This window comes from Onychostoma macrolepis, chromosome 07 (genome assembly GCF_012432095.1).
Source record: "Onychostoma macrolepis isolate SWU-2019 chromosome 07, ASM1243209v1, whole genome shotgun sequence".
Classification (NCBI taxonomy): domain Eukaryota; kingdom Metazoa; phylum Chordata; class Actinopteri; order Cypriniformes; family Cyprinidae; genus Onychostoma; species Onychostoma macrolepis.
In genome coordinates this window covers 7,727,005-7,871,183 of record NC_081161.1, presented here as the reverse complement: position 1 = coordinate 7,871,183, position 144,179 = coordinate 7,727,005, and the positions used below count along the sequence as shown (strand labels likewise).

Sequence of the window (144,179 nt, the reverse complement as noted above, 5' to 3'; positions counted from 1 at the left end):
AGAAACTTTACACTTTTATCCACTAAATGAGCTCATTTCAAAATCGATGCCTGCTACAGGTCTCAAAAAGGTTGGCATGGGGGCAACAAAGGGCTGAAAAATAAAGAAATTTTGAAAAGATTCAACTGGGAGAACATCTAGCAACTAATTAAGTTAATTGACATCAGGTCTGTAACATAAAAGAGATGTCTTAGAGAGGCAGAGTCTCTCAGAAGTAAAAATGGGCAGAGGCTCTCCAATCTGTGAAAGAATGTGTAAAATGATTGTGGAATACTTTAAAAACAACGTTCCTCAATGTCAAATTGCAAAAAACTTTGCAAATCTCATAATCTACAGTGCATAACATCATCAGGTTTCAGAGAAACTGGAGAAATCTCTGTGCGTAAGGGATAAGGCCGAAGACCTTTGTTGGATGCCTGTGGTCTTCGGGCCCTCAGACGACACTGCATCACTCATCAGCATAATTCTGTCATTGACATTACTAAATGGGCCCAGGAATACTTCCAGAAACATGGTCGGTAAACACAATCCGCTGTGCCATCTGCAGATACCAACTAAAGCTCTATCATGCAAAAAGGAAGCCATATGTGAACATGGTCCAGAAGTGCCGTCGTGTCCTGTGGGCCAAGGCTCATTTAAAATGGACGGTTTCAAAGTGGAAAAGTGTCCTATGGTCAGATGAGTCCAAATTTGACATTCTTGTTGGAAACGTCTGGGCTAAAGAGGAGGGAGACCTTCCAGCGTGTTATCAGCATTCAGTTCAAAAGCCAGCAACTCTGATGGTATGGGGGTACATAAGTGCATACGGTATGGGCAGCTTGCATGTTTTGGAAGGCACTATGAATGCTGAAAGGTATATAAATGTTTTAGGGCAACATATGCCCCCCTCCAGATGACATCTATTTCAGCAGGGCAATAGTGCAAACCACATACTGCAGCTATTACAACAGCATGGCTTTGTAGTAGAAGAGTCCGGGTGCTGAATTGGCCTGCCTGCAGTCCAGATCTTTCACCTATAGAGAACATTTGGCCCATCATTAAACTAAAAATACGTCAAAGACGACCACGAACTCTTGGAAGAGTTTATTCCAGCTGGAAACCTTTATCAGGCAAGAATGGGACCAAATTCCAACACCAACACTCCAGAAATTCATAACCTTGATGCCCAGACGTCTTCAAACTGTTTTGAAAAGAAGAGGAGATGCTACACCATGGTAAACATGCCCCCGTCCCAACTATTTTGAGACCTGTAGCAGGCATCAAATTTGAAATGAGCTCATTTAATGCATAAAATTTTACATTTTCTCAATTTAAACATTTGTTATGTTATATATGTTCTATTGTGAATAAAATATTGGCTCATGTGATTTAAAAGTCTTTTAGTTTTAATTTTATTCAAATTTAAAAAATCGTCCCAGCATTTCCAGAATTCGGGTTGTATAACTGTAACTTGAATGTTCTGGTCAGCAGCTAAAATAACACAAATTTTACCTGTGTCCAAATATACTGTATATTGACCTGACTGTATATAAATGGAAAGGTTGAAAGAAGTAGAGTTTCTTTTTCTTTTCTTTTCTCTCTCTCTCTCTCTCTCTCTAGGGTTTAGGTGCTGTCAGGTCAAGAAACCAGACCTCAAGTTTTCTTCTGAATTTCTTCTGAAACGTTTATAAAAGGACTGAAAAAAATGGTGAAAAAAGGAAATATGTTATTAAAAACCTGATTTCATCAACCAGTATCCTAAATGTCTGAGGGAAAGTTATGGCCCTAACGTTCCGTGGTGGTTGCATAAAAAAGTAATTCTTTTGCATAAACATTCAGACCCTACACAGTAATCTGAAACTGACAGTAGATTTACCATGAAGTTTGTACAGTAATTTACAAGGACACACACACACACAGAGAGAGAGAGAGAGTTATGGATGTTTGATGTGTGTGAAATTACTCTGTGACAGTTGTGCCACAGGGGTTGAGTTCTGTGTCATGCAGAGAGACAGTGTTTGGGAAACTACAGCACTTTGAAACTGTATCTTCCTGAGCTACATGCCAGTAATTTAAGTCAAGCTACTCATTCGAAATTGGCAGTAACGGGGCAGATATAAACACTACCGTTCATACTTTTGGAATTGGTAAGATTGTTTTGAAGGTTTTTGAAAGAAAAGTCTATTATTTCTAACCAAAGCAATGTATTCCTGTGATAGCAAAGCAAAATTTTCAGCATCATTACTCCTTCAGTGTCACATGATCCTTCAGAAATCATTCTAATATGCTGATTTTGTGCTCAAGAAACTTTTCCTATTATTATTAATACTGAAAACATTTACACTGCTTAATATTTTTGAGGACTTTTTTTTCCCCAGGATTCTTCGATGTGTCGAAGGTTCGCAAGAACAGGAATTCTTTTTAATTTATTTTTTTATTTTTTAGAAATGTCGCTACTTTCACTTTTAATCAATGTGCTGAATAAAGGTATTATTATTATTATTTTTTTAAATAATAATAATCTTGACCCAAAACTTTTGAACAGTGTACTATTCGATGTAATTTAAGTATATACATTTTAACCAATGATGTATAAGAGAATTTATTTTCACAGTCAGAGCATATGTATATGGCACAAAGCATTAACATTGCAGATATGCTGCCTCAAGGTGGGTAGTGGGTGGACAGCTGCTTAACTCGGACTTGTGCCTCCCTCCCCTCAGAGCCTATATGGATGACATTACTACTCTGACCACCACGGTGCCATGTACTAGAAGACTACTCAGAAAACCAGAGGAGAATATCAGCTGGGCCCTAATGAAGATAAAACCGTTCAAATCACGCAGTATCTCTATTGTCAAAGGAGTGCTCAGTGACACCAAGTTCATCCTTGGAAATGACCCTATCACAACAGTATCTGAGCAGCCTGTGAAAAGCCTTGGTAGCTGGTATGATGCAAAGAACAGGTGCGACCAACTGCGGAAGGAGTTTCTGATGCACATGGAGGAATTTATTCATGTTTCCAATTTCCATTATTCACATATACCCTTTTTTTGTCAAAAACCGCCTCAAGCAAGCGTACATTTATTTTTTTTTTTGCGAATTAAGGCATTTTTATTCGAAATTTGGCATTTCCATCACTCGCTTCTGATGCAATACTTTAAAATGCGCATTAAAACAGAGTGATGGAAACATAGCTATTGTGGGGCATGTTCAGCAGTGAAGAGAAAGCCTTGGATTAACAACGAGACGTCCAGAGTGGAACGAAGCCACAGCACCAGAACGGAGGAAGATGGTCATAGAGGAAATACGCAAACAGGAGGAAGCAGCAAGGTGGGTCAGGGCCCTTGGTAAACAGGGACAGTGGACACTGTGGTATAGAGTAGAGTGGAGAAGAGAAGGATTAGCTGGAAGGACCTGTGGAGCATAGATGCGAAGCAGCTCAGCTTTATCATCAGAGCAACATATGACATCCTTCCAACACCAACTAAAGTCCTTAAGATCCTTGCCTCCACCCTTAAAGAAAAACATATCGCCACCAATTCTTTACCACCAGCGAGTGACTCCCTGCAAGCCATATCTGTCTATGAAGGGGCAAAAGTAACCAGGAACATACCTACATCACTGGAGCATGCATGCCACTGGAAGATGCGGGTGGTTGTTTTCAAACTGGTTCATTTAAACAAACTGTCCAAATGCAGCAACTGATTAAAATAAATCAGATTTATCAAAACCATACATATATAAAAGAAAGAGGGCATTCAAGATAGTGCGTTTGATCATTGCTTCATTGTGCTCAGCAGTGAAGCTGTTTGTGCAACTCAATGTGACATGAAAGAAAACGCTGCAAAGTATCTTGTAATAAATGAGATAGTGTCACACTGCTGAAAAATGTAGTCAAGTTAGTAGCATTGACACTTTTACTCCCCAACACTGGAACTGACCTTGCCCTCTGTAATAAACACAAAAAGGATCACAAATAAAGATAAGACTGGGCCTTGACTTTCAATTGTTAAGGTCTGCAAACACAATAAAGGATTTAGCAGTGAACAGTAGTGTATTTATAAATTACATTAACCTAAATTAAAAAGTGCTGTTAAAAAATTGTTCATGATATGAAAAATAAAGTGTAAAAATTTCTGTATCCTTTGTTAACACTTTGTTAACAATGTCAATATCCAGACCCTACTGCTGTCAGAGATATTTTGGAATGATGAGAGACATTTTCTCTAAGAGCACTCAAGTGCAGGTAAAGACTTTTGAATGTTTGAAAGGCTGTGGCAGACTGCCAGCACCCGTAGGGCTGTACATTCATGAAACACTCATGAACTGCACTCACTTGCCTAGTTAACAGGTTAGTTTGCTCAGTGAACACACGCTGCAAGGTTAGGTAATGATCATAGCAACCTAAACTGAATAAAGAAATTCTCCCAGCAAACCTGCACTGATCATGGATGTGATCTGGAGCCACTGCAGAGTGTTGAAAGACCCCATGAAATAATGTGTGTGTGTGTGTGCGCAGAACATTCATGTTGTTGTGAACAGCCATTAACCATTAATATATTTGGTCTGTCTGGAAGAGAAAGACTTTAAAATTATTTTAAATGTGTAAATAAATCAGTATTCTAGCATATAAATGTAAATAAAACTATACATACTAAGTAGGTTTTTGTCACTTTTGATCAATTTAAGTAAGTGTTACTTTAAATAAAAAAATCTTACTGACTTTCATGTAACAAGTCCAACAAAACAACCATGTAATGATAAGACCAAACAATGAACACTGGAAACACATGGGCTTAAATACACACAATCCAAACATATCGCCACCAATTCTTTACCACCAGCAAGTGACTCCCTGCAAGCCATATTTGTCTACGAAGGAGCAAAAGTAACCAGGAACATACCTACATCCCTGGAGCATGCATGCCACTGGAAGATGCGGGTGGATATTGGTCAAATTGTTTTCAAATTGGTTCATTTAAACAAACTGTCCAAATGCAGCAACTGATTAAAATAAATCAGGGTCATTAAAATTATGACTTGGTGGCGTTCACGAACAACAGAGTACCAAATCCGGAACTGTCTTTCTTGTGTTTTTACTCTTGTGTTTGATGTTATTTGATAAAAACCATAGAAAATAAAAAAAAAGTTCAACTGACTGAAACAAGACACAGGAACAAGACACAGGTGAGAACAATCAAAGAGCTAATCAACAAGGAAACTACAATGGACTACAAGACTAGAACAGGAAACTAAAAGAGTTTCAACATAAAAGTTCAACACAAGACACCAAACAAGGAACATGTGACACTTACTCCAAATTTTAAAGGGTAGTGTACTATCCAATATAATTTAAACATACATTTTAATCAATTCAATATTAGAGGACATAATTTATTTTCACAGTCAGAGCAGTAAATAAGCTATGTGGCACAAAAACAACATTTTTATGCAGTGATTAAAATTAATCAGTGAATTATTTTTTAACTGGTTCGTTTAATGTTCAAACAAACTGAATGACCAAAATTAATCCAAACTTCTCAAAATTAATAGAAAAAGACATTGATATTGACAAAGACAAAAGATATTGCATTTGATTATTTTCTCATCTGTAAACCTTTTTTTTACAAAGAAAATGTAACAGTCGTTGTGTTACGTACACTGTGTACGTTATGTAACAGTGATTTGTCACACTGTATGTAACAGCTGATTTTGGGGTCCTTTAAAATAAGATACAGTAAAAAAAAGAAAAAAAATCAGCAGGTTTCATTTTTGTTTTGTTTTTTAGGAGTCAAGTCATGCCTTAGAGCACTGGACCAAAACCATATTGCTCTCTAGAATTTCAAAGAGAGCGCAAGACATGCCCTACAGCCAATCTATTGCTGTCTCTCTGAAAGATCCCTCTCACTGTATCCAGCCCTCAGCTGAAGCATGACTGCTGTGTGATAAGAGCACAGGCCTTTGATCAGGGGAACACTATCACATGATCCTGCCAGAATTAGAGACTACAGCAGCATGAACAGTCTGCTAAACTAAGAGATGTTTGACATATGCGCAAAATGTATGTCCATCTCATCTCTCCAACCACCTGTTGTATAATACAGTTATAATCTCCTTTCATACAATGCATTAGATTTCTCATACAGTAATTTATTGAAACAGGTGATATATGTGTGTGTGTGTTTTCATGTAAGTCAGCTCTTAAACTCAAACAAAATGTCTCCAGGTTACGCATGTAACCATGGTTCCTTGAGGGAACGAGACGCTGCGTCACAACGCTTTGGGAACGCCCCTGCGTGACCGGCTCTGAATCTGCTGTGTAATCTGTCCAATGGAAGGGCGCGACGTCATAGGCGGGTGACGTCAGAGACCAGGAAGCATAAAAGCACGTGCGGCAAAGCCGGCGTCAGCCTCAAGTCATGAAGAACTGCGCTGGCAGGGATGCCGGAAGTATGGCAAGTACGCAGCGTCTCGTTCCCTCAAGGAACCATGGTTACATGCGTAACCTGGAGACGTTCCTCTTCGGGAACTCGAGCTGCGTCACAACGCTTTGGGAACGAGATGCCTACGCCGCCAGACTTACAAGTCCCTGCCCTGTGTGTATGTCTCAACATAAACGACTAGGACGAGAGGACTGAAGAACCTGGGGTCGTACCGATGTCTAGGCCGTAAAACCGGACAAAGGTAGAAGGGGTGGACCAACCCGCAGCGTTGCAGATGTCTGATATAGGGACACCTGCAGAGAAGGCCTTGGAGGCCGCCATACCTCTAGTGGAGTGTGCCTTAACCCCCAAAGGCAAGGGGAGGCCAGAAGACTCGTAACAGGCCGTGATTGTCTCGACAATCCACCGGCTGATAGTCTGCTTGGTAGCTGGGAGACCTCTCCTGGGCAGACCAATGCATACAAGCAGTTGGTCCGACCTTCTCCACAGGGCAGCTCTGTGGACGTATGTATCAAGTGCTCGCACAGGACACATACAATTAAGCTTCGTCTGGTCTGGGTCCCGAAAGGGAGGAGGATGGAAGGCCTGCAGTACTATTGGCCGTGGTGCAGTAGTGGGGACCTTAGGGGTGTAGCCCGCTCGAGGGTACAGAAATGCTTTCGCCAGTCCGGGCGCAAAGTCGAGATAAGAAGGGGCCACTGATAGGGCCTGAAGGTCACCCACTCTCTTTAGAGAAGTGATCGCTAACAAGAACGTAGTCTTGAGGGTAAGATGACGATCTGAAATTTCCTCAATGGGCTCGAAAGGTGGTCTACACAGAGCCTCTAGCACCACCGGCAGGTCCCACGTGGAGACACGAGAACGCACTGGCGGCCTCATCCTCAGTGCACCGCGGAGGAAGCGTGTCACCAGGGGGTGTTTGCCCACTGTGTTTCCATCGAATGGTGAGTGGTAAGCCGATAATGCCGCCACATGCACCTTCAATGTGGAGTGGGATACCCTGCAGAGAGTCTAGCCTGCAGATACCGAGAACTGTACCAACTGGGCAGTTAACAGGGTCTTGCTGGCGAACTCTGCACCATGAAGTGAAGAATTTCCACTTCAGGGTGTACACTTTCCTCGTAGAGGGAGCTCTGGATTGGAGAATGGTCTCTACTACCTCAGCTGGGAGACCAGAAGCTATGAGCTGTGCCCCCTCAGGGGCCACACCCACAGTTTCCACAACTCCGGGCGAGGGTGCAGAATGGCGCCCCCTGCTTGTGAGAGGAGATCCCTCCTGATGGGAATCTCCCATGGAGAGCCGTCTAGGAGGGAAATCAGGTCCGAGAACCATACTCGGCCCGGCCAGAACGGGGCTACTAACAGCAGGCGAACACCGTCTCTGCGCACTCGTCCAGAACTCCCGGGAGCAGAGCGATCGGGGAAAGGCGACAGACGAAGCCTCGGCCATGCCTGTACCATAGCATCCAGTCCCAGGGGAGCTGGAGGAGCTAGAGAGAACCAGAGGGGACATTGCGCATTCACTCGAGTCGCGAAGAGGTCCACTTCTGCCTGATAAAACATTCTCCATATCTGCTTCACTACCTCGGGGTGAAGCATCCATTCCCCGGGCCTCGGCCCCTGTCTCGACAGTACGTCTGCTCCCACATTCAGATACCCAGGAATATACAGTGCTCTCAGTGAGAGGAACTTGTCCTGGGACCACAAGAGGATCTGGTGTGCCAGTTTGTACAATGGGCGCGAACGCAGACCCCCCTGGTGGTTGATGTAAGAGACCACTGCTGTGTTGTCGGTGCGCACCAACACATGGTGACCTCTCAGGTCTGAGAGGAAATATTTCAGTGCTCGATAGACTGCTAGCATCTCCAGACAATTGATGTGCCATAGGAGATGGCGGCCACTCCACAGACCGCGGGCTGAGCGGCCACTCATGACTGCTCCCCAACCGGTGAGAGACGCATCCGTCGCTAACGGCAACTGGCGACACGGAGCTCCCAGCACCGGGCCCTGATTTAAGAACCAAGGTTTCCTCCACATGTCTAGGGTTCGCACACATCGTTGAGACACCCTGATCGTGCGAAGTGGGTTTCCCCTCGGGGGAAATGGTAACACATTGGACGCAGCTGCCATCAGACCCAGCAATCTCTGAAACTGCTTGACAGTGAGTGACTGGCCTTCTCTCACTCTCTTGACTGACGCGAGGATCGACTCGATCCGAGCAGGAGACATTCGTGCCTGCATCGTGGTCGAATCCCACACCACGCCTAAATAAGTGGTCCTCTGTACCGGAGAAAGCACACTTTTCTTGGCGTTTAGTCTCAACCCCAACTGTTTCATGTGAGCGAGGAAGACATCTCGATGTCTCGCCGCTTCTGTCTCCGACTGAGCTAGAATCAGCCAGTCGTCGATATAATTTAGTATGCGGATGCCCTGAAGCCGCAATGGAGCTAGTGCTGCATCCACTACCTTTGTAAACGTGCGGGGTGAGAGTGCTAGACCGAAGGGAAGAACCCGATATTGGTATGCTTTGCCCCCAAAAGCGAACCTTAGGAACTTCCTGTGACATGGAAGGATGGATACGTGGAAGTATGCGTCTTTTAGATCTATTGTGACAAACCAGTCCTCGGACCTGATTTGTGACACGACTTGCCTCAGCGTGAGCATCTTGAACTTCAGCTGACTGGCTGAGCGGTTCAGTTGACGCAGATCTATTATCGGACGCAACCCTCCATCCTTCTTGGGAACTATGAAATACCGGCTGTAAAACCCGGATTCCCTCTCGTGAGGAGGAACCACCTCGATGGCCTCCTTCTTTAATAGGGTTTTCACTTCTTGTTCCATAACAAGCCTGCTCGGGGGAGTCACGCCGCTGAAGCGCGGCGGTGAAAAAGCGAACTGAATTCAATACCCCTTTTCTATAGTCTGCAGGACCCATTGAGATACATTTGGCAGTCGTTTCCATGCTGCTAAATAATCTACTAAGGGAACCAGCCTCTCGAGGCTGGCCTCTGGTGTTAGAGGCGGCAGCTCGGACTCCTGTGACGGCGCACCGCCAAGCGGGGCCCGAACTATCCGTTTTATAGACCCCCTCAGGGGTGACGCGCGTCTCAGTCCCCTTGTGTCGGACTGAGCGCAGCGTCGAGGGCACTGGGGAGAGATGGGCACCATGTAATGTCTCTCTTCCCCAGAGGGGTCTGCCCTCCGAAGTCCTGCACCCCCATGTGTCAGGACTTTTTCTTCTGGGACCTCCTGGCCGTAAGTACGGACCTCAGATCCGGCTTCGACTTCGAGGCCCCAGATGAGTAGCGCTGTTTCTGGCCCCGCCGCGGGGGGGCATGAGAGGCAACGCTCTCTTTTTGAGCCTCTCTATGAGGAGCCGGTACTCGTTGAGGGCTGCTCCCGCCCAGCAGTCCCCTGAGCCCGAGAGCGACGATGGAGGAACCGCTGGAACGCCGCCGCTTGCTTCCTCGCCTCCTGAAACCTGTCGACGACCGAGTTGACAGCGTCGCCGAACAGGCCAGAAGGCGAGAGCGGGGCGTCCAGTAGGCAGACCCTGTCCTTGTCCTTCATATCCGACAGGGTCAGCCACAGATGTCTCTCCGCTGCCACCATCGCAGCCATTGAGCGCCCAATGGCACGGGCGGTCTCCTTAGTGGCGCGGAGAGACAAATCAGCGGTCCTCCTGAGCTCCGCGATATCATCGGAGCTCACCTGCTCGCGCTCATCGAGCTCTTTCAGCAGATCAGCTTGGTACGCCTGTAACACAGACATTGTGTGCAGACACGCACCAGCTTGACCCGCTGCCGAGTACCCCCTGCCCACGAGCGTAGATGTTGTACGCAAAGGCTTTGTGGGCAGGGCCGGAGCCTTCAGGGCGATGCCACATCTGGAGACAGATAGCTCGCGGCGTCTGTTCTACCTTGGCATCGCCCTATAGCCGCTCATTCAAACCCGCGACATTCCCATAATAGTCAGACGCGGGAATGAAGAGGCGGGCCGAGTACGGTCTTCCCCACGATCTACACACCTCAGTATGCAGATCGGGAAAAAAAAGGCAGGCTCCGATGCGGAGGTGGCGGCCGAGCGAGCAAGAAACATTCATCAAGTCTGCTCTTGCGCGGCTCGGTCTGCTGCTCGGCTGGCCAGTCGATCTTAAGCTTATCAACAGCGCGAGTCAACACCTCCAGCAGCTCCTCATACTGTAGGGATTGGGGCGGCTCATCGACGCTCTCCATCTCTCCCTCCTCGGAGGAAGACCAGTCGAGCGTCGAGCCCGCTCCGCGGGAGGAAGCCGCCTTCTTTTCTCTGCGACCTTTCCCGGAGCAGGCGCTCGATCTGGAGGCGGTGGACGGAGATAGGGACTCGCCCGTCTCCATTTCCACGTCCAGATCGAGCTGTGAGCCCCACGAGTGCAGACACCGCACTGCCTCGGCAGCAGCGGGACCCGAACCGCGGGGCTCACTCGTGAAAATCCCGTCCACAAACAAGGATTTTCGGGAGCGGAGTGTACGCAGCGGCAAGCGCTCACAGTGAGGGCAATCAGCCCCCCCACTTAGCGCAGCCGCTGCATGCTCCGCTCCCAGGCAAGCCACGCAAAGCTCGTGTGTGTCTCCCGCTGTGATGAAGCGATTGCAGGGAGACACACACGGCTTGAACAAGCGTGACTTGCCCTCGCCCTTAATGCCACTCATAGACATTATGTGTGTGCAGATCAGTGTAGTGTCTTATCGAGTGCAGTTTTGTGTATTTCTGTGAAAGTGCTTGTTTTGCATACAACAGAGAAACAGACACACAGAGAGCGCGGTTCTGAATGACAGAAGGCTGACGCCGGCTTTGCCGCACGTGATTTAATGCTTCCTGGTCTCTGACGTCACCCGCCTATGACGTCGCGCCCTTCCATTGGACAGATTACACAGCAGATTCAGAGCCGGTCACGCAGGGGCGTTCCCAAAGCGTTGTGACGCAGCTCGAGTTCCCGAAGAGGAACTTGAAGTACAGACAGGAATACAGAAATGCAATTTCTTTTTTTTTTAGCCCTTTGCCTGAAGTTATTTTACTTCTAAAGTGAATATATATTTTTCTTTAAATATTTGTACTAGAAAACAGGACAAAAACACTCAGAATATGTATAAAAAAAAAAAAGAAAACATTTTTTTTTTTTTTAATGACTCTTAGCTCTGATTTGTGCACGTCTACAGGTGCATTGTAAGATCAATAAGCTTTCCAACTGTCAGATTCAACAACCTCAGTGCACTTTTCTCGTTTATTTACTCTTGTGTGATTTATAGCTGCAGTTTGATATCAGAAACTAGAAAAATCAGTTTGGGGCTGTTGGTTGACATTCTTAATGCTCCAGCCTTTGTTTGCACTGAATGGGTGTTACCTTGTAAAACTCAAGGTGGAGAACAGATTTATTTTTCACAGCATTAACGCAACAGATATAAAATAAAGGCTTCTCTGAAAATATATTACATTAATTATCATCCAAGTTATAATCTTGTAATGACTAATGACAGATGTATTTTGTTTTGGTATGTAACAATGGCTTACCATCCACATATAGTTAGCGTCCACATATTTGTATGCACATTTTACGATAATGCATAAAAACGATGGATGGAAATGCCAAGATGCACATACAGTAAAATGTGCATAAAAATGTAGCACTCATTCGAGGCAGATATTTATTATTTTTTATTTTATAAGAAAATGTCCATAAACTCTTATGAAAACACATACTAAATAAATCCCTGGATGCACAACGAAAAACTCATTTGACCTTAGTAAGCAAACTTTTCTACCGTCCACTTGTTTTATGAAAATTTTGTGATATAACAATTACGTGCATAAAACGCTGAAAAGAAATGTCAAGATGCGTATGAAATCTTAACATCCATGTATAAACAATTGAGGCACATATTTTTTTAATTGAAAAAACAACAGATTTCTAGGTCACATTTTATGGTGGCCTTAACTACTATGTACTTACATCAAAAAATAAGTACAATGTACTTATTGTGCTCATATTGTATTACAAAACACTTTTGCTGCTATTGAGGAGGGACACGGGTAAGGTTAGGGACAGGTTAAGGATGGGTTAAGGTGTAAGGGATGGGTCAACAGTGTAATTATAAATTTAATTGCAGAAAATAATTACAGATGTAATTACATATATGTATTTTAAAAAATATATAAGTACAACGTAAAAACATGTATGTACACAATAAGTGCATTGTATGAAATTATTAATTTAAATGTAAGTACATAGTAGTTAAGGCCACCTAATATAAAGTGGGACCGATTTCTATTTAATTTATAGAATGTCAGAGCTTCTGTCATCCAAATGATTTGGTATAATTACTTCCCAGAACTGTCTCATACGATTACATTTCCAAATATCAGGCATCTGTATCTGAACGCAAGATAAGATGACAGCATTTGTTATTACATTTCATCTGTGTGTTTTTAAGGGCAAATAATTTAGTTAATAACTAGATTCACAGGCTTTCCCAGATGCAGTAACTTTTTATTATTTATTGCTGATACTTAGTGCCAGTTTCCCAAAAACTTAAGATATTGTTCTCCTAAAAGCATAGCATGAAAAGCCCAGTTGACACAATGCTGATGTAGATTCTCGATGCACAGATTTATGAGCAATAGGCTCTGTAGTGCTATAACTGTATCATCTAAAGTTGCAGAGCCTATTGAGGTGATATTTTGCTTTGGATGCTCTCTAGATTTACATCTCTTATGATTCAATCAACACTGATTTCATTCGTAAACTAATAACGTTTTAAACTGTTGTTAGCTACGTGCATGACAAACAACTGAGCTGAGTTCTCTATCTGAGGAAAGGTATAAACCTGTTTTACAGGGTAGTAATAGGAGATTTATTGGGGAAAATGTAAAATCTAAAATTTAGATGTCTAAATGTCTTTAGACAGTGCACATAGTATGAGAGTGTGTGGATACGTTTTGCGACCAATTTTTGCACACAGTTTGTGTGTGTTTACATTATTATGAGATGCATGTCATATATAACTTGTGGAGTTACTGTTCTTAACTTAAAAACTAAAACTGATTCAGTTTTTTTTTTTTTAAATTATGATTATAATATGATTTTAAATATACAGTATATATATATATATATATATATATATATATATATATATATATAAATTTATAAAATGCATTGGAAGAAAATGCATATACACTACAATAATAATATAATTATATACAAATAATATAACTCAATAAATGCATATACCGTATAATATTTAATTAGACAGATGCATCTTTTCCAGATTAAAAATAGTCAAGTAGGTTAAGACGAACCAAGTTTTGCCGTTTTGCAACCCATTTCACATCTATTAAGGTACACACCTTTAAACTTTTTTTGCTTGGCCTATATAAGTGCCTATATGAGTAATTCAACTTTCTACTTTGTTCAGCCATTGATACTAAATGAATGCATTTGTATTCTTTCACTACTATATTCTTTTTCACCTCTCCATGTATGTTTGCTTGACATTCTTACAGTTGCATTATATAGGTGATGGGGCTGTTCTTATGGTGACGAATTGCCCGTTGACAGCCAGCTAGTTTTAGTTGTGAATTATGTTGACAAGAAGTGTTTTACATTACAGTAAAGTTATTATTCTCAGATTCTTAACATCTGGAATCTCACATATATCATCCAAAACCATGTCATGAAGCTCAATGCACCATGTAAAAGGGTTCTTTGTACAGAGATAAATCTCCCTCATTATCAACCTGTGACTGTTTCATATACCCTCGATATAGTTAAAATCATCTGTGATTTCTTACGACTGACTGTTTTTAGCGCCATGGTTGAAGCCCTCACAGCATCTGTTCTTTCTTCTCCACTTCCTCTGTTCCCAGTGGATGTTTTGGAGCTCTTCCTGTGTGGTGTCACTGTCTGCGGGGTCCTACTGTGCTTCAGTAATAGCTGACACAGAGGAGCCAGATGAGTGACATTTTCCAAGCTGGATATTCCGCTGTCCATATCACAATCTCAGCATGGATCTTTACCCTTTTTTTAAGAAATCAAAAAAGAAACAAAACAAGCTATGAAGAGTCATGGATACATATTTTGGATAGCAACTGCCCTTTGGCCATAAGCATCTGGGATATTTTATGCATCATTTTTGTTTATGTTCACATTAATGAAAAATCAGTCATTAATGAATTGTTCCAAACCACAAGGCAGATATTTTTTTTTTTTTTATAGGATTTTTAAAGACTTTTCATGTGCCTCTTATTTATACATTGGAAGTTCATGGCCCATGATGTCAAAAGACACACACTGGTATATATGGTTTACGGGGACTCTCCATAGGCGTAATGGTTTTTAAACTGTACAAACTTAATTTTATATCCTCTTACCCTAAACTTACCCCTCACACAAAACTTGCATTTTTACATTTTCAAAAAAAAAAAGGTCACAAACATAAAAATTCAAAAATGACTGGTATTTCTATCCTTATGGGGACATTTGGTCCCCATAATGTAGGGAATACCACATACACACGCACCATAAGTACCTTAAAAGTCTTATTAAAGCCTGTTTATGTGTTTTGGAACCGACCAAAACATCTTCAATTATTAACTGAAGACTGCAGCTTCACATGGCATTATTACAACACATTTTAAACTATAAATGCTAAACTATAATTCGACTGATGCCCATCCAGTAACCTAAACTTGACCCTCCTGAAGGGAATAGCTTCATAACATCAGACCACAGATGGAGAACAACTGAGAAGTTGTGCAATGATGTGGAATTGTATTTTTTTTTTATCTGAAAATTGTGCCAAAGTCTTTCTGTGTAGGGTCCCTGTGTTGACTCCAATGTTGAGTGTTTTTTTTACTAAACTAAAGAAAAAAAAAAAAACACTCTCAAAACTATAGAAAAATCACTTATAATCATCAATTAATTATAAAGCTGAACAAAAACAGATTTAACTTACATTTTTCTCCAAGCTTTCATCTGGTTTTGACTAATTGACTAATTAATATGCACTATTAAGGTACTAACGTGTAGCCTACACTTTAGGTTATCACATGAATCTGTAAGGTACTAATAATCACCCTATGGGGTAAATAAGGTACAAAAGTGTACTGTTTTTGTATGTTTTTCTGAGAGTGCAGAACACTATTAAAGGTGTTTACATGGAAAGCAAAACTGGAATACATTTTATTTTATGATGTCTTTATTACAGTGTAATTATATATTTAAGTACTGTGTGATATTTTAACAACGTAGGTTTAGGATTAGGGTTAGTTGCATGTAATTATGCATAATATACTGTAGTAATAACAGTATATTATTAAAGTAAGTGCACATACTGTATGTAACAGTGAGGCGCCACGTAGGATTTAAATCAAACTTCGCTTATCAATACATACATAAAACAAGTGCATATACACCTATAAATTACTCACATATTCATGTATACTATTGGATGTGCAATATATATGAAATACACGTGCACACTAATATGAAATCCATACCAATACATCTTATGTCAGTAATGAATGCATATACACTTGTAAATAACTTGCATATACACATAAACTTGATGTATGCATACACCTATAGACACTTGCTTATACGTATAAAACTCGATCCATGCATATACACCTACAACACCACACGCACGTTCATATAAACTCGATACGCACATACACACCCATAAAACACTCGCGCAAACATACAAAATAAAATTCACAAACATAAAGACGCATGCTTTAGTTGTGTATATGCAAGTGATTTCATATGTGGATGTGCGTGAACTTTTCAGTGCAAACGGAAGGCTTTTCAGTGTAAAAGGAAGCAGCGGCACTTCCGGCGGCATCTCCAGATGCCGGGACATTTTAAAACGTTTAGCGTGGCTTAATGCATTAAAACAGTGTTTTTAAAAGACCAAACTCAATAAACACAATATTAATAAAGCATACGATTTACAGACAAGCAGATGAGTCCAGAATAAGAACGCAACGTGTTTTAATTACAGCGTTTGCTCCCATAATAGCTTATTGTGGCTTAATGCGTTAAGACAGAGTTTTTAAAATGCCAAACTCAGTAAACACATTATTCATAAATCAAGCTACGTACAGTAGCCTATAGTATTATTTATTAAGAATTATGTTTATTGACTTTGTTCTTTTAATTAAAATTTTACAATTTTAAAACATGAGTGATGAGTGTTTATTGGTGTATATGCATTGATTTAAGTTTATATGTATATGTGAGTATGTATAGGTGTGTCTGCATGCAGTTTATATGTATATGTAAATTATTCACAAGTGTATATGCATTCATTACTAACATAAGATGTATTGGTATGGATTTCATATTAGTGTGCATGTGTATTTCATATATACTGTATATATATATATATTTTGAACATCCAATAGTATACGTGTATATGTGAGTAATTTATAGGTGTATATGCACGTGTTTTATGTATGCATTGATAAGCGAAGTTTGATTTAAATCTTACGTGGTGCCTCATACAAAGACAATGAATAAAATGTTACCTGAAACTGAAGACCTTTAACCAATAAAAGAACACAGTTTAAAGCTTTTACATGACCTTATCGACATATTGAGCACAGTCTGTGTAAGATTGCAAACATTCTCAGATCAAGCTTCAGTTTGGGAGACTAAACAAATGCATGCAAAAGGGCAAAGGTCAATCCCAGAAGATCAGATGCGCAGCGGACCCTAGTCTCAGAGATGTGAGAGTTTAGTGCATATTTACCACAGGGCCTCCAGAAGTCTGACAGTGCAAACAAATGCCACATACACTCATCGGACTGTCCTTTCAGAGAATATGAGAGGCAGGGGACTGAACATGACATGCATGTCACATCCTCTATATGACCTCACAGCAGTGGCGTCTCTGCGAGCATCTGCTTCCTAAATCCACAGACTGCTGTGAAAGACTCCAGCAATGTGGTCCGGGAGGGAGGGAGGGATGTGGATCGCGGTACAAACGTCACACACTTCTGCTCAGATGTTTTCTCATGGCCCTGAAATGGCTCTCAAAAGGGAAGCCTTTATGCTGGTGAGCCAGATCCCGCTCTGCCATCTGTAAATACTATTTTGCATGCCTTTGTCAACAGAGAAGGCAGCCCATCTGTGGGAAGCAGTACGACATGATTTAGCTCTTTTGTTACTCTGAGGACGTGGTGGGTTAAGTCAAGCGTGGGAATTCCTCATTGAGTGGGCTTTCCTTCTGATTTTATATGGTTTGAATTATATGAGAACCTCAGTGCTCAGATTTATTGTAGCCCTGCAGGGGTTTTAGCAATTATGATCACATACACAGTTATATTGTTGGCACATGCATTGTTAACAAATATTTTAAAATAAATAATAAAAAAAAACCAACGCCATCTCACAACCAATTCGTACGTATTTTACGAGGTGGCTAATTCGTACGACCTCACTCGTACGATTTTGTACGATTTGAACCCCAGTGACAGGTAGGTTTAGGGGCGGGGTTAGGTGTAGGTCATTCGTACAAATTCATATGAATTACGATTTAGCAAAAATCGTATGAATTTGTACGAGTGAGTTAACCACCTCGTAAAATATGTACGAATTGCTGTGAGATCGGCCTGAAAAAAACAAAAAAAACACATAAAACTTGTAAGTACAGGTATTTTTATATTCACCTTTTACTCGTTCATTGTATTGTATGATTGCATACATTGGTGATTACATGAACAAAAACCAACCCTATGAGTTTCGGAGATTTTTTTTTTTCCTTTTATCTTGTAGTCTATATTGAGAAAATCGCCTTTAAAGTTGTCCAAATGAAGTCCTTAGCATTGCATATTGCTAATCAAAAAAATTAAGTTTTGATATATATACGGTAGGAAATTTACAAAATATCTTCAGGCAGCATGATCTTTACTTAATATCCTAATGATTTGACCCATACAACTGGCTATTGCTACAAATATACCTGTTCAACTTAAGACTGGTTTTGTGGTCCAGGGTCACAAATGAGTGATACAAATTGATCCCTTTTTTGCGTTCATTTTATTTGAATGCTTAACTGGTCTTTTATGAAACATATAGTGACCAGGTGTGCTTTTTAGCAGATGATTTAGTCACCATTAGTGCCCCATGGGATGGTCAGATGTCAAAGGTTGGAGATGGTCTCGAGGTCAGGCATGTCGTCAGGAAGGTAAAACTAAGTTCACTCTTTACATTTTGGCTTCACCCCTAAATGACGACCACAAAGAACCATTTATACTCCACTTCAGAGCGAACTAAGAACAAAGCTGAAGACCATGCAGACAATGTGAAGTATTTTGGGACTAATTGTTAATTGGCTACTCTGTGTTACATGACGTAGCCAGTGTGAAATGCCTTTTGTCTAGAGCAAATGTGCATGATGTCAGTGCAGTGTACGTACATTTGTGTATTGGACACAGAAACGGTAGTTTGTATAGGTATTTGTTCAAATACAGAAACAGGAATTGATTTATATATATAAAAAAAAAAATTCTATTTTTATTTCTGCTACTATGCATATGCCTTCAATGTCTATATTTTTTATTGTGTATCACTTGCAGGCTAAATTAAAATTAAATCTGAAATTAAAATTAAAACTTGAAATCAAATAAATGTTAACTGAAACAATTTTTTATCAGCTAGTTGCCCATATTTATAATTTTAGTTAAACTTGATGTACTAAAATAGAATATATATGTGTGTGTGTGTGTGTTCTAAAATTATATATAGAAACACAAACTAAAAGTGATAAAACACACAACAAAATTACTAAATTTGTTACAAAATTACAAATACTAGACGAAACCTCTCTATTTATGTCTGTCTGCCTGTGAATCACTATTTGGGCTTGCTTTTGATCAGCGTGCTACACATCAGGTACAGGTATTTTTCCATTACTTTAACAAAATAATTTAACTAACATTTCCATAATTTTCACATTATTTTTATAATATTCAACAAGCCAAATTTAAAAAAAAAAAATTATAATAAGTTGAAAGGATTTGTACAGCAAATTTATACTTAAGAATTAAAGGCAGGAACTGAACTAAAGCTTTTAAGTTGAAGGTGATTTATTTTTACATTGCTATGCTAAAATAAAATAAAATAAAATACAAAGAAATTAATTAAAATAGCAAATATTATATATTATTAATATTATATAAAATAGTTTATATAAAATAGTAAATATTATATATTATTAATATTATATAAAATAGTTTATATAAAATAGTAAATATTATATATTACTAATAATATATAATTTTAATATAAAGTATTAATTGCATTTTACATTTTTATGTGGACAAATATTTCCAAGCATCAATATAAATAAATGTAAAACAAACAAATAAGTAATTAAAATATCTAATTTTGAGTAAAATATTAAATTAAACAAAAACAGCAATCAATAATGGTTCTTAATAAAGCATTCGCCAAATTATTAAAAAACAGGATGGATATTTTACTGATCTATTGATACAATATTTCTATATCTATAGATATAATACTACACTTCTACTGTATAGCTAACCAGAATAGTGAATGGTGATTTCTGATTTATTGCTAGGAATGGTGATTTCTGATTTATTGCTAGGAATGGTGATTGGTGATTTATTGCTAGATATCTCCACAGTGAAAAGGAGAGGATGTGTTTACACAACCACACAACAAAGCAGTGATATTTACAATTCAACACAAAATGTATTTTTAGTGAAATGTATTTGTAGTGTATTAATGTAAACATCTGTGCATCTGTCTTATCTTTGATTAGATAATGCCAAGTACAAGATAATGCTAAAAACAATCTGAAGATGAGATAGTGTTAGACATGCTCACAAGGACAGATTAGATTCACTACCACACCCACCGTCTGAAAGAACATGAGCGTTTACACATGAGCGTATAGGAGCAATTATCTCCGCCTATAGCCTACTTCTTATCATGTGCTCCACACATGATTTCGGTGTCAGTTGTAAAAGAACAACATGAGAATGTCTGGGTGTTGCTGGAACTCCTTGAATTATCTGTGCCTCCATAAAAGTGAATGGATAGTCCCTGAGGCATGTCCCATAGTATCTCACATCCAAACAATTGCTGCAATCCCGTGCTTTATCAGTTCAGGATGGTAAGTTTGTTTCCTGTCACAATAGGTTTGTATTAAATTTCACCATTTTTGTAGGACAAATTCTTTTGGCAAACAAAGTGACTGCACACCGGGCTGGAAAAGATTAAACAGAACTCTTGTGGATTTGTTATCCTTCAAAATGACCAAAAATGACAGAAAAACTCTTGAGGTGGTGGAATTATGCAGTTGTTGATAAACCGTTGGAAATGTATACTTGTTTCCTTTTCGATCTTTTTTCCGTCGTGAATGGTTTCCCCATTTAACCTTTCTCCTACTGGCATCATGTGTCATAGCAAACAAGGAGTAGCGAGGCACAAAAACACTCAAAGTGCTTTAAAGGCAGATGACAGCCGACGGCAAGTTCCCACACATGGGATGTACTATGAAGTAAGCTAATAAATTCACAGCTGTCCTTGTAAAATCAACTATAAATAATGAATTTTGACATTTATTTAAGTACCTGCACTTTTTGAAGGAGACTGACAGCAGTTTGTATCATGATGTTCAGAATGGCACAGTAGTGCTACTTGTGATTTAATGACAATTTTAAACTGTTTTTGAGGTGATTCTTCTGATGCAATTTCCTCCCCATTTCATTCCACAGACTTTATCTGTCTGATTATACACTCTTACACATATACAGTATCTCACAGAAGTGAGTACACCCCCCACATTTTTGTAAATATTTTATTATATCTTTTCATAATGTGACAACACTGAAGAAATCACACTTTGCTACAATGCAAAGTAGTGAGTGTACAGCTTGTATAACAGTGTAAATTTGCTGTCCCCTCAAAATAACTCAACACACAGCCATTAATGTCTAAACTGCTGGCCACAAGAGTGAGTACACCCCTAAGTGAAAATGTCCAAATTGGGCCCAATTAGCCATTTTCTCTCCCCGGTGTCATGTGACTCGTTAGTGTTACAAAGTCTCAGGTGTAAATGTGGATCAGGTGTGTTAAATTTGGTGTTATCGCTCTCACTCTCTCATACTGGTCACTGGAAGTACAACATGGCAACTCATGGCAAAGAACTGTCTGAGGCTCTGAAAAAAGAATTGTTGCTCTACATAAAGATGGCGTAGGCTATAAGAAGATTGCCAAGACCCTGAAACTGAGCTGCAGCACGGTGGCCAAGATCATACAGCGGTTTAACAGGATAAGGTTCCACACAGAACAGGCCTCGCCATGGTCAACCAAAGAAGTTGAGTGCATGTGCTCAGCGTCATATCCAGAGGCTGTGTTTGGGAAATAGACGTATGAGTGCTGCCAGAATTGCTGCAGAGGTTGAAGGGGTGGGGGGTCAGCCTGTCAGTGCTCAGACCATACGCCGCACACTGCATCAAATTGGTCTGCATGGCTGTCGTCCCAGAAGGAAGCCTCTTCTAAAGATGACGCACAAGAAAGCCCGCAAACAGTTTGCTGAAGACAAGCAGACTAAGGACATGGATTACTGGAACCATGTCCTGTGGTCTGATGAGACCAAGATAAACTTATTTGGTTCAGATGGTGTCAAGCGTGTGTGGTGGCAACCAGGTGAGGAGTACAAAGACAAGTGTGTCTTGCCTACAGTCAAGCACGGTGGTAGGAGTGTCATGGTCAGGGGCTGCATGAGTGTTGCCGGCACTGGGGAACTACAGTTCATTGAGGGAACCATGAATGCCAACATGTACTGTGACATACTGAAGCAGAGCATGATCCCCTCCCTTCGGAGACTGGGCCACAGGGCAGTATTCCAACATGATAACGACCCCAAACACACCTTCAAGACGACCACTGCCTTGCTAAAGAAGCTGTGGGTAAAGGTGATGGACTGACCAAGCATGTCTCCAGACCTAAACCATATTGAGCATCTGTGGGGCATCCTCAAACGGAAGGTGGAGTAGCGCAAGGTCTCTAACATCCACCAGCTCCGTGATGTCGTCATGGAGGAGTGGAAGAGGACTCCAGTGGCAACCTGTGAAGCTCTGGTGAACTCCATGCCCAAGAGGGTTAAGGCAGTGCTGGAAAATAATGGTGGCCACACAAAATATTGACACTTTGGGCCCAATTTGGACATTTTCACTTAGAGGTGTACTCACTTTTGTGGCCAGCGGCTTAGACATTAATGGCTGTGTTGAGTTATTTTGAGGGGACAGCAAATTTACACTGTTATACAAGCTGTACACTCACTACTTTACATTGTAGCAAAGTGTCATTTATTCAGTGTTGTCACATGAAAAGATATAATAAAATATTTACAAAAATGTGAGGGGTGTACTCACTTCTGTGAGATACTGTATAATTAATATAGTTATATAATTATACTCAATAGCTTACTCAGCCCCTGCAACCCCATGTAAAAAAAAAAAAAAAAAAAAATTCCAACAGGAGATACCATGAAATGTGATAACAATGTACAATAAGATCCATTTATTAAAAAAAAAATAATAATAATAATAAAAAAGATTTGCCAAAAGGCAAGATGTAATATTTATGTTATTCATGGCAAAACAACCACAAGGAAAGGGTTTCTCACAATGTCATTATCAGTTTTTCCAACCATAACTGTTGAGAGAAACATATTTTACAATGTTTTATTAATCATAATGAAGGATCTGAGGATCCTCAAATGCAAACTGTGTGTGTTTTGCTTCAAAGAGCAATCATGCATTTGTGTTCTGTTTTATTTTCTTTGTTTTATATTCATTTATTCATTCATTTATTCTTAATTCAATTTATTCATTTATAATCATTCATCATTTAATCATTTTATTATTTAATCAAATAATCATTTATAATAATCTTTAGTCATTTATATATTAATTTCATTGATTCATTAATTCATTAGTCATTTCTACTCTACTCTACTCTATTCTATATTATTTATTTTAATTGTTATTTTTCCATCGTTGTTTAGTCTCATGACTGTATGGTTCAAGGGCTGTTTGTCTTCATGAATAAGAGATATGAGGGAATGTTTTTGGAAACTCAAGGTTTATGGGATGTTGTTTTGAAGCAGTTTGGTATAACAATGCATGATGAATTTGTGTTCATCAGACAAAGTCTGAGCATTGAAACATATGCAACAAAGACTGTTCAATGAACTCTGCTCCTTTTTTATCATCACTTCGTCAACTTCTTGGCTGACAGAAGACTTCTAATATAGTTTTGGGTACCAGACAAGACTTCCTGTTAACAAGTTTCGGGTATTAGACTATTTTGCTGACTAGTTGTTCTGTTACCAGACAAAACTGATATTTTCTGACTAGATCTGTCGTCCGGGGCTGGATCTTAATTATCTGGCATGGAGGCATGATCTAACAATGCTATTTTTACAGTGGATATATATATTTATATTTATTATTATTTTAATTTCCATTAAACTATTTAAATAAAGTACCTTTTTTTTCTTTTTCTTTTTTTGCTAGGACAGTATCCAGTAATTTTACAGACACTTCAGTTAACCATAAAAAAAACAAAAAAAAAAAACACTGCAATGAAGTGCAAAATTCTAAATACAGGTAAAACAAAAAAAGATCATTCCTTCATACTAACACAGTACATTGTGCACTGTTTTTACAATTAGTTTTTCAGTGTAGTATTTATTAAGTTATTTAGTTAGTTAGTTAAATGCTTTGGAAATATTACATGTAAAACAATCATGAAAACTGAAAGTAGCAGTCAAAATGCACTTTTATCCTTTTAAATAAATGAACTTACTCTTACATCCTCCCCACATCCATTCCTTTGTTTTATAGCTATTATTGAGTAAGGTTAGGCTAAATTTGTTTCTTTTGAGGTCAACGTCTCCAGCACTCCTTCAGCCACACATCTGTGGACACAGACAAAACACCCACACCGAGCAACTTCCGAAACGTGTTCATACCTGGCATTCCTGTCTGTTCCCATGTCAGCACATGATTTGCTGACATTGAGAACTAGGTCACCGAGGGTCATCGAGAGGATTATTCCAATTCAGCCCAAGTTTGGCAAAATAAAGGTTGAGCTCTTTATTCAACGGCAGGGTTTATGTTTGCCTTTCAGACCAGAGGAAATCAACCCGTTGCCATTGGCCTGACAGATTTGATCAGTAAGTGCTATATCCACAGTGACCTAGAACACGTGTTAAGGTCTATATAAAGCCCTTTCTGCTCAGTCTCATCATATTTGACACAGTGGAACTGAATCAGATTGCTGAGAAATATGCATAGGTTTTGCACCGTGTCAAGTCTCATTAAAAAAAAAAAATAGTCTAAATATATTATCATCTTACTTATAAAAAAAAATTAAAAAATTGTTCAGCAAAAATCACCTGCCTTTCTGTGTCCTATATGTGTCTCTGTTATAAAATAGTCTACATTAGCTTTGTAAGGAGAAGTATTACTTTTAGATTATTATTAGGCCTGCTATTACTTTTCTACTACCTAGGTATCAAACCAGAGCACTTTCTGTATCAAAACACTAAACTTTTTAAATAATAATCAAAAATACTTATTTTCCCAAAGACAAAAACATTATATGTAATCAATATATTTTCTGTAATCACAAGCTAATGTTACGTAATTTATATCAAAATATATACGGGTTAATCAGGGGTTAATTGGGAATTTTTTTGCCCAGTCATCTCAATGGCAAAAAGTGTCCAAATTGACCTGAATTCTCTATATATAGACTTATACATAGAATTACTATAAATAAAGACAACTTCGAAATATATCTTTTTTATCATATTATACATCAAAGAAAAAGTTAATTAATTAATTAAAAATATATTTGTCTGTGGTCAGTATGTGTTCTGCACATCAACACTTAGGTGTCAAGCAAAATTACTATTTAAACGAAATAGTTTTTTTTTTTTTTTCTTTGTGGGAAGAGATATTTGCTTTGACAAACTGAAGAAAAAGGAATCCATGATTTTCTATAAGATCAATATGAAACATATTTTCTTCAGCAGATTTTTAAATCTATCAGGGGCTATGATGATAAATGACCTGGTTATTGTTAAAACACAAACTGTGGCTCACCTTGAATACTGCTCCTTAATACAGGTAAACCAATGATTTCTCACAATGAGGACTGGTTGTTTTGACTGGGGCTTGTCCATGTTGTGACTTGCAAGACTACTGGCTTTCTTGAGATGGAGGCGAGCTGAGGATGACAGAATGAAATGTTGGAACTGAAGTAATACAAGGTAAACTCAAAGTTGGGCACTGACACAAATGAGGGGACAGTATGTTCAGGCAGAATTTTTCCCTTTGACAACCTGAAAAGTTCACGAATAATGCATTTTAATACTGAGTTCCCTCATTAGCCTCAGGTAAGAGTCTGTTAAGTCAATAAACACTGAATACATAATCCCCGAGATAGGAAAATGTTAGTAACAATAGCACAAGAACTTTTGACTGCATTACAGTAATTATTACTGCTTGTTCGGGCAAGAATTATTATTCATACATTGGGTTAAAGATCTGAACAAATCCTTAACCCTAAGTATTAAACTTTGGTGTGAAATGGGTATTAAGGATACATCTCGCGGCTTGTTGAGAAGAGGTTTTCTGCTACTTTTCTAAATGACTGAACGAAGATGGGGGTGGACTCTTTAATGGGTCAGTAAGCAACACCCTAGCAACCATCAAGCAATGTCCTAACATCTGCAAAGGAATGCCCTCAAAACCTCGAAACTCAAAAATGCCCTCATCAGGTTTAGCAGATGCAAGTTGTATTATTAGATATGTCCATGTTGTGTATATAAGATTTTTTTTTTTTAAAGAAATTAAACATTTATTAATTAATTAAAAATAAATGTATACTTTTATTCATCAATTTAGCAGAAACTTTTATCCAAAGTGACATATTTTACAGTAAAGACAATTTCAAATGAATGTTATTCTTTTCAACTTTTTATTTTCTAACTTTCTATATTTTTACAAAACAAAAGAAAACAAAAAATATATAATGAAATATCATATCAGCACAATCAGTTTCAACATTGTTAATAATGAAATGTTTTTGCGCACCAAATCAGCATATTAGAATGATTTCTTAAGGATCATGTGACACTGAAGACTGGAGAAATGATTTTTTCATCACAGGAAAAACAAAAATACATTTTAACAGTCATTTCAATTTTCATAATATTTCATAATATTACTGTTTGTACTTTATTTTTGATACCTAAAAACAAATAAATGCAGCCTTGGCAAGTAATTCAGAAACATGCAATGTATACTGCATTAAAAAGGTATTCTTAATGTCGTAACACATTATATCTTTTTATAAATAATTGCAACCAAAGTTAAAATGCACTATAATATTTGAAGGTTTGTTTGTCATGTGTTTTAATGCATGTATGTATTATAACTGTGGTTACAATCATTCATGAGATCATACAATGCATTATAAGATTCATTACAAGGCATAGTTAATGCATTAAAACTATTTTATATATAAAGGCTTTAAGTAAAGCGACCACAAACTTTTGAGTGTTTTTCTTATAGTGTAAAAATGTTACCAGCCCCTGTCTGATGCACTTTAATCAAGTGTAAACTTCTATGTTAACATAGAAGCTGCTTAATGTCAAATTTGTCATTCAGTCTTTTTTTCCAGTGAATTTTAGTGCCTTGTAACTTTTCTCTCCATGGCCCTGCCCCATCCACAAACTGCCATTTTACAAAGGTGGAAATCTACCGTGGTTGAGACTCTGCTGTCCCACACTGTGAATGGGGTCAAAGTCCACAGCAGGGCCCCACAGGCCCGGTACACCTGTCATTACTCTCATACAGCGACGTCTAATGAGGTGGAGCCCAGCGTAATTCCTGAGGACACTTTGCTGTGTCTCCACAGTGGGCCTCTGATCTTTCTGCTCTCAGAAACAAAGCGTTCGGAAAGCCTCCTGCCTTCAGCTCTAAGGGCCCCGTAACAGTCACTGATTCGGGTGAAGTGTGCTTGAGCAGGTCAGACCATTGCCATTGCTGATTGGCCCCCTGTAGGACTCTGGTGGTTTGGTAGGGTGTTAATGAAAAGCAGCCCTCTTCAGTGCCTGGCCGTATTAGTGACACAGCAGCTGGTTAGCAAGACGACACAGAAAAGTGACACATTCCACAAATTAGCAAAGGCTATTATATTGTCAGGAATGGACTGATGTTACTTGACAGGCAAAGAGAACAAAATTGCATTAAATATGAGTGACTAACTAGAAGCGAAAATGCATTTTTCATACTCAGAGACCTGTTCATGCTGCGGAAGCTACGGCAAGCTTCACTGTTGTATTACCCTTAAAAAAAGGGACTGCTGTAATGTGATTGCAGTATTACAACAGTGAAAAGTGCAGTTGTATGTTCTGCAGTATGTAGTAAATGCAGTACTACAGTTAAAAAGCTTTAAAAATGCAGTACTTGATTGTCATACTGCAGTGCATTTGCAGTTTAGTGATGGAAAGAAAAATTACATTTCAATGCATATCTATCTAACTATCTATAATCCATTCATTTACTTAGTTTAACATTACCACATTCCTTTTAGGTTAGGGGTGTCCAGTTCTGTTCCTGGAAGGCCACTGTCCCGCAGAGTTTAGCTCCAACCCCAAATAATCTTTCAAACAGGTATATTGGGACAAGATGGAGCTAAACTCTGCAGGGCGTTGGCCCTTCAGGACCAAAGAGTCTGTAGTTCATTGAATTACAAATGAATTTCAGTGTCTTGAGTCAAAAGCGTTGATTTTAAGATGTTGCGTCAAGTTGAAAGTAGTTCAACTTTAAAAAATGTGTCTCAAGACTTGGATATTCCATTCCCTTCTAGATGTTTTTAAATGCAAAACATCTCGGTTACGCATATAACCCTCGTTCCCTGAAGGAGGGAATGGAGACGTCACGTCGGATGACCGACGAAATTGAGATCTCACCAAAGAGACCAATCCACTTCAAGTGTAACTAAACGAGCCAATGGACATTGGCGTGCGATTGTTGCATCTAGCTGCCGCTGATCACAGCGTGAGTATAAGAGGCAGCAGGTGCACCGCATTAATTCATGCTTTCGCTGAGGAGCCGAGCCGGTGTCCTGACAGCTCAGCGGTGGTACAGCGACTGTGGCGACGGGACGTGACGTCAATAGGGCCCTATTGCACATGGAAGTCTCTGAGATGGCTTAGGCTGCATCACTAGAGATGGCAGAATGTGGTCTGCCAGGGGAAACACGGCTCTAATAAGCATATCGTGGAATACACATATGGAATCCTGGCAGGGTCTCTCATATGGGCACTAGCCTCACACCAGATTTCAAGAATTCATTGGCTGAAAGGTCTGGCACTGGACGCTCCGCCACGTCTGGACACCGTAGTGCTGGAGGACTCGACAGGGTTTGCCTGGTTAAGGAACTCTCTGGAGAATTAGGCGTAAGAACGCCGCAAGCCGACTCTGAGCCAGGCCTCTCAGTGCCACTACCCATTTGAGGTGAGAACACAGGAGGAAACCGGTTCGACACGTAGGCTATAAAACCTAGCAAACGTGTTAGGAGTCGCCCAACCCTGCAGCTCTACAGATGTCTGCTAGCGAGGCACCACGAGCCAGCACCCAAGACGATGCAACACCCCTAGTGGAGTGAGCACGCAACCTGAGCGGGCAGGGCACACCTTGTGCTTCGTAGGCCAAGGTGATGGCATCCACTACCCAATGGGCTATCCTCTGCTTGGAGACAGCCTTCCCCTTCTGCTGTCCTCTGTAACAGACAAAGAGCTGTTCTGAGGTCCTGAAGCTATGAGTTCTATCCACGTACTGTCGCAGTGCGCGAACAGGACAGAGCAAAGCTAGGGCTGGGTCTGCCTTCTCCAGGGGCAGCGCTTGCAGGTTCACTACCTGGTCCCTGAAGGTAGTGGTAGGAACCTTGGGCACATAGCCGGGCCGGGGACTCAGTGTTGCACTGGAGTCAGCCGGCCCAAACTCAAGGCATGACTCGTCGACCGAAAATGACTGCAGATCCCCCACCCTCTTGATTGATGCCAACGCAGTCAGGAGTAGGGTTTTTATAGACAGAAACTTCAACTCGGCTGACTGCAACGGCTCAAAGGGGGCGGTTTGTAGGGCTCTTAGCACCAATGCCAAATCCCAAGAGGGTAGGGAGGGAGGCCTAGGAGGATTTAACCTCCTGGCCCCCCTAAGAAACCTGACGACCAGATCGTGCTTCCCCACCGACCTCCCCTCTATGGGGTCATGGTGGGCAGAAATAGCAGCAACGTACACCTTAAGGGTGGAGGGGGACAGCCTACGCTCCAACCCTTGTTGCAAAAAGGAAAGCACAGCTCTGATCGAACATCTCCGGGGGTCCTCATGGTGAGAGGAACACCATTCGACGAACAGGCTCCACTTCAGCGCATAGGCCCGTCTTGTGGACAGTGCTCGTGCTGAAGCGATAGTGAGAGCTACCTCCTGGGGCAGGTCACCTAGAACCTCCGCGTCCCGTCCAGGGACCACACATGGAGTTTCCACAAGTCTGGACGCGGGTGCCAGAGGGTGCCCCGTCTCTGAGAAAGCAGATCCTTCCTCAGAGGAATTGGCCAGGGAGGGGCTGTCCCGAGGAGCATGAGTTCCGAGAACCAGGTCCTGTTGGGCCAATATGGAGCCACTAACAAGACCTGCTCCTCGTCCTCCCTGATCTTGCACAGTGTCTGTGCTAGCAGGCTCACTGGGGGGAACGCATATTTGCACAGGCCCTGGGGCCAGCTGTGTGCCAGTGCATCCGTGCCGAGCGTTGCCTCGGACAGGGAGAAGAACCACTGGCAGTGGGTGGTTTCCGGAGATGGAAATAGGTCTACCTGAGCAACTCCGAACCGACTCTAAATCAGCTGGACCGCCTGGGGATGGAGTCTCCACTCCCCAGGAAGTTGCCGCTTGAGACAGCTCGTCGGCCGCCTGATTGAACACTCCTGCCCGAAGGAACGAGGGATCTGTCCACGGGCTGAAGGTTTTGCGTCAGGCCGGTGTAATCTGAACCCGGTGAGTACCGCATCTCCATGCCCACCTCGGGACTCGGCCATGAAGTGCTGAAGCCGTCTCATATGGAGCAGACCGAGCAGAACTATTGCCGCAGCTGCAGCCATATGCCCCAGGAGCCTCTGAAAGAGTTTCAGTGGGACCGCCGTCCTGCCTGATAAAGTCTTGAGGCGGTTCAGCACCGACTGAGTATGTTCCTGGGTGAGGCATGCTGTCTGGTTTACCGAATCCAACTCTATGCCGAGAAAAGAGATCCTCTGTGTTGGCACGAGTTTGCCCTTTCCCAGTTGACCCAAAGACCCAATTGGCTGAGGTGCCTGAGCACCAGGTCCCTGTGTGCACACAACTGCTCTCGAGACTGTGCAAGTATGAGCCAGTCATCGAGGTAGTTGAGGATGTGCACACCCCGTTCTCTTTGGTGAAGACGCGAGGCGAAAGGGACAGCCCGAAGGGCAGGACCTTGTACTGATATTACCGACCCTCGAACGTGAATTGCAGGAATGGCCTGTGTCGCGGGAGAATTGAGACATGAAAGTACGCGTCCTTCAGGTCGATCGCTGCAAACCAATCTAAGGGACGGACGCACCCAAAAATAGGTAAAGTAAGGGCTGTAAACCCCCGACCTCATATCAGCTGGAGGGACCGGCTCTATCGTGTCCTTCGCCAGCAGGACTGCAATTTCCGCACGCAAGACAGGCCTTGACTGAAGTGAACCGGATGCCCCTGAACTTGGGGGGATGCCGGGTGAACTGAATCGCGTAGCCGAGTCTGATGGTCCGCAGGAGCCACCGAGACGGACTGGGGAGTGTTAGCCAGGCACAGAGAGACCGTACCAGCGGGACCAACGGGGCCACCGACGTACCCGCGGTGGGGCAGCGAGGTGTTAACACAGGGACCTGGCCCGGGGCCTGTGATGGCCTGGCCTGTGACGGCGGGGGGCGAGGTCTGGGTGTGCAGTGTAACACTCACCTGATTCCTCCTCGTGAGGGAGGAAACACAGGAAGTGGGGACTGGAGTGCTACCACCCTTACCTGGTCCCACAAATGGGCAGGAAGGGTGCTCTTGGGCAACAACCTGCTGCCTTCTGCGAGAGAGGAGGAGGGAAGTGATCCCGTGATGGACGGTTCACCGCTCTCTTCCTCTTGAGACCCAGAGATTGAGGAAACCACTTTTTTAATGATGTTTTGGGTACACAAAATGAAACAAAAGATTCTCCACCCGGCCCTCCTCCGGGGGAGGGAGTGGTGCGGTCACCATCTCCCAACGAGCAGTCTCCTCCATCTCTGGGTCGCCCGTCTCAGGGCCTCTTGCACTTGCGCTTGCCGCCAGATTTGGCGGGGGCCTGGACGGGCTAGGCATTCAGCCTGAGACCGGCTCCACGATGCTGCCTAGTGGAAGGCTGCTGCGGCTACGCGGTTGCGGGGGTGGCTGCAGGGGGGCACCCTCGGCGACAAGCAGGCTGAGGGGCTACAGCCGGAGTGTAAGCAGCAGGTTTCCTCCGGCGCATGATGTGTTTGATCGCCTCAGTATGCTTCTGGGCAAAGCTCTCGACAGCGTCGCTGAAAAGGCCGGTCTGTGACACGGGAGCATTCAGGAACTGTACCTTCTCCTGCTCCTTCATGTCAGCAAGACTCAGCCAGAGATGGCGCTCCTGGACCACTAGCGTGAACATTGCACGACCCAGAGACTGTGTGGTCACCTTCGTCGCTCGAAGCGCGAGGTCCGTCGCAGCACGCATCTCTATGTAGAACCTTCAGGTCGTGACCACCCTCGTGTAGGTCTTTCAGGGTTTTGGCCTGGTGGACCTGCAGTAACGCCATGGCGTGGAGGGCAGAAGCCGCCTCCCCACAGGCTCTATAAGCACTGCCAGTTAGACCTGACGAATACTTACAGGCCCGTGACGGGAGACACTGGTCACCCCGCAGACCAGATGTCGATGCAGTGATCGACATCTGATCGTCAGAGGGGGCACCGAAGGAAACACGTGGTGCACCCCATCCAGCAGAGGGCCCAGCGCGCTCCTTCGGCAGCTCCACCGGCAGCTCCACCGGCTGCGGAGTGCTTGAGGGGTGAGGAGCTCCACTTGGGGAAGCGCTCACCGTAATCCTCAAATCACCTCTGACTCCACCGGATCCAGCAGCGCCCCGGGAACGAACGCCGGATCGCGGCAGAGGCAGAGGGACTCTGCCATGTTTGATAAAGCGGAGTCTATTACACAACTCTGAAATGGTCATGTCCCCACAAGAAGAACATGAACCATCCACGAAAGCCTCCTCAGCGTGCTGAATGCCCAGACACGTGAGGCAGCGATCGTGACCATCCTAAGGCGCCAGGAAACGACCACACCCAGAAACTCACATGTGATAAGACATCTTTAAAAAGACGCGATCACCCGTGTTACTCTTTTAGAGAAATGCTCTTTTAGTGCTGAAGCACGTAGGGGAGCTGGCCACCGCACACTCCAAGTGTGGCTGTCAGCAGGAAGACGATCTTTCTCTCCCGTACAACGTGACCACTGCTGCTGCGCCGTAACGCCCGCACTCGCTCGCAGAACACTCTCTTGGAAAGGGAGAGCAGTAGCTTCAACCATTACCGCTCGGCTCCGAAGCCAAAGGATGAATTAATGTGGTGCACCTGTTGCCTCTTATACTCACGCTGTGATCAGCGGCAGCTGGATGCAATAATCGCATGCCAATGTCCATTGGCTCATTTAGTTACACTCGAAGTGGATTGGTCTCTCTGTCGAGATTCCAATTTCGTCGGTCATCCGATGTGACTCGGAGTGACCGACTGAAAGGGGAGCTGTGCCCTATGTGAATGGCCCCTAACTGTCAAGTCAAGTCAAGTCACTATTATTTGTATAGCGCTTTTAACAATGCAAATAGTGTCAAAGCAGCTTTACATCAGCTTGATATAAAGCTGGGTGGATTTATATCAGCTTTACAGTATTTAGACGGGGAAATAGTGTTTCGAAATAGTGTCATTCTCCTCTGGCCAGACAAAATCAGCAGTTTAAATCTAGGCTAAAGCAGAGTCAGATTGTGCAAAGGACTCATCTGGTTCCTGTGGTCTTGTCCCGATGGCCGTCTAGGAGACAGGGTCTTCACTGGGGATCAGTCTCTGGGGCTCATCTAGTTGTCCTGGTCTCCGCTGACGTTCAGGGCTGTAGAGGTCATCTCTAGGTGCTGATCCACCATCTGATCTGGATACGGACTGGATCCGGGTGGCTGCAGTGACCATCTGATCTGGATACAGTCTGGATCTGGGTGGCTACAGTGACCTCGGAATAAGAAAGAAACAGACTAATATTAGCGTAGATGCCATTCTTTTAACGATGTAACAAGTACATCGGGTGTTTTGGGAAGTGTTCCCAGTTCCGGCTGACCTAATTAATGCAGCCTAACAATCCTTTAACGGATTTGAATTATAGAAATGCGGTAGTGTATTATGTGTAAGCCAGGTTAAAGAGATGGGTCTTTAATCTAGATTTAAACTGACAGAGTGTGTCTGCTTCCTGAACAGTGTTAGGTAGATTGCTCAAGAAATCTAAATAGGAAAACGATCTCCCACCCGCAGTTGATTTTGATATTCTAGGTATTTTCAAATGGCCAGAGTTTTGAGATCGCAGCGGACGTGAAGGACTATAATGCGATAAGAGCTCGCTCAAATACTGAGGTGCCAAACCATTCAGGACCTTATAGGTAATTAGTAAGATCTTAAAATGTATACAATGTTTAATAGGGAGCCAGTGCAGTGTTGACCGAACCGGGCTAATGTGGTCATACTTCCTGGTTTTAGTAAGAACTCTAGCTGCTGCATTTTGAACCAGCTGGAGTTTGTTTATTAAACGCGCAGAGCAATCACCCAATAAAGCATTACAATAATCTAGCCTCAAGGTCATGAACGCATGAATTATTTTTTCTGCATTTGACATTGAGAGCATAGGACATAATTTAGATATATTTTTAAGATTAAAAAAATGCAGTTTTAGAAAAGCTAGAAACATGTTTTTCGAAGGAAAGATTGCTATCAAAAAGTACGCATAGGTTCCTAGCTGATGACGAAGAATTTACAGAGCAGCCATCAAGTATTAGACAGTGATCTAGGTTATTACATGCAAAAGTTTTTGGTCCAATAATTAACACCTCTGTTTTTTCAGAATTTAGCAGTAAGAAATTGCTAGTCATCCAGTTTTTGATATCAACTATACATTCCGTTAGTTTTGCAAATTGGTAAGTTTCATCAGGTTGCCAAGAAATATAGAGCTGGGTATTATCAGCATAACAGTGAAAGCTAACACCATGTTTCCTAATGATATCTCCCAAGGGTAACATGTAAAGCGTGAAAAGTAAGGGGCCAAGTTACAGTGTGTTGATTATTATTATTATTATTATTATTATTGTGTGTGTATGAATTTTCCATTTTTCAATTTCCATTTCCATTCCATCTAAGCAATCTCTATAATATTTCAAGTTACTGATTTACACCAGACATATTGTGAGTTGCTGATATTTTGTTTGTGCACAGGTACATTAATATATATATATATATACATACATACAACAATTCTTCAGCCAAATATGGTTGACTGAGAGCCTTTTCTCGAAGTGCGATATTCTAGTGATAACAGAACTCCAACCGTTTCACTATTTGTATCACGCAGCTTGCAGTATTTCTCATTAATCTATTGTTTGTTCCAGAGCAATTAGTTTTGGCTGGGAGCAAAGTCTCATCACATTATATTTTATGTAACTTTAATGCTGTATATCAGAGCACTGCCTTTGTACTTTGACTGAATTGCCTAGCAACGTTTATAATGGCTGTTGTTGTTTATCAAATAGTATTATTCAATAAACAATATTTTATATAAATAACAGTAGTATTTAATAACAGTATTTATATAGTATTGATAAACAGTGTGTGTTATCGTGATTACATTGTTACATAGTTACATTAGATGGTGACAAGAGACTGTTTTTGCAGTAAAGTCAGCAGTAAAGATTTTAAATTGAAAGAGACTAAAACAAGGTTGTAAACAAGGAAGTTATTTTTACTTTAAACAACACCTTGTAAGATAAAAAAAAAAAAAAAAAACTTGTTAGATGCAGCCAAATTAAAGGATAGTATGACAAAGATATGGCTTTCCTCAGCTAACATTCAAACTGATGTTTTATTGTGAATATGAGTGTGACGAGTGGGGCGGGGCCGAGAGCTGTGGGAACGGAGCGAGGCCGGTGGAGTTAATGATAATGAGCGACACCTGCGCCACTCACCGGTCTCGAGTACCACGGAGGAGCTCCGGAAGGATAAAAGGAGGAGCAACGACAGTGCAAGACGAGAGAGGACTAGGCCTGGACTTTTATTTGTGTTTTGTGTGCGGCAAATGTCCGTGAGGGGCTGCCGCTTTACTTTTGTGTTTGTTTATTTTAAAGTCTTTAATCTAAAAGTCTTTAAATGTTTGCCGGCTCCCACCTCCTTCTTCCCGTTCTACGAACTGTGTTACAATGAGATTGAGCTGAAGAATGAATGCTGTATCAGATGCAGGTAATCACACTCACTCAGTCCATCTCTCTCTCATAATACTTGACTCAACACTTCGTTGTTGTCTCTTTTTTATTTACACACTCGTGCTATTGAACTGTTGTTTAAAAGCAATATCACACTCGCAGCTGTGCGATATGGCTCTATATCAGCACGCTGTGATTACTTGTGGGTGAATCACAGATGTGCTGATATACAGCTATATCGCACTGCTACTCATGTGATATTGCTCATATTTCATGTATTTATTAAGCACCGATAAACACAACAGCTGTTGACCATAATGTTGTACAAATAAAATGTGAATAACATAAATACATTCAACAAATAATTTAACACACAAGGTTTAAAAAGCCAAGGTAAGAAAATAAGATTTCAATTTAGTTTTAAACTCATAGACACTCAGACTCATTTATCATCTTATAAGCTGACTGTGCCCAATGGGACATTACCATGCTGGTATTAAAGGGTAAAACTGATGACACTGCATTGCACATAAAAAAATGGGGTAGGATTTACTTTAAAACAATTTTCACTCAGAAATTGTTAGTACATTTAAAAAATAATTACAAATAAATGGCAAGTCACACACTGAATTAAATGTGATTACATTTTTCTTGTATTTTCTTGTAAAACATACTCCAGTAATCTTTGTTTTATTAACTTTGACTTTTATATTTATTATTTTTAAACAGTGCAATACCATGTTCAAAAACCCACTGTAGTACTCAGCAGGCTTGGCAGTGTTAATTCAGCTGTAATAGATATGTATCAGAGTTAACACAGCCACTCAATTAAACTTACAGCACTGAACTCACATTACATATACTGTTTTATTTATTTTTTTCCACAAGGTTGGTGGTAGGGAAATAATTACTTGGTAACCTTCTAAGATGATACGTATGTGCCTCTCTCATCACTGCCTAGAGACGCACTCATTAAAGAAACCAATGGGGAATTTCTCCGAGAGGGCCCTCGAGATTCCAGCTGATCTCAGTGATTCACAGACGAGAACGGCTAAAGAACTTGCACAACAGCTTCATCTGGAGTACAAACTGCCTTATGTGCATGGGAAAGTTGGTATAGAAGAGGCATAAAATAGCTAAAGGACAAACCACAGCTCCAAATGTATGTGTGTGTGTGCTACACCCAGTTTTGCTTTATTGTTTCTTTTTCTCAGCTAGTTTCTTTATTCTATCTGTTTTGTTTAGAATGCGCCGGTAGAAACACTTTATGCATGTATCTCCTAACAAGGTCACAGAATGTGATACTCTTCTTCCTCCTCAACAGAAATGATATTAGTCTCAGTAATTCCTATTATATCCCAATTTGTAAGGATTATGTTTCTTCTGAAGTGTGTTTGAAAATAAGATGTCACAAGCTCTATATCCATTATATGCCAGTTACATACGGCAGTAACAAACTTTCATCTTTACATACTTTTGCAATACAGGATGTGCAACTTGCTTTTGTTAAACAAATGCCTGTGGGGACTGGGGAGATGACAAAGTAGTGTCAAAAACAACCTCCAAGGAAAATATTATAATACAGATATTTTTGAAATACAACATACTTGAATGTGTTGCATCTTCAGGAATTTAGTTCACTTATGTCAGATCTCACAGAATATGTTATATACCGGAAATAACCGCAGTATTAAAATGTCTTCGTTTTTAAGTATATTGAGCCTTGTTGATATCATATTAATATTTCTTTCTTTCTTTCTTTCTTTCTTTCTTTCTTTCTTTCTTTCTTTCAATGACATTTATTTCAGTTATTAAAAATTATTCATATGCTATGGTAGGAACAAAAAACAAAACAAAACAAATAGATGTTTATACACTAATCTCACATGTAAAATGCCTGAACACCATTGCATTAAATACATAAATAAATGCACACTGTAAATACATGCATGCATGCCTACATACATAAACGCTAGAGATTTTCTCTGAACTGTTTTTTTCAAAGCCATTTTTGCAATAAAAATTAAACTTCTGGTGTCAGTTGTTTATGGTGTATATGCTGTATTGCACAGACGTCCTAGCAGAATAGAATAGAATAGAATCAAATAGAATAGAATAGAATAGAACAGAGTAAAATTTTATTAAATTAAATAATACAAATAATTAAGTTAAATTAAATTAAATTAAACCTTCTATATTTAAAATATAGCTATATTAATCTTGATGAAAAATCTCATGCAAACTGTATCATTCATATTGTTTGCAAACATTCATGCTGGATTCTTACATTTATAGCTTTTTGGACTTATTAGCTCAGCCATACATGCAGTTTCACCCACAGAAGAGGTGAAACACTCTATGAGTCATATCAGGAGGGCTTTCTCTGTGAAAAGCTTAAATTCAACAAGGCTGGGATGTTTGCCATCCAGAGTACATTCCTCTGGCTCATTCCTCATTCACTTGCCTGCATGTTTGTTTGTCTGCATCAAAGTACTGTCAGCAGTGGCCTTTGACTTTACTGAAGAAAATACAAGAGAACCATTTATACAAGAAACCTTGACTTATTAGCCAACAATTGCTTTGTTTTACTGCAGTTTAGTAACTCTGCATTTTACTGTTCGCATGTGACGTGTGAACCATTTCAACCTCATGTGTTTGTCATGTCACATTTTTCAGGAAAAAGTGTTCATTCAGACACAACTATGTGAGTGGATTTCCTCCCTCTCTTTATACCGACTTCATGCCTGGCAAGAAAGGCCATGTTTGCTCACCAATCACTTTTCTTTTCTGTCTCTTGAAAAGGAGCTGTCACCAACCCATCACACGCTGTGCCAAGCAAACAACACCACACAGAATGGCCAGAAAGAGCAATTTCACTAATTTTCCTTCAGCTCTGACTTTGTCAATTAAAGCAGTGCAACATTTTCTCTTGTGTAATCTTGACGGGTTTTGCAAAATGCTTTGTACAGATTGCAGCTGATACAATATATCAGTTTTGTTTTTCTCTGTGCTGAACCTGAATTTAAACTGTAAGTAATTTGTTTGCTTTGTGCAGATTTCCTAAAATGTGTGTAACGCTTTATTCAAATATTTATTTGAAGTCAGTATAGCAGTGTGCATAGACGTTTCTTTATTAAAAGCAGATGAATGATCTCAAAGCAGCAGAATGTGATGCCCAGGGTCTTGTAATTCATTACGTGAAACTCTCATGCCAGGGGCCAGTTGCAACACACCATATTAACCCTACAAAAGCCTACTGAATCATATTTGATGCACACATTTGTAAGGACTCTGAATTATGAACATGAACAAAACATTTCTGAAAACCTGTTGTTCGCAACCTTCTGTCTCCTGATTGATAGCTTATTAATTTTATTAATGTAAGAATATATTTTATATTGTTATTAATATTTCAAAATACAACTTAGGTTTATGTTTTTTATACATAATTTTTTAGAAAAATCATGGTAAAATGTGAGTATTAAATATTATAAATCAGGCTTTTGAGAAATGTTTATTAGTTCATCGTCATCGTATTGCATTGTAATGTATTGATCCCACAATAAAAAGTACAGAGCTTGATCATAAAACTAAGCATTAAAATACCATCTTTCTAAGACATCTAAGATGACATATGATATTTACATGCATTGTAATACTTTAGATTGGGGACCAATTCTCACAATTAACTAGTTGCTTATTAGCATGCATATTACTATCATATTGGCTGCTTGTAGTATATTAATATTAATTAAATTCTGCATGACCCTATTTAGATCCCTTAATTCCACCCCATACCTAAACCTAACAACTACCTTGCTAACTATTAATAAGCAGTAATTAGGAGTTCACCAAGGCAAAATAAGTAGTTAATACTTGGTTAATAGTGAGAAATCGTCCCCAAATTAAAGTGTGAGAAATAAAGTATATGCATTTTATGTATAGTCTATTATACTGTTTTCATTGATTCACCTGAATACCAGCGACTGCAATTGCACATTTTGCTGTTCCATTAAAAGAAAGAAAGAAAGAAAAACTGATTTTGCAGTCTATTAGGCTATTTCATATGTCAGGTTTTACAATGTTAAGACTATGTCTTAAAAACTAGTCTGACCAACTAGCCAAGTATTTTGAAATAATATACCAATTTACATTTTTATGTAACTGACTTAAAAATTTAGCTGCAAATTGAAAGACTAGTTTAAGCATTTTATGCAACTAACCCCTGTGGGCAACAGCCTTATTTACATACTGAATGTCCACTGGGAATACAGAAAGAAATCCTAAGAGGAGTCAGCCATCTTAATGGGCCAGTCTGCCCCTAAACACATTTGAAATGTCCTGCAAGCTTTTTCCATCCTTTAGGGTCATGAAGGTGAACAAAGCCCATCTGCAGTTTAGCATCTCACCATTTATCCTACTATATATATATATATATATATAACCTAAAGTACAGAATGGAGGAATCGGGTCATTTTCTTATGCTTTAATTCCACTACGTTCATTTAGCTTTAAAATTGTAAATTAATTAAATGCGTTTACACTGTCTTTGCAGCCAACGCTGAGTTTCCTCAGTAATCATGAACACATGTTTGTGTGTCATAGTGTGTGACATACTGTACAGTAGCACTGTGTAAATAAGATGACACTAATCCGACTGAAAGTCAGTTTAATGAACGCTTGTTGAGAAGCTTTGTTCCTGCTGACATTTCTCTGGCTTTCACTATTTGCTCAGTCATAGCTTTTATAACATCCACCATCTCAGCCCAACCAGGACAAAATCAAAACCAGTAATTACTTACTTACAAAATGGCTGTATTTTAAAAGATAGTTTCCCTTGCCTTTCCCTCCCGAATGACTACAAACTGAATGTGAATCCCCAGTGTCCTCACAGTGGTGATGGCCTTTTTATGGTGGTGGCTCCATAAAAGTGGCACCAAAATGCCATTGTTATGTTATACCGCCCTCCAGTGGTTAACACGTGTATGTGATAGTTTGTGCTGCTGTAAAACGAGCTTTATGTGCAACTGTATAAAATGATAATAAAATGATAATTACTCATATAGCCTATCCAACATAAAAAAGTCATTAGATATAATAACCATTACTTCTCACCTGCCAATAATAAGTTAGGAAATTGTATATTTTTAGTGACATAGGCTACTTGTAACCTACTTGACCTGTTTAGATTATTGTAGAATTATAGATTTATTATTATTATTATTATTATTATAAGTATTAGTAGTAGTAATTGAGCATTATTTTAATAATGGTAATTATGATGCCGCAGAAGAGCACAAACGCCAAATACGTAGCCTATGTGCACACAAAATCTAATACATGGAATTAATACAAAATATATTTTTATTTAATGTAGCTATTATATCATTTATTTACAAATATTATTCATTTATTTCTAGCCAAAATATGCACATTTCATCAGTAATTTTTTTTTCTTCAAATAAATAAATACTTAAATAAACAAGATTTTGTTGATATATATAAGAAGAAGAACAAGAAAAACCTACATAATAATATATATAAAAAGTTAGTGCTATAGTTCATTATTCAAATCAATGTTCACATGTATTAAATGAGGGGCAGTAGTCTTTTTTTTTTTTTTTTTAGAGGAACGACCCACATAATCTCCTAAATCTAAATTTCACTTGTGAACTGTAAAACGATAACCGCACGCCTAGAGCACCTTAGTGTTTGTTTAACATAATTACTAATAATTAGCTTGACACACAAACACAAACAAACGACGTAGTGTTGTTTCGGAATCCACTACTAGCCCTTTGTTTACTGTTGTTATAAAGCTTCGATATTTTGGCAATTTCTATTGGCTACGCTTATTCCCCGTGTTTTCCTATTGGCTCTTAGATATGTCAAGCGCTTTCTGATTGGACAAAGGAGTCATCGCTTAGTCTACACTGTAATGCCATTGGCTCAATAAGTAGGCTAGTGGTCCTCTAGTTATTAGAGGGAGCGTAAAGTAGGTCATAGAGAATGTATACTGATACTGCCTAGCGCCGTCCATATTCGCCTGATCATACACGCGCTTTTCTGCCTTCTTCATGTAAGTAAGACATGTTTGATTTATAAACACGCTAAACTGTGCTGTCTGTTGTTTATACGGCTATAGTCTTGTTAATTAATTCGCCAGTCACCGCGAGATACATTTACGTTTTTAAAGATCTAATATAATTTATGATTTGGCTAAGTTATAATTTATGATATAATTTTCCACATTTTTAAAATACAACATTGCTGTCACAGTGCTTACAATATTAGCAATACAAAAAGTTTAAATTTGCTTGACAATCGCACTTTTAAATCATATCGGGTTATGAGGTCATATATGTCTCGGATAAGTTAATGTGTTTGTTCTGAATCATAACGCTGATTGCAGTGACAGTGTCATATTTAAAATACTAAATAAAAACTTAAGCGCATCTTTACAAGTAACGTAAACACATTACGACGTGCTTCTGTTGTGCTGTGTGAAGCACAAATATGTCCCTGTGCGGTGTGGCAGGACACTGTAAGCTCTCGTGACCTTTTCCTAAGGTTTTCAACAATGTGGCTAACTTACCTAGGAAAAAAATGATAGCATTATTCGCGCTTTCAGCATCATTTTTCATCATTCAGAATCACACTGAGCATCATTTCGCATCACGTGCTGTTTTGGGCATCATTTGCATTTTTAACCTGGGCATCACAGAAAGGAACAATGATTTTCAGGTAGTTTCTACCAGGTAAGTAGCATTTTTAGGTATTACACTCAGCATTTTTGAGCTTCATAGCCATGTGCAGTTTTTGGGGATTGTGGAATTTTGGAACCGAGTTAGGTCGCTTCTTAATATCCGATATAAAATATATAAAGCAAAATCAGTAGAGAATCATTGAATTAAGAATTCAGCGTGCTGCAGGTGCATTTAACATTTTTGAGCTTGCAATGATTTTTTCTTTCTTTCTTTGGAAATCATGATCTTTTTTTTCTTCAGAATTCTTGTCACTTTTGCATTCTTTTGCACGAGTACAAGTATTAATTTCATTTATTTTTTGTTTATATATTATTTTTTTAAATCTTACTTAAATCCCCAAACGTTTAATGACAATATGTGTCTGGGAATAATGCATTTACTAAAAACCAAAAATGTTAAACACATTAAAATTAAAAGATTTATTGTCATGCCTCTTAATGTCCAATGTAAACTTCTTTTCCGCTGTAAGCTACAGATTTTGTTGAAAGATGAATCCCAACACTTATTCATAGAGCCTCACTTGTGTACAGTAGCATATTTGGGGATCACTGGGCATCACAGTCAAGATTTTAGACAGTTGTTTTTGGGATCATATGCACGTTCAGCATCTTTAGGCATCGCACTGTACACTGTAAAAAAATAAAATAAAATTGGAGTAGGATTTACTTGAAAAAAGGTTGGAAACAATTTTCACTCAGAAAAGGCTAGTTAATTTACAAAAAGTTGACAAGTAAAAGCCTAAACATAATTATTAGTAGCTTTAAATATAACATTTTAAGTTAAATTTACTTGGGAATTCCCAGTAAATTGTATTGACTCTTTGTTTGTAAATTTTATTTAAGTAATGCTTATCACTGTAAAAAAAAAAAGAAAAAAAAGTGCTGTTAAATAACACTAATTTACTGCACTGAAAAAACAACAACAACAACAAAAACTAAGTAAATAACAATACTTAATTTTTCTTTTGTAAGTTTTTGCACACATATATTTTAACTAAACCTAACAACAAAAGCAACCATAAAACAGTGTAAATACAACTCGAAAACAGTGATTCTGATTTTAATTATTCATGCCCCATTGCATGATGGGAAAAAACTGGATCATAACTTTGATATTTACTTAAAGAATCCTTGTAAGCATAACAAACAATTCCAAGTAAAATATACTTATAAGTTTCAACGTTAATTTCTACAAGCTTAAATTGATTACTAATATAGAATTTACTTTATTTCTTTTATTCTTGCCTGAACTAAATTATTTAATGTGGAAATTATATTTGTTTTTATGTAGTATTTACTTCACCACAAAATCATTTTTATCAGTGTATTCTGTATCAGTGTATGAGGGTTTAATAAAAGCATGCAGTATTTTTGTACATCACTGGCACGTGAAAAATTGGCATTGGCTATGTGATTGTTAGGCATCAGACTGTGTGGACATTATAGGTGTGCACAGCATTGTGGAGTGCACACTGCAATTTTTGGACATCATGGGCACTCGTATTGTTTTTAAGACAATCATGATGCATTTTGGCCAAGCTCTACAGCGTTTTAGTAACCACACAGTTTTGGGCCTTAACGTTTGTTTGATTTGAAGGACTTTGTTTATTTCTGTACAGTAAAGAATTTTGAAACCATGTTAGTACACGATCCTCCCATTCACCTGTCAACAAAACTTACATTGAGAGTGTGATTTTGTGTGCAGTAAAGGTGTTTACTTTTACACCTGTGTGTGTTTGTATTGTGTATGACTATTTTATTATGCTTTTATTACTATGCTAGTGTGTAACAAGGAACTAACTGGGAGAAAAACAAAAACATAAGCAACGTGTTTTCCAGAAAGGACATGATATTTTTGTTGGTAATCAAGTTCAGGGCAGACATGAAGTTTAAAACAAAGCTGCTTTATGTACCTTGGTTTTTACATGGTACTCACAGATACTTTAATGAATATCGTGGTATTACTATGGTACATGTCCAAAACCCTGTGGTACTGTATACTTTCACGCTGAATTTTGTCGTCAAATTGCCAGAAAACCTTCTGTGTGAAGCTTGAGCCAGAATGTTAAAATTTAATCTACTTATCAGACCCTATAACATTACAGATGTACTATTGTCTTTGTTATTGAAATTTCTAATAATTTAGAAAATAGTAAAATTGTTGAAATAACACAATTTTTACATATTGTTCAAAAGTTTGGGGTCAGTAAGATTTTTAAATGTTGGCTAAATGTATGGCTGCAGTGACCATCTGATCTGGATATGGACGGGATCGGGTGGCTACAGTGACCTCGGAATAAAAAAAAAAAACGGACTAATATTAGCATAGATGCCATTCTATTAACGATGTAACAAGTACATCGGGTGTTTTGGGAAGTGTTCCCGGTTCCGGTTGACCTAATTAATGGAGCCTAACAATCCTTTAACGGATTTGAATTATAGAAATGCGGTAGTGTATTATGTGTAAGCCAGGTTAAAGAGATGGGTCTTTAATCTAGATTTAAACTGACAGAGTTTGTCTGCTTCCTGAACAGTGTTAGGTAGATTGTTCCAGAGTTTGGGCGCTAAATAGGAAAACGATCTCCCGCCCGCAGTTGATTTTGATATTCTAGGTATTTGAGTTTTGAGATCGCAGGGGACGTGAAGGACTATAATGCGATAAGAGCTCGCTCAAATACTGAGGTCCCAAACCATTCAGGGCCTTCAAGGTAATTAGCAAGATCTTAAAATGTATACGATTTTTAATAGGGAGCCAGTGCAGTGTTGACAGAACCGGGCTAATGTGGTCATACTTCCTGGTTCTAGTAAGAACTCTAGCTGCTGCATTTTTAACCAGCTGGAGTTTGTTTATTAAACACACAGAGAAACCACCCAATAAAGCATTACAATAATCTAGCCTCGAGATCATGAACGCATGAATTAATGTTTCTGCATTTGACATTGAGAGCATAGGTCGTAATTTAGAAATATTAAGATGGAAAAAATACAGTTTTACAAATGCTAGAAAAATGTTTTTCGAAGGAAAGATTGCTATCAAAAAGTACGCCTAGGTTCCTAGCTGATGATGAAGAATTTACAGAGCAGCCATCAAGTATTAGATCTAGGTTGCATTACATGCAAAAGTTTTTGGTCCAATAATTAACACCTCTGTTTTTTCAGAATTTAGCAGTAAGAAATTGCTAGCCATCCAGTTTTTTATATAAACTATACATTTCGTTAGTTTTGCAAATTGGTAAGTTTCATCAGGTTGCAAAGAAATATAGAGCTGGGTTTCATCAGCATAACAGTGAAAGCTAACACCATGTTTCCTAATGATATCTCCCAAGGATAACATGTAAAGCGTGAAAAGTAAGGGGCCAAGTACTGAGCCTTGAGGTACTCCATACTGCACTTGCGATTGGTATGCTCAAGAAACATTTATTATCATAAGTTGTGCTGCTTAATTGTTTGGAAACTGATCCATTTTTTTTTTTTTTTTTGATGAATAAAATGAAAAGTAATTATTTGAAGTATAATATTGTACTTATGTAATAATATAGCTCTCGGTTTCTTTTATTTAATGAGTCCTTGCTGAAAAAAAATAAAATACTAATATATATATATGTTACGGGGCTGATGAGACATGAGACATGCGGATCCATCTGCAGACTTTTATTGAGCAGAGACGTGGTCATAACAGGCAGGGTCAAACAATGGCAAACAGGTATAACATGGGCGAGACAAAGAGTAAACTAAGACAAGCGTGGGTCAATGATCGGTGAACAGTAACCAAAGGGGCGAGACAGGAGAGGTAGTCCAAAACGTCAGCGATAGTCCAGGCAGGGGAAAACACAATGCAACAAAGGCAAGGCAAGACTAGAAAAACTAACGGGGCTCTGTAGGGCAGCGATAATGCATACAATACTCGGCAGTGACGGAAGGAAAGTCCAGGGTAGAAATAGAGTGTGTGATTAGTGAGAGCTGTGTGTGCAATCAGTGCAATTGTAAAATGTGTGTGATGGATGATGGTGAGTGAGTGACCTCTGGTGGTGAGTGAATGGAAGTACAGACCAGATTCGTGACAGAGCCCCCCCCCAAAGAGCGGCTTCCAGACGCTCCACACAGTCTATAATCCAGGAGGGAGGTGGAGTGCAGGCGGAACAGGGGGAGGGATGGAGGGCCAGGTCCCTGTGGAAGCGGAGTGACCGGGGACCAAGGCAGAGCCGGCAGAGCAGGAAGCCAGGGCAGAGTGGACGGGACTGGAGCCCACCAGGGCAGAGCAGACGGGACTGAAGCACACCAGGGTGGAGCAGACGGGACTGAAGCCCACCAGGGCCAGAGAGCAGACCACCACGGCGGCGCAGCTAGAGCCGGAGCCCACCAGGGCAGAGCAGAAGACCACCAGAGCCAGATAGTGGACCACCACAGCGGAGCAGACAGAACAGGTGGAGCAGAAGACCACCAGAGCGGAGCAGACGGACCCGCAGACCACCACAGTGGAGCAGATAGAGCAGGAGCCCACCACGACGGATCAGGAACCCACAGCAGAGCCTGGGACCTAGGGAGAACGCAGACATAACAAGGAGAGAGAACATGCACGGACCCAAGGACCGAGGCAGGGAACACAGAAAGTTCATTGACTGCCTCCATAGCTGTGACAGGACAGAACGAGAGTTCATTGACGGCCTCCATAGCAGTGACAGGACAGAACGGGAGTTCATTGGCGGCCTCCTTAGCCGTGACAGAACGAGAGTTCACCGACGGATACCGCTGACACCTCTGGGGGTTCTGCAGCAGTTGCCGCCACCTCTGGAGGTTCTACAGCAGTAAACTCAGGACACAAGGAGAGTTTAGTAATGGTCTTTTTGACCGCAACACAACAGGTTGAGAGTACATTACTGAGCGCCACCACCATACAAGGAGCTGAGGTGAGCCCTGCTGCTTCTGGAGGTTCCGCAGCATGTGCCACCACCTCAGACAGTGCTGCGGTGGTGTACGCCGCCCAAACACAACATAAAGCGATCCCCATCATGGGAAGCACTTCAGACAGGGGAATCAGTTCAGGAACAGGAGGGCTAGAGTGAGTGGGTTTGGGGATACCAGCGGTGTGTGCAGACACCAGCGGGGAATCCCTCAGACTGGATATCAGACTGGAATAATGAAAGACTGACCTTGATGATCTGGGTGTGTCAGCCCGGACGTGACCCGACTCTGGAAGGTCAGTGGAGACGTGCTGCTGTGACTCTGGACGAGCAGTTGAGACGTTAAGTGATTCTGGACGAGCAGTTGTGACGTGCCGCTGTGACTCTGGACGAACAGCCTTGACGTGCCGCTGTGACTCTGGACGAACAGCCGTGACGCGCCGCTGTGACTCTGGACGAACAGCCGTGACGCGCCGCTGTGACTCTGGACGAACAGCCGTGACGCGCTGCTGTGACTCTGGACGAACAGCCGTGACGTGACTTGACTTGACTTTAGGAGATCAGCTGAGACGTGAAGTGACTCTGGATGATCAGCTGAGACGTGACTCGGTTGATGACGACCAACTGTGACTTGGCTTGACTCTGACATCAACTGTGACTTGACTTGATTCATGAAGATCAGCTGTGATCTGCGTCCATACCTGGCAAATGTCCATTTGAAAAGCCGCTGGATCCTTGTGAGGCCGAGTATTCTGTTACGGGGCTGATGAGACATGAGACGTGCGGATCCATCTGCAGACTTTTATTGAGCAGAGACGTGGTCATAACAGGCAGGGTCAAACAATGGCAAACAGGTATAACATGGGCGAGACAAAGAGTAAACTAAGACAAGCGTGGGTCAATGATCGGTGAACAGTATCCAAAGGGGCGAGACAGGAGAGGTAGTCCAAAACGTCAGCGATAGTCCAGGCAGGGAAAAACACTATCCAACAAAGGCAAGGCTAGGCAAGGCAAGACTAGGAAAACTAACGGGCTCTGTAGGGCAGCGATAATGCATACAATACTCGGCGGTGACGGAAGGAAAGTCCAGGGTAGAAATAGAGTGTGTGATTAGAGAGAGCTGTGTGTGCAATCAGTGCAATTGTAATATGTGACAGCTGTGTGATCTGTGTGATGGATGATGGTGAGTGAGTGACCTCTGGTGGTGAGTGAATGGAAGTACAGACCAGATTCGTGACAGAATATATATATATATATATATATATATATATATATATATATATATATATATATATATACTGTATATTTATTTATTTATTTTTGTTTTTGTTTTTTGTTTAAATAAATCAATAAACTGTATGGGAAAACTGTGGTGACTAAAAAGCAGAAATATTAAACCATTTATTTATTTATACAGAAAAAAAATTATGCGTGTCTTCAAAACTAATTTCAAATATTTTAGCATTAAGCCTTTAGATCAGAATTGCAACAATTTTAAGAATTAAAAATTTATTAATTTTAAGATTTAAAGATCATGGGAAACATCAGTTCAGTTGTGTCTAATCATTTGAGTAGTCGTGTACAGTAACAGTACAACAGGAAGCCTCAGCAGTGAATAGCTGTGAGAAAGATCTGGGTAAAGATAGAAAGACAGTGAAAAGTCTTCCCCTTCATCTTAATTGATAAATCTTATGCAGCTTCAGTAATCAGCCTTCTCATGCTGTAAGACACCTGATTATTTGCAAGGCAGTGCTGTGACACCTGTCTGACGGGCTTCATGCTGTGCAGGTGAGCTCACTGCATCTGCTGCTCTGGGTGGCAATGGTACGGTTAAGCAGCTTGCAGTGCGTCCAGCCGGACTCAGAGTCTCTGTCCTCCCATGATCCTCTGCTAACTGTACAGCATGCGCACAGAACCCATCTGCTGTCCCTGCAGTCACAGACACTCATCACAACAGATGATACTACCAATGACTCCTCATACAATCAGCACAGCAGTTTGTGGCGCAATGCTGCTTTCCTAATGTTCATACGCTCTTTCTTTTTGTTTTCCCTGCCCCTGCATCTGTCTGTGGCCTGTGCTCTCTCAGGTCCAGTGCCTGACTGTTTTGTGTATTTCCGCAGAAGCCAGCACTGTGAGGAGACAGCTGTTTTCTGAGGTATGTGCCCTTGGATATTTGGAAACTGGAATTAATGTAACTACCAAATTTATTAAAAGGATACTTCATCCAACAATAAAAATCTGTTATTACTTACTCACTCTCAAGTCACTGAATGATTTTTGAATGATTAATTAATTAAATGTCAGTCTGTTTCTCATGCAAAGCTGTTGCATGGCTTCATATGAGTTGAAAGATGTATAAACTACTTTTGTGGTGGGTTTTTTTTTTTTTGAGAAAAAAGGAGATCATTTTATACTGTGACAATATTTTCAGAAATGGACCCTATAAAGTTTTCTATAATTAAAAAAAATATAATAATCATAATTTGCCAAGGTTTAGAACAACCAACTTTGGAGAACCATGAACATGTGGTTGTTTTGTTAAATGATTAAAATATTAACTTCAAATCTCAGGGGGTACTAAGTAAATGTTTTACGTCTTAGGGGTTCCGTCGGCAAGAAGGTTTGGGAACCCCTGTAAAGAATAATGTCACAATGCAAAATTGCATTTCAATGAGTTGAAATGAGATTTATTGACAGGTCTTTTGAGGCTCGCACTCAATCATTCACCTTGAATGTATGAAAAAGAGCAGCATGGATATTCCGCTAAATTTGTTCTTATGTGTTCACCCCCACATTGAAAAAATAAATAAATAAATATATATATATATATATATATATATATATTTATTTACCTTTATTTGGATCTATATCAAGTTAAATAAGTGATGACAGTATTTTCATTTTTAGGTGAGTCATTGTTGAAGCTGTGTTTTGGACATCAATATATGTTTTTAAACCCTTATTATTTTATGCTTCAACTGATATGCCTATTATAAAATACCTTTACTGAACTGAGAACTTCGTATGATCTCTGACTGTAATATTTTGATCATGGACTGTGGGGTAAATAGGTCAGATGTGCTTCCTAAATTTCCAAATTGCTCACTGTAATTACTAATTTTGTTCATGAAAACCATAACTAACACAAATCACATCAGACATTTTCCTGTCTTTTTATTAATGATAATAACATCCTGAAGTGACCTACATTCACTGCCGCTTTTATGAACTTCTGCTTGTTTCTTTGCTCTACGACCTGATATTCACACGCTCTGCCTTTGCTTTCGTCTCTGTTCATAGCATACGTCGTCTTGATATGATCTTGCGGCTGATTTGGATCATTTGATTTATTTCTTTTTCAGAGCACTATTATAACAGTTTTTTTAAAAGTTGTTAGCTATTAACATATACTATTGAAAACTATGTACAGTTTTTTTTTATATGTATATACACAATACACAAGACAGTATTTCTGAAAAAATAAAAAATAAAATAATAATACTTAAAAAAAACAGTTAGCGATGCTTTTGATTATTAAAATATAATAAAACCATTAAAATGGAATCCTTGCTTTTTTTTAATAAATTGCTGTTAAATAATGTTTGTTTCACAATTTTAATTAATTAGACATGCTTTTTGATTAATAAAGTTTAATTTGACCATTAAAACCATTTAAAGGGGTGGTTTACTGCTTTTTTTCCTTGCTTGATTGTGTTTATGGGGTGCACTATAACATGTCTTCGTGTTTCGTTTGTTAAAAAACGCCTTGTTTTTCATATATTTCACCTTTATTGTAAGCCGTTTTCTCCTCTGTCATTTGAACGACCGGTTGACTTCCTGATTCTCTGAAACCACTCCCTCAGAAACAGGATGGGCTCAGATTGGTTAGTTGGGCCGGTGTGTTGTGATTGGCTAAACTGCGTACTGCACATTGTCCGGAAACTTCACGCCCATTACCTTCACGGGCGACAGTCGCATGTGTTCCGGTCAAATGTAAATAATGGTGTCAATATTGCCGTATCAGTTTGAGCCAGAATCAGACCCAGAAAGCGGTAATGAAGAGAGTCAAGCAGAACTTCCGCAAGGAGGACTCTTACAAAACGTTTCTGAATGGAAGTTTGCTGTTGTGATTACATATAATTTTTTGAAGTTCGTACACGTTTGTCTTATACACACAAAATAGCATCGAACTAACTGGCTACTAAAACCAAACAGCGTTGGCTTGTGTTTACGTTCTTGATCAAATCGAAAAATTACATCTGAATTTATACATGCAAATACATTTAAAATGATCAAATCTTACTTACAGGTTGTGGCCCAACAACTGCTGCCTCTGGTTTTAAAGTTGGAACCGCTCCATGTTTTAGTAATAGTTTCTGTGTGAATCCGGCATTGAACTCGTGTAGATTCTGGAAGCTGTCTTCCGTAAAATGCGCAGCACAGAGAGCTAAATTAGGATTGTAATTGTCAGGAACATAATCAAACATAAATTTTAACCATTGTTGACGAACTACAGCGTCCGTAGGAAGCCCGAACACAGAAGACCTGACTGCTGGGTGAAAATAACACCGTTTCGACGGCATGGCTACAACTCTCCACTATAACTCTTCCTCTTCGACAAAGCCGCAGAACATGGCCTTGCCCCCTCTTTTGCATGTTCCGGAGGGAGGGGTTGATGCAAATTTATGGGTTTTTACGTATGCAACCCGGGAAGTATCTCGTTGTAGTCCCATATGAGTCGTTTTGTAGGCATTAAACTTCCTGATTTTTAAAGATGATATCTCCGCCACGTTGAACTTTCAGCGCAGCAACTTTGCAGATACTGTTCATGCACCAACAGCAACATTACACACTATTTAAAATGAAAAAAGTGAAATCTCAGTAAACCACCCCTTTAAAAAAAAAATCAAAATGGAAAAAATGGAATTTGGAAAAAATAAAAAAATAATTAAGGAAAAATAAAAAGGATTTCATAGGGCCCTAAGTTCCTTCCAGAAATGTAATTGAGGTGCATGATGTGTAAGAGAATTCATCTCTTCATCAGAATCCTTCAAGGTCAGACTCCAGTGCTTCTTATTACTGTTGTAAGGCATTCAGTTTCCATAATCCATCTGTCACAGACTTGTCACATTATTAGTGTCCTTCTATACTTGTCTGTTAGCTTCACGTTTCACAATGCAAATTACTGGCTTGAATAGAAGCAGGTGTCAGTCTGACCTATAACTGTAAAGAGAACAGATTGTGCCAGAACATAATCGAATGTGGCCCGCTGGTGGTGTGGGGCGATCAGGGTGTTACATAGCAGGTTTAATTGGGTGTCACGGCACCCTGGATCTGTCAGGTCACCTGGATCAAGTGTCAGCTGGTGAAAAATAGGTCAAAGATAATGATGAAAAGAGTCTTAGAAGAGACACAGCCTTAAGACAATGATATGTAATAAAAAAAAAGATGTTGCATATTTCAAGATGTGTCGTTCCCTTGAAAACAGACTGTGTTGCTGTGAAAAGCTAAGCAAATTAAGAGTTATTGAGTTCAACTACAAATGTGATACTTTTCATATGGAGTTTCTTTGTAATTTTCATTCATTCACTCATTCATTTAATGTATATGTGTTTTTTGTTGTGTATCATATTTGTGACCCTGGACCACAAAACCAGTCTCAAGTGTCAATTTTTAGAAATTGAGATTTATACATCATCTGAAAGCTGAATAAATAAGCTTTCCATTGATGTATGGTTTGTTAGGATTGGACAATATTTGGCCCGAGATACAACTATTTGAAAATCTGGAATCTGAGGGTGCCAAAAAATCGAAATATTGAGAAAATCGCCTTTAAAGTTGACCAACTGAAGTTCTTAGCCATGCATATTACTAATCAAAAATTAAGTTTTTATACATTTACGGTAAGAAATTTACAAAATATCTTCATGGAACATGATCTTTACTTAATATCGTAATGATTTTTGGCATAAAAGAAAAATTGATAATTTTGACCCATACAATGTATTTTTGGCTATTGCTACAAATTAGTGCTGGGCGGTATGACCAAAAATTTATATCACGGTATTTTTCAAAATTATACCGGTTTCACGGTATATGACGGTATTTATTTTTTTCATGTATGACCGGGTGTTAACCACATTTTGTACTGATTGAGAGAGGAAAAACTGCAGTTGATTGACTCAGTTGATAGAATGCCCTATTTTACTGTCATGATGAGCGAATATTGTAGAAAAATTCCACACTAAATAGTGACTAAACACGACTCATTAATAGCCTACATGTTAACCAGGAGTCACTCTCATTTATAATCGCGACATCGTCTGATAAAATCAACATGCATCTAACGTTACACTAAAGAGCGGCTATGCGGTGGTTTTGGCTATATTACTTTTTTTGTCTCATGCAGTGCACTGCCTGCGTCTGAGTAACAAACTAAAAAAAAAAAAAAAAGTGCATAATATTAACATAAGAACTATGCTCATATTTATAATTCCAAACAGTCAGTTAGCAGCAGGTGCTTGGAAACGCTGTTTTGTACTCATTTATTGACGAGTCTGCTGCGATGCGGCCAGCTGAATGCGGTGCCGCTGCCGCCGCTGCACAGAACAGATGCAGAGAGGCGACACTGCGCTGGGAGTCAGATCTCGCGCGACGCGGGCAGCACTGGAGACATCTTCCAACTGAACCATAGCTAAGGTTTATCCAAAAAAGTCGCTAGGTTTGTCAGTTTGTATGTTCTATGTAAAAAAAGCCGCTAAAAGGGTCTGAAAGTTGCTAAATATAGTGCTAAAGTCACGCTCGTGTGTGAGACGCGGGAGCTGGTGGCGGCGCGCGGTGGATATTGTGGATGAGTTCTTCTGTGTCATCATCACGTTCTACTAGTTCTACAGCTTCAGAACTTTCACGCTTAGTAACACATACAGCTGCGTTCTTGCCACAATGCAATAGTGAAAAGAAACCCCTCTCAAACATGTCGCGTTCCGAACGTTATTTAAATGACACCGGTATTGCGGTATTTTAAAAATTCATATCATAAGAAAAATAAACACCGGTATTCGGTATGAACCGGTATACCGCCCAGCACTACTACAAATATACCCCAGCGACTTAAGACTGGTTTTGTGGTCCAGGGTCACATTTGATACGTGATAGTACGATATAGGTGAATATGGAGCTCATACACAAAAAGGAACAAAACACTTTTATTGAAGTATAATAGCAGTTTTATTCAGAGGCCCAAAATGAGAAAAAAAATATGCAATTTGGTTCAGTTGCTGGTGTTTATATAATAGTAAGCCAAATACTAAAATGAAGTTAAATATAAAAGTAAGATGAAATTCTTGTAATGTAAATCAATGAGATCTTTAAAACATTATAACAGACTACTCACATAAAATGCAAATGAATATTAGCTGCCACTCCATGTCTCACGAATAATACAGTATGTCTTAGTAAGATTAAAAATCGAAATTCTTAGTTTGATCAAATCTCTGTAGTTTTTACTGTGGGAGAAAAACATATAATGCAATGCAATACAATGATTGACAGATAAACAAACAAATCTTCCTTAAAAGCCTGATGTATAATGTTTTGCCATGTTTCCAGTGTTCTATTAAAATATTTTATCATCATTAAGTATTTCACAGCAAAAAGACATATGCACCATGACCCAAAGGTTGACATTTTTAGAATTATACTAAAAGGCCTTTTACTTGCTAAAAAGTGTAAACTATCAATCAGAGGACAGAAAGCATGTAGTAGATTGAGTACAACAGCTTGTACAACATTGTAATTTGGTCAAACTTTGGTTTATTTTCAGGTTACAAAAACACAAAAAAACGATTTTTACTGTTGTGCTCAGACGTTTGAAGCCCATTGTATATGACATTGAGAAGTGTCTGTCTGCTCACTTACATCATCTAAACCCCTCTCTTGTGTCTGGCTTATGAAATGCTTAAGCTCTGTAGGGTGGAGATTATACAGTATATCCTGCTTTACCACAACTTTCTTCTCTTGCAGAGGAGGATCTCGTCAGACAGCCTCAGGAAATGGTGAAGGAAGAACAGCCCTCGTCTCTCTCTGTGTGGTGAGTTCAAGAAGTATTACCTGTATATTTCTAGTTTTTGCTCTTTTAAATAATTAAAATCTAATTTGTATTAGGTCTTTAATTAATCAGTATTTACTTTCATGTTTACTATCATGAACTTTAAGTGTTTGTGAAACTGACTTTTTCCGCTATAACAGAATACAAGAAACTAAGGGGTTACATTTGTGTTTGTGTTTTGCAGATGGTCTAATGGCAGACCAAAGAATGGACATCTCCTCCACGATGAATGAGTTCATGTCTCCCAGTTCCACTGATCTGATCAGCAGCTCCATGGGTACGCCGGGCATGGATTACACCCGCAAGAGGAAGGGCAGCATCACCGACTATCAGTAAGTCCTGTTCATCATCATTCACATTTGTAATGGACATAATGAACCTCAAGCAGGATTCATGATGAGGTTCATGGCCCATTGTCTGGAATTACACTACCTTTCACAAGTTTGGGGGCTCAGTAAGGTTTTTTTTTTTTTTTTTTTAATTTAAATTTATTTAAAAGAGATTTATAAAGACATTTATAGTGTTACACAAGATTTCTATTAAAAATGCTTCTTTTAACTTGAAAAATCCTGAAAAAAAATAGCGTATTTTCCACAAAAATATTAAGCAATGTTTTAACATCATTGATAATAATGAGACATGTTTAATTAAAAACCGAATTTTCATGTGTGACCCTGGACCACAAAACCAGTCTTAAGTGTACATTTTTCGAAATTGAGATTTATACATTGTCTGAAAGCTGAATAAATAAGCTTTCCATTCATGTGTGGGTTGTTAGGTTCAGACAATATTTGGCCGAGATACAACTATTTGAAAATCTGGAATCTGAGGGTGCAAAAAAATCTAAATATTGAGAAAATCACCTTTAAAATAGTCCAAATGAATTCTTAGCAATGCATATCACTAATCAAAAATGACGTTTTGATGTATTTACAGTAGGAAATTTACAAAATATCTTCATGAAATATGATGTTTACTTAATATACTAATGCTTTTTGGCATAAAAGAAAAATCTATAATTTTGACCCATACAGTGTATTTTTGGCTATTGCTACAAATATACCCCAGTGACTTAAGACTGGTTTTGTGGTCCAGGGTCACATATTAGAATGATTTCTGAAGGATCATGTGACACTGAAGACTGGAGTAATGGCTGCTGAAAATTCAGCTTTGCTAAAAATAAATAAATTTTAAATAAATATTAAAATAAAAAACAGTTATTTTAAATTGCAATAACATTTTACAATATTACTGTAAATTGTATTTTTGATAAATAAAATGCAGCTTTGCTGAGCAGAAGAGACTTCTTGTAAAATTGTTAAAAAATCTTACAGACCCCAGATGTTTGAATGCTAGTGTATATTGTACAAAATATGTGAGTGGTACGAAGCATTGAGCAGACTTGCATCATTTTGTCTGTAGCAAGTTTTTTTTTTTTTTTTTGAAAGTTAGAACATCTGTGTTCTCTGGGATCACTCTGACATCACTCCAAAACAAACACACTAATTACAGAATGCTTTGGATGGGGAGGAAACTTCTCTCCACTCACATTTCCTGTTTTGTACTTATATCTGTCACAGAAGTTCATTGCTGATCAGCTATAAACCATAGACATTTACTATACGTTAAAGTGAGTTTGCATATTTTCTAAGTCATTTACTTATCATCAGGAAGCCTGTATGGCGTTGTTTCTTCTGTGGAACATAAAAGAAGACATTTTGAAGAATGCTGGTAACCAAACAGTTTCGTTTCCTATTGACTTCCATCAAATAGACTAAAAATGCAATGGAATCAATGGGAACCAAAACCCACATTCTTCAAAATATTTATGTTCCACAGAAGAGAAAACTTAAAGGTGAGTAAATTATGACATAATTGTAATTTTTGGGTGGACTGTCCCTTTAATATGAGATGACCTGAAATTAAATTTGTCAATATCTTTATTTTCACAGAATTGATGGATTTTCTTTTGAGTAAGTATCAAAACATTTAAATTACTTTCACTTTACAATACTCCAGTGTAAAAATCTTCTAAAACTAATATTCCATAAAACTAATATTCCATTTCTTTTACAAAAAAATAAAATAAAAAATCTATAACCATGGCATACCATGGTGCATGAACAGTATAAAATCTGTCATCACTAAAACATCACTAAATCACTAAACTGTACTGAGACAAGTGTCTCTTTGTTTGAGGACAGGCACGTTATTCATCTGATTTAAAAAATAAATAAATAAACATATGAACTCACCCCTTGTTTTTGAGAAAAATACCAATTTTATCCTCTTAGATCTGAGGCTTCATGGATGAGATTCCTCATCCCAAGCTCACAGCTCACACAGTCCACTGAGAGTGAATGGTCAGTGAGTATGGATGAAGTCTTGCAAAATGGTCAAACTGTCCAGTCTGTTCTTGTTTTAACACAAATGTAACCCAGCACCTTTGATATCCAAATATGATATACTCACTCCATGCAAAAAGATGGAGCGCAAAGTGGTTCAAGGGCAAATATTGTTCACAAATATTTGCAGGAGATACTTTGGTGAATCAGGTGCTAAAACTATGCAAACAGCTTGTGCAAATACACACTATCTGCACAATTTAGTCACGGTTCATTCTGGGTTAATTCACCCTTTTTAATAGATTATAACTCATTGTGTCTGAATATCGTCCATAATAGCAGGTATTGTGTTATATGTAGCTTAGTTTTGTGGTTCATTTTTAACAATAAATTGTAATGCAGGGTTTCCAAGGGTTTGTAAATTATTGGCACGATCTTATGAAAAGTATCAAATTAGTTATTTTAATTGTTTGCAAACAAGAACAATTGAAGTTCACATTATATTATCCATCAAGTAAATATTTTTGGTCATGGGGCAGACGAAAAAGTCTGCTCTAACAGAAAACAGAGATATAAGAGTTATTTAACCAACAGGGAGGAAAAAATCTGTGGTAGATGTTATCAGTGGCAAGCCCTCAGGTAAACAACGTGTACAACTTCTTTTATTCTGGTCAGTTATGAAACAAGCCATTATGAAAGAGGCAAACTGGAGCTGATGGTGCGTGCAATGGGAGTTACATCATATCAAGTCATAGTATACTTGTAACTGGTACCATATTGTGAGATCCTTATCCTGTAATGACATTTAATGAGGAGAAATGAATGAGATGTGCTCTTAACCTAAACATTAATGGACTATAATGAAAATTAAGGAAGAGAAAAAAAAAAAAAATGTTTTAAAGAGTATTTTTCGTCTGGGTTTGAGAAATCATTTTTCCTTTTACCTGCAAATCACCCTAGTAAAAAAGTAATATATTTAAAAATATATTTACATTTATTTCATTTTTTCAAATCTAGTTCAAATTACCATATTTACTGACATATCACTTGAGACTTACTGATATACAATTTATAATTCATCTTTATTTGGAGTACTACTTGTGCACAATGCACATTTCTTATTATCAAGCCCAAAATGTGTTTTAATGTCACTATTGATGAGGATTGTACGATCTGAATAATTTAGGTCTTTAAATGCAAAATATTTAAAGTGCATCTAAAGTATACTTGCAATAGTTCCACTATAGCACAATCAGATATCCTTCAGTATATCTTTAGTTGAACTTCAGCACTACTTCTATAAGTAAGTACAAAATTAGTTGTTCCAATTTAGCAGACTTTAAGTATGCCAGGTTAGTATACTAAAAGAACAATTGCAGGGTATTTACATAAATATGTAAATGCTAATAATATGTAATATTGCTTCTATTGTCCTCATTTGTAAGTCGCTTTGGATAAAAGCGTCTGCTAAATGACTAAATGTAAATGTAAAATGTAAATGTATTTGTAGTATATACTTAGCATGAAATAAATGTATTTCAAATACATTTTAGTATATTTATTTTTCACTTGTGCAGGGTATCTTCCCATTCAAATTGCTTTATGTAGGTTGATTTGTGAACTATTTAAGCTAATGTATTGTTACTGTTCATTTTTAAGGGACAGTATGGACATAGACAAGGACAGTCAGCATGGAAGGTAATTTGGTTTATCTATCATAAATGCACAGCATAAATGACCACTGAAAATGTTTCTTTTTTTTTTTGTTGCATTTTTCAGACTTTTTTTAAATCCAGTTTGTAGTTTGTGTGCTATGTAGTTCGTGGCCTTTTGCTTTAAGGAGAATTGTATACATTTCTTATTCATTTTGATGTTTCTGCGTTTGCAGTTTTTCAAAGTTTTTAAACCTTGTTCATTTTAGATTTTGAATCCCAGATTTTCAGCATATATGTAAGGGATTAATAATATGATTATTACACCTGTAACTGTATGTGTTTATTTTGGCTTTGATGTTTATACTTAGCCTTCATGATTTATTATTTCTCAGATGTTAAACTCATTTTTCTTTCAACAGGGTCGATCAGCAGATTAAGAATGCAAGGTGCTGTAATCCATTTTTTTAGATCATATGCTGTTGTAGATCCTACACCTTTTCTTCCAATTGTAACATTGTCTTGGACTCTTGGTTGTCAACAGGGAGGCTCACAGTCAGATAGAGAAGAGACGCAGAGACAAGATGAACAGCTTTATTGATGAGCTGGCTTCATTAGTGCCTACCTGCAATGCCATGTCTCGCAAGCTGGACAAACTCACGGTGCTGCGCATGGCGGTCCAGCATATGAAAACACTTCGAGGTGAAATTCAGCTGGCTTTTTAAATGCAATCTTTATATGTCATTTTGTATTTTAAGTGATTTTATATTTGAGTACTATTACACATAAAAATTACCAAAATTATGACATGTACTTTGCAGTTATATTTTATTCACAAACATTGTATTATCAATAATGGCTTCAAAACAGACTAATTGATCAATCCGTGCTTTCCTTTTGAAAAGATTAAATAAGCATATGTCTTAAGTGAATATTTGGAATAGATCATTATATTTATGCAAAGTTGTTTTGCAATCTAAAATTATTTTATTACATGATGTAAAATATTATATCTGATATTATTGATTTTTAAAATATTCGTAATGAATATTATGGTTTTATTGAAGTACTGTAGTCCAGTGAATATGTAGTTCCATTGTGCAAAAATTTATAAAACAAATATCATTTCAAAAACATAATATAATTTACAAAAAATAATCAGTATTGGTTGGTCAATCTTTTAAGGGGCCATGACGATGGTAAAACATATTTCTATGCTTTTGCATTTGCTTGCAATTGTTTTGCATTTCCCTTTTTTCCATTTTTGTTTTTTGTTTTTGTTTTTTGTTTTTTTGAGCAAGTGTAAAACTTGTGATGGAAATCATATGAATAGAGTGGTAATAACTATATTTTAATACTTTTGTAAGCGAATGTAAAGTTCCCCACGAGCGCAAAAGTTTTGCAAGATAAAGAAAAGTTTCTCGGGGGAACGCAAACATTTTGTAAGTTAAAGCCAAAGCAAATAATATAATTTTTCCACCCATCATTTTTTTTCCATCACCATGACTCAGTTAATTCATGTACTTCAAATTATGTTTTGACTATTTGACTAGTTGGTGTACAAATACTCAAAACAAAAATACTTGTATGCTTATTTTTTATAGTATATTTTATGTTTATGTTATTTTATACTGTCTTTTTAAGGTGCTGCAAACCCTTATACTGAAGCTAACTACAAGCCAGCCTTTTTATCAGACGATGAGCTGAAGCACTTAATATTAAGGGTAGGTGAGCTAAAGAAAAGTCCTTTTTATGCTATTCTGAGTGACAAACCCTGGCTGTGACTCACTGCTGATTCACTTTGCGTCTCAGGCTTCTGACGGTTTTCTGTTTGTTGTGGGCTGTGATCGGGGAAAGATCCTATTTGTGTCAGAGTCTGTCTACAAAATTTTAAATTACAGTCAGGTAAGGCCTTCTAATGCTACTCTGATTCACCACTCAGCGTGTACGAATCATCAGACTGTGAAGTGACTCACTCTTGCTTTTTCCATCTGACAGAATGACCTGATTGGCCAGAGTTTGTTTGATTATTTGCATCCTAAAGACATTGCAAAAGTCAAAGAGCAGCTCTCGTCATCTGACACAGCCCCACGCGAAAGACTCATCGATGCTAAGAGTAAGTTAGCACCTGCTAAAAAATACACCATTATGCAGACAAGCCTTAACCTTTGGCATTATACAAATTTCCAACTTTGTAAGTGGTTACAGAGGAAAAACTGGGCATCATAAACTAAACGACTAAAGATCACACACTACCAGACTTGCAAGTCGTTCCAAACACAACAAACTCACACAGAAACATTGACAAAGAAAAACAATTTGTGCTCTAAAATCAGCTCAAAATATCAAATATGTTTGATATCCTCTGGCTGGAGGGAATCAGAGTCTGATTCATCATACACTACACAATTTTATGTGAAATCTTTCAACTCCGATTGTCTAAAATCTGCAGACTGGCTCTGGCTTTAGCAATTAGCATCAACTAGTCCAGACTTCAAATTGGGACAAATCTTGGGGCAAAAAGTAGCCTTTAATCTCATTTAATCTCATACATTTTACTATGTTTTGAGTTTATCTGAAAGTTCATTGTTATTTTCTCAGCTGGGCTGCCAGTCAGGACGGACATCGCCCCTTGCCCCTCCAGACTGTGCTCAGGGGCCCGTCGCTCCTTCTTCTGCAGAATGAAGTGCAACAGGCCCCTTGTCAAAATGGAGGACAAAGATTTTCCCTCAACTTGCTCCAAAAAGAAAGGTAAATCAGTTCTTTCTTTTACTTTGCGTATCGTTAAATATAAAAGAAAAAAACAAAGTCTTATCGTCATAACTATTGCTTTCTATTGCACCCTGCAGCCGATCGCAAGAGCTTCTGTACAATCCACAGCACTGGCTATCTGAAGAGCTGGCCGCCCATAAAGATGGGCTTAGATGAAGACAATGAGCCTGATAACGAAGGCTGTAATCTCAGCTGCTTAGTGGCCATTGGCCGATTACATCCTCATATTGTCACACAACCCATGAACGGAGACATCCGGGTGAAGCCCACAGAGTATGTCTCACGCCATGCCATTGATGGGAAGTTTGTCTTTGTGGACCAAAGGTAAGTAGTGACCACTGGGTGCCCTGAAATGCAGTTGCAGTTTGAAGGTGCGGTCACATTTACAATTACTCAAGCAAAATCCAGGCTACGTCAGTGGGAATCAACAGAATTTTGCCTGATAGACTTCTAATGGTGAAAAAATTCCCTCGCATTGGGTTCAAGTTTGGTGAACTTTGTGACACACATTCACAGTGACAACCAATAGCAAGCCTCTTGGTTCAGAAGTGACCTCTGTGTGGGTAGAAATTCATAGTTTAACAAGCAAAACTAAAGATCCACAGTGGATGAGGCACTCATTCTGAAAGTGTTTACTCACCACACATTAAAATTATAACATTTTCCATTAAGAGGTGGTTTGGAAAGCAGTTATTTTTGGTTGGTTCGTTTGCTAGCCGGCAATAATGGTAATGGAAAATGTGACCACACCTTAACTTGGTTAAAAAACCTTAAACAATGCCAGTGCACTATAACATGCACCATGCTTGTATAATATGATATAATTTTCCAGACTCAAAATTACATTAGTGTAATTGTAAGCAAACTGTTGAGTAAAATTGATAATTGGTTGGGATGTTTGCTTTGTCTACCGATGGATAAACTGATTTGGGATCAAATGCTTGGTATCCATGCTGACCTTATGACCAATTTTGATGTTAGCGTGACAGCTTATTTGGTTTCGTGAGCACAATGCAGGTCAATATCCAAATATAGCCATGGATAAATGGTGCAGATGGACATAAGGTCACGGCCTGGCTAAAGGCGGAAATATAGGGCACACAAAGTACCTAAAAATACACTGTGACAAAGGCTCTGTTTCACTTATATATGTCAGCTGCATCTGTGGAGACTTCATTTTTGTGTATGTGGTCTTAAAGTTGCAATGAAACAGAAGTAGTGACAGATCTTCCGTATTGTGATGTACTTTTAAAGGGGTCATATGACGATGCTAAAAATAACATTATTTTGTGTATTTGGTGTAATGCAATGTGTTTATCCGGTATAAGGTTAAAAAAAAACACATTATTTTCCACACACCGTACATTATTATTGCTCCTCTCTGCCCTGCCTTTCTGAAACGCTTATCGTTCTGAAAAGCACGGTGTGCTCTGATTGGCCAGCTATCCAGTGCGTTGTGATTGGCCGGATACCTCAAGCGTGTGAAGTAAATGTTAAGCTCCTTACCGTATTTGGAAACACACAGCGTCTCCACAACATGGCGGCGGCAATAATACTACAACGAGAATAAAAGTTACGCCTTCTTTCTTTGCGTAAACATTTGGGCGGTGGAGATGTGGATGAGTCTTAACTTCTATAAAGAATATCTCTTTAGGTTTGAGGCTTTAGTCTTTGCAACTTTACGGATGTTATATGCACAAACAGCTTGTAACACTCCAAAGACAAAGGAAAACTTGAAATCGCATCATATGACCCATTTAAACATACTGTTTTTGCTTATTCAAAAAGAAGGAATGTTGGACGGGGACTTTCTATCCATCGGTTGAGAACTGTTGCACTCAAAAGTAGAGGCAGATCTTAATGTGATCTTGCAGTAGCTGTAATTTTCTCAGTAACTGCAATGGATTACAGTTCCATTTATTTTGTAATTAAATTATGTAAAGTCGTTACATGTAACTAGTTACTTCCCAACACTGTATGTACAGTCATGGCCAAAAATATCGGCACCCTTGCAATTCTGTCAGAAAATGCAACCCTTCTCTCAGAAAATTGTTGCAGTTGCAAATGTTTTGTACTCACGTGTTTATTTATTTTTTTGTTTTCATTGGAACAACACAAAAAAACAGAGAAGAAAAGTCGAATCTGATACAATTCCACACAGAACCCAAAAAATGCACTGGACAAAATTATTGGCAGATAATTATTGACAGATCTGGACTCATTGCTCTTCTTTTGCAAACTGCTCCAGCTCATTCAGATTTGAAGGATACCTTCTCCCAACTGCTGTTTTGAGATCTCTCCACAGGTGTTCTATGGGACTCAGATCTGGACTCATTGCTGGCCATTTCAGAACTCTCCAGCGCTTTGTTTGTAACCATTTCTGAGTGCTTTTTGAAGTATGTGGTCATTGTCCTGCTGGAAGACCCATGACCTCTGGTGGAGACGCAGCTTTCTGACACTGGCCACTACATTGTGCCCCAAAATTCTTTGGTAATCATCAGATTTCATGATACCGTTCAGACAGTCGAGGCATCCAGTGCCAGAAGCAGCAAAGCAGCCCCAAAACATCTTTGAACCTCCACCATGTTTGACTGTAGGGACTGTGTTCTTTTCTTTGAAGGCCTCATTTCTTTTTCTGTAAACAGTGCCATGATGTCCTTTACCAAAAAGTTCTAAGATTGTCCATATTTTTCCACATTTTTTTCTCTCAAATCCACAGACAACTCTTTACACTTCTTTCTTTTCTCCATGCTCAGTGTGAAACACAACACAAAGGTCGAGTCAACTTTTCTCCATTTTAACTGGTTGCAAGTGTGATTACTATTTTGTCCACACCTCTTACTTGCCACAGGTGTGTCTAAATACAAATTACAGGAGCATCACATGCTTGAAAAGCAATTCACTTTCACTTCACTTTCATTTTTAAATTATTTCTTACAATTTTGACAAGGTGCCAATAATTTTGTCCAGTCCATTTTTGAGTTCTGCGTGAAATTTTATCAAGTTTGACTTTTCTTCTCTGTTTTTTGTGTTGTTGCAGTGCAAACAAAATCAATAAGCACATGAATACCAAAACATTTGCTATTGGAACAATTTTCTGAGAGAAGTGTTGCATTTTCTGACAGAATTGCAAGGGTGCCGATATTTTTGGCCATGACTGTATATGCCTCTTTTCATTTTAGGGCCACGGCCATTCTTGCTTATCTACCTCAAGAGATGCTGGGCACGTCGTTCTATGAGTATTTCCATCAGGATGACATTGGACATCTTGCTGAATGCCATAGACAAGGTAACATTAGAGCAATGCTCTCCATACAGTGTAGCACAACCAGATTTCTGTGGCTGACCTCGCAATCTGTATGTCTCTGTTTGCAGTGCTGCAGATGAGAGAGAAGATCAACACTAACTGTTACAAGTTCAAGATTAAAGATGGCTCTTTTATAACTTTAAAAAGTCGCTGGTTCAGTTTCATGAACCCTTGGACCAAAGAAGTAGAATACATTGTTTCAACTAATACAGTCGTCTCGTGAGTGCACACAATCTCTAATGATAAAATACGTTGTCATAATGCTCTGATGGTTTGGTTTAGTAACTTGAATGGCTGTGTTTTCAGAGGCAGTTCTCTTGATGTAGCAGAGCCTGGTTATCCTCAGCTCACTGCCTCCCCCCAGAGCATGGACAGCGTCCTTACAGCTGGTGACGGTAGGAAAATCTCATTTACTCTCCACATCCTAACACAACAAATAAACTAGTGACTGTTAAAGCGTGTCCTAACCAGATATTACGTTACCTGCGACAAGTCATTTTTCAGTTCATCACAGCCAATCAGAAAATATGTGAAAATAGAAATGTTAAATAGAATTTCACTATTTGGGGTTACCCAGATAATAAAAGACCAACAAAAAGAATGTTTAAAAAAAAAAAAAAAAAATTAAACATAATTAAAATAATAGTATAATTAAATAATAATTATATTTAATTAAATATAATAATTATATGTAATTATTTAATAAATAAATAAATTAGTGCTGTCAAACGATTAATCACGATTAATCGTATCCAAAATGAACGTTTTTGTTTACATAATATATGTGTGTACTGTGTATATTTATTATGTATATATAAATACTCTCACACACACACACACACACACACACATGCATGTATATATTTTGAAAATATTTACATGTATTTACATGCATGAATGTATATACATATAATTTATATTATTTATAAATATATTTATTATATAAACATAACATATTTTTCTTAAATATATACATGCATGTGTGTGTATTTATATATACTGTACATAATAAATAAACACAGTACACACACACACATATAAAACTTTTATTTTGAATGCGATTGATCATGATTAAACATTTGAGAGCACTAAATTAAATGCATAATTAAAATGATATCAAGCAGAAAGAAATTGCCTATCGGGTTTTCTTTATTTTTATGAAGTACATATTTCCTCTAAATTCTGTATATAACTAATTGTTAATTATTTAAAAAATAAATAAATAAATACAGCATACAATGATGAAATTAATGTTTTCATCATACATTTGAGTCTTTGATTTACTGATTCAACAAATACTACTTTCATGTAGTGCTGGGCGGTATACCGGTTCATACCGAATACCGGTGTTTAATTTTCTTATGATATGAATTTTTAAAATACCGCAATACCGGTGTCATTTAAATAACGCTCAGAACGCGACACTATTTGATAGGGGTCTCTTTTCACTATTGCATTGTGGCGAGGACACAGCTGTGTATGTTACTAAGCGTGAAAGTTCTGAAGCTGTAGAACTAGTAGAACGTGATGATGACACAGAAGAACTCATCCACAATATCCACCGCGCGCCGCCACCAGCTCCCGCATCTCACACACACGAGCGTGACTTTAGCACTATATTTAGCAACTTTCAAACCCTTTTAGAGGCTTTTTTCCATAGAATATACAAACTGACAAACCTAGCGACTTTTTTGGATAAACCTTAGCTATGGTTCAGTTGGAAGATGTCTCCAGTGCTGCCCCGCGAGCACGAGATCTGACTCCCAGCGCAGTGTCGCCTCTCTCGGCGTCTGTTCTGTGCAGCGAGCAGCAGAGAAGCACCGCATTCAGCTGGCCGTACCACAGCAGACTCGTCAGTAAATGAGTACAAAACAGCTTTTCCAAGCACTTGCCGCTAACTGATTGTTTGGAATTATAAATAATGAGCATAGTTCGTCTGTTAATATTATGCACTTTTTTTTATTTTTATTTAGTTTGTTACTCAGATGCAGGCAGTGCGCTGCATGAGACAAAAAGTAATATAGCCAAAACCACCGCATAGCCGCTCTTTAGTGTAACGTTAGATGCATGTTGATTTTATCAGACGATGTCGTGATTATAAATGAGTGACTCCTGGTTAACATGTAGGCTATTAATGAGTCGTGTTTAGTCACTATTTAGTGTGGAATTTTTGTACAATATTAGCGCATCATGACAGTAAAATAGGGCATTCTAAGTCAATCTACTGCGGTTTTTCTTCTCTCAATCAGTAGAAAATGTGGTTAACACCCGGTCATGCATGAAAAAAATAAATACCGTCATATACCGTGAAACCGTATAATTTTGAAAAATACCGTGATATAAATTTTTGGTCATACCGCCCAGCACTACTTTCATGTATGTTTACATGAAGTGAAGGGAAATTGTGATAAGAGCCTTTGGAAATACGTGGCACAATTAAGCACAAAATTAGGCACCCAATAGAATTACGGGGCACAGTTAAGCACAAAATTAAATTATAATCATAATATTATTAATTTAAATACAAATTTAAATGTCATTAATTTCTTTCTCACCCCAAACTTTTGAATGATAATGTATCACAGTTTCTACAACATCAAAGAAGAAAAAACAGTTTTCAACATTAATAATAAGAAATGTTTCTTGAACATCAAATCAGCATATTAGAATGATTTCTGAAGGATCATGTGACACTGAAGACTAGAGAATGATGCTAAAAATTCAGCTTTGTCATCACAGAAATAAATTACATTTTACAATATATTAAAATAGAAAACAAGGTCACACTTTATTTTAAGGTCCAATTCTCGCTTATTAACAAACCATTAACTTTGCCTCAATAAACTCCTAATTTGCTGCTTATTAAAAGTCAGTAGTTGTTAAGTTTAGGTATTGGGTAGGATTAGGGATGTAGAATATGGTCATGCAGAATATGTGCTTTATAAGTACTAATAAACAGCCAATATGTTAATAATAGGCAAGTGCTACCAAAAAAAATAACGTTTGGCAGTTTTTACTGTTTTTTTGATCAAATAAATGCAGCTTTGGTGAGCATAAGAGACCGCTTTCAAGAACATTAAAAATCCTTTAATAGTATTTCGGTGGTCTTTTTAAATGTTCTTCTGCAGTCTCGGGGAAAACTGTCCCTGGAATCCCTGGAGGCACAAGACCCGGAGCAGGAAAGATCGGCCGCATGATCGCTGAGGAAGTGATGGAGATACAAAGGTGAGCTGATCGGTATACACAGTTCAAGTCTAATAATCTGAAAGCGAGTCATGATCTTGGTGACACTGCAGCTGGTTTTACCTGTTATTGATATGATTGACAGGATAAGAGGCTCATCTCCCTCGAGTTGTGGCTCAAGTCCCCTCAACATCTCCAACAGCACACCCCCTCCTGACACATCCTCACCGGGGGGCAGGAAGGTAACATTTGTGCTTCACTTACAGGGACACTATGACCCCATGATTTTCATGATACAGAAAACATGGACAGAATCATAGAATTCCTTCATAAAAATGGAATGTAGAGTAGAGAGGAATGTCACAGAAATTGGCAAATTTTGGATGAATAAATATTATAGGGCTGTACATTTAATCAAATCACGATATGGACTAGTGTCTGTGAATATAAAAGTGAAAAAAAAAAAAAAAAATGCTATTGAAATAAGCATGTTCTGCCCGTCTCAGAGTGAATGAGTGGCACAGTTTTGTCGACTACTGTACATGTACTAAAACACACATGATGTTTGTGGTGTTTTCAGTGTCTGTCGTCTCACTATAAGAGGACATGAACAAATAAACTTCATCTCCAGAGCTACTCTGAGTCACTTCACCAGCATTTCACCTTTTCATTTGAAATTTCTCTGAGGCTTTCATGACGACTTGTCAAAAGAAACGTTTGGCTTAAAGAGATTGTGACAAAAATCAATTATTATGTTACAGCAGAATGCACTTCTCAAAGTAATAATGATGATAAAATCATTAAACTTTATTTTTTTTAAGGAATATCAGGAATATAGGTTTTCTTCCATGTATTAATGTTAACATTGAATCTGTTGTTGTGCAGCAAAAAATAAATAAATAAATCTCATATGGTCCTAAAAATGTTTTGTTAAATTGTATGTTTCATGATTTCAATTAATTAAGCATGCCTTTTTGATTACTAAAATTGAATTAGACTTACTTAATTTGACCGTTAAAACACAATTCAAATAAAATAAATAAATTGAATCCAGAATAATTAAAAAAAAAAAGGTTCATACGACCCTAAAAACAGTTTTTTTTTTTTTTTTTGGTTTGTTTTTTGTTAAACTAAGTTTTATGATATCAATTAATTAGACATGCTTTTTTGATTACTAAATTTAATTAGATATGCTTGTTGATTACTAAAATTTGTAAAAAGGCCTATATATGCCATCCAAAAAAAATGAAAATTCTCTCATCATTTATTCACCCTCATGCCATCTCAAATGTATATCTCAGATGTATTTCTTTCTTCAGATAGATAGAAATGGGAACATTTAAAGAAACTGATTTGACCGCTCTTGATTGGAATGGGTTACCTTTGTGTTTCCTTTGTTGTTATTGAAGCTAAAAATCTAAAAATCTTTCTTTTCTTCTTAAGAATAAAAAACTCAAATACATCTGGGTAAAATGAGGATAAAAGATGTGAGAATTCATTTTTGGGTGGAGTATCACTTTAAGGTTTAGTCTCTAACAAACATATTTAGACGTACAGAAAGTTCATGTAACGTTACATTAATGTGATAATATAAATGTAATAGCATCTGACTTTTTCCCCTTACTGCTCAGATTTCAAATGGTGGAAGTCCAGACATTCCTTCAGCAGGGGTGATGTCGGGCCAGGACAGCATAGGCTATCCTTACTCTAACAGCTCGATTTTAAGTAAGTTTTAAAGGTGATCTTATCACCGATTGGTCAGTGTTGCTTTTGAACAGTTCGCAATACTGTCTCTGATCTGCAGGTGATCAATCACACATCGGTATTGGAGACATCATGGACGAGCCGGGGTCCAGCAGCCCCAGCAACGATGAGGCCGCCATGGCCATCATCATGAGCCTGCTGGAGGCGGATGCAGGTCTAGGAGGTCCCGTGGACTTCAGTGACCTGCCCTGGCCTCTGTGAGAGCCCTGAAGAAGACCTTCAACCAATCCTAACGGGGTACGACATCAATCCATCTCACTCGCGTTCAAACCAGCCATGACCCTAACAATCTACGTATGTGGACAGATTTTTTTGTTGGTGACATTACGTTTGTTTTTGACACGGTGCCTCGGGTAGCTCCACCCACAGCAAAATCTCATTGGTCCACAGCCTCATTCTACAACTGTGTCAAATTAGTGATTTTGTCACTATTTCACTTTCATTGAGGACAAAAGATTTTATTGCACCTGGTTGGGACACAATGTTAGATCGCTCAACATCTTACAACACCTATTATTAGTGCTGGTATGGTGTATAAGGACATTGTTGTTTCAGTCTATGGAATGTCAACTAAATACCACAAATCCTGTTGGGCTTACAGATTTTTTTTTTTTATCCACCTCAGCATTTCTGATCTTTATTGTGTTTCTGCATATTTGCTTATTAAAAATCAATGTGTATCATAGATATGTGTATACTAACATGTACAAGTATTTTATCGGAATGTACATGATTGAAATGAACCGAAAGGGAAGCAATATATTTTTTAAAATAAAATAAAAAAATATATATATATTTCTTTCCCTTTACATTGTTTTTTTTTTTTTTCGTACCCATGATTCACGTAGAAATGGAACAGTTTTTTAGTCCTTCCAACTGAAAAGGTTTGAAGTTGAGACCCATTTTGTCATATGTGACCCTGGACCACAAGACCAGTCATAAGTATCATTTTTTTTTGTTAGGATAGGACAATATTTGGCCGAGATACAACTATTTGTATATCTAGAATCTGAGGGTGCAAAAAATTCAAAATATTGAGAAAATCGCCTTTAAAGTTGTACAAATTAAGTTCTTAGCAATGCATATTACTAATCAAAAATTAAGTTTTGATATATTTACAGTTGGAAATTTACAAAATATCTTCATGGAACATGATCTTTACTTAATATCCAAATGATTTTTCGCATAAAAGAAAAATCAATAATTTTGACCCATACAATGTATCAACTAAACTATGTAATCCAAAAGGCTATTGCTACAAACATACCCCAGCGACTTCAGACTGGTTTTGTGGTCCAGGGTCACATATTTCATAACTTTTTAAAGATGCCGATCTAGCAGTTGATAATTAAATTAACTGCTAATAGTAAATGCTAAATTTAAGGTTTAGTCAGTATTTTAGCTAGTGTTAGATCACTGTTTGTTTATCGTGTACTTTTAAGTACCAATAGCACCATGGTGTTAGGTGCTACATTGCACTGGCATGTTACAGTAACTTGGCTCAGCCTGATTGACTCTTGAGTTTTATGTGTATTTTACCATGTATTTATGTTTATGTATGTTTTGATGACTTTCAGAGAGCAAGCTACACAATAATTAATTCCCTTACCTGTCCAACCAAAATAGAAACAATTTGGGGATCACTACTCAGGATTTTCTCCAACATCAAATATTTGCAACTTGTGCTATTGTTTTTTTGTCTTCGGCCATACAGGTACTGATTCCCCCATTTTCCTCATTGGTAAAGCATGAAACATCAATTACGAGTCATTTACAAGGCAGAAAGCTGAAGCCATTCAGTTGCGTGCAAGTTCAAGATTATTTGCGATTCATGTATAGATTTCACATCTGAAAGAGAGGCGTACATTCATTTTATGAATCACACGTACATATATTTGAGAGATGATCGTAAGATCAAATTTAGGATGGTTTCTATGCAACATTTTATAAACGAGGCCCAAGGTGACCATTTGAGTATAATAAACTCATTGTCAACCAGTTTGAGATGATTTGATGGTATGTTAAGATGGGTTCACTGCTCAGCAAAAGTACTCAGATAGGCTACGGCGTTTAAACAATGCTCAATTGGTACTAAGAGACCCAAAATGTGCCAAGAAAATATTCGCCCCACCATTACAGCGCCACCAACAGCCTGAACCGTTGACACAAGACAGGTTGGATTCATGCTTTCATGTTGTTTACGCCAAATTCTGAACCTGCCATCTGAATCGCAGCAGAAATCAAGACTTATCAGACAAGGCAATGTTTTTCTACTCTTCATTGTCCAATTTTGGTGAGCCGTACAAATTATAGCCTCAGTTTCCTGTTCTTAGCTGACAAGAGTGGCACCCGGTGTGGTCCTCTGCTGCTGTAGCCCATCTGCTTTAAGGTTCAATAAGTTGTGCATTCAGAAATGCTCTTCTGCATACCTTGTTTGCAACGAATGGTAATATGAGTTACTGTGTCTTTCAATCAGCTTGAACTAATCTGGCCATTCTCCTCTGAACCTCTGGCATCAACAAGGCACAGAACTGCCGCTCACTGGATAAAATCACTTTTTCAGACCATACTGATGATACTAGGTTGTGCATGAAAATCCCAGTAGATCAGTGGCCTGTAGCACGAAGCGAGATGAACAAACTCAGAGTTGCAGAGTAAGTTCTTAGTTGACAAAACCCGATAAAGCCAACCTGGTTTAGATCAGGTCCAGCGGGCTCACAAATCTTGATATAAACATACTCTGTCAACTCAGAGTTTGAACCAGAGTTTGTGATTAACTCTGGAGCACGTGCAGCAAACAGCCAATCACACGAAGCGTGGAGAGCATCAGCTGGATTCACTTCTCGTGAGAGTCAGCACAATTCACTTTTCTGCTGAAGATTAAGAAGATGTCGTTATTAAAAATTTAATACATTTAAATGCATTTACAAGGCAGGAATAAACACTGCTGTTGCAGCAAAAGTTTGAGAAGGCAGCAGAAAATGAAAAAATGACTATGCAAAGGAATCAACTGAAATTAATTGCTTATATAGTTTCACACAGAGATCAAAAGGAAAACATAAGTTTAGTCATTTTAAAAGTTGGGATATATTAAAGCTTATCTATATGTATTGTAGGATCAGAACGAGTCAGACAAACTAAGATTCCATCAGAACATCGAAACATGAGCCGAAATTCCAGAAGAGGCCCCAAGAAAACAGGACAACGTCATAAATCAGATTCCTTGCTCCAACCTCTGAAGGAAGCCTAACCAACAAGCCTCTTCCAGAACAGCTTGCAACATTAAGACAAAAGAACACTTACTGATAAGTCCAACGCAGGAAGGAGATCGTCAAATTTGGGGCAAATAGTCAAGATTAATGGTCAAAGAGATGGCCATCACACGTGTTCCACAAGAGAAAGCACGGGCTTCTTTAGATTGACTTTTCCCTCACACATACAAGACAAAGACTGAGACTGAAATTCTTTAGGAGACCTTTTAACCTCTCTCTGGTCTTCACCGAACATATCCCTATGTCCTACATAGAACTACACAGAGACTTTCTTTTTCATATGCACATAAAATCATCTTAAAAGGACATTGCTAGGCATAACACTATATTATGTATGTAACCCACACATTAGACTATCATGTTTTAAGCACATATTATGTATGTCTTTTGTATAACTATTGAATGACTTTAAGGTTTATTCATGTTTGGTATGTATGAGCTTGACAATTCTAGCTTGAAACGTTTCTTCCAATTGATTCTTTGTCAAATGTATCATATTCTGGTTATAGAAACCACATCCAAAAGTACACTTGTGTAAAAGTATAGAGTGTAAAATTCGGATAATGTGACTGATAACATGCTGATTTATGATGGAAGGAACAACCCTAGCTAAGATAATAGCCTATCTAATTGGTCAAGACACCAGATGGGATGTGTCCATAAGCCGAGTTTAAAAACTCAGGACCCCATCAAATCTCCCCTTCTCGCCCTTCTCTCTCTCTTCTCGCCTTCCACGCCTTGTCTCCGAGTTCAACTCGAGCCTGTGACCGCCTCAAAACTTCAACCAGACCAACTCTGCAATCTCCCTTCAACGACTACTGAACTTCCAGCCAATCACCAACTCGGGAAACCCCTTTTCCTGCAACAACGACGACAAAAGGGAATCCTTGCAACACAAAGGCAACGCCAGCAAGTACCTCCAGGTCTAACTGAACTGGCGCATTTAATATAAATTCTAGCCTAATTGAGAAACTCAATGCGAGGGTTAATTACGTGATTGATGGTTGTTCAGGTCTATGTGATAGCACATATTGCTATAAACTTGGGATTTCACTTTCTCATTCTCTAAACTCCTCCTTTCTCTCTTTCTGCAACGTATGAATGTGTGATTGCTTGTGTTCATGTGTTAGATTAGTTTATGTCTTAGGTTTATATAAATAAAGTCGTATTTATATTTAAAAGAGAAGTATCTTGTGTTTTGTGCTTACAAGTTAATGTCTTAATCTGCCGATCTTGTTACTGTGCTTATTAATAGTGTTTTCACTATATTTTGGATTTTAATATCCAGTGCAGAATTAATGTTATGCGGCTCGTTCAGTGAATCGCTGCCGACTCAGTGATCAGCCGCAAAACAGTGATTCTGTTCAAATTCCCTATAAAATCATAAATGATTCCCTTTGAGCTAAATTAAATTATATTTATGTATCAAACCCTACAGTATCTATATTTTATTTTATTTAAGTACAAAACTTAAAATTAATTGCCACTTCATATAATAACTATATATATTATATGAATAATAAACAAATATAATTAATATATTAAAACATAATAAGTAGCCGCAAAAGTCGGGCAATTTGGTCTCTAAAATTCGAACTGCTTTAATTTGGAGCGAGATATATGGGGGAGTGGCTTCATTACATCAGATGAATGTTACTTTGCTCACAGCTGATTGGTCCAGTTTGGGTTTGCGCTCTCTTAGTAGCCGTGTAACATAAGTTACCATGGTGACGAAACCCGCTCAAAACCAACTCATCTTCTTGAGCTCGAAAAATCAAGAGTTTGCTCAAACTAAACGTGAACTTATCTGGGTAAAAACTGAAACTGGCTGCTTCATGCTACAAGCCACAGGAGTTTCTGTAATACTCAGACCAGCCCGTCTGGCACCAACAACCAAACAATGAATTGGTTTTGACATTATGTTCTCTACAAACATATAAAATCGGCATATTTTACAGTAAGATCTGCTTTTAAACTGAATACCAAGAATTCCTTTGTTGTGCAGTTTTTGTTGTGCAAAAGTGTACAGATAGTAAAATGGCTCTAGCCAATTCTATTACAATGTATTTTGGTTCTCAAATCCTCTGCATTTATTCTGTTACTTGAACTATTTTTTGCCCCATGTTTTACACAATCATAACTCTTTCTATTATAATCTTTGGCATCAGCGAAACACCAAAAGCAACCGAAAATCAAACTTCACATCAAACACTGTACATTACATTATATATCTTTATTAATACAATGATTTTCAAGCGCTTGAACAGACAGCTATTGAGCAGATAAATTAAGGTCGATCTAAGAAAAACACTGCATTCATTCACCAGGCAAATGGACCTCCTGTGGAGACACAGGGGTTTGAGGAGATCAAGGGGAGAGCTTTGCAAAAGAAGAAGTGGCACCAAACCCAAATGCATCAAGTGTAAAGAACTTCAAAATTATAATAATTCAACTCATTGCACTAATAATATAGTAAAATGGAAAAGAACAATAGTAATAATTATAATCATATAACAGGCCCAATTACAAAAGAAGTGAGGTTGATAACTTCATTTCAAACAAACAAAAATAAATTTCCTTTGGTCAAGTAAAAAAAGAGAACAGCGAAGACGGAACAGGAGAGCACTGCCCATGCCAGTATCCCAAGTCCATGATGTTGTTGTTTTTTTTTCCTTTTTTTTTCTTTTTCTTTTTAAATACAGTAACTAGACAGTTGAGGCTCTAAGGCTGTGGAGGAGGTGCAGAAGGCAATCTGGTTATAGTGTCACTCTGGTTCATGCTGCAGCATGCTGTGAAGGGGCATCTGCTCTCAGACGGCAGGTGAGGGGGCGTCGGGGTCAGGCTCGTTGTTGAAGTTGTTGCTGTAGTGGTGGCCGGGGGGAGGTTGGTTGGGAAGAATGTCCAGTTCATCCACTTGTGGTCCAGGATTCATCACCACAAGCTGGTCCTGGGGAATGTCTGCCGCGGCTGCTGCCAGGTTCGTGATGGACTTGCTCTTCACGCACTGGAAGTCCACGTGTCGACTCTTGCCTTCCTCCTTCTCCCAGGACATGCGGATGAAGGGTCTTTGGACGTAGTTGTAGATGACTTCAGGCCGGCCACCAGGGCGCTTTTTCACTTTCTCTTTGTATGTTGGATAACCTGTTGGATAAGCAGATTTGATATTCAAAGTTGTGATCTTCTGATGTGGGTCATAACCATTGTAGAAAAGTTCATTAAAATCCTGTCATTTTATTTACCCTCATGCAAAACCTTGCCCTTACTTGTACCTTTCAAATCAAATATGGCACCTTTCGTAGAAGAAGACTGATCGGCAAAATTTGGCCATTACGTATAGACCCAATTGTACTGACTCTGCTTTGTGTATGTATAGCAGACCATTTCTGACTTCAAATTTGTAGTGCATTTTAAGGAAATATTGTGAAAAAAAGTTTGTGAAATTTGTGTGCATCTCATTGGCTATTATTACATTTTGGCCATCAGCCATCCTGCTTTGTAGATATACAAATAATACCTTTTTATACATGTCAATATAATGTTAGATTTGAATACAATAACAAAAATCTTGGTTCTCAGATGTGTCATGACCAAATGTCAAACCTGATAACGGTTACCGTATTTGATTCATTGCCACTTCAGAGAATAAACATTTTGGGGTAAACTATCCCTTTAAATTGTTAAAATGAGATTGTACCTATTCATTCAAATATGCAATGTGGTAAAAATAGTATGAAGGACAAAGGATTCTTACCTTCGATACCCAGTCTAATTTTCTTCAGTCCTCGCTCTTTTAAAACTGATTTGGCTACATCACGGTTTTCAATGTACTTGAAGAAACGATACAGTTTTGTACTGTAGATAACTAAAAGGGAAAAAAAAAAAAAGTGTTTTAATATATTTGCTGAAGTTTCAGACAAAATCAATGCAGACGCATTGAAATTTTTGCAACCAAAAATAGATCACATACTTTTTGTCATGTAATGTTACATTTACATAAGGAATACCATTCAATGTCAAGTTTATTAATTGGCTAAAAAAAAATAACTCTAAAGATGAGCATTTTGCTAAACAGATGTACTATACTACATATTCATTATATTTTACTTAACATGTTGTCTTCATTATTTAATGTATGTTTTAATAAATCTTTTAACAAAAAACTTTTTAATTACAGCCACCGTTTAAAAGTGTAGATTTTAACCATGAATTGGAGTACATAAATATATCATTAAAATACTGATATAAAACTCCCATAGGTGTGACTTAACTTGTGCTGATATTTAAATATATTTTATTACTTATTTGATTATTAAATGAACTGTATTTTCAGTTTCCGGCTAAACAAAAACTTTACTTTCAGTTTCGATAAAAAATACATTTTGGTGCATCACTAAAAACACTTATGAAATGTTTTCAGGATAATACATAAGAGTGTGTGATTACTTTGTGAATACTCCTCTCCCATCTGAGGTGGGTACTCCTCATCCCAGTCCACTACATCATCATCTGTGAGCACAACTATGTGACACTCCCTCTCTCCGCTCTGAGCGCTTGCCACCATCAGAGGAAGCACCATCTCCTCCAGATAGAACTCAAACTGCCGCCGAGCGCCGTCATTGGACAGTTCATGCATCAGGGCACCTGAAGAGACAAACCTGGTCAATAAACAAAAACCTGAGGAAAACCAAAGCAGGCAAATCTGGCATTTTGTGAAATATGAGGCAGAAAACATTGTTAAAACACCACAGTTGTCAGATCACAGTACTGATATGGACACTGACAGAAGAATAAAGGAATAGTTCATCCAAAAATGAAAAATAGTTATCTATCCTCTAAAATGCCTTAATGATGGATTTGTTTCTTACAAACACAAAGCTTCGCACAAGACATTAATTGATAGACTGGAGTCACGTGGATTACTTGTGAATTACTGCAATGTTTTTATCAGCTGTTTGGACTCTTATTCTGACGGCACCCATTCACTGCAGAGGATACATTTTACATTTGTGAGCAAGTGATGTAATGCTACATTTCTCCAAATCTGTTCCGATGAAGAACCAAACGCTACATCTTGGATGGCCTGAGGGTGTGTAAACTTTCAACAAATTTTTATTTTTGGGTGAACTATTCCCTTAATGTGAGTCTCGCATATCAGGAAGAGCATTTCAGGAATTACTCACTCAGGTCTCGGCACTTGATAGTACTATAGTCAAAAGAGATGCACAGATAGTCGCACGCTTCCCTCAGCTCTGGAATGGAGATTCCATCAGGACAACGGATTATCCCAGATTTATAGTAATCCTGCCAGTTACAAAAAGAACAGACAACACAAAAGAAGCCATTACAGAAGCTGCATTGCTTAAATATAAACATGGATGTAAGGCAGATTCACGTGCAGTCGTGAACTGCTGCTCACTGTCAGCTAACTGGAGAAGTGGTAATAATTTTTAAAGGTCCCATGACATGCTGCTTTTTGGATGCTTTTATATAGGCCTAAGTGGTCCATAGTACTGCATCTGAAGTCTCTTTCCCGAAATTCAGCCTTGGTGCAGAATTTCAGTCACTACGAGCCAGTCCCACAATGAGCTTTCCTTAGACATGCCATTTCTGTGTCTGTAGCTTTAAATGCTAATGAGGAGGAGAGAGGCGGGGCAAGGTGGAGGGTGGGTGTGTGGCCTTAACCAGCTTGCGGCCACGGTACCATGCGCTAATGTTGACAGTGGATGTATCGCAATGGCTCGTAGACATGCAGTCGTTTGACCCAGAATCTGATCCGGATGGAGAAGCACAGGATGAAGAAGTTGCAACTCAGCGGCTGCAGCAGGATGTCTTCGAATGGTTAGTTTAAAATATTGTGTCTGGATACGGTACTTTAGTTGGTTTGTTTATGTATGCTGTTACAGTTATTATTATGTAGCTAATGCTAGCCTACGTTGTTGGCTTCTCATGTTGCTCTGATTTGCCATGCTTCGCTCGTTTGCAAGCCATGATGTCTCTCGAGGAAAAAAAAATATTGCGCTCACCTCGCACGGTCGTAGCTCATTTTCTCATGGGCTGGCAAAGCAGAGAAAGGGGAGGTAACCTTTCCCCGTATGACAACATAAAGGGAAGATTCCAGATTGGGCCATCTGAGCTTTCATTTTCTCAAAGGCGAAGCAGGATACCCAGGGCTAGGTTTACACCTATCGCCATTTCTAGCCACTGGGGGACCATAGGCAGGCTGGGGGAACTCATATTAATGTTAAAAAACCTCATAAAGTGAAATTTTCATGCCATGGGACCTTTAACCTAACACAAAAGGTCACAAAATATTACAAAATGTATTGTAATATTGTAAATACAGTATCTCACAAAAGTGAGTACACCACTCACATTTCAGCAAACATTTTAGTATATCTTCTCAAGGGACAATACTACACAAATGAAACTTGGATATATTTTAGAGAAGTCAATGTGCAGCTTGTATAGAAGTACAAATTTACTGTCCTCTAAATATAACTCAAGATGTAGCCATTATTGTACAAATAACTGGCAACAAAAATGAGTACACCCTAAGTGAACATGTCAAAACTGTGTCCAAAGTGTCAATATTTTGTAGGGGCACCATTGTTAAGACATACTTGGCCACTCCATCACCTTCACCTTCAGCTTCATCAGCAAGGCAGTTGTCATCTTGGTGGTGTGTTTGGGGTCGTTATCATGTTGGAAAACTGCAGTTCGGCCCAGTTTCTGAAGGGAGGGCATCATCTTCTGCTTCAGAATGTCACAGCACATGTTGGAATCCATGTTTCCCTCAATGAACCGCAGCTCCCCAGTACCAGCAGCACTCATGCAGCCCCATACCATTATGCTACCACCACCATGCTTGACTGTAGGCAAGATGGCGTCACCACACATGCTGGACACCATCTGAGCCAAACAAGTTTACCTTAGACTCATCAGACCACAGGACATGTTTCCAGTAATTCATGCTCTTGGACAGGTTGTCTTCAGCAAACTGTTTGCAGGCTTTTTTGTGAGCCAGCTTCAGAAGAGGCTTCCTTCTGGGATTACGGCCATGCAAGCCGACTTGTTGCAGTGTGTGGCGTATGGTCTGAGCACTGACAAGCTGACCTTCCACTTCTGCAACCTCTAAAGCAATGCTGGCAGCACTCATGCATCTGTTTTTTTGAAGCCAGCTTCTGCACCTGAAGCACAGCACAAGGACTCAACTTCTCTGATCGACCCTTACGAGGCCTGTTCCGAGTGAAACACGACTTGGAAAACCTCTGTATGACACTGGCCACTGTACTGTAACTCAGTTTTAGGTTGTTACTGATCTTATAGCCTCGGCCATCTTTGTGGAGAGCAACAATTCTAATTCTCAAATCCTTAGAGAGTTCTTTGCCATGAGGTGCCATGTTGAACATCCAGTGGTCAGTATGAGAGAATTGTACTCAAAGCACCTAATTTTAACTGCTCTAAAACAAGATACACAAATTTGTATAGTTCTGTCAAGCATACAAAAACACGAACATGATCAATAGGACATGTGGCTTTGCACGGTTAAATGACGTATAGCTGTTATCACTTAGGGTGTACTCACTTTTGTTGCCAGCTTTTGGAAATAATGGCTGTATGTTGAATTATTTTCAGAGGACAGTACATCTGTACTGCTATACAAGTTGCGCATTGACTACTCTAAAATATATCCAAGTTTCATTTCTATAGAATTGTCCCTTGAAAAGATATACTAAAATGATTGCCGAAATATGAGGGGTGTACTCACTTTTGTGAGATACTGTATTTTCTTAATCACTCAGTTCAAGCAATAATCTCTCACTTAAAGTTAATCTTTAAAAACACCAATAATGTAATAACAGTTAAATATAATCTTTAGCAAATATCATAATAAATAGCCCATTTTTTTGTATTGCTTTTGTATGCTTAAAGGTGCAGTAGGACATCTTGGAAAATGCTAACTTTAGTCTGATAGCACTGAAAGCGGACGTCCTGCCCTCCCTGCAAATCGCCGTCCAAAGCCACGCCTCCTGAAGGCATAAACGCACACAGACCAGACGACCAGTGTCAACATTACTACAATACATCATGTCATTCACCGGTGAGAAAACTTTATAGTACAGTTAGTAAAAGCACTACAATACCAGGAAGGAAGATCGGGTTGTTGATGTTTGCCTGCCATTCTCGCTCTGTCTGCATAGCGTACGTGAACGCATTGATGACGTATCCTGTCTGCGCGAAGGTTTTCAAATACATATGTTGACAGGCAGGAAGGAAAGTCAAATCAAAATACTCGGAACGAGACGAACATTTCTTGGTCCTACGCCTTCCATAGTATATATAAATACATTTAGACCACTTAACTTAATGATTGCTATCAGGATGTGAAGAGACTTTCAACCAGCATAATAATTTTTTTTTTGAAGACAATCACCTATTGCACCTTTAAGTTTGCTTGCAGTATTTAAAATTATTTCATTATTATTATTATTATTTACATAAAGCATAAAACTTCAATATCAGCTGTTTCATGAGGTTAGCATCCATTACATGAAAATAATTTTCAGCTTATCATATCAGACAAACTTTTAGTATCAGAAACATATGCACATCCTTGACACGTTAGAGCCAAAGTGCTCACAAAGGTGATGCAGATTCAAATCCCACTCCTGATCCCCTCTTCCACAAAAATAATGATTATTGTATTGCATTTAAATTGGTTCTGCAAATAGCATGCTCCTCTGTTCAAGTTCTCACACTCAACACATCCTCTCTCTGGATTACTAGTCAGTGTCATTGTTTGAATGCATTCATCTGATTTCATCGATTGTCTACAGCACTCTGAGCTACAGCAGCACAATGAACAGTGTCCCGAGACACATAACAGACACTGCAACGAAAGATCATTACAGCAGGATATACAGCAAAGCTGATGACAGGCTTATGCTGCACTTAACGTCATTATTTAAAAGCTGTTGCTGGAAGCTCATTATGAGATGTTCCCAGAGCCGAAGCAGCCCACAGTGAAAGCCTGTGACTAAACCACAGACCTGTCTCAAACACTAATTTACCCATACAAATCAACTATTAGACTTTATCAGTGCACTGTATCCAAATTAATAAGCATAAAATGTTGTCATTTGTCCTGCTACCTAAACACATCCATTTGAGTCCATTTGGGATTTCCTTGTTAAAGATGCTTAGGATAAAATTTTTCTTTCTGAAACCAAAGCTAAGGATTTGTGACAGACTGGAGCTTCTTAAGTGGGTCTCATACTGCACAAGAAGCACCACGCAGGACAAGTAACGGGTATCATATATAAAATGAATCACTCTACACATGTATTTTGTCCGCCTGCAGCATTGACCAGCTTTAATGTGTGCAGTAAGAAAGTTAAGGTGAGATGTCGAGTGACCTACCAGAATGGCTCTAAACACAGTGGAGCTGATGCCCTCTGCCACCTCATATTCTCCTTTCTCATTGGGCCGGGTGAAATTGTGTTCCCGTCCAGATCCAAACATTCTACCAAAAAAAAACAGAAATATGTATTAGCAATAGACAGATTACAGATTATTTCAAGGCTGAGATAAATTAAATGGTTAATTCTGTCATTATATACTCTCTTATATATTTATAACTTTACTATAAAGTAATAAATGGTTCAACAAAAGTATCATATTGAGAAAGGGATAGTTCAGCTATAAATTTAAATTATAGCAATTTCTCACACTCATGTCGCACCAAACCCATAAAACATAATCTTCAAAACACAAATCTAGATATTTTTAATGAAACCTAAGAGATTTCTGTCCCTCCATTGAAAGTCCATGCAACCAAAACTTAAAAGATCCAAACAGGTTATAAAAGGCATTGCAAAACAAATCCATATGAATCTTATGAAGAAATTGTTCTAGTGCTTGACGCACAAGACGAATGAGTTTTTACCATAGGTCATGTGCTATGTGTGTCAATCATTGTTTAGATAAGCCTAAATTAAATCTGGTCGGATTACTTGATTCATATGGACTTGTGGAAGCCTTTTTGGATCCAAGTTTTGGTGACTTGGACTTTCAATAGATGAACAAAAACATGTTTCTTTAAAAATATCTTAATTTGTTTCAAATGTCTTATGGGTTTGGAACAACATGAGGATGATGATGTTGAGAGAATTTTTGGGTGATCTATCCGTTTAAACTTAGGTATGTAAAAACAGGAATTGGATACAGCCCAACTCAAAGTAAAAACTCTTGAAACATTATTATCAGCAAAATACGATACTGATCAACCTCTAATTCATATGTATTGATATGTGTATGTAAACCGTTTTATTTTGAATAAAACATGTCTTAAGAATTTAAACGTGCGGTTTCCCTGTTGAATGTGTTACCCAGACTGTTTAATCAAGTAAAATAATCGTTAGATACATGATTTATTTGGAGACTCCGGGTTTGTTCTGCATGAATAAATTATATTCACTTTATTTGTGCAGGTCTTAAAAAAAGCACTCTTTCAAAGTCTTAAATTTGATTTTAAAACCCTAAGTAACATGTCCTATATGCATTTAGATCACATTTAAAAAATTCAGAAAACATTTCTGGGAAATCTGCAAGCCAGGCAGATTAGCATTAACATTACAAATGTGCTCAAAAATATTTTCAACTGCCTCTGAATGTGTTGTGAGTGATTAGATCAAAAAAATGATTTGCAGCCCACTTGTATTTATCAAATCAGACACGATTAATCTTCATACTAGGTGTAAATGAGGTCACACATGTTTTAAATGACATGAAGGTGATTAGACACCTTCAAGACAGAACTGTTTGACAGATGATTGGTCTTGTCTAACCTGCCCAGCATGGTGTTGGGCTGTGCTGTGAAAATCGAGGAGTCCACCACGAAGCGAGTGTTGTCCACAATAAGTGTGACCTTCTCTGATGTGCGGATGCTGCGGGCTCCATCTTTGACATTCTCGTAGACGAAGACCATCTCACCGGGGACCATGCTCTTGTATGTGCCCTCCGAGCTGGACAAGCTACTGTTGCGGCTGCTGGCCACCCCACTGCTGCTGCTGCTGGGAGAGATTCTCTGAGGCCTGGGGCTGCTGGGCCGAGATGAGCCGCCCTCGCGATCTGCTCACGTGACACATATGACATGATGACAAACCATGGAACTTAAATGAAGAGCCACATCGGACCTAAACGACAAAAAGCATATTCTCACCACTGTTGTGTTGGCGTGTGGGTGAGGTCACGTTGCGAATACAGGGTGTGAGCTGGCCTTCTCCACGCTCGTGTGAGGAGTCCCGAGAGCGATCGCTGGAACGACGTCGATCCCTGGATCGGTCACAGCCTCCACTGGCACCATGCATGTTCATTTTCACCTGGACAGCCTAACACATCTGGCCACTACAGGAAGCGAAAAAGAGCGAGACATCTCAGAAAACACCTCTGAAGACAAGACCAAGAGTCATAATTCAGCAACTCAAGAGGAACGAACTCCCCGAGTAATTTAAGGTGAAATGGCTCCCACTACACCACAGAGAGCAAATGTCAGGATTGTTCACATCTCTGCATAGTAAAACTGAGACCAGAGTCATTATAGTTAACTAAGACCATAAAAAAGCATTTTTGTTACTTGAAATAAAATAAACATTAACTGGAAAAAAAAAAAAAACTTTTCTCATTTTCATTTAATTTAATCTAATCAAATAAATAAAATGGAAATAATTAAAGTTATATTAAATAATTATTATACAGACATTTTTAAATTACTGTCAACTAGGCTAATATATATTGACAAAAACACAAAACTAAATTTTAGTTAAAAAAAATAAATTAAAATTAAATTAAAATGAAAACAGAATATAAAAATGAAAACACATACATACATATATATAAAAAACTAATAATTAAAAAAAAAAAAAATAGTATCTCAATGATCCTAAAATAACAGTGAATGAGATTCATGTTTTCATTTCAGTAAAATGCTTGCTGCATTGCTCAAAAAGACTGATTTATTGTTAAGATTTGTTTTCCCTTTTATCATTGTTTTAGTTTATAAATTTGTAATGAATCAAAATACTGAATCCAGAAAAATTAAAACAGGACTGCCAGAACTTTTTACATGAGACAGTTCAGAACTAAAAGCATTAGTACAGTATAATGTATCCATAAATAGCACCCTTTGTCATATACAACAACTAGGCCTATGCAAGTGTGCTGTAAAACAAGGACATAGTCACTGAAAAGGTAAAAAAAAAAAAGGGGGGGGGTGCAGATAAACAAATAACACATTCCCAAGACACCCTTTAATGTAATTCACAACACCACATTTATGATACTTCTTTATGCCAGACGCTCAGACTACTAATATACAAATAAACAACAGAGTGAATAAGGCGGCAGATGAGAGCGAGCGGTCACACAGGATTGAGAAAGGGTGTGTTTGAACGGCTTCTGTTCCAGTTGATCAGGAAGTGCCTGGGGTAAATTCAACTGGATGTCATGACTGTAACACAGGTGAAACGGGGCCTGGGCCCGGGTGTTTGTCACACTACTGACTCACTGTGTGCATACACACCTGTGCAACATAAATGAACAAAACAGCACTATTGTACTACCATAGCTTTTGGTTGTCCATTGTTGAAGTAATCACACAGTACCATGATAAATATTGAAGTACCATTGTATTACCATCTGATACATCACTGTACCATGGTAAGGACACTTTGAAAGTCAAATTATGTGTCTAACATATGGAATCATAAAACTTTTGGGACAAATAACCATTAAGATGGGATATGAATCAGACATTTGTGTACAGCACCACTCCCTCTGTGCACAGCGCTTCTGTTTTTTTTGTTGTTGAAAACTCAGGAAATTCCGAAGATAGTTGTCCATTTAAACCAGTCCCTTAAAATAAAACAACAAATACAGAGAGACAGAGACCACCCCTTTCTTCCTCACCCATGCAGTGAGCAAAAACATAGCTGAGGACTTCTGATAAACCCTTGGCTAGTTTCTCACTCCTACATAAAGTGCCAAGTACCATATATTCTACTCTAGATAACAAAGGAATCAGTGAAGTAAATAAAAACATTGTTGCCGCACAAAATTATAAATCAAAGGTCTTATAAAATCTCTAAAACCACAAACTGTTAACCTTTAAATCCGTAGGTTAAGTGACTCAAGTAGATAAACCAGTAGGTTTAGTAAACACTTACAAGGAAGGGAATTGCTACATTTATCATCCTGTAGTGTGTGTGAGTAATCTGCAGTGTTTACACACATTTACACAGCTCATGTGACAATGGCTGTGCCTCAACGATACAAGCAGACCATTCATTCAGATTTTTTTCCTCATAACCTCAGATAATGTCATTAATTGACAACCAATGTACTGCTTTTAACACAGCAATCACTTTTACATTGTTTATTTGCTAACAGAAATGTTTGGGCATTCAAATTAAGTCACAATTAAACATTTCTAAATGTTATATATCATGTTTAGTATTTAAATATTTTTAATTTTTAAGTGTGACAATCCTCTGATGCATATGGTCGAATCCGTTCAACAAAAAGCCATTTTGTAACATAGAATAATATATTATATTACAAACACACCATTTAGTGAAAAGAGAATGGGAAATTACTATATTCTTTACTGTATAAGTTTAGTAATTTTAACAAGAATATACATATACACACACACACACACACACACAATACAGTTAAAACATGTTATTTAGTCAACCTTATTAAATTAAATTTGCCTTACCACATAAAAAAAAAATTATCCTACATTTAAAAAGAAAACGTATGTAATGTTTTAGAGGTATTTTAATCTAAAGCTTTATTGTTTACTCTAAAGATCTGGTAACAACACCTACCAGTTTTAGTTTTATATTATATACTTTTAATAAAAAAAAAGTTATTACGTTGTTTTGAAGTAAAAAGAAACAATGTTTTTCTATGTAAACTATTAATTCATGCATCAGAGGGTTAAGTGTGTATATAATTTGAAAGCCAGGTGAGAATATATGTGGATAGAGACATTTCATAACATTATTCATTTAATTTAAAATGTTTTTTAAAGCTCTTGTGATCTGATAGCCAAAAGCGACAGGACTGACACCCATCCAACTGATCAATGACTGATCGAAGTTTCGCGGATGGCGAAGAGTCGATACATGACAATAAAGAGAAAAAAATTAATAAAATACCAACAACCGCTATCTGCTTCGCTCGCTCATTAAACAGCGATCTGTAATTAAATGTGCGATTACATGTATGGTGTAAAGCAGCGGGCTCATCTTCACACACAAAACCTCGGCGGACGTTACAGAACTATTAGCTAGCCACCGAAGCTAACCAACAAAACAACAGACGCTTAGATTACGAATTAAACAAATCCTTACCTTTTTACAGTGTCGTGAGCATAGTTTGTAAAGCAGCTAATTACTGGTGTTCTCCCGTGAGGTAAACAGACAATAATAACCATCAAAATTTCAAGAGGACCATCAGCTTTTTCTGAAAAAGCGAATTTGATCTCCACTAACTGTCTGCTGACAGGAAACGCGACTTCGCTGAAGTATCGCGAGAATTGCGTCATGTAGTTAATGGGTTTTATAAAATTTATCAGATTACAAGTTAAACATAAGGAGAAAGAAAGAAAGAAAGAAAGAAAGAAAGAAAAAGAAAGAAAGAAAGAAAACACAAAGTAAGTCAGTCTAGTTTGTTCTGTAATATAGTGTATAATTAAACACATCCAGTTGGTCCACATTTTAGTGCAATTGTTGGATGTCTAAAAATAAATACAAATATTTTTTGAAAGTACATTTAAAAAGTCAGTACAGTACTGAACTGAAACGAAAACAGTGAGAACAGAGAGGCCTACTACAAGGTTAAGACATTGTCCTTTGTATGTCCTACACAGTTTCTGAACAATATGTTTAAATATCTAAACAACAACATTTATTTACAAATAAATAAATAAAACTATGTGAAAATAAATTAAAAAGACATTAGGTAAAGCAGTGCACATTCTTTCTCCGAGTACAATAGTATATTTTAATTGACACTTACTGTGTCCTCCTCCTGCACTGACGTTACTGAGAAAACACTTTTCATTATTTAGAGTTCATTAGCTTTTCAGAAACATCAGTTTTGACAATGTCAGTTCAAGATACACGCCGCACCTTCCTCCTTTCTTAAACGTCTGATAGATGGGCCGTTGGTTTTCCCTTTTTGCTCCTTCTGGGAGTCATTTATTGAGGGGATGAGGATATTGTTGAGCTTCAGCTGAAGCCAATCCTGCCTTTCTAACATCTCCTTGTGCTCCCGAACATTGTGCATGAGCTGAACTTCACTGATCGACCTCTTGCTGTTGCAGATGGAGATACGGAGTGATCAGATTTGAAATGAAATCACAAAACTAAAAACAACACCAACATCTTGGACCAATATGTTGCATCCTATTCTCTCTTACCTGATTGGTAATCCCTCCAGATATAGCAAACTGCAAAGACCCCACAGCACAATAATAAGCATGATTTTCTCCAAAGAACGTATGGGTAACATAGTGATACCTGTAGAGTAAGTTAAGGATAAGATACGTTTTATAACTTACAAGATAGAGTGTCCATGATAGAGAGATATTGGCCTCTAAACTTACCAAGTCTTGTTGTCTTTTATTTGACTGCTTCTGTATTTTGTAGCTGCTTTGCTGAGAGGGTCCATCTGTTGTTTGGTGTCGTATTTGTGCGTTGGGGCTACTCTTCCTCTTTTTATACGCACAAGCCCCCTCCCGTTGGTCATTGATGAGCTATCTCCATTATTGATGGTGATGTCATCCATGCTTTGATGGAGACTGGCATGCACATGACGACACATGGCTACCAACACCCCCACTAATTCTGTTTTCAACACCTTGGTCAAGACCCCCGTGATCACAGTCCTGGAGAACTAGTGCCATGTACGGCTATGATGGTCAGGCAGGGTGCCACCTTCGACAAAGTAAGTATATATTTCATTATATTATGACCAGAGACTCAAAACACAGTCTCAAACACTCTTAAAAATGAATTAGGAATCACTTTTACTTATTTTAATTAAGTATTCTTAATTATTACACCAAAGACAGATTTTAAATGTGTTTAAATATATTTTTATATAATTATTTCATTTATTTTATTTTATAAATTTTTTTTGAGTAGAATGCTGCATTGACAATAAAGGATTCAATCAGATTTTTTCCATATTATTATTAATGGTCACTGCAAATGTTACTTTCACAAATTCACACATTGAAACTGATGTATTAGTGGCACTGTTGAGAAACGACAAATAGAACCTGTCTACTTAAAAAATAAATAAATAAATAAATCCTTTGGCAAGGATGATATTTTTGTTTATATAGCAAACATTTTTACCCAGCTACTTATTTTTCATATTAACATGATTCCCTAATTTAATTAGAATGCAGAGTAAATTCTGTACCTCATTTCTTGTGTTGTTCATAACAGATTATATGATTGGAGCATATGAATTACTGTTTTAGGTTTGTTTTTGTTTATTTCTTGCGGTTTACCAGGTCAGACAAAATAAAATAACAGTTTTCTGTCAGACATCATTGTGCAAGCGAGGTCCACCTGAAGTTTAAGTGATCTATGAGAGGTGTATAACCTTGTCATACTCTCATGGGACACATTAGGTAACCATGAGAGAAGTTTTCTAAATGTGGAAGAGGAATGAGTGTGTCATGACACATGCAGTAAGTCCTAGCAAGTAACCAAACTGAAAGAACCAAAACAAATGTCTATTATATCAATGAAAACGTTAAAGGAATTTTGATTATATTACCAGCACTTTGTACCTAAAGTGAATTATAATTTCCATAATTCTTCAATACCCTTGTCAGCACTACACAGAATCTGAATTGAAATTATATATAATAAATACTTTAAAATAACAAATAATATTTAACAAAACTTATTTGTTTAGCATCTTTCATACAGCATAGCATAAATTGCTCCACTAAACAATTATAGGTACAAAAATGAAATAGATAGATAGATCAGAGCAAGTTGATTTTACCCTAATTGCTTTTTTTCTTTACAACCCAAATTCCGGAAATGTTGGGACACATTTTTTAAATTTGAATAAAATGAAAACTAAATGACTTTCAAATCACATGAGCCAATATTTTATTCACAATAGTACATAGAGAACATAACAAATATTTAAGTGGAGACATTTTACACTTTTATCCACTAAATGAGCTCATTCCAAATTTGATGTCTGCTACAGGTCTCAAAAAAGTTGGCACAGGGGCAACAAAGGGCTGAAAAAGGGACAAGGCCAAAGACCTTTGTTGGATTCCCGTGTTCTTCGGGCCCTCAGACGACACTGCATTACTCATCGGCATGATTCTGTCAATGACATTACTAAATGGGCTCAGAAATACTTCCAGAAACCACTGTCGGTAAACACAATCTGCCATGCCATCTGCAGATGCCAACTAAAGCTCTATCATGCAAAAAGGAAGCCATATGTGAACATGGTCCAGAAGTGCTGTCGTGTCCTGTGGGCCAAGGCTCATTTAATATGTTTCAAAGTGGAAAAGTGTTCTATGGTCAGACGAGTCCAAATTTGACATTCTTGTTGTAAACCTCCGAGCTAAAGAGCAGGGAGACCTTCCAGCGTGTTATCAGCGTTCAGTTCAAAAGCCAGCATCTCTGATGGTATGGGAAGCTTACATGTTTTGGAAGGCACTATGAATGCTGAAAGGTATATAAAGGTTTTAGAGCAACATATGTTCCCCTCCAGACGATGTCTGTTTCAGGGTAAGCCTTGTGTATTTCAGCAGGACAATGCAAAACCACATACTGCAGCTATTACAACGGCTTCGTAGTAGAAGAGTCCGGGTGCTGAATTGGCCTGCCTGCAGTCCAGATCTTTCACCTAAAGAGGACATTTGGCGCATCATTAAACAAAAATACGTCAAAGACGACCACAAACTCTTCAGCAGCTTGAAACCTATATCAGGCAAGAATGGGACCAAATTCCAACACCAAAACACCAGAAACTCATAACCTCGATGCCCAGACGTCTTCAAACTGTTTTGAAAAGAAGAGGAGATGCCACACCATGGTAAACATGCCCCCGTCCCAACTATTTTGAGACCTGTAGCAGGCATCAAATTTGAAATAAGCTCATTTTGTGCATAAAATTGTAAAATTTCTCAGTTTAAACATTTGTTATGTTATCTATGTTCTATGGTAAATAAAATATTGGCTCCTGTGATTTGAAATTCTTTTAGTTGTCATTTTATTCAAATTTTGAAAACGTCCCAACATTTCCGGAATTCGGGTTCTACATTTACAATGCATACACATAACTTATTAAGATAATAAAAAAACTGAAGGACAAATACAAATATAAGTAATATGCATAGCAATGAAAATGTACATTGTGGTGCTGAATCGCGTAGTGGTAGTATAGAAAACAGTATTGGTCCCAACACAGTCTTGAGAAGTGACTGATGAAACAGTTCACAGTACAGATTACAGTACATATCCCTTCGATTAATACCACAGTGATATTTATAAACCTCTCTTATTTTGCATTAACTCTTTAATATTGATTAAATATTCAATAATTATTACTGAGTCCTTTATTGCATACAAAATTACAGATTTGGGATAAGTCATGACGTTCCCCCAAAACCACATGTTGTTGTTGAAGCCTGACATTGCTCAGACAAGGTCCACGATCTCTTTTAAAGGGTGTGATGAGTGTCATGAAGTATTGTAGTTATTGCAGTGTCAGATGAACTTGACGTTGAGTGCAATATATCACACACAGACTCCCTTGATTTATTATTATTATTATTTTTGTGCAGTCCAACATATAACATAAAATATATTATATGTAAGCCATGTTCCTCTACAAAAATAAACACAAATATATGTTGTTGCCAGATTTTACATTACAGAAAAAAAAGAAAAATTAGCAGCACATTTATTAGCATACCATAATCATTCCTCTCTAATATATTTACTATTTCTACTTACTTAATGCTCTAAAAATTTTAAACAAGTGGTAATATTGGACATTGTTAAAATCAGAAAATGACTTACTTGTTTCAAGATCTGTCCCTTGTAAATACATACGCACCAATTAATGTGGCAACAAGCATAGACAACTTACCTCATGTCATACATTAATAGCATATGTGTTTGTGCACCTGAGAGAGGATTGATATGGAGTACAGACTTAACTCAGCGCTGCACATGTTGAGTCAACCCAAGCAAGCTGTTCTCATTACCTCATGTGGTCACAATGTTTGTCATCTCACTAATGGCATTTAGCAGCAGTAGTGTGCGGGGAACCGCTTAGGATTAAGGCGAAGAATTGCTTACAAACCATTTACAGGGGTCACCCCCATGTAACAATGTCAGAAATGCCACATGAAAATCACGCAGGTCTTCTTTAAAATGGGCTTTAGACATATAGCCGTTTAACCTTTGGCTGAAGCCAGTGCTTTGTTGGGCCTGTCAATAATTGGTGAGTTATTTTTAGCTGGGCATGTGTGAGAAATTGAAATGATGAATATGCAACCCCACATGCATTTCAGCTATTCTTTGTAAGACATAAATAATGAATGGCTGGAGATGAAACATATTGCTAAACGTCTTACAGCTGAAAGTGATTTTATGACCTTGTGCAGCTGTGCAGTTCACTAGCAAAATTATGTGTCCCTGGATTTGGGTATTAATGGATTAGATATTTTGTTTTCGATTAAATTGATGTGATCATTCTGCCCTTCTCTTGTGGCTTTTTTTTATCTTTAAAAAAAAAATTATTATTATTTATTTTGCTTTTTTTTAGGGCTGGCTATACAGTATGTACAGTATGTACAGATGTACTGTACAGTATGAATCATACACTTAAGTCAAAGTAAATAAATGTGCAGTGCAATGAGGGTATTTTAACCTGTTGTGCATGTCTCAATAGCAGGGCATGTTGATGCATACTTAAGGATATGTTGTCACAATGGAAGCCTGTCATTTATGGACACTAGTTTGGGGGAAAGAAACACTGTTTTTTATTTGTTTGTTTGTTTGTTTTTGGAAATGCTATTTAAAGAATAGTATTGTAATGCAGTGAACAGAGTAAGCATGTGGATCCATATGCAAAGCTATTTATTAAGAGATGTGGTCAAAACAGTCATGGGTCGATAACAACAAAAGAAATGGTGTAGGCAAGACACAGAGTAATTCAAGGACAGACGAGATCAGTCTCCGGCGAACAATATCCAACAGGGCAAGGCAAAGAGAGATATCCAGGAACACAGCAATAGTCCAGGCAGGGGTAAACAGAGTTCAAACGGCAAGAAGAAAGGGTAATCCGAAAAACACAGGCAAGAATCTGAACATGGGATAACAGGCAAGGCAAGACTCCCCCCCCCCCCCAGCAAAGGCTTCCAGGCGCTCACAACTCAATACAATCCAGCAGGCTGGTGAGTCAAGTCGGAACAGGGGGAGAGATGGAGGGCCTGAGGCAGAACAGAGCACCAAGACGGAACCAGCAGAGCAGGAAGCCAGGGTGGAGCAGGGAACCAGGGTGGAACCGGTGGAGCAGGGAACCAGAGTGGAGCAGGGAACCAGGACGGAACCAGCAGAGCAGGAAGCCAGAGCGGAACCGGCTGAACCGGTGGAGCTGAGGACCACCACAGCAGAGCAGACGGACCCGAAGATCCCCATGGCGGAGCAGACGGATCAGAAGACCACCAGAACAGGACAGAAGAAGACCACCAAAGCAGGACAGAAGACCACCAGACCGGAGCAGACGGGGCCCGAAGACCACCACGGGAAAGCAGACAGAGCAGAAGACCACCACGGCAAAGCAGACAGAGCAGAGACCCATGGCAGAGACTGGGACCTAGAGAAAACTGAGACACAAGAGACAAATAGTGCATATACGGTCTCAAGGACCGAGGCAGGGAACTCAAAAAGTTCAATAATAGTTTCCCTGGTGACAACTGAATGGGCAGACAGTTCATAAATAGACCCACTGACTGAAACTGGACAGGTAGACCGTTCATAAACAGGCTCACTGACTGAAACTGGACAGGCAGACAGTTCATCAACAGGCTCACTGACTGAAACTTGACAGCCAGACAGTTCTAAATCAGGCTTATTGACTGTAACTGGACAGACAGACCGTTCAAAATCAATTATATTAGTTGGAATAGAACTGGCAGATAGCTCAAAATCAAAGGCATCGACAGAAGCTGAAGCTGACAGTTCAGTGACAGAACCTCGACAGGAAGATAAATCATACTCAAGCTCCTTAATTAACATGGGGCAGACAGTTAGTTCAAAATCAAGAGCATTACTGGGAACTGGACAGGCTGATAATTCAAAAACAGATTCACAATCAGACACATTAGTTGAAACTAGACAGACAGACAGTTCACAATCAGCCACCATGGCTGGTTCAGAACAGGAAGAGAGTTCAGAGATGGCCTCCTCGGCCGGTTCAGAGCCGGACAAAAGTTCATAAGCGGCCTCCACAGCTGTGACAGGACAAACAGGGAGTTCACAGATGGTCTCCATAGCCGTGACAGGACAGGCAGGGAGTTCACAGACGGCCTCCATAGCCATGACAGGACAGGAAAGGAGTTCACAGACGGCCTCCATAGCCGTGACGGGACAGGCAGAGAACTGATGAGTGGATAGCACTGACACCTCTGGAGGTTCTGCAGTGGTTGCCGCAACCTCTGGAGGTGCTACAGCAGCAACATCAGGAAAAAGGGAGAGTTCAGTAATGGTCTCTTCGGCCGCGACACGACACGCTGAGCGTGAGTTGCTGGGCACCACCACCACGCAAGCAGCTGAAGCAAGCACCGCCACCTCAGGAGGTTCTGCTGTATATGCCGCCACCTCTGGAGAAACTGCAGCGGGCGCCATCACCTCGAGGAACACAGCAGCGAGCACCATTACCTCTAGAGGTTCTGCAGCATCAGCTGCCACCACTGGAGATACCATAGTGGACGCCGCCACCTCGGGAGGTTCTGTGGTGGTGTATGCAGCCCAAACACACCAAAAGGTGATCCCCATCATGGGAAGCACTTCAGACAGGGGAATCAGTTCAGGAACCGGAGGGCTAGAGTGAGTGGGTTTGATACCAGTTGCACCTGCTGACACCAGCGGTGAATCCTCCACACTGGATGCCAGTCGGGAATATTGACAAACTGACCTCGGAGATCTGGGTGTAACAGACAGGAAGTGTCGACTCTGGACGATCAGCTGTGATGTGACGAGACTTTGGACGATCAGCTGAGACGTGACGTGACTCTGGATGATCAGATGCGATGTGACGTGACTCTGGACGATCAGCTGAGACGTGACGTGACTCTGGAAGATCAACTGTGACTTGACTCATGAAGATCACCTGGGGCTTGACTTGACTCAGGAAAATCAGTTGGGCCTTGACTTGACTCATGAATGGCAGCAGTGACATGACGGAGCGCTGTTGTGACCGCCATTTTGTGAACTGGCTCCGCTGTCGCCGCCATTATGTGAGCACGCTCCGGTGCGGCCGTCATTACTGGTATGAACGCGATGTAGCGTTCCTCCTCCGTGACACCCACAGTGAATAAAGAGCCAACAGACAACAAAGCATAATCCAAAAACTGACTGAGTGACGAATGCGGACCCTCGTGTCTAAGCTTAGACTGTTGTGGTTGATTAACGCCATCACAGAAAATGTTAATCAAAACACAGTCTAGTAATTCAGAGTAGTGAGCGATGGCTAAAATTCTCGAACATAGTTCTCAAGCGATTGTGGGCCTTATTTAAGGACAAATAATATTCTTGTGGTGTCCATAATTGGCCAATGTCCATTTGAAAAGCTGCTGGATCCTGAGCATTCTGTAACAAAGTAAACAGAGGAAGAGTGTGGATCCATATGCAAAGCAATTTATTAAGAGACGTGGTCAAAACAGTCATGGGTCGATAACAACAACAGGAATGGTGTAGGCAAGACAAAGAGTAATTCAATGACAGACGAGATCAGTCTCCAGTGAACAATATCCAACAGGGCAAGGCAAAGAGAGACAATCCAGGTACACAGCAATAGGGAAAACAGACAAGGCAAGACTATGACTAGACTATAAAAACCAGGACAGACTCCGTAAAGTAGCTATCAGCTTTAACAGTGATAAACGCTAAACAATACTCGGCAGTTTGAGAAGGATCTGAGTGGGTGTAATATAGTGTGTGTGTGTGATTGACTGCAGGTGAGTCCAATCAACAATGGAACATGGGAAATGTAGTCCAGGGTGACATGTAACACTCTGTGTGGTGTGAGAGTCAATATGATAGAGGGGAGACCTCTGCTGGCAATTGGACGGAAGTCCATGAACTGGATTTGTGACAAGTATATATAGTATATTCCATATAGACAATTGTAATTTTTAACTGAATAAAAATGCATGTGACAAAAAATATCCTTGTCCTGTAAACGCAGAATAAATAAATCATCGATAATAAATGTTTGTATTTGTTCAACTGGAATTTTACTCAAAACCTACTTAAACACAAGCTACTGGTATATAACCCTTGTTCCAACTTCCTACAAAACTATAACCCTACTTCATTAACACTGTAACTTTGAATGACAAATGTTACAATGATCATACAATGCATTTTCATATCAATTCACTGTTTCTGCGTCACTTACCACACTGACTTTTACGTTTAGTATTTATATTGTCATAATGGTTGTTTATATTTTTTCTTTTTTTTTTCACGGTCTAGCATATAAAATTTTATTTTACTTCTAATCATGTATTACCTATTATTATCATGTAATATATCTATACTGAAAATATAAGTGCAGCCTTTTATTTTTCCTTATATATACATTTGTTACATGCATAATCCATGTGCCACAATATTTCACAATGCTTCAAGATGCCTTGCTGAAAATAAATGACATGCAAAATGTCCACAAGGTGTCAGTATATGATAATATGTAAAGAGGCTGATACTCAAATGAATGCCACTTACTGATGAATGGATTAATAAAACAAGTCAAACAGTGAACAATTAGTCATGTGTATTCAAATGAATGCAGTGCTGATGTAAACAATGAAATGATAATCTTTTGTTTCTAGTGTTCTAGTGATGTGTATGTGAAAAAGAAGTGTGCTTAATTGTATTAAATGTGCATTTGTAGTGTACTTCAAATCCTAAAGGTTATTTTTAAAAACTGTACTTGCAGATAATTTAATATAAACATACACTTTAATGACTATGTTAACATACTATGTTAACATACTTAAGTACACTTTTAAAAGTTTTACTTTAAAGAGCTCTTTAAGTCATTATATTTTCATAATCTTTTGTTGTGCTTTAAACAAGTGCACTATTTTTTGATGCCTTGATTAACTAAAGCACATGTAAACTACTTAATTATAATTTTAACTGGAGTGTGTTAATTGATTAATTACATTTAAATTAATTTCCTTTTAAATTAAATGTTGATTAATTACATTTAAAGTGAGTTAATTTTATATGTACTAAATTACAACTCCATCTCTGCAAATGTTTAATACAACTATATTTAAGTACTTGGTAAATTTCAACAGGAATGACATTAAGTCATATTCTAATTACCATAAATGATTTTTAGGACATTCATGGTAGACTTTAACCATATTTCAAAGGTAGTTAAGGTCATTATGAAAGTTTTTACATTATGTAGGGATGCAATCAAGTACTTAAGTCCAGATAATTGTATTTAATAAACATTTATACTATGATACATTTCCATTTAATTAAGTGTCTGAAAATTTTAACACAAGTATAATCTGTTTTAAGTATGTAATATATTATTATTTGGTATGTTGAAGTATGATAATTTGTACTTTTTCACAAGGATACATTTGAGTTATAGTTTTCTTTTATTTTAGCATTACTTCAATGTATGCCTGTGTTGAATAGAGAACAACAGACAAAGGGTCAAGTCAAAAATTCAAGTCCATCGTCTTTCATCCTACAACAGAATTCTGTCAGACTCTGTATCACAAAGTCTTCCAGTCGCATTTTTCTGGCGAGTGAGCATGACCTGTTCTGCTCCACAGAGCTGGGCTGCGTCCATGCATAGGGTATTAAACAGATTCCTGAGGAAGTAGAGAAACACTCTGACACCAAGTCTGCTAATCCCGTCTACACCCTATCAAAGCCTGCAACATAATGCCTGGATTTCACATAATGAGCGACTGACGCACGCATTTTTACTTAAAAATGTGATTCGTGGCCAGTGTAATTGGATTATATTCAACACCGCCACTCAGATCAAGACGGAGCAGCTATAATGAAGGGAGAGCAAAACTCATGTCCCATGTATATTAGACAGGGGTCATACATATACATTACCAATTAGACGGAGCTCCCGTCTATTCATTACAGCTGCTCTCAGTGTTTTTCTTTCTGTTAATGCTCATGAAACTGATTTTTCACAAACACACTGCTTGTTTTTGTTTGTGTTTGTGTGCTATTTGTATACCCTGCTGTCTTATTCTTAATTACTTATTGGGTAAGAATCCCGTGCTATGATTTGATGAGATCTGCGATTAATTACAATGAAAATAACAAGCCCTTTGACAGTATGTATTAGTATAATCATCCAAGAACCAGTCCTCATCAGCATTTCATATTTCTGGTCTTGGGTTGTAATCACTTGAAGAGATTATGTTGTATTAGATTGAAATTGACTCAAAAAATCAATGAAAAATAAAAGAATGTGTGTGTGTAATGAACCAATATTGTGGCCACATTGACAGCAACAAGCCACTATTTCATTCGCTTTCACAGTTGAGAGGTTTTAACTGAGGGGGAAACTCTTTCTTTTTATTCTTTTGAAGCACATTATGTCATTCATGCTAGATTGCACTGAGTTCTTACTTTATCCAATTTTATCAGCTTTATATCAACCTACAGGAAAGTAAAACCATAAAGGAGGTCTCAAAATATCTCAATTGTTTCTCCTAGACAGCAAGAAGGTTAAATGGACACTTTTGTATCAAAGTCTCTGGCTTTTCACATTTTTATCCTGAAATAAAAAGACCCCAATAGAAAAGTCAGAGAATTCAATTTGAACTCAAACATTTCTCATTAAATTCTTTCAGGACCGAATTATATAATTCATATCCGCAACTGTCACATTTGTGTCACATTTGTGTCACATTTGTGTCAAATTGTGTACGGTATTTTGGAGAAACATCTGAGATTTCATACATCTTGATACTTAATAATAATTGTGAACCCTGATAAATCAAATCAAATCAATAAAATTAAATAAAATAAAAAGGAGAATATTTTTAATTTCTTATTTTCTTATAATGCAATATCAGTAAATTATAAATAAAATAAAAGTAAATTAATTTGACTATTTGAGCCAGAGTGTTGGGTCAAAGAATGTGAGACTGAGTGGAATGTAAAAGATATAAAATCCTTTATGAAAGGAGCACATGAAGTTAAATATATCCATAAATTTAGCTCCATGAGGGCTGCATAGCCACAGGTAGAGTGTTTGAATCAGAGCATAAAGCTAATTTATTATTGTTATAGACAGTAATTCTGGAAAGAGATTAAGAAGCAAACTGACTCATCAAACATTATGTTTCTTAGCCTGCAGGAAACCTTTAAAGAGAGGAATTGCTTTCACTTACTGTATATGAGATCAGGGTGATGGGACGATCATTACCTGGCAACCTGCAGTGAGCAATTAATGTAATGTGCAGTGCCATGATGTTATGTGCAGAAATTAAATGGATTATAGGGAAAATGTGGAGACTAAAGTTATCATATAATTTCAGGTAGGTGAGAGCAGGGACAATTTTAATACTTTTTAACACTTTTAAACACTGATCGTGAAAAAAATAAAAAATTAAATGTGTCATCATTTACTCACCCTCATGCTGTTCCAATCCTGTATGACTTCCTGACTTCTATGTGGAGCACAGAAGAGTGTTGTTTCAAAATGTCACGATCTCCAGCTGGAGTGCCCATGAGCACCATGCCACTGACTCCATTTCCCATAACACCCCATGCCTAGGAACTGATTGGATACACCCTTGTTTCCTGTCTGAAGAACTATTTAAGCTGCACACAAATGCTCTCACATCGCAGTCTTGTTTAGCTGTATGCGGACACTTCTGAGTGTTTTTCTATGTTTAGTATGCTTGCCTGTTTTTTTGCCTTGTCTTGCCTTGCCTGTGTTTTGGACCTTGGACTGTTTCATTGTTTCTTGTGATTGTTTGCTGCCTGCCCTGGCCATTGCCGGTATTGGATTACTCTTGCCTTGCCCTGGATATAGTTGTTTGCTGGTGTCCTACCCTGCCTGTTTTGACAATGATCACTTTTAATAAAAGCTTGCATTTGGATCTTATCTCCATTGTCTCGCCAGTCCATTACACAAAAATATCTTATATTGTGTTCCAAAAGCAGTGTGTTGGGAAAAGTTACTTTTTAAAAAGTAATGCATCACAGTATTGTTATGAAAAGTAGCGCGTTACTTTGAGTGTTACTTTTAAAAGTAATGCATTACAGGCCAGTGTCATGTAAAAAATGTGTTTATGACTACATTTTTGCAGAATGATATTCCTTTGTTGTAGCGCGTTTCATGGCAGTTTTTAAGTAAAATATCCAGTAACTGATGCTAAATGGTGTGTTCAACAGTTAAATGTGACTGTGGCACTTATTATTACACTGGTTGTTGTATCATGGCAGTTCGGGACTGAAATACTTGGTAAGTGGTGCTAAATTCATTTGAAATTATTGCACACTTCACTAAACCTAACCGATAATGTTAACAAAAGAAAAATTAAGATGAAAATGCATTTGCTTAACCAACTATGCCATTTTAGCTTCTTTCTCTGATGTCTTGAACTGTTTTGTAGAGTGTCTTGACTCGTGTCGAATTGGGTTAATTGGGACATTTTTTGCCACTGAAATGACTGGAAAAAGTATCGCAATTCACCAAAATTCACCCCAACATATGGAGCTGGTTATGTGATGCACACATCAAAAAGTATTATTACAAGTTTACAAATTATGCACTATAGGATATCGAGGTCATAATATAGCATTGCGCAAGGAACCACATGAAAGCAAGTCGTTATTTATTGATTATTTGCCTCATAATCATAATTTGTCTGCCCTTAGTTCTAATTGGGGGAAAAATAATAATAAGTACACCTTTAACTTAACCAAAACAAGTTTTAAAAAGCATCTTTCTCCTGTTTCCCATTAGGTTTCCCATCAGGTGGAGGACCGAACGTACAGTACAAGTCTGAGATGACTTGCCAGTTAAGAGACAATATACTTAAGAGACATATACATTCATATGAAAATCAGTATATTAAAAGAACAAATAAACATAACCCAAAATCCTCCACTCGATCTTATTCGCTGTCAAGCCTGCTTTTATACCCCAGACATTTATTATAGTTGGGGTTTGACTGATAGGCTAAGTAAGATTAAACTTATCAAACACAGTCACCATATGTTAAAGTTTTATTGCTGTCAAACCAAAAATTAAAGCACACAGATGATATTAATGAAATATTCAAAGATAAATTCACAGAGATTCTGCCTTTGTCCCTACACTGTAAAAAATATTCCCGTAAAATTTACGGTAAAAAAACGGCAGCTGTGGTTGCCGGAATTCTACTGTGAAATATACGGTAGGAACATTTTAGGTTTTACGGTTTTAACTTAAATTTACAGTTAAATACCGTAATTTCATTAACTGATATAATGTTAATATACCAACTTATTGAAGTACTGAAATCTGTTTTGTACCTTTGAAATACACTGATAATCACCAAATGCAGGTGGTGATGAGAAAGTCACATGATGAACCAAAGTCCATCACAAGCAGCTTTTAAATAATAACATATATAGAAGGTGCACAGTGTCATTCACACAAACACTAAACACCATCATGGTGAGACTCATTAAACTGAAATATGCAATAAACATTAATTTAACAACATTAGATGTAACATGCAACCCTAATAAACATAACTGATAAGAAAAAACTAAGAAGAAACCTAGTAATTTCAAAGAAAAAACATTAAATTCAAACGAAATTTGAAATACAACGCAGGGAATTCTGGGAATGTCAATTTACGGTTTTTCCCTGTAAATTTTACATTCTTATTCACTTCCAAAAGCGGTATTTCACCATAAAATTATCTGAAATGTCTATTACAGTTTTTCACCGTATATATTAGGAGAACTTACCGTTAACCATTTAACAGGTTTTTACCGTAGCTTTTTCACAGTTTTTTACCGTTAAAATTACGGGCATTTTTTACGGTGTACATGAACCCAGCCTCCTTCTGTGGAAACTCAAATGGCTGTTTCTGCTTCAGCTTGTGCAAATCAACACCAGATTTTGTGCAGTACATGAGCTCTAATTTCCTCTCTGGTGGTGTCAGTATTTGCAAGCATCTCAAGCGTCCTGACTGTCCTGTATCACTGCCTAATCATCACCATGACACCAGAACGGCATGTTCCATCATTCGCTGATTTAATCAAATTCAGTGTGATTACTGTCAGAAACCAGGAAACGCGCTCTGAAGGGGCTTTAGATCATTATTATAGCTTCATTCATTCCACAGAACCTGTTAGTTCCTTATTTTAATTTTCTACTAACAGAAATCAAATATTTCAGGATATTTATAAGTAAATTTTTTGCCTAAAACAGAAAATAAATATAACACTGCCTATACTGACGGCCCAGACTGTGAGTATGAGTGTCACTGAGTAGGTGTTAGGTTACTCCTCCTCACAGATCTTGTGAAGTTTACACGCTGCAGTCTGATGTGACAGGCCTCCTTAATCAGCACCTTATGTGTTGTACTACATCACATTGGTGTAAATACCTTCCCACACACACAAGATAAAAAACATTTAAAAGACAGATATTGCAGAATTAATGTTGTAATTCTAATGGAAATTAAGCTTTTATTTTTTTTATGGAGCATCTAGAAGAGAAGAAATTATGTTTTGATTGTCTGTTGTACAGGTTTGATCTTCTCCAGGATTGTTCCATGATCTGAATAGTACATTAAAGGAACAGTTGTACCTTAAATTTACATTAAATTAAATTAAATTACATTTTACTTACCATCAAGCAATCCAAAATGTAGATAAATTTGTTTCTTCATTGGAACAGATTGGGAGAAATGTAGCATTTACACCACTTGCTCACTAATGGACCCTCTGCTGATAAAAACAAAATAATCTACAAGTAATCCACATGACTCTAGTCCATCAATTAGCATCTTGTAAAGTGAAAGCTGTGTGTTTGTAATAAGCAAATCAAGATGTTTTAACTTCAAATAATTTCTTCTGTCTGAATCAGGAGAGAAATATGCACAGATAATGCAATATTTAGAAGCAAAAATGGTCCAAAACAGTTTCTCCAAATCTGTTCTGACGAAGAAACAAACTCATCTACATCTTGGAAGCATGACGGTGAGTTCATTTTCAGCAAATCTTAATTTTTGGATGAACTATTCTTTTAAAAGCAGTGTATCTTCATGTCAAATTTGTACAATGTATCATTCTGAAGGGAAAGTCAAAAGAACAGTTATAGTTGTTGTTATTATACAGATTAAACATGTTAATTGTTGTTAATCTCATGTTTTTAACCTGATTTTGTTCAAGATAAGAACCTTAACAAAGGTGATTTCAGGGCTGCTGATAATGTGGGGCAGCTTAACCTCTTGTCCTGGACCAAGGACACCAGTTCGATCCGTAAACCAATCATTTGAAATGTGACTTTGATAGCCTTTGAAGTCATAAAACAGCTTTTTCCTCAAAGAAAGTTGAACGCACCTGACACTGTTTTCCCAAATGGTGTAGCTTCATCTTCCTTCCAAAAGATGTCACTTTAGCTCTTTAAAGCTCTATATTTCAGGCTGATGGTTATTTAACTGCTGCTTGCCTATGTGCCACATGATAATCAATCATATATTGCCTTCCAACCAGTTATACTAGTACACCTTTGATTGCTTATATTTAGTCAAATATCATTCTTAACAGTGCTTTAACATCTTTAGTTTATGCAGTTGTTTGGCCTCCTTGTACAAAATGGATCGGTTAATCATAAGACTAATTACAGAAAAGAAAAATTGCAAGAAAGACTAGTGAGACTATTTTGTTAAAGTCTCTTTCTGGTGATCTCATATGTCTTCTGTTTCACGAGAGATCTCGACAAAGTCACAAACTGAGATTTCTGCAATAAAAAGTCAGAGATGTCAATACATACTCAAACATCTCTCATCAAATTCTCCCTATACCAAATCATTTTATCTGCTGTCCAGAATGATTTTATATGTCTATACTCTTACCATATGTCAACAATTGTCTTATTTGTCCTTCTCATATTCTTTGGAATTTTATTAGAAAAATTGGAGACAAATTGTGCATAACCTTTTAAAACCAGACATGAAATAACAAATCAAATATCTTTTTTCTTCTTTTAAACGGAACAGCCATTGAACCTTTAGAGAATATATATATATATATATATATATATATATATACTGTATATATATATATATATATATATATATATATATATATATATATACTGTATATATTAACTAATTAGCTTTACTATAAAAATCTTATTTAATTTCATCCTCTGTGTAATGACACACAGCACACTTGCAGCACAGTTTGATATCCTCAGCAACAGTTTAACAAAGCCTGTCAAATCTTCCTGTGAGAAAACCAGAGAACATACAAGAGTAATGCAAGAGGAAACAATATTGAGGCAAGCGAGCTCTTTACAGAAATAAACAAATCTCTTGTGAGTATGTACCTGCAGGATGTTTTTGTGCGCTGAGCCATGCTGAATCCAGCGAGCCCCGAGAGAGCGAGGAGGGACTAACACTTTTCAAACCAGGATTGTGCCTTTCCAACATCTGACTGATGGACAGTCTGATTGACAGCATACCTTGGGAGCAATGGGCCATCTATCTGTGCAGTAATGGGCCGTCATGCACCTGAAGTGAATTCATGCTGGATTTCATCAAATTAGGATGTAAGGTATCAAAACTGCAACCTAACATTGCTAACTGATGATTCAGATAACATACTCACACTTGTACATTCATGCATATGTATGCACAAGCGCACAAAACACATGCATACCAGCAGATGTTCGGCAGTTGTGATTTAAATTCAGTGCTCAGACAAATCTATTAGCGAAGCATACTGAAAAGGGATAGAAAGAAATCCTTAGAATGCAAATATAATTGAGAAAACCTGCAGCCTGAATAAAATAAATTAGAGTTGGTACAAAGGTTAGCTGACTTGAATAATTCATTCCTATTAGCTTGCTGAACCAAAATAAACCTGTCCCTGATCATGGTGATAAAGCAAATTCATTCTGACTCAAATGTCCTCAGCTTTTCCAAATACTCTGTTATTCCTCTATGCTCTACTGTTCCCTTTTACTAAATGCTTCACATATAACTGGAAATCCAGCCTCCGACACCATTTTACTTAATTGCTCAAGATGATTTGAATAGTCACATGTGCAGGATTATTTATTTATTTTTTAAATAAACCTTAATGGACTTACAGGTAAGACATGCTTCCAGAATGTCAGGCTTGAAGAGGGTCATTGCCAGACATCTTATCAGCGCAATGGGCAATTAGCATTCAGTGATCTGACTGACCATATGACTGGATATCTAATTAATCGATGAGATTCCTTAGAGAGGCTGTTAAAATCATTATATGGAGCCTTTTTAACCATGAGACAGATAGCTCTTTATAAGAGTCTACAAATGATACTTTTGAGCAGCTTACCACTTTGGACCTCTAATTTTTAACAGCTAAACCATTATATACTCCAAAGACAAAAATATTCATACAAAGTAAAACTATTATTTATAGTAAAGGTTTCACTTTATTTTGATGGTCCCTTTAACACATTCTATTGACTATAAGCAATGTTGCACCTACATTTCTACTAACTCTCATTAGAGTGTTAGTAGTGTATTAGTTAGATTAAGTTGACACGTTCCTGCAAAGTTACTTATAGTCAGTAGAATATCTGTTGGGAGACCAACACAATAAGGAGTTAGTAGATATGAAGCAGACAGTCTACTAATACTCTTATGTGTTACGGGTGTGTTCGCTAATAAGGCGCACGACGAGGAGTAGAACAAACAATAGTCTTTTTAATATTAGTCCACAGAAGAATTCCAGGAGTAAGGGGTAGCAAAACACAATGCAAATGTAATAGCAGACAAAGGATGAGGGGAGAACACAGGCTTTAAATAATCAACGTAAATCAAAGGGAAACAGAAACAGGTGAGGAGCTAATTAACCAATCAGGGAACTAAAGAAACTGGGTCAACGTGACATATCGCCCCCTCCCGGAACGGTGCGTCCCCGCGGCAACAAAAACAGTCCAACAGAGGAGGGATGGTGGGGGTTCTGGAGAAGGGGCAGACGACACCAGGGGGCCGACTGACGGAGACTGAGCAACTGGAGGTGGAGACCCAGGTGGAACGGGGCAGACGGAGAGCCGGGCGAAATTGAGGATCCGGAGGGCCAAGGCGGAGCTGAAGGCTCAGGCGACTGAGGCGGAGGCGGGGATCCGGAAGACCGCGGTGGAGCCGGTGCGACTGAGGATGAAGGTGGAGCCGAAGGGAAGGAGGAGCCTGACAGAGCCGGAGGGATGGAGTGACGAGGCAAAGCCAGAGGAGTGGAGTCCCGAGGCGGCGGATGGTCGACAACTGACCAAGGCGGAGCCGGAGGGACGAGGGAGCCCGGTGGAGCCAGTGGGATGACGGGCAACGGTGGAGACGAGGGGAGCAAGGAGCAGAGGTGGAGCCAATGGGTCGGAGGACCGAAGTGTAGTCCAAGGCTTGGAGGCTGGAAGTGGAGACAGGAGATCCGCATGTCTGGGCGGAGCTGGAGACTGGAAGTCCCGAGGCGGCAGAACAGAGCGCATGGCAGGCGCTGACTGAGGGTGAGCTGAGGGACTGACAGGCATCAGCAGAGATGGAGGAGAGGAACTAGCTGGTTTGAGAGGAGGTGGGAGAGGGAGGCTGGGAGGGAACTTACACTGCTCGCTCAGGCTGGTGATGTAAAAAACACCGAGCGAGCGGTCCGGGAAGTGTGTAAGGCACGCCAGATCGAGAAAGTCCCTTGTATGGTCCTCCAGCGAACGGTCCATCTGCTCCAGGCACAGGAGTTGGACGGCGGCTGGCAAAGCCATTCCGGGAGAGGAAAACAAACAAACAAAAAATAAAATAAACAGAAAGGAAAACGCCGCTTGAAAATAGTACTGTTTCGGTCTGCTATTCTGTTACGGGTGTGTTCGCTAATAAGGTGCACGACGAGGAGTAGAACAAACAATAGTCTTTTTAATATTAGTCCACAGAAGAATTCCAGGAGCAAGGGGTAGCAAAACATATAATGCAAACGTAATAGCAGACAAAGGATGAGGGGGAGAACACAGGCTTTAAATGATCAACGTAATCAAAGGGAAACAGAAACAGGTGAGGAGCTAATTAACCAATCAGGGAACTAAAGAAACTGGGTCAACATGTGACATTATGAGAGTTTGTTGACATGTAGTTGCAACATTACTTAGTGTCAACAGAATGTTCAAAAGGGACCATCAAAATAAAGTGTTACCATAATAAAGAACATAACATTGTTAAAATATTTTACAATATTTTTCAAATAAAATACATTTCTTTATACAAATAAATAAATAAATAAATAAATAACAAATAAAATAAAACATTTAAAATACACATAAAAATTACAAATAAAGAAACAAAATACTCTTACTTCCGCAGTCAGAAGCTAATCAATATGTTTTCTGTACATCACCACTAGTGTAAAGTGAAAATACAATTCAAACAAATGATTTCTTTCTATAGGAGTGTTATTAGCTTTTAATGCAAATTTTACTGTCTGTCAGGTATTTATGTGTGGTATTCGAAAAACAGGGTTTATAGAACCTTTAATATATAATAACCATATAATATAACCATATAAGAGCCATATAATGATTTTAACAGCCTCTCTAAGGAATCTCATCGATTAATTAGATATCCAGTCATATGGTCAGTCAGATCACTGAATGCTAATTGCCCATTGTGCTGATAAGATGTCTGGCAATGACCCTCTTCAATTCTGGAAGCATGTCTTACGGGCAGCTTTAGGATTCTTTGATCACTGTTTGGTTCATCTTATACCGACCTACAGGCAGAAACTGAAATCAGCTAAACCTGTGTTAAGGACTGTTAAAAGATGGACTAATGAAGCAGAGCGGGATTTACAAGCCTGTTTCTTTCTCAATGATTGGTGTGTTTTTGAAGCTGCTGCCACCGATCTGTATGAGCTCACAGAGACTGTAACATCTTATATCAGTTTCTGTGAAGATATGTGCATTCCTACCAGGACTCATTTAACCTACAACAACGACAAACCGTGGTTCACTGCAAAACTCAGACAGCTCCGTCAGGCCAAAGAAGATGCTTACAGGAAGGGGGACAAAGTCTTGTATAAATAGGGCAAATACACACTGGAAAAGGAGATCAGAGAGGCAAAGAGGAATTATTCTGAAAAAATAAGGATTCAGTTCTCTTCCAGTGACTCAGCATCAGTGTGGAACGGTCTGAAAGAATTCACCAACTACAAGACACCATCCCTCAGCACTGTGGAAAATCAACAACTGGCAGACGATCTGAATGAGTTCTACTGCAGGTTTGAAAAAACACCCCACACCTGCCCTGAACACCTCTCCACACAACCATTAACACCTCCAGGAAACCCACCCCCCACCCCCTCTCCCACACCTGCAATTCAGATCAGCGAAGACGAAGTGCGCCAGGTCTTCCGGAAGCAGAAAAGGAAAAAAGTACCAGGCCCAGATTGTATTACACCAGTCTGTCTGAAATCCTGTGCTGACCAGCTGACCCCCATCTTCACACAGATCTTCAACAGATCACTGGAGCTGTGCGAAGTCCCTTCATGCTTCAAACACTCCACCATCATCCCCATCCCAAAGAAATCTAAAATTACAGGACTAAATGACTACAGGCCTGTGACTCTAACGTCTGTGGTCATGAAGTCTTTTGAAAAACTGGTGCTGGCCCACCTGAAGGACATTACTGGACCCTTACTGGATCCTCTTCAGTTTGTCTACAGAGCAAACAGGTCTGTGGATGATACAGTCAACATGGGACTGCATTATGTTCTGCAACATCTAGACAGACCAGAGACTTATGTGAGTATTCTGTTTGTGGACTTCAGCTCGGCCTTTAACACGATCATTCCAATCCTCTTCCTGCCCAAACTAACTCAGCTCTCCATGCCCACCTCTGTCTGTCAGTGGATCACCAGCTTCCTGACAGACAGGCAGCAGCTAGTGAGGCTGGGAAAATACACATCCAGCACCCTCATAATCAGCACTGGAGCTCCTCAGGGTTGTGTCCTCTCCCCACTGCTCTTCTCCCTCTACACCAACGACTGCACATCTAATGACCCCTCTGTCAAGCTCCTGAAGTTTGCAGACGACACCACACTTATCTGCGTCATTCAGGACATACAGACAGGAGGTTAAGGAGCTGGCTGTCTGGTGCAGTCTTAACAACCTGGAGCTCAACACGCTCAAAACAGTGGAGATGATCGTGGACTTCAGGAGAAACCCCCCTGCTCTCCCCTCCCTCACCATCATGGACAGCACTGTGACTGCAGTGGAGTCATTCAGGTTCCTGGGCACCACAATTTCTCAGGACCTGAAGTGGGACATTCACATAGACTCCATTGTTAAAAAGGCCCAGCAGAGGTTGTACTTCCTTTACCAGCTGAGGAAGTTCAACCTGCCACAGGAGCTGCTGAAACAGTTCTGCTCCGCCATCATTGAATCCGTCCTCTGCACTTCAATAACTGTCTGGTTCAGCTCAGCTACCAAATCTGACCTCAGAAGACTACAGAGGGTAGTCCGGACTGCTGAGCGAATCATTGGTACAACCCTCCCCACTCTCCAAGAACTGTACTCATCCAGAGTGAGCAAAAGGGCTGGCAAAATCACTCTGGACCCCTCAGATCCAGCACACTCCCTCTTTGAACTGCTGCCGTCTGGTCGACGCTACAGAGCTCTGAGCACTAGAACGACCAGGCACAGAAACGGTTTCTTCCCTCAGGCAATCCATCCCATGAACACCTGACAATAATTGTGGAACACATACTATTTATACACTTATACACTTTATCTAACACACATACTTAGTCTACATTTCAATTTGCACATAATATACCTGTACATACAACTGTCTATTGTTATATATCTGTACATACAATTGTCAATTTGTATATTTTTATTCCTTATTTACTTGTTCTATTTTTTAATTCTTCTTTTTATTATCTGTGTTTTTTGTTCTGTCGCTGTCATTCTGTTGCACTATGGAAGCTTCTGTCACTAAAACAAATTCCTGGTATGTGTAAACATACCTGGCAATAAAAGCTCATTCTGATTCTGAATATGTACATTTTATAACTAGATGCCAGACATCACATCTGGATGGGTACAGGTGAATAAACAAACATATAAAGAAAAAATACAATAAGAAGGTATGTGGAGATGAAGACAGAATCCATCAAGCTTTAGAGCTCTGTTTCTGTGCAAGGTTGTGACCTGCACACTGAGTCGCTATGTTTAACATTCAGTCAGCAGAAAAGTGGTATGGCTGAACAGCATTTAGTGGGCTAAATAAATTGGGTGGGGGATCTGGGACCATTTAAGTCATTGCTGGGCACTGCAGTGTATTGCATATACATATATATATATATATATATATATATGCACACACACTCTCTCAGTGATTGGCTCTCTCCTGTGCACATCCCTTCATCTTGATTGATTTTTTGAGCTCCATTGGTACGTAAATTCTTGATCAATTAAAAAATATTTTTATGTGCTATGCTGTTGAAATAGTCTAATTATGTAAGTTTATGTCAACAGCAATATTTTATTTTATTACTCACATTTTTCTTGTTCACTTATGTATTTATGCTTAATGTATTTGTGATATCATAAAGAGATTTGCTTTTATTTAAAATGTATTTAAAATTTTGTATAAAATTCAGAACCAACCCCATGTAACAAAAATCAAAAACTTTTAAACAGAAAAAAACATTAAATTATTTATGATTTTTTTTTCATTTATTAAACATGTAAAATATGTTTGAATGACTAAAATATTATTATAATATATACATTAAGTAAATGACTTGTACTTATTTCAGATCAACAAAAATAATATGCATTAGCATAACCTGGAGTAGCCTGAACCCTTCTTTGCATGTTGCATGCACTTCCACTCTGTCACGTTTGCATGTTTATGAATAGAAGTGAAGGACAAACAATGTCTATTGTGCATCTTTATAGAATTAAATTTTGATTGAGTCCCTGCACACATAAGCACACAACTTGTACCCTGTTTTAAGTGAATGAGGCCCATTAACTAAATTTTCATTGAGGTTGACTGACTTGCCAAACCTAATATGCAAAAGTAACATTTTGTCCCTGTGAAGCTGAAGCGTAAAGGTCACTTTCAGTCCAGTCACCCAGAGGTCTATGATTAATTATGAGCAGTCTGTGTATAGAGAGCGGAGGAACGTAGGGAGGCTTATTCTGCAGCGCGAACACAGTAAATAAAGCACAACTCTCATCTGACATGCCATCAGACTTTTAAATGGCATTATAATCAATAGTAGCTGTGCTCTGCGTTCCTTCAAGTAATCTTCAGTGGCCCTACCTGACATCACATCTCACAAGGGAATCCAGAACAGAGGGCGTCCCAGTGAGTGATTTTCCTCATCTTTATTCATGGGTATTCTTATGATAAAAGTGATTTGTGTACTGACCTCACAGTTAAATTAATAATATTGACTTTAGAAGAGCTGGACCACAGTGCAAACATTTACCAAACCAAATACCAAAGCGCATTATCTACAAGTAGTGAGGGATTTTAGTTCCTTATCTATTTCTAATGGTAAATTACTTTCTAATATGTTGTTGTGAATTTTATTCTATAAACATTGTATGAAATTATGATATATTAAAATGAATATTAGCTAAATTGTAAAAAATAATAATAATAATTAAATTTTAACAATAGCATGTAGTCTTCAAGCTGTTCTTCATTACACAAACATTGCTGCAGGCTCTTTAAGTAATTATTCAAGTAAACCTTGATAAAGAACAAATAAATATATTAATATTATTGGCATAATAGACAGCAACAGGTATGTTAGTCTGCATTTACACTGCAAGGTCTAATGCAGAGATTCAATATTTTGACACAAAACCAATTTTTGTCCAGTTACTTCAGACATAACCAACTGTTTACATCAATACCTTGGCTGACTGGGGTACAGACTGAGGTAGAACATGAAGAGCATTTGATTTGACCACTTTTTTTTTTCATATAGAACATGAAAAAAATACAAATGACTGTAAAGCATGTGCAGCAGAAATAGACACAATAGCTTAGTTCCAAAACCTAACAAGCTTTCTTAATTGTTCTTTTAAAGGCAGCACTGTAATCAAAATGAAACCTAGAACACTCTACATATGCCATACCAATAGCATTCCTGATATGATTACGAGGTAGATTATTGATTAATCAAGACTTATTTTAGTGCAATTCTTTGCACAATACTACTGTATGATATGGCCTTAAAACACTATTTATAGTATGATCTGTAAACGAATAACTTATGTTCGCATCACATAACCAGTTCCAAATATATGTTTTTTCTAACAAAGTAAACTGGCTCGATAGCTCACCTGGTGCAGCACTGTACATGTGAGGCAGAGGGTATGAGTCTCGTGAAACATGAGTCATGACACTTAATATAAGAGCTCAAAAACTTGTAGAAGCTAACTAAAAGGGCTTGGTTGCGTCAGCAAATGCCTTTTTAAATTTTTTTTTTTTTTATCTCATCTCAACATTATTGGTTAGGTTTATGGTAGGGTTTAAAGTTGATGGTAAGTTATTTTCAAATGCAATAAAGCATTAACCTTTAATTTCCAAACTATCGTGATACAACAACTAATGTAATAAAATGTTGCAACATTCACACTCATCTGTGCAGGAAAAAAATGCAAGAAACAACATTATATCATTTTGCAGAAATGTCATCAGATGTATATTTTTCCAATGAGACAGGGTTGCAAAGCCCGGAAAAAAAAAAAAGACAAAAATGATTCCACTAGAGTTTGATGTTAACATGTTCCTAAGCTAATGACATGATACTCTAATAGACAAATACAACTAAACAAATACATAGCACACATAATTATTGGGTAAATAAATGAGCTTGTAATTTGATTCATTTTATTTGTACTATTCTGTACTGAATTAAATAAAATAGGCCTATATTTATAGTAAGCATTAGCCTATATGCAATTCTGCATTCTAGAAAAGGATAGATGTGATGCTGCCTTACATTTCAACCAAATGAGGAAAGCAGCATAAGGTTGCAACAACCTTACATTTGGAGCTAGAATACCTTCGAATACTGTCAAGGTAGGCAGCTCAGGTATTAGAACAGAGCTAATGTGTCAGTCTGTCAGCTAGTGAAACCAAGCATCTCAGTTCACCTGCCAGTGTTCTCTCTGACCCAGGTTTTCAGGTCTGTTATAAGGACAAACAAGCTGATTTGTACTGTACTATCATACCCTTCCAAAACAGCAGGAGCATAATGAAGTCATTTGTCAAATCCACTCTATGGGAACAGCAGCAAAATACGAATCCAGCACAACCTGCCAGTTTTCCAAGAACAAAGCAAGGCAGGAAATAGAAGTGTCCTTCTAAATGTTTTGAAATAAATTGTTATTGCTTTAGGCTATTATTCCCTTAGGTGTGTTATCAAGAGCAGTCAGATGAATAGCTGAAACAAAACGGGTTTGGAATGCAAAAACTCTTCTGACTTAATTGTTTGAGCTCCCTGCTGAGCAGGTAGGCACATTTAGTATGATATAACAATAAATAGACATAATTTAAATTCACTATTGGGTCCTGTTACCACAATCCAGTCAAGTTATCTCTCATGCGCTAGGCATGTATGCAGCATAGGCAATTCTCTCCATGCTCTGTAATTTATGCATAACAAGTTAGAAATCATAACCGTTCAACAAAATGTTGACAGGGTGATAATGAAACAGTGGTACACGCTCAAGCCAGTTAACCAGCCAGCAGGTGTTTCCAAAGCCACTGCTCACACTTTGTCACACACCTAACAGTGCTGTTAGATGGTAATGTGCAAATGAGCTTTGTTAAGCAGTCATTATATTGTAATGAATAATGTTGCTCTGGGGAAGCACTAATTCAAAGTTGGTTAATTATCACAGTCATCTCTGTGACAATGCAGCACTGTAATACTTTTGAGAGCAGCCCACACTTTCCCTATTCATCCTTGTTGATACTGAACGCACTGCTGGTTTACTCCACTTGAAGATGAAGGATCTCTCTGAGGGGAGTCAGATATGTCCTCAGAAGCTAATCGATTGGCACTGTTTCTCCAGAGGAAATGCGAGATGTTCCCTGTTTCCTGCCGATTATATTTGTACTGAGGTTTAGAGCAATTCAAGCTGAACTAATCTATATTGCTCTGTAGTTTTTCACCTGTAATGGATTCCATGTGCGTTATCTTTTCTGGCTCTGACACCCTCCTTGGCAAACTCTCCCCACCTCCAAGTGTGTCTGGGTCCCATATTTCCGACTTACGTGCTCATTCTGCGTAAGAATGTTTTTGATGACCAGCTTCTTTGAAAATGGAATCATAAACATGACCCTGCACCATAAACCACTATCATTTTAAACTTTCCTTCAAAATACAACTGCAAGGAGAGGCACCTTGGGGTAAGCAAGCTTTGCTTAAGAACACAGTGGTGGTACAGCAAGAGTGTGATTGCAGTTATTCTCTAGACTTACTGATACTTTAGACTGACCTTTCTGACTGCAACCTAGATTCTTAAGCACTGATACCAAGCTTGATTATTACACTCTGATTACCTGGGTCAAAGAGATTTTAACCATATCCTTGTTGCATCTCTTTGCTAAGAGTCTGCTGTGTAAAGGTGAAGTATGCTTCAGTTGCCTATTTGCTGCTACATCTTCCACACACTGTGCAAAATGGGTCCACGTGGACCGTGAGTGTGCAGAACAAACTTTGTAGCCTCACGCACGTCTGAACATTTAAGAGTGCTGCCTGGGTATGTGCCTGGAATTGTAACAGAGGCTCACTGTAAAATGTGATTTTCGTTTTCACCTGAAATGAACACTAGAGGCAGTAAAAAAAAAAAAGCAGAACTTTTATACAGTTTTAAACTAATTATGATAGTAATCTGGGTCAGAGTACTGATTAATAAAGAATTATTTTCATGCAGATCCTTGCACAATGCTATGCGATGACCTCAAAACACTTTTAACCATATTGTAAACTAATACATTTTGACATTTGCATTACATGATCAGATCCATATGTATGGCTGTCTTGACATGGTAAACTTGCTTGTTAACCCACCTGGTACAGCATGGCACTTGCAATGTGGAGTACTTAGGCATGAGTCCTGTGAAACAGAAGTCACAATGGTTAATAAAAGGCTTGTAGGAGCAAGCTAAAGCAGCATGGCTGTTTCAGCAAATGTTGATTAGGTTTGGTGTGGGTGGTACTTATATTTAAACATGATGATGCACAAAACTTTTAACACCACTCGCCAAACATGCTCTCACTCACCACTCATAATACATACAACCCGAATTATGGAAATATTGGGAAATATTATTTTTTTAAATTTTAATAAAATGAAAATGAAAACTAAAAGAATTTCAAATCACATGAGCCAATATTTTATTCACAATAGAACATATTTGACATAAATGTTTAAACTGAGAAATTTTACAATTTTATGCACAAAATGAGCTCATTTCAAATTTGATGCCTGCTACAGGTCTCAAAATAGTTGTGATGGGGGCATGTTTACCATGGTGTAGCATCTCCTCTTCTTTTCAAAACAGTTTGAAGATGTCTGGGCATCTTGGGAATTTGGTCCCATTCTTGCCTGATATAGGTTTCCAGCTGCTGAAGAGTTCGTTGTCATCTTTGACATATTTTCCATTTAATGAAGTACCAAATGTTCTCTATAGGTGAAAGACTCTTCTCTCAGACTCTTCTACTACGAAGCCATGTTGTTGTAATAGCTGCAGTATGTGGTTTTGCATTGTCCTTCTGAAATACACAAGGCCTTCCCTGAAATAGACGTTGTCTGGAGGGAAGCATATTTTGCTCTAAAACCTTTATATACCTTTCAGCATTCATAGTGCCTTCCAAAACATGCAAGCTGCCCATACCGTATGCACTTATGCACCCCCATACCATTAGAGATGCTGGCTTTTGAACTGAACGCTAATGACACGCTGGAAGGTCTCCCTCCTCTTTAGGCCAGAGGACACGGCGTCTGTGATTTCCAATGAGAATGTAAAATTTGGACTCGTCTGACCTTAGAACACTTTTCCACTTTGAAGCAGTCCATTTTAAATGAGCCTTGGCCCACAGGACACGACGGCGCTTCTGGACCAAGTTCACATATGGCTTCCTTTTTGCGTGATAGAGATTAAGTTGGCATCTGCAGATGGCACGGCGGATTGCGTTTACTGACTGTGGTTTCTGGAAGTATTCCTGGGCCCATTTAGTAATGTCAATGACAGAATCATGCCGATGAGTGACGCAGTGTCGTCTTGAGGGCCCGAAGACCACAGGCATCCAACAAAGGTCTTCGGCCTTATCCCTTACGCACAGAGATTTCTCCAGTTTCACTGAATCTTTTGATGATGTTATGCACTGTAGATGATGAGATTTGCAAAGCCTTTGCAATTTGACATTGAGGAATGTTGTTTTGAAATTAATCCACAATCTTTTTACGCACTCTTTCACAGATTGGAGAGCCTCTGCCCATCTTTACTTTCTAAGAGACTCTGCCTCTCTAAGACATCCCTTTTATAGCTAATCATGTTACAGACCTGATGTCAATTAACTTAATTAGTTGCTAGATGTTCTCCCAGCTGAATCTTTTAAAAATTTCTGGTAACACTTTATAATAACGTTCTGTTGCAAGTAATTTATAAGTGATTAGTTAATGATGAACTAATCATTTACAAAACATGACTATTGTTGTAAACCTATGTCTTCTAAAGTTTAGGCAACTCAGAAGTGAAGACCAGGAGACTTCGGGTTGTATCTTCAGCAGGATTCTTTTATTGAGAACACAAGCTGTCGGTAGCTGTAGTCATCGAAAATCTAACTTAAAGCAGTGATACATTGTAGTTTATATACATTTAGGGGGCAGTGCTTAGGAATGGAACCCAAGCACCTGGGTGACAACCTTAAGACATGCAAATGAAGTATTCAGGTATAGCATACTGCCCCATTTAATGACTCCTAATCTAATCAGCCTAACTGCCCAAAGACGGGGGCAGGGGCAGCAAGAGCAATTACAAACAAAAGGCAAGAGTCTCCGTCGTCTGGCTCATTTCACTTACAATAAGAGAACAGGAACTGGCTGGGACCTCTTGAATCGTTCATCTGATGTCATCATCTTCACCATAAATGCTAAATACAATGTATATAACTTCTTCAGTTTGTACACTATTACATAGGGATCTAAATTAAACATTTAAATAAATTTGTAATCCCACAATTCCCCCTTTGAGAGTTCTAATAACTCTCACAAAATACAAATTTAGACACTTAAAAGTTTATTCTTGTAACTTGTGATCGTTACAGGCACATAGTACTTGTTCTGTGTTGATTGTCTGTAGGGACGAACTGCATGCTGACACAGAAACAAAACATACAATTATGGTCCGTGAAGTTCTTACGGGTAATAATCTTTTCTGGTTGGAACTGTCATTTCCTCGTGAGAGGCGGAAGTCATTGCTGAACGAAACACTTGATACTGTGGATGCATAGATAGTACACCAGTATGAGAAACAACAGCAGAATTGCTATGTCCTTGATCCACAGCCAGGGTTTACCTAACAAGTTTCCGAACCATGAAGAATTATCTTCAGTCATCTGGTGTAATTTTACTGAAAGATCAAGGATGTCTTGTTGGATATTGTTCAAGTTCTTGGTTGGATCCATTAAACCGTGCAGCATTCAGGGCCGATAATGGTACAGGCTCCCCTTGTGTTGCAAGAATGTAATCCAAGGCCACTCTGTTCTGTAAGATCATCATCTTGTGTGAAGCGAGAGTGTCCGTGATATTGCCCAGGGCCAAAACCGTATCATTGGCCAATTTCTGTACAGAATCCGACAGGCTTCTGACTTGATCGAGAGCCTGCATGACGCCATACGATGGGATTAATGCTCCAAGAGTTCTTGACCACCACGTTTGTACACAAGTGAGTCCTGGAATGCAGCCCTCTTTGTTGGTAGAAGCTGAATTTTGTAGATGTGGAGAATTTGAGGTGGAGTGTGTTTTCTCTGATAGCTGGTAGAACATAAACCAGGGTGCACCTGCCGTTGAATTGGCTGGGTAGGATGCTGTAGACAGAAGTTCCACATAACCACAAAGTGCCAGTCGGTGGAGGAATCATACACAACTGATTTATAGCAAAAATTTCGGTAGGGATGGGTTCCGTAGAGACACTCTTTTAAGTCATTCTCCTCTTTCGTAACTGATGTAGTAACGCACACATTGAATTTGGTTCCTCTTTAATCACAAAGCTGCAACGTTCACGAGGAATTTCACCCAGTGTAGTCGATGCTGGAGCATAATTTTCCATGCACCAATAGAACATCATTGGCATGAGTAGATCTGTCATGATGGGAGTAGCTGAAGTTAGGTTGCAGGATGGTAGTCCAGGAATGCAACACGTAGAAGCTGGAGGAATCATTACGTTGTGACATGTATCCTTGTTGTATAATCCACTGGTATGATGATCGAATAAGGTACACGTATCACATTTGGAGATAGGGTGTGCCACCCATGGGATTCCTGCTCCTACTGAAGGTGCGTGTGGCATGCAAACGTTCTTTCCAGCAAACAAGGCATTTCTTGACATATTCATCAGCTCTAAGAATATGTTGTTTCTGGGGTCTACACTTAGCGTGATGTCCATGATGGTTAATAATACGACAATCTTGTTCATGTTGATGATGACTGAAGTTCCCGTATGTGATTCTCTGCGTTGTGTATTTTTTTTTCTTTGTTCTGTCTTTCGTGACAGTTGGCTCGGCAGTGGGTCTCGTTGTCTTTTAGAGGTTGTGGCTTCATACGCAGGTGAGGAGTTCGGTGCGCATGGGTCTTGGAACAGCCATCAAGTGGTATCTGCACAGAGGAAGAAAGAAAACAAAAAGACAGAGCAGTATTTGTTCTAAAGACTGCAAACATTAGGGTTGTATCCTCTGTTCAATCTGAGTCTGCTATTGTTGTTCCTTCTTTCCCTATTTCTTAATTCACGAGACACCTAAAGAACAGTGAGGTGAGGGTGGACTAGTGGATGGGGAAAGGCCTATGAGGGTGTGTTCACCACAGGGTTGGCCCCCGAAGCCTGTTGCATCCGGTTCTTCCCTGGGTTCCTCACTGGTCCATGTGTCCTATCCTATCCCTGTAGGTGGTGTGCAAACTTTAGTGTGTGACATCTCCATCCTCTAATGGAACATCAGTCATAACAAACATCATAACCCAAAGAGGATAGGTGAGTGACTGTGGTGTGCTGTAGTATAGCTTTGAAGGCTGTGAGTGTACTTAACTAGCATTCTCTCAGTGGAAGGAAGTGACAGTAACCTTCCTGTAGTTTTATTTACAAAGAATCTTTCAGCTTTGTTGTACATTACTGGGGAATTAAGCACTCACAGCCCTAACAGTTAACACCTGAGCAAACTGCTCCAACAGTTCGGTGAAGCGGGAGGGGCTGCTGCAGAGTACCAAGTAGACTGAGTAGAAGCTGAGTAAAGCTGTTAATTTCTCCTAATGTCTTTTGCTTTTCCTACACTCTTTCATCCAGTGTCCAGGTTTACCACAGTAATAACAACTGCCCTCCTTCTTAGGACACTTACGTTTCTGTCGGTTCTCTGTGTTGACCTTAAAGGACGCTGCTGCAATCTTTACTCTGGCTTTAACATCAGAGTCTCTTTCCCAAGTAGCTAAGCTGTCCAAGCTGTTTTGCAAGCTTCCAGTGGACCATGTTAGGTCTAAGAACGGCAAAGCTGATCTGTACTCTGATAAAAGGCCATCAAACCATGTTCGAACTAGTGGTCCTTTGTCATCAAGCACACTTTCAGGATCATCCACTATTCCACTGTAAGTTACAGCTGACTGACAAAACCTTTCAGTGTATTCACTCAGTTTCTTCTTTCCTTTGCACACAGTTAGTGATTCTGGACCAGTCTATCTTGGGTCCTATGATATTCTTTAGAATTTTCAAAACACCTTCTCTCAAATCGTCTCTACTGGCATGTTGTAGTTCAGAAGTAACAGCAGACTCAAAACTGTTGAATTCAGATTCAGTTAGAATTTGTGACATCAGCTGTGTGACTTCTGCTAACGACATGTCGAGAGACGCATTTTGTTGATCAATGCTCTTCTAAATTCAGAAAAATCTGTGCGTGCTGAGGGTAAGCTCTGGGACAGTCTCTCTATATCTTTAGGTCCTAGTGTTTTGGCAACAGTTTGTACTTGCACAACAGAAGAGTTGGGAGCAACACTTTCAATTCCCTCAATTCCTTGAGATCGTCTCTTAGCGCCACATACCTTCACTGAATCTACAGGCACATCAATTACTGATTGGATGATTACATCTCTTTCAAAGAAAGCTTGTAAGTCAGGATAATTGTCATTCGGTTGACTAACTTCTTCCACATCAGTTTTGCTGAAGCTTTGTTGTGGTTCAATTTCTTAGTAAAATAGGATACTCTAGCACGGAGCTCTTTGTTCTGTTTCTCTAGCTCTGAGTTACGCTGAGATTGTTGTGTAGCTAGCGCTAAACCAAATTCTCTGTGGCAGCAGATAATGCCTTTAACATTGTTCTTGCGAATACATGCTCCTAACACCTTTTACACTCATCTACAGACCAAGTCTTGTCTGGATGGATCTCATATTTCTGCGTTAGTTCTTGTCTAACTTTCTCAGTGATTATTAGGTTCATTTGTTCCCCTAACAGTGTTTTGAATTCACTATCTGACCACAATGGAGTCGCAAGACCATCCTTTTCTGTTGTTTGAATCAGCCTAGCATTCCTTCTAACCATCTTGTGAGTTTCTTTGTTACCACACAATCAAAAACACTAAAACTTCTCTGATCAACAGAGGGTACACTTGTTAACACAGCTTAACTATTGTTAACTTTGTTACCACACAATCAAAAACACTAAAACTTCTCTGATCAACAGAGGGTACACTTGTTAACACAGCTTAACTATTGTTAACTTTCCAAATTACCAACACTTCACACTTAACTTCCCTGCCTACAAGAACAGAGGATAAACCAAAATTATTAGCATGAAATGCTAAACTTCTCTGTGAAAAGAGGATAAACCAAAATAACTAGCACGTAAATGCCAATCTTCCCTGCCTACACAGAACAGAGGATAAAACAATATTAGCACTTGATGCTAAACTTCCCTGCCTGGACAGAGGGTAACTTCATCTCTAAAAGTACATTTTTTAGAGGAAAACTTAGTTAACCAAACCCTACAGCTGTCTGTTAACTCTTCTCTGTCGGCGCAGAGGATAACTAAATTTGTACTGGTCTTAAAGGTTCTTTTGGATTAGAGACAGCACTCACCACAACCTTAGTTGAGAGAAAAATTCAGTCTGGAAATCTTTTGTTCAGCTTGAAGTTTTCGCTGGATTCCAAAAGATGCAGTCTGGAAGCAGATCTTTGTTTGAGCTTGAAGTTTTCAATCTGGATTCAGGTGAGGAAGCTGGAACTCTATCCGGTCACGGCACCATCTGTTGTAAACCTATGTCTTCTGAAGTTTAGGCAACTCAGAAGTGAAGACCAGGAGACTTCGGGTTGTATCTTCAGCAGGATTCTTTTATTGAGAACACAAGCTGTCGGTAGCTGTAGTCATCGAAAATCTAACTTAAAGCAGTGATACATTGTAGTTTATATACATTTAGGGGGCAGTGCTTAGGAATGGAACCCAAGCACCTGGGTGACAACCTTAAGACATGCAAATGAAGTATTCAGGTATAGCATACTGCCCCATTTAACGACTCCTAATCTAATCAGCCTAACTGCCCAAAGACGGGGGCAGGGGCAGCAAGAGCAATTACAAACAAAAGGCAAGAGTCTCCGTCGTCTGGCTCATTTCACTTACAATAAGAGAACAGGAACTGGCAGGGACCTCTTGAATCGTTCATCTGATGTCATCATCTTCACCATAAATGCTAAATACAATGTATATAACTTCTTCAGTTTGTACACTATTACATAGGGATCTAAATTAAACATTTAAATAAATTTGTAATCCCACACTATACGTTCACAAATGATTTTTAAGTAATATGCTAACGATTTACAAATCTGTCGTAAGTCATCTTAAAAAAATAGCATATCATGAAATAATCAGATCCTTAGTAAATGGTTAATAAGTTACTAGTTAATATATTATTAATCACTCAAAAATCATTAAAATGTCAACAATGTACTATTATCTCACTGCGTTAAAAATACTCCATGTGTGTGAGAGAAGACATCTGTCTACACCCTCACTAGTCAGCCTTTACATTGCAGTACACACTACAAAGTATTCAAAACCTGTTTTGTAAATGCATGAATAAATCATTGACAAAGCTTTCTGCATCCTCTAATCTAAAGTGTAAACCACTCATCACTTGTAAATGTGTTACACATTATTTGTAGATTTTTCTTACCGGTTACAAATGATCTGTAAGTGTATACTGTCACGTATTTGTCTCGTTTTCTAGCCCGTGTTTCCTGAATTAACCCTTTCCGTGTCATTCCGTGTCTCTATTCAGTTCCTGTATCGTCCTGTGTTTTTCACTCCCCTAGTGTCAGCTGCTTTACAGAACGTTTGTTATTTTCTAGTCTGTGTTTCCCTGTATTTACCCCTGTCTCACTGTTCGGACTCTGTTTATTCCCTTGCCTGGATTATAGCCTGTGTTCCCTGGATTATCTCTCTGCCTTGCCCCTTGGATACTGTTCGCATACCGTCGACCTTCGCTTGCCCTAGGATTACTCTTTGTCTTGTCCCTGCCATACCTGTTTGCCATTGCTCGACCCTGCCTGTATTTATGACAATGCCTGTAAATAAAAGCTTGCACTTGGATCCGCACGTCTCACGTCTCATCAGCCCCGTAACAGTTGGGTTGCACAACTACTAGTGTAATACATTTTCCAACATCTGTCCATCTGTTTCAGAGAAAGTTTAACATACTTTTAGCATCACACATTGGACATTTCAGTTTGAAAGCGGCACAAAACGTGCAAGAAGCAACGTAATGTCATTTTGCTGAAATGTTGCCCAACATACTTTTTTATATTGAGCCTGGGTTGCAAAGCCCACAAAAGATTCATAAATGACTTCAGTAAAGTTTGTTGCAAAGCTCTGTTGGCCTTTCTGCTAGAGTAAACTTGCTTGGTAGCTAATCTGATACAACATTAAAGAGCTTACAGTCTTGTTAGAGGCAAGCTAAAATGATTGCTTAAGTAAATGTTTTTATCTCACTTTTTTTTTTTTTTTTTTTTTTTAAGGGGACATCTATGGAAGCCCGTTTCCGCCACTGAATAAAAAATAAAAAAGGTAATTGCGAGTTTATATCTCACAATTCTGACTTTTTTTCTCAAAATTGCGAGTTTTTAACTCGCAATTGCGAGTTAAATTGCGAGTTGCAATTGCGAGTTAAAAAGTTAGAATTGTGAGATATAAACTCGCAATTGCGAGTTATAAAATCAGAATTGTGAGATATGAACTCGCAATTCTGAGAAGATATCAGTCGCTCTCCCTCCCCAAAACTGGACTTTAACTCGCAATTGCTAGTTTATATCATGCAATTCTGACTTTATAACTCGCAATTGCGAGTTTATGTCTCACAATTCTGAGAAAAAAAGTCAGAATTACGAAATATAAACTCGCAATTGCAAGAAAAAAAGTCAGAATTGTGAGCTTTTATCTTGCAATTGTGACTTTATAAATCGTAATTCTGAATTTATAACTTGCAATTGTTTACAATCCCGACATGAGAGCCACTGAGGACACAGTGGATTAATTTAGTGTTTAATGGTAAGGCACCACTCTATACACACACACACACACACACAAAAAAAAAAAATGGCAGAGAGTGGCGGGGTGAGCAGTAGCTCATTATCAATTAAAGAGATATGCACTGAAATGGGTCACTGTGAACAGAGCTGTTTTTGACGAGGTAAAAGGGTGTTATTTTACACGACCACTGAGGAATTTTAACCAAAGTATGTTGCAGCCATTTCATGAAGACCATAAAGAATAATACCAACTTATGGAAAATGGTCATCTGAAGTCCCCTTTAACAACAATTGGTTAGGCTTAGTTTATGAGTAGGTCATTTTTTTTTTTAATTAATTAATTTATTTACATATGTATGTATGTATGTATGTATTTATTTATTTTTATATTATTTCCAGGTTTATTTGACAGGGACAATGCCCATCAATAATACATAAATGTACAATGTGCCAGAATTAGCCAGAAGGCTATTCTGCATCTGCAGTCCCTGGGCTGATGGTAAAAATTAATCTTTAATCGCCACTCACTGGACATTTGATTTCCAAATTGGCACTATTCATCATGAATAATTCATGCAACAGCAGATTAATGCTCTTTTTTTCTTTCTTTTTTTTTTTGTGAAAAAACCGAATGTGCTTTTTGTACCACTCATTGGACATTTCATTTTGAAAGTGTTTTGAAACCTTCAAGAAGCAACTTAATATCATTTTTCAAAAATGTTGTCACAGATATATATTTTTTTCCCGTGAGCCTGGATTGTGGAATTGACTGTACTAATTGGTGGATCCACTAGGTGGCAACACTCTCCCCAGGAAGTGGCTTTTAAAAACTAGTCGAAAAAGTAAATGGAAAACCAATGAAAACAACAGAAGACAAAAAAAAAAAAAAAGGTCAAAAGGTATTTACATTACAACAATATGATCCACCCATTGTTTCAAGTCCAAAATTTTGCCAATTCCACTGGCGGAAAGAACTTTTAATTGGTACGCCAATCAGTGTCTCTTTAAATGTGCAAAACTTCTGATTCATTAGCCACTATAAAATAACTAGAAGAAGAAAGTGGAGTAAACACTAAAACTATTTGCGCTACAAACTACTGTGCTTATTATTATTTAAAATTAATTAATATATAATATGATATCAAATACCAGTTTGCAACATCAAGCAGCATAATGGACTGTTTTTGTACAGCTATAATAATTGAAAGTAAATGACACAGGAAGTGTGGTTACTTTTTAATGCAAATTGATGACAGCATATTCAAAAGAGTATGAAAAGCTACAATGCTTTTAGGTGGAAAAACAAATGATGCAGGCTTACAGTAAGAGGACAGGGTGACAAGACTCTGTCCTCTTTTATGTAACCAGCAGTCTGTGTGCAATTAATCATTCCCAACTCCCTCATTAATAATGTCACTTTCTTTGTGAACTCATAACATGACCTTCACCTCGTATATCACCACATTAAAGGGCTGAAGAAGAGTCTGCAGCGTTGTGTTGTGGAGTATGTGTGTCGATGTCAACATTTCCTCGTTTCTCACTGCTGTCATCTCTCTGAGAAGCTCAGGCACATTGACACCAGCGCCCACGTAACATGTAGCTAAGGTTTGTTTCTGAAGTGTGCTACTTGTACTGACACATGTCACTGAGCATAAGCAGCGACACGCATTCTGTAGCGGCTGGCATGAATCGCTCCTCATCTTGACCGCTCCAGTCAGCGTTGCGTAACGCAACTGAGTTACTGAGCATCTGCCCCATTCTGAATGGGAGGAGTCACCTTGTGTAATTCTTCCGTCTGTTACCGAAGCGGATGCTTGGCCCACTCCTGTAGTCTGTCAGAAGACATCAGGCTCACAGCTGACACCAGACTCACTCAGTCAACCCGCTGACTGCAACCTTGCAGGATATGCTTGCTACGCATTAGTCTAGTCAAGTCTGTTTCACAAACACTTAACCACTAAAAAGACAATGGCAGAAGATTTACATTTTGGTGCATGTTTTCAATATTATTTTAAAGTGGCTTCGCTTTAAGCTCTTGCAAAAAAATTTTTTATATAAAAAAACCCAAAAAAAAAAAACATGCAGTTAATATGTGGAAATTTATTCCTGGTAGGTGTGAACCTACGGCAAACCTGTAAAAATATTCAATTTACTGGTTATGTACCAAAACCATGGATGAAAAAATAACTATTTTGGACATACGGATTTTTAGAATCTAAACTGTAACACAGTTTTCACACTCTTGTTAGTTTATTTTAAAATATCTCAAATTATATACATTATTTATTAGTGTGTTTTGGAAGAAATGACAGTGATGGAAATTTTTTTGAACATTTTGGACTAAAATGGCTGCATATTCTGTCAGATCTGTTCATTTTTATAATACATTACAAGTGATAATTTTATTAATTTTTATTTAAATATCACGTGTCTATCTAAAGCATGCTCTTGTCTGACACTTGGATGGTGGCTGAGAGATTTTTTTATATATATACTCTATATATTGTAACACTTCATGGACTTTTATGTGTTGGTTTTCATTTCCTCCCTCGTGTGTCTTGGCCTATAGGCTGCATCCGAAAATTGAAAACTGCTGTGTAAATGTACGTTTTTGATGAACGTTTTCCACTTTTGATGTCATTTCTAGCAATAAATTACTATTGCAGTAATTAAATATTCACTTAGTTATCACCAAAGCTCTCTATATTTTGCTGTAGACCATTAAACTGTTACGCTGCCTCAGAAGTCTGTTCGAAATCAGTTTCGTGAGGTGCCTTCGTGCGCAAACGCTGCCTGCAAGTCATTGCTTGATAGGGCAGTGAGGCAACAAGTCAGAATGCAGCCCGTTTCTGTCTCCCCTTGATTGTGTCATTATGTTCAGGGTCATGTGTCTAGTCATTATCCTCATTTACGTTCCCCATATAAGTTCCCCATATAAATTGAGTTCAGTGCTTCTTTGTCCAGTCGTGTCTACGTTAGATGTGTTTGTATCCTGCCTACCTGTTATGGATTACCCTTATGTGGATTATTAAAGACTGTTTATCATCATTCCCTTCGTATTTGTGCGTTTCTCCTGTACCACACTGTGACAGAAGACCGGATCTTATAAAGTATAGCAGCGTTTTCACCATGTTTGTTTTTTGTTTTTGAAAGTTTTTCCCTTTTTGTTATGAATGACCCAGCCGTCTTCGTCCTCATGCTGGAGCAGGGGGATCACTCTCTCGAGGACCACACTGAGGACTTTGTGTTTTTGGCGAACTACACACATTACCCGGACAGCTACCTCTGCTCGTTCTATCAAGCTGGATTAAACGCTGCCACACGAGGCTTGAACAACCAACGAGCCATTACCTGAGAGAGCAACGGAGTTGACGATCGCCCCGGAGCCCGAGCCTGTTGGGAGTCGCGATGTGGTGTGTGTGGGTGGCACACACCATCCCTGAACACTCTACCTGTCTACCTCTCCTGGCTCTTTCTGCCATCCCTGCTGCTTCAGCTCTGCCACCGCTGGCTCCTGTCAGCCCCTCTGCTCATCCTCAGCCCACCATCTGTATGCTGGATTCGCCCTGGGTGTACCAGTCTCCATCGGCGTCGTGGCTGGAGGATCCTTTGTCTCTGCCTCCAGCCTCTGAGTCCTGGACTCCGCCTGTGCCCTTCGACCCAGCGGCTCCACCATGGCTCCACCTAGCTCCCTCCTCTCTGCCGTGGCCCGTCAGTCCACCAGCTCCGCCGGGCTCCCTCATCCCTCTGGCTCCGCCTTGGTCTGTCGTTGACCATCCGCCGCTTCGGGACTCCACTCCTCCGGCTCTATCAGACTTCTCCTTCCCTCCGGCTCCACCTTGGTCCTCAGTCGCTCCAGCTCCACCGCGGCCTTCCAGATCCCCGCCTCGGTCGGCGGCAACATCTGCTCCCCCTTGGCCCTCCGGATCCTTGGTGTCGCCCTGGCTCATCGGCTCTCCGTCTCCGCCACGGGCTCCACCACCACCTGCTCTGCCACCGTCGGTCGGCCCCCTGGAGTCGTCAACCCTTCCCCCTTCCTATATATATATATGGGTCATTGACGTATAAGGTTTTTCGACAGGCAAATTTTAAAATACAAAAAATAATATATTTTGTAGTTGTTCAAACATTAAGAAGGTTGTGTACACATAAATTCATATAACAATTTTAAATTAAGTGATTTTAGTGTTTTTTCATCAAGATGAATCGGCCGTAACCTTAAAAAATGTCATGTGGTGCGACCATAATTTATATTAAAATTAATTAATTTCCTTAACATGCTTAACATTTTTTAGATGTTCTCAGTAATTAAAGTGTTTATAAACAAGGTATGTGCATTTCCTTTGAGTTTTTGTAAATAATGAACTCATATTTTTGTTCTATAATTTCAGAGTTGCCTTCTTAATTGTAGTTATCAGACTTACTTTTTCTGTAAATTACATAAAACTGATAAAAATATTTTTAAAATACCATTCACTTAAGCATACTATAGCAGTGATTCATATTTCAGCCACAGAAATTAGATAAATTATTTTTAATTTAATACAGTTATTACTATTATTGGTCCCACCACCCGTGAGTGGTTGCTCCAAATGACACAAAGACCTTACATCATTAAAAATCTATTTAAAGAAACGTGTGAAAAGTTCATCATATGGCATTAACTGCAGTCATTTTTTTAGACCCAGTTATTTGTAAACTTTGCCCAACCTTGGCTGCTCTATTAACCCTTCGCCAGGACTTTGATTAACAGGCAATCTGAGCAATCATAATGCCAAATCTGCCATTTTTATTTGACAAACAAACCAGACAGGAGAGTAGATTAACGTCAGTGGACTTGAACTTGAAAAATAGTGTGTATTGACATCTTTTTACAGTTGAAACAGGATACCTTCTGATGTCCATTCATGTTTATTTTGTGCTATAACTAGTAAGAGATGATTGGTTCAAATGCCGCTTCAACTGAGGTGCTACAGTGATCTGTCACGACACATTAAAGAGCTACTAAACAGTATTTGTTGTTTGAATTTCTTAAAAAATGACAAAATTTGAACTCTGAGACTTTGTTTAATACCGAAAGTAACCTTCTCTGTCTTGTATGTCGGCGTGTTGTCAGTGTCTTCATTGCTCCGTAATGTATTTTTCATGATACCACCTAAACAAAACAAGCTAGCTTCCCATGAAAGTCTTTAATGATGACATCAGGACAGGGCAAGACAAGGCAAGGTTGACACAGATAGGAACACCGGGAATAACAAGTAGGCCAGACGAAAACTAACTAAACAGGCAGGAACTAAATACGCATGACAATTACTGATAATGAATAAAACACAGCTGGACAAGACTTAACTAATAATCACACTTAACAAGGACAGGAACATGACCAAATATGGACACAAGAGGCGGGAACACATGACACACACCACAGAGGACTGACAATACCACATGATATCTAATTGTGGTAACTACATACCAGCCGGGTTTTTTTTTGTTTTTCAAAATTTGAAAGAGAGTTACAAACCTGCTTGATGCTTCTATGGGTCCTTGGCAAATTGTTATATGATGCAGCGTCCTATCTTTGAATGGATTTCAACATAAAATGGTACTTTCTTGATGGTCACACCACATGATATTTCATAAAATGGAGATTATTGGACAAAGTTTGTTTGAAAATTATGAGGGAAATATAAATACAAATGCTTTGCAATTTTATACATGATTACAAAACACTTTGGAAATCATGCCAAATAGTGCAGAAAATTAATCTGAATAAATTTAGGGTAATTTCAAAGATGTTTACAAAACAACAGTTATGGCCGGACAGTCACACCACATGATGTTTTGACACTTTGAATAACAGAAAAATTACAAATAATTAATGTTTTTTGAAACGTTAAATTTGGTACATATGTGGGAGAAGTACTACTTATATATGACATCTTGTTTATGCATTTAAACCAATTTTTAACTGAATAAAATGCAATCTGACAGAAAATTTAGGCGTCATAGATAGATAGATAGATAAATAGATAGATAATTTATTCAAATCAAAAGTTATGTCTAATATTAATATTTAATGGTCTGGTTTTCTTCAACTATGGAAAAAAATGGATGAAATATAATTGAATAAATGAAATTGCCTCAACTAATAAAAAGTTTAGAGTTTGTCACTATAGCAAATGTTTTTTTGGCAAATTTGGCAAATGTAAGTGTTTGCCATGACTGCATTTTTATGCCAAATCTTTGGCAAATATAAATGTCAAACCTGAGGCAACAATGACAACTTTGGCACTACTGGCAAACAGTTTCAATCATTAGCAAATATACAGTAAATGCCAGAAAAAGAACAGACTTCCTGAAAAGTGCACTGTAAATCATGGCTTTGTGGATGGTTGTATTTAATGCCACAATAATTGAAAGAACTGCGAGTTTCATGTAGACAATGGCAGCTTTATGCCAACTGACAGTCCGTCTTCATCAGTTAGCTAAAGCATCAGGGCCAGATGAACCGCATACACAGGGTGTAATCAAAAAGTCAGGGTGGTTCTGACAATCACTGGAACATGCCCACATTCCAGTAGTTTTAGAAAGAGCTTTCACATTACATCTGTGGGTGGAATAATAGATGGGGGACCTTGGTTTTCCATTTCATTCGCCTTCGAGACATCAGGTTCTATCACAATAGTACCAAAAGTGCATGACAAATGGTGAAGATGATCCAAACAACCCAATAGTTCAGTTCTATTCATCTTGTTAATACAGCTAGAGGATTGTCAGTAGTTGACAATCTTGTTTAAATGCTTCCTTGTGATTTCCCAAATGTCACGCTGTAGGAGGCCAGTTTAGATGGATCAGTAATGAGACTCTGCATATCCCTTGTGCCCCTCCGTTTTGGCAGACGCTCACTGTGACAACTGCCTCTGGTGACTGGACACGCTTCCACATTTTTGATAGAAAGACAGTTTAAGAGGAAGAAAGCATCTCAGGGCAGTTTGGGGGTGAGCTGCAAATACTAACGCATGCTATTATACATAATAATATGCCTAAAACTGATGTAGTTAGGTTATGGCTTTGTGATATCCTGTTGCTTGTTTTAATTTTTGTGTTCATTGTTTGGGCCAATATGAATATATTACCTAAATATAATTTCTAACAGACGATAGTGAAGAGGAAAAAATGTGCCATGTTCTTAAAATTTGTCTAATGATTTGGATACTATATTTTTGCATGTTGTTTAGACCACATTCATTTTTAAGACAAACATGTTTAACTATTAATAAGCAGTTTTGTTAAAAAGTTACATTAATACTTTTAATGAGTATTTTTTTCTTCATATCAAAATAGTTGCTATTTTTGATTTTATGCCCTCCACACACTCAGATTGTTCAAAACTGCATAGCCATACTGAATAAATTAAAAGACAGAACAAAAAATTAAACCATGCCATTGACTCATTTATCAAAGTATGGTTCACAAGCCACAATTTCAAAAGCAAAAAAACAACAAATTACTTTCTTAGTATTAACTAAATTTATCATCCTTCCATGCAGTCTTGTAGCATAATAGCAGCTATGTTGACTCACTTTATAAGAAAAATAATACATTTAATATGAAGTGATTAAGATGTGTCGTCAAAAACTGACTATAGATATTTACATCTATCCTTGAACTGTGGTTCCACAAGGATCATTGGTGACTGGTATTGAGAAAATTCAGAATAGAGCTGTGTACCCTCACACATTTCAAATTAAAATCTGTAGCATATACAATAGTGTTGATTTCACTGGTGTATATAGTGCCCATGACTTTTACCATTCAGTAGTGATTACTGGATGCAAAGGGGCAGCATGTTAAAAGGTTTTCTCTTCTTTTTAAAGATAGCAAGTGTGAGAGAACTTAAGCTGATTCCTGTGTAGAGAGTAGCTTTTGCCTCAAGCAGAAGAACTGTGTGTGTGTGTGTGTGTGTGTGTGTGTGTGTGTGTGCATGCTACAGTGTGTGTCTGAGTCTTTCTGCTAGTCAGGAAACCTACAGCAAAAAATGAGCTTTCTCATGCCTAGAAAAACTCATTATGTGTGCTGTTTCATGTGAAAGCCAGAGAGTCATGGTCAGATGCAAATGTAACTTCAGCAAGGGACACTGCAGCACTACTGAGCGAAAAAGTAACGTCTAAACAAATCCCACTGTAAAACAAAGATCGCCACTGAATGGAATGAAAGACACTTTTACTTTTATGAAATACATTTTACTGTACTGCATATTGTGTGGCATTAATAATTTAAATTTGATTAAAAAGTATTATTTTATGTAGTTTTAAAGCATTTTGCTTTGTAGAATGACATGTGTTCAGATCCTATACAGTGGGAAAAATAATTATTTGATCCCCTGCTGATTTTGTAAGTATGCCCACTTAAAAAAAAAAAAGAAAAAAAAGAAGGTTTATCATTTTATTTTAACTGATAAAGACAGAATATCAAACAAAAAATCCAGAAAAAAAGCAGCATAGAAATGTTAAAAAAAGATTTACATTTAAGTAAGTCAAATAAGTATTTGATCCCCAAGCAAAACATGATTTAGTACTTGGTGCAGAAACCCTTGTTGGCAAGCACAGAGATAAGACGTTCCTTGTAGCTGGTCACCAGGTTGGCACACATCTCAGGAGGGATTTTGGTCCACTCCTCTTTACAGATCCTCTCTAAATCATTAAGATTTCTTAGCTGTCTCTTGGAAACTCCAAATTTCAGCTCCCTCCACAGATTTTCTATGGGATTAAGGTCTGGAGACTGGCTAGGCCACTCCATGACCTTAATGTGCTTCTTCTTGAGCCACTCCTTTGTTGCCTTGGCGGTATGTTTCGGGTCACTGTCATGCTGGAAGACCCATCCATTAACCAATCTTCAGTGTTCTGGCTGAGGGAAGGAGGTTCTCTTCTAATATTTTACGGTACATGGCCTCGTCCATTGGCCCCTCAATGCGGTGAAGACGTCCTGTACCCTTAGCAGAGAAACAGCCCCAAAGCATGATGTTTCCACCTCCGTGCTTGACTGTAGGGATGGTGTTCTTGGGGTGATAGTCAGCATTTCTCTCGAGTTGGTGCCAAAGAGCTCAATTTTGGTCTCATCTGACCACAGCACATTCTCCCAAGCCTTCTCTGAATCATTTAGATGTTCATTGGCAAACTTCAGACGGGCCTGTACATGTGACTTCTTGAGCAGAGGAACTTTGCAGGTGCTGCAGGATTTCAGTCCATTGCGGCGTAGTGTGTTACCAATGGTTCGCTTGGTGACTGTGGTCCCAACTGCCTTGAGCACTGAGATTGGAATGGAAGATACAGATTCTATGGACAGGAGTCTTTTTCACATACAGCGAACTGAAATTAAGAGTATCTTCTTAAAGTGACAGGACTAATCTGTGTTCCACATGTGCAAATAACCAATCTGTGGGAGCCAAAATTCCTGCTGGTTGGTAGGGGATCAAATACTTAACGAAATCAGCAGGGGGTCAAATAATTATTTTCCCCACTGTGTATGTGTATTTTCAAAGGAAAGTGATGTTTTGTTTATTTTTGGCTTGCTGAAACAACAGTGGCTGAACTGACACCTTTTAACATTCAATTCAGTTCAATTCAATTCAAGTTTATTTGTATAGCGCTTTTTACGATACAATCGTTGCAAAGCAGCTTTACAGGAAATTAAGTTTCTACTATACACATACACATATGCACACATATATACACATACATATGTGAGGAAGAAACCCAATATATTTAAGTTATGACAGACTTAACTTGGTAATTCTGTATGTTGTCTGAGGGGTTGCCATCATCTCTTCTCAGGTGTTTGGTCATCCCGGATCTTTTTAAGGGTTGGATCCAGACTGACGCTTCAGTAATTCCTAGTTACCATGGGATGTTAACATGGATTGTGAATAACATAAAAGATCATACTGCTACCTTTGAAGACTTTTTTTTTCGCAATTTTTTTTTTTTTTACAATATTTGCCACTGCTGATTAATAAATTAACAGTAAAAAGAATGGAGCAGTAGCAGTTTTAGTAGCAGTAAAAAAATATTATTTTTGCACACAAATAATTACATGGGCAGATTATCGATTAGTAAAGGCTTATTTTTGTGTGGTTCCTTACACAATAGGATGTTATGATCTCAATAGGCTTTTACCATAATGCATAATTTGTAAACTAATACATTTTGATGTTTGCATCATATAACAAGCTCATTATGTACAATTTTTTAAACATAGTAAACTTGCTCTGTAGCACAGTGCTTGTGATGGAAAGTGCTTGAGTATGAGTCCAGAGAACCACAAGTGCTCAGAAACTTGGAGAAGCAACCTAAAATGACATGGTTACTTCACCAAATGTGTTTTAATCCCATATTTACTTTTGTTAACACTATCAGTTAGGTTTACTGTACACTGTAAAAAATCCAATTCACAAAATGTTGGTGTCACGGATCGGCCAGGCTCGCTCACCACCCAATCACAGCGCACTCCTTCACCTGAGTTTGATTGTACGCACCTGTTCAGAATCTGCACCCTCATCAAGACTGCTTCAAAAGCACACACCTCACTTCACTCCAGTGTCCGGTCTCGTTTGTATGAAGTGGACTCTTCATTCTACTACAGCGAAAGTTTGATATCCTTACCTTCCTCGTGTACTTACCTCCTGTGATCCACTCCAACGTCCGTCTCCTCCTTTGTCTCCGAGTGACCAGCTCCGTTGTATTCTCTGGTGAGGTGTGTGCTATCATCCATCCAGCTGCCAGTTATTCCACGAGCTCCTGTAAGAGCAAGAATCCATATTACAAACCCCAATTAACCCGTGAACTTATCCATTGAACTGTCTATTCACCTGCCATTTTCCATTCTGCCTCTGTTGCCATAAATAAACATCCATTGTTGATTCTAATCTTCTATGTGAGTCTCCTTCCATAACAGAAGACCAGACCACTCAGTAGGCAATATGAGTGCATCCGATCCCTTCCAAGAGCTTGTGGATTCTCTCTGACGGGTTCTCCTCACCAACGCTCCTCACCACCGTCAACAACACCAGTACTTCTTCGTCAACAGTAGTCGCCAATCCCATGGCCAGGCCAGCGCCCTTCTCTGGCGCAGCGGAGGAGTGCAACGGATTCTTGCTTCAGTGTTAATTGGCCCTGGAAATGCAACCGCATCTCTATACATCCGATAGAGCTAAAATCGCCTTTATCATCTCCCTGCTGACAGGACGAACGCTCCAATGGGCAGAAACCATCTGGGCCCAAGTACTGGTACTGTAACTCAGTCTCTACCTAACTTCATGGAACATTTCCGTGAAGGTTTCGGCAGACCAGCGGGAGATTCATCAGTTGGTAAGCAGCTATATCATCTTCGTCAAGGTTCCATGTCATTAATGACTATTTTCTCAAGTTCAGAACCCTCACTGCGGCCAGTGGCTGGAATAAGCGCTCCCTCCTCACCACATACCGGCAGGGTCTCGCGCCGAGATTGCGGTTGCAGCTTGCAGCGTAGGACTGGAGCGTTTTATCCAGTTATCTATCAGATGTGCGAATCGGATGCAGTCTTGCTATAAGGACCATCCTCCATCCTCAGTCACTCCACTCTTCCGTCGACCAGAAATCACCAGCACTCCAGAACCAGGCAACGAACCCATGGAAGTGGATACCAATCGGCTCTCATCTGCTGAGTGGCAGAGGCGGCTGACCCAGGGCTTGTGCCTGTATTGTGGTGCTGGCGGGCATGTAATCTCCTCATGCCCAGTTTGTCCTCCTTGACCCATGGTGAGTGTTATAAAGCTGGCTATTATAAATATGTAGCCCCTCACCACTGTTGTAATACTTACTGCCTCCAACGTCTCTATTCCAGTACATGCCCTCCTCGATTCCGGATCAGCCAGGAATTTCATCTCCGGGAGCCTCTGCCGCCAGTTCAGCCTCCCAACCAAACAACTAAAACCATCTACCAAGTCCAGTCGGTAACAGGAAAACCGCTCAGCTGTAGACATGTTCGCTTCAGTGCGGGCCCATCCATCTACAAGTTGGACAATTACATGAAGAAATGATTCATCTCCTGGTTCTGGAGGGATCCACCACTGATGTGATTCTTGGGTGCCCGTGGTTTGTGTAGCACAATCCTGTCATCTCCTGGAAGACCGGCAAGATCCTGAAGTGGGGCAGCAAGTGTTTCCTTCACACTCCTCAACCGTCAGCACTCCATCCTGAGACACTCACCATCAACTCCACCTCACTCGAAAGTCCAGTGGAAAAACAGTCAGTGGATTTTCCATCCTGCTATGCCTCCTTCAGTGATGTCTTCTGCCCGAAGAAAGCCTCACAGCTGCTGCCACATAGGCCATGGGATTGTGCCATAGATCTGATTCCGGGTGAGCTAGTGCCCCATGGAAAGAGTTATCCCTTATCACTCCCTGAACAGAAGGCCATGGAGTATATTGAAGAGGCTTTACAACAAGGCTACATCCGCCCTTCAACGTCCCCTGCTGCTTCGAGTTTCTTCTTTGTGGCCAAGGAGGACGGAGGCTTGCGGCCTTGTATAGACTACCGGGCACTTAACAAGATTACCGTCAAGTTCCGTTATCCACTTCCCCTCGTCCCAGCGGCCTTGGAACATCTCCGCGGAGTCATCGTCTTCACCAAGTTGGACCTCCGCAGCGCCTACAACCTCATCCAGATACGTCAGGGGGATGAGTGGAAGACTGCCTTCGTGACCCCTACTGGTCATTATGAATATCTTGTTATGCCATATGGACTAGTCAACGCCCCCTCCTTATTCCAGGATTTCATGCATGAGGTACTCCAGGAGTTTCTCCATCAGTTTGTCCTCGTCGATATAGATGATATCCTCATCTACTCCTGGAGTATGGCTGAACATCGCCGCCACGTTGAGGAGGTCCTGAAATGACTGAGAGAGTTCCGTCTATTCCTCAAGGCAGAGAACTGTTCCTTCCACCACCATCAAAGAACTTCAACACTTCCTGGGATTCTCCAATTTCTATAGACGTTTCATCCACAATTACAGTGCCATTACCAGTTCACTTACCAACCAGTTGAGAAATTAGCCCAAGTCTCTGACCTGGTCACCAGCTGCTATGGAAGCTTTCACATCACTCAAGGAGGCTTTTACCAGTGCACCGATCCTCATCCACCCAGACCCCGACAAACCCTTCGTCGTGTAAGTTGACGCCTCCACCACCGGGGTAGGAGCAGTGTTATCTCAGCAGCAGGGGACTCCAGCCAAACTCCATCCATGCGCCTTCTTCTCCCACAAGCTCAGCCCGGCAGAGAAGAATTACAACATCGGCAACAGGGAACTCCTCGCTATCATACTAGCCTTGGAGGAATGGAGGCACAGATCACAAGAACCTTCAGTATCTGCGGGTAGCCAAGAGACTTAAACCCCGCCAGGCTCGGTGGGCACTATTCTTTACTCTATTCAATTTTACCATCTCCTATTTTCCAGGTCCAAGAAACGTCAAAGCTGATGCTCTCTCAAGACTCCATGCTCGAGAGGAAATCCATGAAGAACCAGAACCAATCATCTCCGAGGAACTAATCATCAGACCAATCCAGTGGACTTCCACTCCAGTTACCTCCTCCAATGCCTCCACGGCCACTCCGCCGGGCTGCCCACCAGGATTACAGTATGTTCCCAGAGCACAACGCACTCTCTTGATTCACTCCACTCACACTTCTCTGGGCACTGGCCACCCAGGGGCCAGCAGCACCCTCTCGCTGCTGAAGGATCGCTTCTGGTGGCCCAATATGGCCAAGGATATGAGAAGGTTCGTCCAGGACTGTTCCGACTGCGCCATCTCCAAGAGCCCTCGCCACTTACCATCTGGCAAGCTCCTTCCGCTGCCCGTTCCCAGCCACCCTTGGTCACACCTAGGAGTTAATTTCATCACAGATCCGCCTGTCTCTGATGGTAACACGTGTGCAAGTAGTAATCGATTGATTTTCTAAATCCTGAAGCCTTCTTCCCCTCAGAGGCCTGCCTACAGCCATGGAAACCGCCGAACTCATGTTCAATTCTGTCTTCAGATATTATGGAATCCCTGAGGATATTGTCTCAGACCGGGGTCCGCAGTTCATATCGAGGGTTTGGAAAGCTTTCTTCTCGCTCCTAGGTGTGACCGTAAGTCTCTCATCAGGATACCATTCTCAGTCGAACGGGCAGACGGAGAGGAAGATCCAGGAAGTTGGACACTTCCTACGAACCTTCTGCCATGGCCATCAGAACTCTTGGAACAAGTTCCTAGGCTGGGCCGAGTACGCCCAGAACTCCCTTAGATAGCCTTCCACTGGATTCACTCCCTTCCAGTGTGTACTCGGTTACCATCCACCCCTGTTCCCCTGGTCTGGGGAACTGTCCGATGTTTTGTCCGTCTACTACTGGTTCAGAGAGAGCGAGAGGGTCTGGGATGCAGCTCACCATCAGCTCCAGCGGGCAGTGCGCAGACAGAAGATGAGAGCAGACCTTCGAGGGTCTGAAGCTCCATCATACCAACCTAGTCAGAAGGTCTGGCTGTCAACACGGGACATCAGGATGCGCCTCCTTCTGTTTCTGTTTCCCCAGATTCTGGCCCGACAGAGGAACCCACTCTTCCTTTGATCCTGGAGGACGCTGCCATCTACAAGGTAAATGAGATCTTGGACTCTCTGCGCTGTGGTGGTCAGCTAGAATACCTGGTAGACTGGGAAGACTATGGGCCGGAGGAACGGTCTTGGGTCCCCAGGGATGACATTCTCGACCCTAGTCTGCTGGAGGCTTTCCATTCTACGGATTCCGATCCTCCTGCTCCCTGAGGAAGAGGTAGACCACCACGACGTCGGCGTCCTCGGCCCTCAGGAGCGGGCTGTGGAGGAGGGGGTACTGTCATGGATCGGCCAGGCTCACTCACCACCCAATCACAGTGCACTCCTTCACCTGAGTTCTGATCAAGGTTATTATTGTAAACGAAAACTGAAACTAAGACTAAAACTATTGGTCAAAAAACATTTTCGTAAACTGAAATAAAATTAAAATTTCTAAATAAATGAAAAACTAAAACTAAACGAAACTAACAACAGTAAATGAAAAAGTAAAGAAAATAATAATTAGCAAAAATAAATAATCGTGTTCGTGATTTAATAAGCTCTCATTCTGTGCCAGAAAATTGGACCTGTGGCGGTTTAGGGAATGGCGCTTCTTGCACGTGAGCTGCGTCCTAAGCGGCTATTCACAGAGAATGCGTTTTTGCATTTAAAAAACAAGACGTGGGCTATAAAATGGGAAATAACTATAAAATATGAAATGGGAAATTATAAAAATGCACACCTTACGTTGCACGTACGTTTAAAAGTGTGCTTGACGTGCGAGAGCAACATGAGAGTGAGTTAACAGATACAGAATTAAAAGTTTTGGATGAGCTGACTTTAGTGAGTAGCCATTTTGTCACGCTTTGCGATTACTATGGTAACGTCCACCTAGAATCATTGACACGAGCACCGCATTGACTGTATAAAACGCATCCAAAATAAGAGAAAGCGATAGCCATGCTGTGTTTTCACCGCTTGCCATGTTGTGTAAAAGGGGCTTTAGAACGGATTGATTGCGTTGCTCATCTGAAGTGCGTGAGCACTGGAGCGGCTCGTCAAAGTCAAGTGCAAACATCATTCAAATCACCATATCGCATTTAATTTTGAGTAGTATGAGGTTTCAAAACATTTTAGATTGTTTCTTCTTATTGTGTACGTTCATAGAAGGAGAGGGGACATACAGTAGTGTGCACCGGTGGCTCGTATGTGCAAAAAATCCAACAAATGAATGCATTGAAAACACAGCTGGACAAAAGTTTACAGAGTTTCGAATATGCCTGCGTCCCAATGTGCACACTGTCCATGCTAAATTCTATCTGATATTAGTCATTTTTAATACTATTTAGGGCAGATAGGTGGATAGTGTGCACATTGGGACGCAGGGCATGCTTCCTCAAATCCAGCACTGGAGGGCCATTGTCCTGCAGAATTTAGCTCCTACCCTGATAAAAACTCAACTGCCTGATGCTGTCTACTAACTCTGAAAACCTTGATTAGCATGTTGTTTGTAAACTATTGGCATATTAAACAAGATTACATATTTAATATGAATGAATATGAACATGAATATGAAAACTTACCTACATATAAGTTGCATATTTTGGGTTTTTGTTGAATTGTAAAGAATTATTTTATTTTCATTATTAAGAGGTTTGCACAAGCGTTAACTGTAAACTGCAAACATTCAACTTTGCTAAAATTAAATGTCTTGGTTTGGTCTACACTGGAAGTGTTCCATTAACTCTGTTAAACTATAATTACTAAAACTAAAACTGAAACTAAAATATATAAAAAACTAAATAGAAATGTGTTCACAAAATAAAAACTAAACTAAAACTAACAAAACCATTAATGAAACTAACTAAACTGAAATTATAGGAAATTTGAAAACGATATTAAAATAAAAAATAAACTAAAAATTAAAAACTATAATATCCTTGGTTCTGATTGCACGCACCTGTTCAGAATCTGCACCCTCATCAAGACTGCTTCAAAAGCACACACCTCACTTCACTCCAGTGTCCGGTCTCGTTTGTACGAAGTGGACTCTTCATGCTACTCCAGCGAAAGATTGATATCCTTACCTTCCTCGTGTACTTACCACCTGTGATCCACTCCAATGTCTGTCTCCTCCTTTGTCTCCGAGTGACCAGTTCCGTTGTATACTCTGGTGAGTTGTGTACTATCATCCATTCAGCTGCCAGTTATTCCACGAACTCCTGAAAGAGCAAGAATCCATATTACAAACCCCAATTAACCCATGAACTTATCCATTGAACTGTTTACTCAACTGCCATTCTCCATTCTGCCTCTGTTGCCATAAATAAACATCCACTTTTGATTATAAACTTCTGTGTGAATCTCTTTCCATAACATTTGGAAGGGCAAAAATATTTAAGTTGAACTAATTTTGTTGCTTGGGCTTAGTTGAGAAGACATATTATATTAAGTCTGCACAAATATATTTAAAAAAAACATCAAATGAATGGTCATTTTTCAAATCCAGTCACCATTCAGAATGCTAAATGTTGACTAAACTAATAAAAACAAATCCAGCCAACACTGAGATCATTCTGTACGTGCACGAGTCTGAGTGACGTTGCGGGAGAAACAGCGCCGCCATCTTGTCAAGTTCACGCATCAGGTAAGTGCCACTAAATAAATGTTATTTTTTTTAAACTTAATTTAATGAGAAAATAATGCAATGTTGTTGTTTTTTTTGTTTTTTTGAGTGAACATTTAGAAAGTGTTTTATGTTAAGTGTATGTCAAGTTCAAGCGTCTGGTCAGTCAAGTGGCACTGAATAAATATTTGTACTTAACGTTAGACTGAATTTATCAAAACATATATTAAAAAGGTGTAAATGTTTTATTTTAAACGTGTATATATTAGGAGTGTCAACATTAACGCGTTAACACATGCGATTAATCAAAAAAAATCAATGCGTTACTATTTTTAACGCAAACTATTTTTAACGTTTGATAAGGTTTGACCCCAACTTCTTGCCATCATCGCAGCACGGAAGGTTATCTATCATTGTGTGATGAGGGTACAGCGAACCAGTGTTGCCAGGGTAGCGGCACAAGTGGGCTATTTTGAAAATACAGTCGCGGGAAAAAATTACAGAGCCGTGGGTTGCGGTTTTTTTGGGGCTACTTTTATAATGTACCGCGGCCGCCCAAAGTGTATATAGACAAATAAAAATTAAAATAGATCCTTTTACTAATGTGTATTATACTTGGGATGTATCCCTGGCAATTTAAGAACGGAGAGGCGGTTGTAACATCACAAACATGAGTTTCAGCAGAGCGTACATGTTAAGGCTTTTACACAGCAGAAATAAACATGACAACAGCCACTATAGATTATATAAGATAATAAACAAACGATTACGATAGGATATTTGTATGTGATTTTTTTCGAGTTGAATGTGTACATCTGAAATGCTAATTTGTGCAGCGATATAAATGGTATATTTCAATAACAGTAAACGACCCAATTCCACATGTGATCGCAAAAGGAAGTTATTACAAACACTCAATGGTGGTTTAAAGTGAGTTCTGAGTAAAAGTGTACTATTAATCTCATAAATTGTTTTATGAAGCATGATGCTAATATTAGCACTAATGCACCTGCAGAACAGGTCCAATTCTTCCTTTATAATGTATTTTGTCATAATACTTGTTTTGTTGTATTTATTTAGAAATACTTTTGATAATAGTTGGGTAAATGTATACTGGGATTGAAGCGATGTGGCTTGGTAAACGATTTATTGCCAGTATAAAGGCTGATAATGACTGAATAAAAACAAAAGAATAATGATAAAAGATTAATAAGGATTATGTCTCATACCTGGCGGAAGTGTGAAAGGTTCTGTTTCCTTAAACTAGTTTGTCATGCATTTCTTTTTCAACACATTTACAGGTAAATCCTAGTATTTTAAATTTGTGATTAATCATGATTAATCAGGGTCCATGACTGTGATTAACGCAATTAAATTTTTTAATCGATTGACAGCACTAGTATATATTTATACACAATGTACAA

General features: G+C 38.9%; 3 protein-coding genes and 1 long non-coding RNA gene across 10 annotated transcripts; 2 read left to right on the top strand and 2 right to left on the bottom strand.

The window, feature by feature from the left end:
• The first annotated feature begins 42,064 nt into the window (after positions 1 to 42,064).
• On the top strand, positions 42,065 to 75,284 carry bmal1b (basic helix-loop-helix ARNT like 1b). Of its 6 annotated transcripts, none has more exons than XM_058781470.1 (21): positions 42,065 to 42,158; positions 49,870 to 49,904; positions 55,772 to 55,838; positions 56,041 to 56,188; positions 57,809 to 57,829; positions 58,151 to 58,219; positions 59,861 to 59,899; positions 60,276 to 60,302; positions 60,398 to 60,555; positions 61,498 to 61,577; positions 61,666 to 61,758; positions 61,852 to 61,969; positions 62,455 to 62,604; positions 62,703 to 62,949; positions 65,808 to 65,914; positions 66,001 to 66,151; positions 66,239 to 66,327; positions 69,061 to 69,157; positions 69,261 to 69,357; positions 70,747 to 70,840; positions 70,920 to 75,282. In XM_058781470.1, the coding sequence occupies exons 4-21, from the start codon at positions 56,049 to 56,051 to the stop codon at positions 71,078 to 71,080; spliced, it is 1,938 nt and encodes a 645-aa protein (XP_058637453.1). In that variant the 5' UTR covers positions 42,065 to 42,158; positions 49,870 to 49,904; positions 55,772 to 55,838; positions 56,041 to 56,048; the 3' UTR covers positions 71,081 to 75,282. The 6 variants fall into 6 exon arrangements, with proteins under 6 accessions (XP_058637453.1, XP_058637458.1, XP_058637457.1 ...); XM_058781469.1 differs by having other exon boundaries at positions 42,068 to 42,158; positions 49,836 to 49,904; XM_058781475.1 differs by having other exon boundaries at positions 42,066 to 42,158; positions 49,836 to 49,904; positions 70,747 to 71,062.
• A 1,081-nt stretch (positions 75,285 to 76,365) lies between these two features.
• On the bottom strand, positions 76,366 to 88,742 carry btbd10b (BTB (POZ) domain containing 10b). 2 transcript variants are annotated; one of them, XM_058783176.1, is made up of 10 exons: positions 88,569 to 88,742; positions 85,373 to 85,557; positions 84,999 to 85,281; positions 83,572 to 83,674; positions 82,296 to 82,383; positions 82,114 to 82,181; positions 79,332 to 79,452; positions 78,595 to 78,792; positions 77,903 to 78,013; positions 76,366 to 77,292 (listed from the first exon to the last, which is right to left on the bottom strand). In XM_058783176.1, exons 2-10 carry the CDS (start codon positions 85,524 to 85,526, stop codon positions 76,961 to 76,963), a joined length of 1,458 nt encoding a protein of 485 aa, XP_058639159.1. In that variant the 5' UTR covers positions 85,527 to 85,557; positions 88,569 to 88,742; the 3' UTR covers positions 76,366 to 76,960. The 2 variants fall into 2 exon arrangements, with proteins under 2 accessions (XP_058639159.1, XP_058639160.1); XM_058783177.1 differs by lacking the exons at positions 82,114 to 82,181; positions 82,296 to 82,383.
• A 116-nt stretch (positions 88,743 to 88,858) lies between these two features.
• On the top strand, positions 88,859 to 89,956 carry LOC131544712 (uncharacterized). Its single transcript, XR_009272205.1, has 3 exons — positions 88,859 to 88,870; positions 89,543 to 89,645; positions 89,868 to 89,956. It is a non-coding gene; the product is annotated as an uncharacterized LOC131544712 (long non-coding RNA).
• On the bottom strand, positions 88,865 to 89,899 carry pth1b (parathyroid hormone 1b). The gene is made up of 3 exons (XM_058783105.1): positions 89,825 to 89,899; positions 89,639 to 89,738; positions 88,865 to 89,533 (listed from the first exon to the last, which is right to left on the bottom strand). The coding sequence occupies exons 2-3, from the start codon at positions 89,728 to 89,730 to the stop codon at positions 89,326 to 89,328; spliced, it is 300 nt and encodes a 99-aa protein (XP_058639088.1). The 5' UTR covers positions 89,731 to 89,738; positions 89,825 to 89,899; the 3' UTR covers positions 88,865 to 89,325.
• Positions 89,957 to 144,179: the final 54,223 nt, after the last annotated feature.

Excerpts from the sequence above, each read along its gene's own strand:
- pth1b (XM_058783105.1), bottom strand. The coding sequence starts at position 89,730 with ATGTTACCCATACGTTCTTTGGAGAAAATCATGCTTATTATTGTGCTG. Across the intron at positions 89,534-89,638 it reads CTGGAGGGATTACCAATCAG|CAAGAGGTCGATCAGTGAAG; the intron begins GTAAGAGAGAAT and ends CATCTGCAACAG.
- btbd10b (XM_058783176.1), bottom strand. The coding sequence starts at position 85,526 with ATGAACATGCATGGTGCCAGTGGAGGCTGTGACCGATCCAGGGATCGA. Across the intron at positions 82,384-83,571 it reads CTGTGTTTAGAGCCATTCTG|ACAGGATACGTCATCAATGC; the intron begins GTAGGTCACTCG and ends ACCTTCGCGCAG. Across the intron at positions 82,182-82,295 it reads CAACCCGATCTTCCTTCCTG|GAGGCGTGGCTTTGGACGGC; the intron begins GTATTGTAGTGC and ends TTATGCCTTCAG.
- bmal1b (XM_058781470.1), top strand. The coding sequence starts at position 56,049 with ATGGCAGACCAAAGAATGGACATCTCCTCCACGATGAATGAGTTCATG. Across the intron at positions 59,900-60,275 it reads AAGGACAGTCAGCATGGAAG|GGTCGATCAGCAGATTAAGA; the intron begins GTAATTTGGTTT and ends TTCTTTCAACAG. Across the intron at positions 69,158-69,260 it reads GAAGTGATGGAGATACAAAG|GATAAGAGGCTCATCTCCCT; the intron begins GTGAGCTGATCG and ends TATGATTGACAG.